This window comes from Phocoena phocoena, chromosome 3 (assembly GCF_963924675.1).
Source record: "Phocoena phocoena chromosome 3, mPhoPho1.1, whole genome shotgun sequence".
Classification (NCBI taxonomy): Eukaryota; Metazoa; Chordata; class Mammalia; order Artiodactyla; family Phocoenidae; genus Phocoena; species Phocoena phocoena.
Window position 1 is genome coordinate 155,135,507 of NC_089221.1, and position 144,179 is coordinate 155,279,685.

Here is a 144,179-nt window from a genome sequence, read left to right on the forward strand (position 1 = left end):
AATCTCTTGCATTCCTATACACTAACAACAAAAGATCAGAAAGAGAAATTAAGGAAACAATCCAATCACCATTGCAAAAAAAAGAATAAAATACCTAGAAATAAACCTACCTAAGGAGGTAAAAGACCTGTACTCAGAAAACTATCAGACACTGATGAAAGAAATCAAAGATGACACAAACAGATGGAGAGATAGACCATGTTCTTGGATTGGAAGAATCAATATTGAGGAAATGACTATACTACCCAAAGCAATCTACAGATTCAATACAATCCCTATCAAATTACCAATGGCATTTTCCACAGCATGAGAACAAAAATTTTTACAATTTGTATGGAAACACAAAAGACCACGAATAGCCAAAGCAATCTTGAGAAAGAAAAACGGAGCTGGAGGAATCAGGCTCCCTGACTTCAGACTATACTACAAAGCTACAGTATTCCAAGACATCATGGTACTGGCAGGAAAACAGAAATACAGATCAATGGAACAGGATAGGAAGCCCAGTGATAAACACATGCACCTATGGTCACCTAATCTATGACAAAGGAGGCAAGAATATACAGTGGAGAAAAGGCAGTCTCTTCGATAAGTGGTGCTGGGAAAACTGGACAGCTACATGTAAAAGAATGAAATTAGAACACTCCCCAACACCATACACAAAGATAAACTCAAAATGGATTAAAGACCTAAATGTAAGGCCAGACACTATAAAAGTCTTAGAGGAAAACATAGGAAGAACACTCTTTGACATAAATCACAGCAAGATCTTTTTTGACCCATCTCCTAGAGTAATGGAAATAAAAATAAACAAATGGGACATAATGAAACTTAAAAGCATTTGCACAGCAAAGGAAACTATAAACAAGATGAAAAGACAACCCTCAGAATGGGGGAAAATATTTGCAAACGAATCAATGGATAAAGGATTAATCTCCAAAATATATAAATATTTCATTCAGCTCAATATTAAAAAAACAAACAACCCAATGAAAAAATGGGCAGAAGACCTAAATAGACATTTCTTCAAAGAAGACATACAGATGGCCAAGAAGCACACGAAAAGCTGCTCAATATCACCTAATCATTAGAGAAATGCAAATCAAAACTACAGTAAGGTATCACCCCACACCCGTTAGAATGGGCATCATCAGAAAATCCACAAACAACAAATGCTGGAGAGGTTGTGGAGAAAAGGGAACCCTCTTGCACTGTTGGTGGGAATGTACATTGATACAGCCACTATGAAGCACATTATGGAGGTTCCTTAAAAACCTAAAAATAGAATTACCATATGACCCAGCAATCCCACTACTGATCATATAGCCAGAGAAAACCATAATTCAAAAAGACACATGCACCCCAGTGTTCATTGTAGCACTATTTACAATAGCCAGATCACAGAATAACCTAAAGGCCCATCGACAGACAAATGGATAAAGAAGATCTGGTACAGACATACAATGCAATATTACTCAGACATAAAATGGAATGAAATTGGGTCATCTGTAGAGATGTGGAAGGACCTAGAGACTGTCATACAGAGTGAAGTAAGTCAGAAAGAGAAAAACAAATATCGTATATTAATGCATATATGTGGAATCTAGAAAAATGGGGCAGATGAACTGGTTTGCAAGGCAGAAATAGAGACACAGATGTAGAGAACAAATGTATGGACACCAATGTGGGGAAGGGGTGGTGGTGTTGGTGCTGGTGGTGGGATGAACTAGGATATTGGGATTGACATATATACACTAATATGTATAAAATAAATAATAAGAACCTGCTTATAAAAATAAAATAAAATAAAAATTTAAAAAATTAACTCAATAATGATCAGTGATGAGACATCCCTGGCGGTCCAGTGGTTAAGGCTCCAGGCTTCCAATGCCGGGGGCACAGTTTCGATCCCTGGTCAGGGCAGTTCTGCATGCTGTGCAGCTCGGCCCAATAAAGGAAAAATTAAAATTGATCAGTGACCAATCAAAATTGATCAATATAAAGAACTCTAACACTCACAACAACAACAAAAAACAAACAATCCAATTAAAAATGTGCAAAGGACTTAAACAGAAATTTATCCAAAGAAGATAAAGAAATGGCCAATAAGAACATGAAAAGATGCTGTTTGCCACCAGTCATTAGGGATATGCAAATTAAAACTATAATAAAATACCATTTCATAGACATTAGGATGGCTACAATAGAAAAAAAAAACAAGAAATAACAAGTGTTGGTGAGGGTGTGGAAAAATTGGAACCCTCATACATTGCTATATTTATATAGCCGTCCAGGCCCTCTGGAAAACAGTCCAGGCCCTCTGGAAAAACAGTTAGGAAGTTCCTCAGTAAGTTAAACATAGAATAACCATTTGACCCAGCTATTCCACTCCTGGGTATATATCCCAATGAAGTGAAAACAGGTACTCAAATAAATACTTGTACATACATGTTTATAGCAGCACTATTCACAATAGCCAAAAGGTGGAAACAGCTCGCATCAATGGATAAGTGGGTAAACAAATTGCAGTATATTCTTACAATAGAATGTTATTCAGCCATAAAAAGAAATGAAACACTGACATATGCTACAGCATAAATAAACCTCCAAAATACTATGCTAAGTGAGAGAAGCTGGCCAATACAAAAAATGTCGTATAATGTATGATTCCATTTATATGAGATATCCAGAATAAGCAAATTCATAGAGACAGACATAACCAACTGCCAGTCGCCAGGGGCCGGGGAGGAGGCAGGATTAGGGAGGGGTTGCTTAGTGGGTATGAAGTTTCCTTTTGGGGTGATGAGATGTTCTGGAGCTCGATAAAGGTTATGGTTGCACAACATTGTGCTGCTGAATGGTTTGCTTTGAAATGGTTATTTTTATGTTATGTGAATCTCATCTCAACAATAATTTTTTAAAAACTTTATTAAATGAACAAAAGAACAATCATTTCCTGGGGGTTGGAAGGTGGAGGGATTAGCAGCCCACAGTCTGCACAGGGACTGCCCCGTGCAGGGCTCAGGGAGGCCATGCAAGGGCTGGAAAAGGACTGGCCAGTTGACGGTCCTATGAGGGGGGAGGAGCTGAAGGCCCATGTCCCCTTCCCACCCCACACAGTCAGCTGACCTCCAATGTCCCATCCTGGTTGGAGCCTGTGGTTGACTCTCTGGGGAAGTGGAGGGTAATGGGACTCACACAACCCAGGAGAAAGCAAAGGGAATTCCCAGGACGGGACAGCCATGAGAACCCCTTCACCGGAATGGAGCAGGACAGAAGTCTTGACAAAGGCATCTCCATAAACAAATCTACATCCCATAGAGGACCCTGGTGATGAAGCTTTCCACTGGAGAGTTTGGGAAGAATCAGCAATTAGCAGCAGGGAAAACTCCACAAATAAAACATGAGGAACTTGTGTTTAATATCAGAAAAAAAAATTACAAAAAATGTTTTTAATGTAACCTCATTAAATACTTTAATTGCCCTTCTCATCTCAGATGTAACATATATTTGCTTGCCCTGGCACCAAGAAGCAAAGGTGAGAGCCATTTAGGCACACAGTGATGGTGGTGTGGCTCTGGTGAAGAAGATCATGGAGGTTTAGATCCCAGCACACCCTGGCTCTGTAATTCCAGGTCAACTCTTCAACCATCTTCCCTGGCTGAGCCCCGGCCCTCATTAATTTATTTGATCCAGAAGGTCAGATAAAGCACTAGAAAAAGTCATCTGCCCCTAGTGAAGCCGCTTTTAGGATTGGGGTGCCATTAGATGGGTTTTGGCCAAGAATGCAAGGAATTCTGTCTTGCTTCAGCTGTCCATTTAGGACCCCCAAGGAAGCAATGGCAAAGAAAAGCAAAACGCCAGTGTATTTTGGGTCCTGAACTCATAGACCTGGTATGCTGGATTGGAGCCCAGAGCCTAGATTGCAGGCCTAAGGAGCTGCTTCCCTGGTCTTGTAGCTGCGAGAGAGAAGAGCCAAGGCACAGAGAAGGTCAACACTGGATGAACAACATGCACCAGGAAAAAGAGGAAGAGCAGTGGGCTGACTACTGAGGGCACCCACCATCAAACCATCCAAGGCAGGGAACTGGCTGGCAGGAGCCATCTTTTGGGGGAGGCAGTGGCTGGGGTGGGGGCAGGGAAGCAGAGGGGCCGAGATCTCTTTCCCCTGTAGGAAGACTTGGTCCATCTCTTTCTTTCTTCTGTGACCCACTCTTTCTCACAGCTAAGGGTGTGACCTACTGGGCCTGGGGGGGTGTCAGGACCTACTGATCCTGACCATTAGGGACATGGCTGTGGCTCCTGGTATCCTAAAGAAAGCTGCTTAGGGCTTCCCTGGTGGCGCAGTGGTTGAGAGTCCGCCTGCCGATGTAGGGGACGCGGGTTCGTGCCCCGGTCCGGGAAGATCCCACATGCCGCGGAGCGGCTGGGCCCGTGAGCCATGGCTGCTGAGCCTGCGCGTCCGGAGCCTGTGTTCCGCAGCGGGAGAGGCCACAACAGTGAGAGGCCCGCGTACCGCAAAAAAAAAAAAAAAAAAAAAAAAAAAAAAAAAAAAAAAAAAAAAGAAAGCTGCTTAGATGCAGCCCGAGAGCTGTGAAATGGGTCAGTAATTACGTCGACTCTGAGGACCCACTAACACCGAATTCTGCCATGTTCCAGTTCTGATTGGGAATCATGCTCAGCTGTGTTGTCCAAGCTCTATAGACAGGGTTGCTCTTTGACAACCAGACGACAAAGGGGTCTGGCTGAAGCCGACAATGCCACGACCTGCAGTGTGCCATTTGTAGGAGTGTAGTCCTTTCTGCAATCCCCACAACAGAATGTCAACCGAAGAAAGTCCTGACTCAAATCCCCACGGCAAATGGCGGTCTGACCTCAGCCCTTCTTGGTCTTTCCATGTGGCCCTCCTGGGCCAGAGACCCCCCTGTACCCACCACTGCTGGCCCACAGTGGGTCTGGGGCACTTCAGCTGTGGGTGGACCTGAGCAGTCAGGGGCCCCTGGGAACAACTGACACTTCTCCCCAACCCCAAGCTGGCATGAACCATACCTGCTCTTGCAAGTCCCATGTCCCCAAGTCTCAAAGGGACAAGAGGGTATATAAGAACTTTCCGGCACCAGCCAGCACCACCCTCCCAACACACACACACACATGCACGCACGCACACACACGCACACACGCACGCACGCACACACACACACACACATACAGTGAGGAAATTTTACTGACAATTCTCAGCTGCTCCAGCCACTTCTCCTTAGGGCATATATTCTCCATCCCAAGCGGAGGTGGTGCTCCTGGGAGGGGACATAGAGCAGGGGGCTCCACGTCCCTGTCTTGGGCTGAGAAAATGGCAGGAGATTCATGCTGATATGGGGAAGAGGAAGGTGGGGAAAGACAGAATCTCCTCAGTTTGAAACTGGGAGAAACCTCTCAGCTGTGTCCACATTTTCCTTAAACGCCTTGTGCTATCATCCTCACTTACCACAGAACCAGTCTCCGCTTTGGGAAGCCCTCAGGACTTGGTTCATGGCGCCTCACCATGGGCCCCTGACAGTGGTTCTGGTTGTCCCCCTCTTCCACTCCAGCCGGTCCTGACCCTTCTGCCTCCGCACCTGGGGCACCAGCCTCCTCATGCTGGTCCGTCTAGTGCCCTGGAGGAACCAGGACATTCCTCTGCTTACCACCTCCCAGGGCTCCCCATCCCTCTGCGCACGAAGTCTTGCTCATCCCTAAGGTCTTCAAGCCCTGTGGGGTCTGCCTCACCTGAGCCCTCAGGCCTCCTCTCATGCCCCTGCCCACCCCAGTTTCTTTTCTTTACCCAACAACACCAGGCTCTCCCACCCTTAAGCTGGTACAAGCACGGGCCCTAGTCTGGGAACATTCGTCTGCTCTCTGCTTCATTCTTTAAGGCACAGCCCAGATGTCCCTTCCTCTGGGAAGCCTGCCCTTGCTTGCACAGAGTTCACCTTCTCTCCTTCCACTCTTTTTTTTTGCAGTACGCAGGCCTCTCACTGTTGTGGCCTTTCCCATTGCGGAACACAGGCTCCGGACGCGCAGGCTCAGTGGCCATGGCTCATGGGCCTAGCCACTCCGCGGCATGTGGGATCTTCCTGGACCAGGGCACGAACCCGTGTCCCCTACATTGGCAGGCGGACTCTCAACCACTGCGCCACCAGGGAAGCCCTCCTTAAACTCTTAAGCCACCTCCTATGTCCTTCTGTCCAGCCACCTCTTTGCTGGGCCTCAGCTCTCTGCTTATACAGCTGCCTCTCCCAACCGGCCAGGCCTGCCTGGACGCAGCACAGGCCAGCTGTCAATGAGGGAGGGAGTGGGTGGCCAGGGATGCTGGTTAGGCTGTAAAGGCGCCCTGGGCACCTCCTGTAGGAGACACGCCTTCAGCAGGCCTCCTTGGGGCCCCAGGTCCAGGGGGGCAGTTCATCTTGTGGATTTAAAAAACTATTCACAGCCTAAAAGTTAAGAGTTATGTTTCATTCAGTGGAAATTTTTAGGACTTAAGCCCAGGAGGCAGCATCTCAAGTAACCCTGAGAAAACTGCTCTGAGAAGGCAAGGGGGGAAACCTGGTTATATAGAAGTTTTGCAACAAAGGGCAGGTGGTCTGACCATCAATAGTTTATTGTAAATTAAAGAAAACCAGATATCCCAAGTTGAGGAATTTAGCGCTTTTCTATATATGGGAAGATGCAAGAATCTGGGCTCACAGAAATCATTCCTTTGATATGTGCCTCAGCTATCTGGGGCCAGTATCCTGTATTTTCACATCCTGAGTTTCCTCAGGGCTCACTGTAGGGAGTGGCTGCAGTCTGATGGCTGCTAGATGGCAGGTATTCTTTCCTTCCTGATTTTCCTCAGGGCTCACCAGCTCACATTCCTGGTGGCTGCATTAGCTGATTACTATGACATCTTTTGTTTAATGATATGGCAGGAAATATTCCATTTCTCAATCTCTACTTGTGTTTGCAGCTGCTGCTTTCTTCGTGAACTTCATAGCCAAGCCTGTGGCCCCACCTTCGGCTGCCCTCTCCCCTGCCGTGGAGACCAGGGCTGGGGCTGCGGCCAACCCCTTTCTCAAAGACTTCAACCCTCTGAAGCTCATCCTGGCCAGCCTCCACTGGAAACCCAGTGGAGCATCTCGTGGAGGGCTCCAGGAAGTGTGTGGCTGAGCTGGACCCTGAGGCCATGGGAGCCCTGAAGGCTCTGCTGGTAATGTGGGCACCCTCCCCGTGCCAGCAGCCCCCTCCAGCCATCCTCCAGCAGACTGGAAGTACTTCACTCCTCAAAATCCTACAAGAGGCATCTGGGTCCTATGTCAAGGAAACCTCATTTCCCACCCCCAGGAGAAGCTAGCTGTTCCTGGGCAGGAATCAGGATGATGGTCATATCTGAATGGCAGGGGGGGCTGTGGAGGTCCAGAGGGGTAAGGTACTGGACGTACCTGTCACAGGGATGCTGCCCATGCCTGTCCCAGCACAAAGTATGTGTCATGACCCACCTGGGAACCCTCCCTAGAGTTGCAGCTGTACCTTCCTGCCTGAGGTGCTTCAGGTGTCTATGGCCTCTCCTCACTCTCCCAGTGGCAGTGGCTGGAGGGGGACCACACTCAAGCTTGGCTTCTCCTTTACAGCGTGCCCTGACATTCTCTGGCTGAGCTGAGGCTGGACTATCCCAGCCTGTGGACAAGATGCTGCCACCTACAGGCTGGGGACCTACTGCCCAGCCCTGAGCATTCGTACCCTTCCCCTATTCTCTCAATACACATGGATAAGAGCAGCTTTGGGGTTGATGTCTTCTCACCTTTATGCTAATTCCCGTTCCTCTCCCTGCTGTGAACAATAGTGAAGGAAGAGGGGCCTCAGCCTGGGGCTAAGGCTGTGCTGGTCCCTACACCTCAGGAGGTATACCATGCCCTCAGGTTATATGAGAGAGAGAGAGAGAAAGAGAGAGAGAGAGAGAGTGTGTGTGTGTGTGTGTGTGTGTGTGTGTGAGAGAGAGAGAGAGAGAGAGAGAATTATAATTGACATGTGGTAGGTGGCATAGAGCCAATAATGAAAGGTGACAAGGATCAGGCAAGCATCTGTATTAAACTGGATTTGAAAATTAACGAGGAACCTTTTTCCCTCTTAGGCTCATTATTTTTTAAATTAATTAATTTGTTTTTATTGGAGTATAATTGTGTACAATGTTGCATTAGTCTCTGCTGTACAGTTAAGTGAATCAGCATTACGTATACATATATCCCCTCCCTTTTGGGCCTCCATCCCACCCCACCCCACCCCGATCTCACCCCACCCCACCCCGATCCCACACATCTAGGTTGTCACAGAGCACCAAGCTGAGCTACCTGTGCTTTATAGCAGGTTCCCACTAGCTATCTACTTTACACATGGTAGTGTATTTATGTCAAACCTAATCTCCCAATTCATCTCACCCTCCTCTTCCCCACTGTGTCCACAAGTCCATTCTCTACATCTGCATCTCTATTCCTGCCCTGCAAACAGGTTCATCTGTTTTGTTTCTAGATTCCACATATATGCATTAATATACGATACATGTTTTTCTCTTTCTGACTTACTTCACTATGTATGACAGACTCTAGGTCCAACCACATCTCTAAAAATGACCCAGTTTTGTTCCTTTTTAAGGCTGAGTAATATTCCATTGTATATATGTACAACATCTTTATCCATTCGTCTGTTGATGGGCCTTTAGGTTATTCTGTGATCTGGCTATTGTAAATAGTGCTGCAGTGAACATTGAGGTGCATGTGACTTTTTGAATTATGGTTTTCTCTGGCTATATGCTCAGTAGTGGGATTGCTGTGTCATATGATAATTCTATTTTTAGATTTTTAAGGAACCTCCATAATGTGCTCCATAGTGGCTGTATCAATGTACATTCCCACCAACAGTGCAAGAGGGTTCCCTTTTCTCCACAACCTCTCCAGCATTTGTTGTTTGTGGATTTTCTGATGATGCCCATTCTAACGGGTGTGAGGTGATACCTCATTGTAGTTTTGATTTGCATTTCTCTAATGATTAGGTGATGTTGAGCAGCTTTTCATGTGCCTCTTGGCCATCTGTATGTCTTCTTTGAAGAAATGTCTATTTAGGTCTTCTGCCCATTTTTTGATTGGGCTGTTTGTTTTTTTAATATTGAGCTGAATGAAATGTTTATATATTTTGGAGATTAATCCTTTGTCCATTGATTCATTTGCAAATATTTTCTCCCATTCTAAGGGTTGCCTTTTCATCTGGTTTATAGCTTCCTTTGCTGTGCAAATGCTTTTAAGTTTCCTTAGGTCCCATTTGTTTATTTTTATTTCCATTACTCTAGGTTGTGGGTCAAAAAAGATCTTGCTGTGATTTATGTCAAAGAGTGTTCTTCCTATGTTTTCCTCTAAGAGTTTTATAGTGTCCAGTCTTACATTTAGGTCTTTAATCCATTTTGAGTTTATCTTTGTGTATGGTGTTGGGGAGTGTTCTAATTTCATTCTTTTACATGTAGCTGTCCAGTTTTCCCAGCACCACTTATCAAAGGGACTGCCTTTTCTCCACTGTATATTCTTGCCTCCTTTTTCATAGATTAGGTGACCATAGGTGCGTGTGTTTTATCTCTGGGCTTCCTATCCTGTTCCATTGATCTATATTTCTGTTTTCATGCCATACCATGCTGTCTTGATTACTGTAGCTTTGTAGTATAGTCTGAAGTCAGGGAGCCTGATTCCTCTAGCTCCGTTTTTCTATCTCAGGATTGCTTTGGCTATTCGTGGTCTTTTGTGTTTCCATACAAATTGTAAAAATTTTTGTTCTCATTCTGTGGAAAGTGCCATTGGTAGTTTGATAGGGATTGTATTGAATCTGTAGATTGCTTCGGGTAGTATAGTCATCTCCTCAATGTTGATTCTTCCAATCCAAGAACATGGTATAGCTCTCGATCTGTTTGTGTCATCTTTGATTTCTTTCATTACTGTCTTATAGTTTTCTGAGTACAGGTCTTTTGCCTCCTTAGGTAGATTTATTCCTAGGTATTTTATTCTTTTTGTTGCAATGGTAAATGGGAGTGTTTCCTTAATTTCTCTTTCTGATCTTTTGTTTTAGTTTATAGGAATGCAAGCGATTTCTGTGCATCAATTTTGTATCCTGCAACTTTACCAAATTCATTGATGAGTTCTAGTAGTTTTCTGGTAGCATCTTTAGGATTTTCTATGTATAGTGTCATGTCATCTGCAAACAGTGACAGTTTAACTTCTTCTTTTCCAATTTTTATTTCTTTTTCTCCTCTGATTGCCATAGCTAGGACTTCCAATATATGTTGAATAAAAGGGGCAAGAGTGGATATTCTTGTCTTGTTCCTGATCTTAGAGGAAATGCTTTCAGTTTTTCACCATTGTGAATGATGTTTACTGTGGGTTCATCGTATATGGTCTTTCTTATATTGAGCTAGGTTCCCTCATTGACCACTTTCTGGAGAGTTTTTAACATAGTTGGGTGTTGGACTTTGTCAAAAGTTTGTCTGCATCTATCGAGATGATCATAATGGTTTTTATTCTTTAATTTGTTAATATGGTTTATCATATGGATTGATTTGTGTGTATTTAAAAATCCTTGCATCCCTGGGATAAATCCCACTTGATCAAGGTGTATGATTCTTTTAATGTGCTGTTGGATTTTGTTTGCTAGTATTTTATTGAGGATTTTTCCATCTATGTTCATCAGTGATACTGGTCTGTAATTTTCTTTTTTTTGCAGTATCTTTGTCTGGTTTTTGTATCAGGGTAATTGTGGACTCATAGAATGAGCTTGGGAGTGTTCCTTCAGCTGCAATTTTTTTGGAAGAGTTTGAGAAGGATGGGTGTTAGCCTTTCTCTAAATGTTTGATAGAATTTGCCTGTGAAGCCATCTGGTCTTGGACTTCCATTTGTTGGAAGATTGTCAATGGCAGTTTCAATTTCATTACTTGTGATGTTTCCTCATATTTTGTATTTCTTCCTGGTTCAGTCTTGGAAGGTTATACCTTTCTAAGAATTTGTCCATTTCTTCCAGGTTGTCCATTTTATTGGCATGTAGTTGCTTGTAGTAGTCTCTTATGATCCTTTGTATTTCTGCAGTGTCCTTTATAATTTCTCCTTTTTCATTTCAAATTTTATTGATTTGAATCCTCTCGCCTTTTTTCTTGATGTGTCTGGCTAAAAGCTTATCAATTTTGTTTATCTTCTCAAAGAACCAGCTTTTAGTTTCATTGATTTTTTGCAATTGTTTTGTTAATTTCTATTTCATTTATTTCTGCTTTGATTTTTTTTTTTTCTTGCGGTACATGGGCCTCTCACTGTTGTGGCCTCTCCCATTGCAGAGCACAGGCTCCAGACACACAGGCTCAGTGGCCATGGCTCACAGATTTAGCCACTCTGTGGCATGTGGGATCTTCCCGGACCGGGGCACGAACTCGTGTCCCCTGTATCAACAGGCAGACTCTCAACCACTGCGCCACTAGGGAAGCCTTCTGCTTTGATTTTTATGTTTTCTTTCCTTCTACTAACTTTGGGTTTTGTTTGTTCTTCTTTCTCTAGTTGCTTTAAGTGTAAGCTTAGTTTGTTTATTTGAGATTTTTCTTGTTTCTTAAGGTAGGATTAAATTGCTATAAACTTCCCTCTTAGAACTGCTTTTGCTGCACCCCATATGTTTTGGGTTGTTGTGCTTTTGTTGTCATTTGTTTCTATGTATTTTTTTGATTTCCTCTTTGATTTCTTCAGTGATCTCTTGGTTATTTAGTAGCATATTGTTTAGCTTCCATGTGTTTATGTTTTTTTACAGTTTTTTTTCCTGTAATTGATTTCTATTCTCATAGTGTTTGTTTTTGTCAGAAAAGATGTTTGATATGATTTCAATTTTCTTAAATTTACTAAGGCTTGATTGTGACCCAGGATGTAATCTATCCTAGAGAACGTTTCATGTCCACTTGAGAAGAAAGTGTATTCTAATGCTTTTGGAATGGAATGTCCTATAAATATCAATTAAGTCCATCTGGTCTAATGTGTCTTTTAAGGCTTGTGTTTCCTTATTAATTTTCTCTCTGAATGATCTATCCATTGGCGTAAAGTGGAGTGTTAAAGTCTCCCACTATTATTGTGTTATTGTTGATTTCCCCTTTTATGGCTGTCAGCATTTGCCTTATGTATTGAGGCTCTCCTCTGTTGGGTGCATAAATATTTACAATTGTTATGTTTTTCTTGGACTGATCCCTTGATCATTATGTAGCGTCCTTTCTTGTCTCTTGTAATGGTTATTTTAAAGTCTGTTTTGTCTGATATGAGTATTGCTAGTCCAACTTTCTTTTGATTCCCATTTGCATGGAAAATCTTTTTCCATCCCCTCACTTTCAGTCTGTATGTGTTCCTAAGTCTGAAGTGGACAGAATATATGCAAGTCCTGTTTTTGTATCTATTCAGCTAGTCTGTGTCTTTTGGTTGGAGGGTTTAAGGTAACTATCAATATGTATGTTCCTATTACCATTTTCTTAATTGTTTTGGGCTTGTTTTTGTACGTCTTTTTCATCTCTTGTGTTTCCCACCTAGAGAAGTTCCTTTAGCATTTGTTTTAAAGCTGGTTTTGAATTCTCTTAGCTTTTGCTTGTCTGTAATGCTTTTGGTTTCTCCATCGAATCGGAATAAGATCCTTGCTGGGTAGAGTATCTTGGTTGTAGCTTTTTCCCTTTCATCCCTTTAAATATGTCCTGCCACTCCCTTCTGGCTTGCAGAGTTTCTGCTGAAAAGTCAGCTGATAACCTTATGGGGATTCCTTTGTATGCTATTTGTGCCTTTTCCCTTGCAGCTTTTAATATTTTTTCTTTGTATTTAATTTTTGTTAGTTTGATTAACATGTGTCTCAGCACGTTTCTCCTTGGATTTATCCTGTATGGGACTGTCTGTGCTTCCTGGACTTGATTGACTATTTCCTTTCCCATGTTAGGGAAATTTTCGACTATAATCTCTTCAAATATTTTCTCAGGCCCATTCCCTTTCTCTTCTTTTTCTGAGACCCCTATAATTCAAATGTTGGTGCGTTTCGCATTGTCCCAGAACTGAGACTGTCCTCATTTTTTTTTATTCTTTTTTCTTTATTTTGCTCCACAGTTTTATCCACCATTATATCTTCCAGCTCACTTATTGGTTATTCAGTCTCAGTTATTCTGCTATTGTTTCCTTCTAGTGTATTTTTCATTTCAGTTTTTGTGTTGTTCATCACTGTTTATTTGTTCTTTAGTTATTCTAGGTCCTTGTTAAACATTTCTTGTATCTTCTTGAGCAGTGCCTCCATGCTATTTTCGAGATCTTGGATCATCTTTACTATCATTACTCTGAATTCTTTTTCAGGTAGATTGCCTATTTCCTCTTCATTTATTTGACCTTGTGGGATTTTACCTTGCTCCTTCATCTGTAACATATTTCTCTGTTGTCTCATTTTGTCTAACCTATTGTGTTTATGTTCTCCTTTCTGCAGGCTGCTGAGTCATGGTTCCTCTTGCTTCTGTTGTCTGTCCCCTGGTGAGTGAGGTTAGTTCAGGGGTTTGTGTAGGCTTCCTGGTGTGAGTGACTTGTGCCCATGCTCTGATGGGTGGGGCTGAGTCTTTTCCCTCTGATGGGCAGGGCCACGTCAGGTGGTGTGATTTCAGGTGTCAGTGAGCTTAGTACGACTTTAGGCAGACTGTCTGCTGATGGGTGGGGCTCTGTTCCTGTCTTGCTTGTAGTTTGGCCTGAGGCGTCCAGCACTGGAGTTTGCAAGCCATTGGGTGGAGTTGGTTCTTGATGTCGAGATGAGGACCTCGAGGAGACCTCACATTGATTAATATTCCCTGGGACCTGAAGTTCTCTGTTAGTCCAGTGGCTTGGACCCGACACTCCCACCACAGATACTCAGGCAGAAAGAAAAAAAGAAAAAAGAAAAAAGAAACAGAAAAGAGCAGAACAATAACGAAGAATAAAAAATAAAATACAATTAGAAAAATAAAAATTATATTAGGAAAAATAGCAATAAAAATGGAACAAGAACAGAACAAAACAGCCACAACAGCAAGAAAATAAAGAAAATTTTAAAATAAAAAATAAATTAATTGAAAGATAAGAATAAAAAATAATAATAAAAACTAAACTAAACTAATAAAAGATTAAAAAATTTAAAACTCCCTGGTGCCTCCTGTATCAGTGTCCTTGCCCCCACAGTGAGCTACAGCCAGCCAACCCCTGCCTCCTCAGTAGGCCTCCAAGACCTCTAGGTGTGTTTCTGGACTTGCTGTGTCAGCCCCACCTCTGCATGTGTTTCTCTCACCAGCATCTATTCCTGAAGTTGGACTGGAGCACATGTGCCTGCGCAGGACAGCTGAGATGCAGGCCTCCACAGGCATGACTGCAGGGGCTGGTGCAGCCGGACTAGGACTTGGAGGGGGACAGCTTTCAGCCCACCAGGACCCACATGGCCAGAAACCCTGTCAGGGGCATCCCTCGGGCTGCCAGTTCCCACAAAGCCAGAGGAGGCTTTGGTGGGGGTGGGGCTCAGGCCCAGGACCCACTCTGCCAGAAGTGGCTTTGTCAGGGTGGCGTGTGGGCTCTTGGGACCTGCAAAGCTCACAGCAGCTTTGTGGGGGCTGGTACTCAGGTCCACCAGGACCCATGTGGCTGGAAGAGGCCCCAGCTGGTGCGGGGCTCAGGCCTGGGACCCACGCAGCTGGAGGGGACCCAGGGGGCGGGGCTCCAGCCGGAGGAGGCCTTGTGGGGGTGGGGATCAGACCTGGGACTCATGTGGCTGGAAGTGGCCTTAGCGGGATGGGGGGCGGTGGGGGGGTGTTCAGGTCCTGGACTCCATCACGCTCACCAGGGCCCGAGTAGGCAGGGGAGATGCTGGCTGCATCCTCTCATATCCCCCAGTCCCCCAAAAGTCCCTCTCCATCCCCGCTGATACTCCACCATGAGTGGCTCCCTCTGATCACGGGAACTTCTCTCCCCCAGCGCCACCTCAGGGGTGCTGGTCCTGTCCCGCCTCCACTTTTCTTCCCCTCCCCCTTCTCTTCCACGTCCTACCTGGTCACACACGGATTCCTCCCATCCTCTAGGATGTCCGAGGTCCCCCACCAGCACCTCGTAGGTGCTCTACTTGTGAGGAGATGCGAACTCCACATCCTCTTACTCCACCATCTCGACTGTGCCCCTGCATTCTGTAATAACTTTCAATGTAATAACTTTAAAACTTTAACTTTTATAATCTATAAAAATATTGCATCACTATTTCTGTACACCTGAAACTAATATTTATAATATTGTAAATCAACTATACTTCAATTAAAAAAATTTTTTAAAGTAACATATAAACTTAACTTTGTTTTCAGTGATGGTATAATCAGCAGAGAGGAACTATTTCAAGTAACACAAAAGCGCAGTAATTTGGAACTCTGCATCCTGTACCCCAAGGACAAGAAGAACTGTAAAAACAGTGAAGTTTTCTGGTTGGTGCCATTGCCATACTGAGGTCATTCTTTGCATATTCTAAGTCAAATGAGTAATTATGTTAGTGTCATTGAAACCTGAGATTTCTGGCAAAGTTGAAAGAAGATACTGATATGAGATGATTAGAGTAAAAACCTTATAGCTCAAGATTTGAACTGGAAGTATAATTTGAACTGGAAGTATAATTATCCTGATGTATTTTATCCTTAGGGGGAAAAAACCCCTCTTATCTCTGTCTCCTAAAAGGACCAAGAAACTGACTAATCCTATAACATGACTAATGAGAACTGTGGACTCTAGATAACATTTCCCACTAAAGGAACCAAGAATCTTTGGAGGAATGCCTAGCTCCAGGCCTGAAGCAGGAAATGTGAAAGATGAACCTGGAACATCTTTCCATACAGAATAGAAGGAGGCTACCAAACACTATTGGGATTGTGCCAAAAATACACAGGGACCAGTCTGAACAAAGCTCCCACTGGCCAAAGATGGGGTAACTTGAACATCAGTAGTGGTAGTAAAAACAATGGATGAAATTCACTAAATATGTTCAAATCCATATGATTTTGATACAGGGGAAAATAGTCTATGTGGTAACCATTAGAGACACAGGAAATTAACTCAATATTCTGAAAACTGATATTTTTTAAAAGAATGCTTATCACTTTGAAATATGTACTGAAATATTTACAGATTAAATGATATGATGTCTGGACTTTGCTTTTAAATAACCTAGGGTGTGCACAACATGTGGGATAGTTGAAACAAGATTAGCTATGTAATGGTAATCAAAGCTTGGTGATGGGTGAATCGAGTTCATTCAGTTGTTCTCTGGACTTCAGTATACATTGGAAACATTTCAAAATACAAAGTCAAAAAACTAAAAAGATTAAAAGTGAGAGAATATACACAACACATACAACTGATAAAAGGTAAGTATCCTGAGTATGTAAAGAATTACGTATCAACCAGAAAAGGACAAAACCCTCAATAGGCATAAAATCATAAGAGGAATCTGAAATATAATTGAAACCACAATAAAATATTATTATATCCACAAGACTGCCAAAACTTAAAAATCAGACAAAAACAAGCATAGGCTAAGTTGTGGAACAATGAAAAAACTCACAAAGTGCTCGTGGGAGAGTAAATGGGAACAAACACTTTGAACAGAGTTAAGCATACCTAGTAAGTCAAACATGTGCATGCTCTATCACCTAACAATTCCAACACTCAAGTTTATACTCCAGAGAAGCTCCTGTACTCCAGCACCTACCAGAATTCTCAGAGCAGAATGATTTGTAAGGGTTGGGGGAACGTGGAAGAAAACTAGAAACTCAAAGACACTTGCAAAGAATGAATAAATATATTTTGGAATATTCACACAATACAATATCATACTACAGGGAAAACAAATTAACTACAGATACTACAACTGCATGCATTAGCATGAATTAATCTCAAAAACATAGTGACCAAAGAATTCAAGTTGCAGAAAAAATCATACAAAATGATTTCATTTATGTATTATTTTTGAGATAATTCATATACCACAAAATTCAGCCCTTTAAAGTGAATTCAGAGGTTTTAGAATATTCAGTGTAGTGCAATCATCACCACTACCTAATCTCAGGACATTTATATCAGCCCCAAAAGAAACTATACCCATTAGAAGTCACTCTTCATTGGAGAAATGTTTATTCAAATCCTTTAACCATTTTTAGATTGGGTTGTCTTTTCACTGTTGAGTTGTAAGAGTTCTTTATATAATCTGGAAACTAGTTTCATACATGATTTGCAAATATTGGGTTCTTTTTTTTTCCTTTGAAGCACAAAAGTTTTTAATTTTTAAAAATTTATTTATTTTTGGCTGCGTTGGGTCTTCGTTGCTGCTCGCGGGCTTTCTCTAGTTGTGGCGAGCAGGGGCTGCTCTTCATTGCAGTGCACAGGCTTCTCATTATGGTGGCTTCTCTTGTTGTGGAGCTCAGGCTCTAGGCACGTGGGCTTCAGTAGTTGTGGCGGGCATGCTCAATAGTCGTGGCTTGTGGGCTCTAGAGCACAGGCTCAGTAGTTGTGGCGCACAGGCTTAGTTGCTCCGCAGCATGTGGGATCTTCCCAGACCAGGGCTCAAACCCGTGTTCCCTGCATTGGCAGACGGATTCTTAACCTCTGTGCCACCAGGGAAGCCCAAAAGTTTTTAATTTTGATAAAGTCCAGGTAATCTATTTTTATCTTTGGTTGCTTGTGCTTTAAAATGTGTCTTATCTAAGTTAATTATTGCCTAATCTAAGGTCATAAAGATGTTTACCTATGTCTTTTCCCAAGGGTTTTCGTAGTTTTAGCTTGATTTTACATTTAGATTTACATTTTGAGTTAACTGTATATGGTGTGTGGTAGAGGTTCAACTTCATTCTTTTACTTGTACATATTCAGTGGTCTAGCACCATTTGCTGGAGACACAATTCTTTTCCCTATTGAGGTGTCTTGGCACCTTTGTTCAAAATCAGTTGAACAATGTAAGAGTTTATTTCTAGGCTCTCAATTCAATTCCATTGATCTATAAGCTTTCCTTGTGCCAATACCACAGTGTTGATTACTGTAGCTTTGTAATAAGTTTTGAAATCAGGACGTTTGAGTCTTCCAAATTTGTTCTTTTTCAAGATTAGCTGTTGGGGTCCCTTAGGTTTCCATATGAATTTTTAAGATCAGTTTGTAAATTTCTGCAACAAACAAAAAGCCAATGGGATTTTGTGAGGGATTGCATTCACTCTGTAGATCAATTTCGGGAGTATTGCCATCCTAACAGTATCAAGTTTTTCAATCCATAAAAATGAAATGTCTTTCCATTTACTTAGGTCTTTTTTCCATGTTTTATAGTTTTCAGTGTACAAGTCTTGCATTTCGTTTGTTAAATTTAGTCCTAAGTATTTTATTGCTATTGTAAATGAAATTCTTTTCTTAATTTGGAATTGTTCATGGCTAGTGAGTAGAAATACAATTGATTTTTGTATACTTATCTTATTATCCTATAATCTTGCTGAACTTACCTGTTAACTGTAACAGCTTCTAAGATTTTCTATGTACAAGATTATGTCACCTCCAAATATAGTTTTACTTTTTCCTCTCCAATCAATTTCACTGTTATCTGATTCATCAGCATACATTTGTTCATGGTATTCCATAATAATCCTTTTTATTCTGTAGGGTTGGTAGTAATGCATCCTTTTCATTTCTGATTTTAGTAAATTGTTTTTTTTTCTGTACAGTATGGTTAAAGGCCCATCAATTTTGCTGATCTTTCCAAAGAACAACAGATGCCATATGGTTTTACAAACAATAAAAAATGCCTTTTATTTCATTTTCTTGCCTAATTTCCCTGGCTAGAACATCTAGTAGAATGAATAGAAGTGGTAAGAGTGGACATTTTTTTTTTTTCTTCCTGATCTTAGGGGGACCTACCATTAAGTAGGATGTTAGCTGTGGGTTCTTTGTAAATGCCTTTATCAGGTTGAGGAAGTTCTCTTCCATTCCTAGTTTGGCAAGTGCGTTTTTATTTTTAAATGAAGCATTGTAGAATTTTGTCAAATACCTTTTCCATGTCTAATGTGATAATCCTGTCATTTTGTCCTTTAAACTATTGATATAGTGTATTACATTAATTGGGGATATTAAGCCAAGCTTGCATTCCTGGGATAAGTCCCACTTGGTCATACTGCCTGATCTTTTAACATTTTGCTGGATTGTTTTGCTAGTTTTTTAAGAATTTTGCATCTATATTCATAAGTGACATTAGTGTGTGGTTTTCTTTCCTTGTGATAGCTTTGTTTGGTTTTGATATTAGGGTAATATTGGCCTCATAGAATGAGTTAAGAAGTGTTCCTTCTTCAGGTTTTTGGAAGTTTGTGAAGAATTGATATTCTTAGAATTCCACCAGTGAAGCCATCTGTGCCTGGGCTTTTCTTTCCATAGTTTTTTTTCATTACTAATTCAACCTCTTCACTTGTTTTAAGTTTACTCAAGTTTTTCTTGAGTTGGTTTTGGTAGTATGTGTCTTTCTAGGTATTTGTCTATGTTATTTAATTCATTAGCATAGTATTCCATAATAACCCTTCTGTAAAGTTAGTAGTAAGTAGTAATGTCCCCCTTTAATTCCTGATTTTAGTAATTTGAGTGTTCTTTGATCAATTTTGTTGATCTTTCCAAAGAACTAACTTCTGTCTTGCTCCTTTCTCAATTGTGTTCCTTTTCTCCATTTCATTATTTTCTTTCTTCTGCTTGCTTTGGGTTTACTTTGCTCTTTGTTTTCCAGTGTCTTAAATTGGAAGGTGAGGTTTTTTGTTTTGGTTTTAATAAATCTATGTATTTATAACTATAAATTTCCCTTTAAGGAGTTTTTGCTGCATCCCACCAGGTTTGGTATGTCTTTTCATTTATTTCAAAGTATTTTCTAATTTCTCTTTTGAGTTTTTAGACCCATTGGTTTTAGGTGTATTGTTTAATTTCCACATATTTCCAAAGTTCTCAACTTTACATCTAACTTCATTATGATTGGAGAATAGACTCTGTATGATTTTAGTTCTTTTAAATTTTGAAGCTTGTTTTATGATGTAGCGTATGGAATATTGAATAACGTCCCATGTGCACTTGAGAAGAATGTGTATTCTGGTGTTATGTGCTCTACACGTTAGGTCTAGTTGCCTTATAGTGTTGTTCAAGTCTCTTATTTTGTTGATCTGCCCAGTTGTTCTATCCACTGAGAGCAGGGTATTAATGTCCAACTGTCATTGTTGAATTGTCATCATTCCCTTCCAGTCAGTTTTTGTTTCATGTAGCTTGGGGTTGCTTATCATTGGTGTTGCTCATCATTATAGACTGTGCCCTTTTATTTCTAATATACTTTGTTTTCAAGCCTATTTTACCTATCAGTATAGCCACTCCAACTTTCTGATAGTTTATTTGCATCCTTTTACTTTCACTATTTGTATCTTTAAATCTAAAGTGTCTCCTGTACACAGCATATAGTTGGATCATGTTTATTTTTATCCAGTCTGATCCCTTATTTTTTGACTGGATTAATCCATTCACATTTAATGTTATTATTAGACTTATGCCTACCATTTAACTTGTTTGTGTCTCATGTCTTTTCTGTTCCTTTACTCCTTATATACTTTTTGCATTGACTATTTTCTAGTGTAACATTTTCTTTCATAATTTTTGCAGTTTCAAAATTGAGTTCACAGTTGAAAAAGTAGACTCAAATATCCAAATTGCTCCAAATATTCTTTTCCCATAACTGAATCAACTACTTAAAAAATCATTGAAACATTTTTTGGATACATATCAACAAAGTGTTTTTATATGAACCTATTTAACATTTTAGCAAAAGGTTATCAATTTCTCTCCAAGTTAAGAACTTTTCTGCTCAAGTTAAGTGCTAATTCTGTGTCAACTCTAGATTAAATCAAATTCAAAGGGAGGGGTATTTGCATAATTTCAAAAGCAACTCTAAGCTTATTCAATAACAACTAAGTGTTTTTCAAATTTTCCTGATAGCTTTTGCAGCAAATTTACAAAATGCTAATTACAATGAAAATTTATAATATCAGAAACTATGCAAAATCAGCATTTCTTGATCCATATCATGATGCTTCAACTTCAACATAAACTTTTGTACCTATCCGTGAAGGTGACAAGCTTTTCCTTTACTTGGAGTTTTAATTTTGGTTTACTCATATACAGTGTGATATCAGCAAGAAAGTGTGTATTACACTGACATGTTTTGCTCTTGATTACTGAATACTTGGCATTCCTTTTGTTGCAAGAAAATCTGAAACTGGAATGAATAGAAATGTAAATCATTGTTAAAAATTCTTAATTCAACCAATGAGCATTAGTAAGGAAGACAAGATTGTTAAATTGTCTTTTATCACAAACTGGTTATGGCTCCTGGATTTGAACCTATATACTGATCAATTTTAACAACAGCGACACTTTTCAAAGAGTCTGTTTCAGAAAACTTATTTGCAATAAGCATCACTAGGTGAAACGAAACAGTAAGAGAAATCCAGGCTCATTAAAAAATTCCAAGAGATCCAGATTTTTGACCTAACATAGCAGAAGCACTTTCTGTAGTGATAGTAACTTTTTTCTTTGTATCTAGCAAAATTCTTCTGCAGATGTCAAAGATGTAAAAACATGCCACAAGAGATTTTTTAGGCTGAGAATTCATATTTTTTTGTAAAATTGGAACTCCTTTAATACAAAGCATACAAACTATTAACTGGGCAGTGTCTTTTACATCACAGCTCATCTAAAGATAACATAGTTTCAGTTTTTCAATTCTGAATCAACTAATCTTTAGTACTATTAGAAAAGTCTTATATTCTATAGGTAATTACTGGCTTAACTGAAGATATTTCATTTTTGTAAAACACTGTCTTTTCCTCATCATTTTCTAACAAAATTTCCATAATAGAAATCATAAATCCAACAGAAAAATCTTTTTCCGTACACAAATACAAGCTCTTTTATAGCTGGCCAAGTATATAAGCTCTTGTCCTGTTATAAACTGTTTAAAAGCTTTCTGTTGGACTTTTAATTCTGATTTCAGGTGATTAATTTCATCTATTCTCTTTTGACTGTTGAAACATTAAATTCAATATGCATTTGAAGAAAATGTATCTTAATATTGTTCACTTTATTATTTTATTTTACATGAAGTTTTTCTTCTGCTCTGGTACAGCATATTGCAATAATCATTCATCATAGAATTCATGATATTATCTTCCAGTCTTTTCCAGTTGTGGTACTAGCTCAGTTCTGTATCAGCAGAACTGATTTTAAATTTAATAATTTGTTCATACTTATTTTTTGAACTAGAAAACATAATTCAATTATATTAAAATGAATATAGGTATCTCAATTTAATTACTAATTGTAACTTACATAGGCACAGTAACTCATGCTGTTTGAATAAAATATTCAAATGAACACATTACTTTGGTTAGTATATCATTGTTAGAATGGAACCAGTTCTTTGACATCAACTGGTGATGTGTTTATGACTAATACAAACAAGCGATACACTGGTTCCTTATCTTACACAATGCAACAGATAAAGGGAAATATGGTCCTATCAAAATAGTTTAACAAAAACCATTTTACAGTTCCATTCACACTAGCCATATTTCAAGTGCTCAAAAGCCATGTGGTTAGAGGGTACCATATTGAACACAGTCTAATTCATTGCATGAGGGGAAACTTAAGTGGGTTTAGAATTGCTGGATTCCTTCCATTTATGTACTTCTCTATTGAAGCATCTCCTAATGAATAATCTTACCTAGTGATCTCTGACAGGCAGTCTTTTTACACATAGGCATTTTCAACTATACAAAAAAGCCTAAAGGAAACAGGCTGAAATAATCAAATTAGCATCAAGTGCTATCTTTTATTATTTTCCAGAATTACTTAACTGTCTAGTAGGGGCACATTGGATCTCTCTTGCAGACTAAAATCTGAATGAATTATAATGGGAAATGAAGTAAAATGCAGTTTGAGAAACAAATTTGACTAAATGTTTTTGTGAGGTCAGTAAAGGAAAAACAAGGGCCTTGGTGATAAAGACATAAGAGATGTTGAGTCAGGATTTGCCTAATAGAAATAATGAATGAATGAACAAAACTCACTTACCTGTCTTTTCTCCCATGAACGAGGCAGGAATCAAGGTTTTTATTGATTCTATTTCCTGAATGTGTCAAGTTTCCCTTCCTTTCTACTCTTACTGCTCTGCAAGCTGTCCTCAGCTTATCATCTGTGAACTGGACAACATCAGAAACCAGCTAACTACTCATTGTCTTAATCCACCCTCCACAACACTGCTAGAATGACCTTTCTAAACACAAATTGGGTAATGCTACTCCCATTTAAAACCCTGTGTGGTTCTTTACCACCACCTACAGGATAAGTTCATACTTTAGTACATGGTTCAAAGTTCAAAGGTGCCCACTGTGTTCCAGACACTCCACTAGTGCACTTCCCACGGAAAGACCCTCATCATGTTCAAAATCCATTCCATTCATAGCTATACACATTTCACAAAGGCATTTAATACATCTCCTATTATTCATCCAGTAAACAAGTTCTTAGTCCTTCAAAACCAGTTCTACAGTCACCTGGAAGGTCTTATAGACCCATGTAGACAGAGATTTGCTCCCTCCATACCTGGTGTATCTTCAGCACATTATAACACTAGATTATAATGAACAACCTGAAGTCAGAGAACGTCTGATAAATCTCTATTTCCAATCTAAACATAGTGTCTGACAAGAAGAAATTCTAAATAAGTATTGATCAGTATGGTGACTAGGAAAAGTAGATTAAGGACAACTCTGATTCATCACAATGGACTAATTACATATAGTCCTCCCACTCATCAGGTCTGTTCAAAGTCACCACTAGCAAGCATCATGTTAATGGGGAGGGGAGATGGTAACTCCCTATATAAAGCTCAGAATGTGAGCATATACCCCTCACACCTACATCATTGCCCTGAGAAGCAGCCACCTGCATCAGTATGAATATTAAAAGGAAAGCAAGTCCTGCATTTTGCAGCTTTCTTCTCCTTGAATTTGATCACACCAGCATCCCTTTTCAATGTCTTTCATGGATCAGGCTTTCAAGAATTACACAAAGCTTGGGAAAAAATAGCACTAGCAGGACTGCCATGAAGGGGAGATACTGAAATCACCAGGGCTATAGGGTTGGCAGTCAAAAGCCATTAATAAGGGCTTCCCTGGTGGCACAGTGGTTGGGGGTCCGCCTGCCGATGCGGGGGATGCGGGTTCGTGCCCCGGTCCGGGGGGATCCCGCATGCCATGGAGCGGCTGGGCCTGTGGGCTGTGGCCACTGGGCCTGCGTGTCCAGAGCCTGTGTTCCGTGGCGGGGGAGGCCACAGCGGTGAGAGGCCCGCGTACCATAAAAAAAGAAAAAAAGAAAAGCCATTAATAAATTAATGAAGCAGTCATGCTGAGTTGGCTCTCTGGGACCCCACAGCTTAAATTCACTTTGCTAGTAAGCCTGAAAAGTATATGGCAGTAGGAGCTCTTGAGACCACCACCTACAGTCACACTGGTGTAGTGAACAAAGTTTCTTACAACGGGCCCAAAATAATTTAATAGTTTTTGAGTAGATTAGAGTGAACTGAAGTGTGCAGTTCAAAGAAAATGAGAAAATGGACATCTCCCTACTCATTTGATTTAAACTGTCAATGTTGCTAAAGTAACTGCAGAAACTGGTCTTCAAGTCACCTGGTAATCCAACAGTCTTCTCAACTCCTAGCTATAGCCTAGCTGGTTAGACTCATTTGAGGAACAATCTATTTAGAACATTTTTCATTATTTGGAGCAAATTATTAACTTACAGAAATAGCCTAAAATTCTTATAAAATTCTAGTAAAAACTATCTTCTAAGGATTCTTATAATATATAACCTGTATATTAAAATTGCCTTTGAAGTATTTATGAAAGCTTATTTTAAACTGAATTTACATTTGAATACATAAATAACACTCAAAGAAGGGAATTCTCAATATATATAACATTTTTACCTAAAACCTGAAAACTTTATTGCATATATATTTCAGTTCATGTTTCCTTAGATACTTGTTCCTCTACAGAACTAGAATTTATAAATATGGGCATATTTCATTAACTTCTACAACATTTTTTTGGCAATCATAAGGAAGAACAAGACTTCTGTTAGAGAGATAAAATTATATATTAAGGATTAGGTAGAAAATGCCTACTTTAAAAACTGGACATCTCAGCATACATTCATTTTATCTAATTGTGCTGTGATTTTAAAGGATTTTTTCCCCAGCATCTATATAAAAATTTACATTTATTTGTTAAAGAAGTAGTTTCTAAAAATAGACTCAATGCTCTGAAGAGTTGGGAAGTCAGACACTTTTAAAGTTTATATATACAACAAACTATACATGTAACAATTAAAACATTTAATGAATTAATATAACCCCACCAATACAATGTTTGCTACTGTATTAAAATCATTTATTCAAAATATGTCAACCTCCTTCCAAAGGATGAAAGACACATGAGCCCATTTCTTATACTATGAGGTATATGGTAACAACAACAAAAATCCTAAATACAAAAGGATCATCAGTTGCCTAAATATAAAATTGAACTTTGGCAAAGATATGAGTGTTATACAGAATACCACAGCCAATAAGGAGATCCTTAAGTTTACACCATCTCCCTATATCATGGCACTGTCCCCGTTCACTCTTCCCTTTCAAAGGGTGAGTTATAACCCTGTCCCAGATGACTCAATTTTAAATAGGTGGTCTGCTGATTAACACATATTTTCTCAAACCTCAATACTACAGCTATACAAATTACACTTTAAAAATATTTGAAACAGGTAATTGAATTTATTGGTTGACTATGAGTAGGAAAATACATCGGTAAAGAAAAGAGACCCTGTATATAAATATAATACTAGCTAGTTACAATTTGACCAAGAAGGTTCCACTGAAAAGAAGAGTAAAAGCCCTTGTTACCACCAGTCCATAGGTCATATTCAGTTTCCCATTACCCTTATCAAAGAGCTGCCTAGGCAAATGGGACATTCTTTGAGCTTAGTGCAGATAATGTGCTGGGTTTTGTTACATGAATGGTAAACAAAACTTAGTCCAGTGCATTACACAATTTAATGTATTGTAAATAAAGGCTAGATATTCTATTTTAAACATTACTTCAACATACTGGTTACTAAAATTTATGTAACCAAAACAAAGAGCAAAGTGAACATCTCAAAATACTGTTTACAAGTAGGGGAGAAACACTTGCTAAAGGTTTTCTTTGAATTATCTGCAGCATTTGTACCGGGTATTCTTATTGGTTCATTAAAAGAGCAAATTGCTATAACTGCTTTGCTTAGGTTGGCTTTTATACTTATATAGCATGACCCCAAAACCTTAAAAGTCACTATGGAAACTAATTCCATAAGTTTAAATAGTAAAAAATGGAATACTAAAATTGGAATTTATTATTGAAAACCGGAAATCTTTTAAGAGCTTTGAAATTTTAATTTCAACATTTAGAAGTGCATTCCACTCAATTTAATAATGTCCTTAGGTTTCAAAGTGCTAACTCAAAATAAGTTTTCCTGGCTGTCACCAAATCAAGTAAAAATAAAAGCACATTTCTTGGAGATGTTCCCTGCCTATCTTCTAGGACTATTAAAGTTGCAATCAACAATTTATTTCTACAACTTTAGTTTAAATTATGCCATAAATTAATTTTGATGAACATTGTTTAAATTCTTAAAGCATAAATAATTATCACTAATACAGTAAACTGTACTTCAAGAGATTTACAAGGAACTGAGTGCCTCCAAATTTCTGATCATTAAAAATAGAAAATATACCCCGAATTTTCTGTAGAACATTCATAAAATGGATTTATCCAGTAAGAATACTGAAATTACATTATGGCAACACCACATTAAATATATTTGTTACAGAATTTTTGAAGAAAACCTATACTGTGAAAACATACTAGTTTTTATTGCATTTTAGGGAGTATGGATTATTGGAAATTATTCAGGACACAGAAGATACTTAAAACACAAAATCTTGCTTATCAGTCTATTTTGGTGTGACCATTTATTCCCTATAGACTTAAAATATTTTTCTCTCTTTTAAAGGTTACAGTTGTAAATCTACACTCTTGGTTCAATTTATCACTATCTAATAAGGTGGAGAAGCTGTTCAAACTGACCCACAGAAGGTAGTCTGCCACAGAATGCAGTCTGCCTAGAAGAGGCAAGAACAAATATTTTCAAGACGTAACAGGCCATTATATCTTACTATGCTGCCCCCAAATTCAAATATTTTGTAGACAATAACAAACACAGATGAAAACGTTTTGTGTAAAGCTCAAACCTTTAGCATCTAACAAGTGCACTCTAGTTCCAGCATCTATGAAAAGAATATATCCTCCATAAACAGAGTAAGTGCTTCTCCCCTTCCCCTTCCATAAAGCTCTCTGGACCTGTTATTATATAATGCAGATCATAAGAAAAGCAGTTTCCTTCATCTCATCAGTCCAACCAGCTCCAGCTTGCCCTTGCTGGAAATTGTCATGATGCACATTACCAACACAGTGTTTAGGATAAATGAGTAAACACACCTTTTATTCACACTTTACAAACAAAACAAAAAACCCAAAAAGAAACCCCATAAAAGTTATGCATTGGTTCTATATCAGTAATACCAGCTTTCCAATGTACTGACTATAAACTGGATGTGTTCGGTGCCAGCACAACTTAAAACAAAAGGCAAAAAATAAAAAACCATCACAACAAAATGTTTTAAAAAAAAAAAAAACCTTCAAAGGAAAAACCAGGTCCCAGACAAAGATTCAAGATCAAAACCTTTTGGAGAAATTTTTCTTTTTTTCTAAAGAAAAAGAAAAAAAAAAAAAAGAATCATTTACTTAAACAGTATGAGATTTTATTTTCTCTTAAAAACAGAATAAGCACATTTAAGTGCTAAACATTTTTCATAAAATTTTAAGTCATTATCCAAAATGACTCACTCTCTGTATAAAAACTGTTACTAACATTCAACAATTTCTTTTCTTAATGCTCACATACATGGTGTCCTTTTGCTCCCCTGCCTGCAGTTGAAACAAAAGCAGTTAGACCAAGTTCCCTGTGAATTCATTTGATTTTTTTGAGAGAATGAATGAATGAGAACAGAACATATAGGAATTAACTTTGCAAAGTTAAAGCTGGCTTTAATCACTACTAACAGCACTATGGGCAAAATACAAGGTATAATATAACTTTTATCTTGGTTGACATGTTAAAATGACTTAGTCACTTTTAAAATGATCTGAAGTATTGTCTTAGGGACCTGTTTTGAAAATACATCTCATTTATTTTATACTGCTTCATAAACGGAAAATTACTTTTTTTTTAAAGGAATGATTTCTAAAAAACATGGAAACTAAGGAATACATAGAAAACAAAAAGAATTCACATGATAGTAGTACTCTGGGTGACGAACAGCACTGTGCAATGACACCAAGAAGCAGTGCTTGGGTCTGGTGAGTAAAGACCCAGGGATCCACCCTATGAACATGTTCCAAAATGTGATATTCAATGCTTCACAATGGAAAAAAAGCCACAGCCCATACAAAAGCATTTTCATAAAACTCTGACAAATGTTAAACAGTATTTAAAAATATAAAAGAGGATGCACAGATTTTCTCTGCATGCACAGGCAGTGCTTGGTGAGAACAAATTCAGGCAGGCACAGTGGAGATAGGACAGGAAGTGTCTCAAAAAGGAGTTAAGCTGTCCCGAAGCAGCTGTAATTTTGTAACCTAAAAAAGCTGAGGATTTAAAAATATCAGAATGTACATATATCAACCATTACATTCAGTCCATAATGCCTACAGATCATTCACTGCTCAGCTTATCTGTCCTGGTAGATAGTTTTTTGTAAAAACCCAGGAATTCATGGGTAAGTTGCCTCTGGTCCAAGAAAATGTCCTAAACTTTAAACAGATTTAGATTTAAAGAGCAATGTTCTCAATTTAAAAACAAAGTAGTACAAAAGGGCTAACAAAACCCTAACAGTGCAAATCATCAGCAGAGAAAGTCTGTTGCAACTTCTTTTACAAGCTGGCCTTTATAACACATGAAACAGGTAAAAAAAACTTAGCCTTAGATTACAATACAATCATTTCCAAATCTGATTTTTTTAGTACAAAATTTCATAAATCAGGTCTTCTGTGGATCATATACAATCATAAAGGCTAAATTTAAATTCTATATTTTACAAACAAGTCTGAAAAAGGAGGGAGTAAAGTATGGAAGAATGATCTCTGGATGTTATTACTGGCCTCAAAAAAGTAGTGCTACAGATTTCTGTGCAAAGAGAATATGCTGTTCAAACATTTTCCTATTTCAAGGCATGAAAATATTATATTGGATAGGAGAAACAGGAAAATTACTTGTAACAAATTAAAGATAGGTGCAAACACACCAGTCCCTGTCTAACAGTATATAAAGCATATCGGGCTCAGAATTTGTCTGTTTGCTAGCACCTGGCTTTCATACTATATCCTTATCAAATAATCAGATTGAAAACTCAAATCATCATTAAGGAAAAAAAATTCCTAGTGGCCATACCTCACTCCCCTATATTCAGATTTTTTACAAGTTTACGAGTGAAACTGAGGTCATCCTCTGAAGGTACTTGACTACCTCCTGCCAGGAAGGTGAATGCCGTTAACTTGGGGCAGGAAAGGCAGTAAGAGCTCCAGTTGTGCAAAAAGTGAGAAGTGGTCAGAGGGGATGAGTGGGTGTGGGCAGCCGCTGATATTGTTCTCAACTAGCCAATGGTGGTCCAGAGGTCCCAGGATGCCTAAAGTGTTCAGCTGAGGTTTAGAATAGAAGATGTAGTCAATTATACCCTGAAAAACAGAAGGCAAAAAGAAAAAAAAGACAAGGCCCCACATAAGATAACACTTGAATACTGAGAACTTTCAAGACATATCCTTAGAGTCAAACAAAGAAACTTATTAGCCTGTAGGAAAAAGCAATACTACATAAACCAAATGGCATCCCCAAATGTGAGAATGAAGAAAGTTTAGGGATGATAATCATTCTTCCTCCTATCTGGATCTTTTCAAAATCTTTAACAAGACCTAAAGAATCCTTCATGATAGGGCCTCTGCTTCTCTTTCCTAACTTAATTTGTGACACTTTTCCTTGCTCACTACTCCACTGCCATACTAGCCCTTTTTGGGGAGTAGGGAGGTGCGGTGTGAAGTGGGGTACATTCCTTGTAGGCGCCAAGCTCTTTCCTGCCCTAGGGCCTCCACACATGTCTGGAACACTTTCTTCTACTTGTCAACTGGCTAACTCCTTCTCAACCTTCAAGTGCCAAGTTTAATCACTTTCCCAAGGCCTTCCTGAATCCTGCCCTCACCCACTTAATAGCTCCTACCACCTCTGATTCTTTTCCCTTGCTAACGCACTCCCCAAGGTGTAACTATATACTCATTTATGTGGTTGAGACCTATCTCTCCCACCAGATCATGATTCCACGAGGGCCAGGCTCTCTGCTCTCAACAACCTCAACAGTACCCAGGCACAGCATCTGGCACACAGCTAGGTTACTCTTGGTTTGCTCCTTTCCTCCCTATAACTTCAGACTCTCCTTTACATGCTCCTGGCCAAGAACATTTAAGCATGTTCCAGAGTCTTCTTCCTAACTTTCTATCAGGAACAGGAACAAGAGGAAAAAAAAAATCCCTAATCTCTCCCACCTTTTAGTTATCACCCTCACCTCTTCTTCAATCAACCTGCTTGAAATAAGAATCTAAAAGTTGGTTTTTCCTACCTCATTGCTCAGTTATTCTCCAACTCATCATATTCTAGTTTCTCTGACTAGCTCTCAAGTGAAACAACTCTTATCAATATCTTTCTGAAGGTTAACACACACACCTCTTTCCCTAGAAAGGCTTTCTTTCCTTGCATTTAAGTTCCTATACTGTCCTGGTTTTCCACCTCTCTGGTTACCGTCATTTACATGTTAGTTTTCCCCAGTCTACTCCAGTCTCTCTTCAACTCTACACACTCATCTGTTCCCAGGGTTAAATCATTATCTATAGTATTGTGGATCCTCCAAAGCCAAATAAAAAAAAATTGTCAGTTTTCAACAGTTTCTCAAAGGAGTCTAAACAACCTCCCCTCTAAAATTAAGAACCAGTTAACACAAGTATTTACACTGTTCTAATAGACAATCTAACCTGAATGATTATTTTCTCAGCAGGTTAGAAATGGAAAATTAGGATTTTAGAGAGTGTAAATGCAAAAGGTGGCTAAAAAGGACAGTTGAACACAAGTCCTAAACAACCACAGATAATAAAAATGAGAATTACTAAGGAAAAGGCTCCATATTGTAATCCATTAATTGTGTAACAAGGCATATAAATAATATATATATTAGAAATTTTAAAATGGCTAATAAAAAAGACATTTTGGTTCTCAAGTAGTACAGTTTCAGTTAAACTGAAATAGAGATGGAACACCTCATCTCAATTGACAGCAAATTAAATATGATGGCCCTGCATATCCAGCTGTTAGTAATGAGCCTATAAAAGAAAAAAATTGCCCCAAAAAGGTGACAGTTAACTCAGGATTTACTATCATTATTTCATCTGATTTCTTACCTTGGAAATGATTCTAATAGGTATCTATAAAGTACGGATGGGACTCTAATCACATGGAATTCTACATTAAAAGTAATAAAAGAGGGCTTCCCTGGTGGTGCAGTGGTTGAGAGTCCGCCTGCTGATGCAGGGGACATGGGTTCGTGCCCCAGTCCGGTAAGATTCCACCTGCCACGGAGCGGCTAGGCCCGTGAGCCATGGCCACTGAGCCTGCGCATCCGGAGCCTGTGCTCCGCAATGGGAGAGGCCAGTAATAAAAGAATGCTGCTGTCAACTAGTTCGAGATGGCTTAATTCCATTCTGAGCATTAACATTTAAAGCCATCATAAAGTTATAAGACACTTTAAAGAAATGAAGGCTTTAAGTTTATTATCTCAAAACTCACCTTAAAATCAAACGTGTAATTTGTGTAAGGCATCAGGCCACTCTCATAGGCACTCTTTAACTTGAAACCATGAGTGATCCTTCCATTGGTTGTCCCATTTTTCCCATTACAGCTGAAGTTTGTAAGACTTTCATTATATCTCAGTTCCTTAAAGTCTTTATGATTTGTTTCTACTCCACCAGTGCTCAAATATTCCACAACACCTATAATGAAAATAAATGTACTTTTTGCACTGTCAATTATAATACACAGTGTATACAACACGTAACTAAAAACATAATTCGGTAGTAAAGTTTTAAATCACACATATTCCCACTTTCTAAAATGTTTCACTGTTTTTCACATTTGCCAAAACTTGTATAAACCCATTTTTACATGGTTTTAATCATAGTATACTGAATATTCTATACTGTATCACATGAACTTATGTTCATATGTCTTCTCAATTATTTTTTTTAATGATTGCATAATACAACTGGGCTGATGTATAGTATTTGTTAAGCTAGTTCCTTATTTTTTTTAAATTCATGTTATTTCTACCTTAAAAAAAAAAGAATACTATAATCAACATCTTAGTATGTAGGTTTCTGCTATGCTTCGTATAAAATACCAAGATTAGGATTCATTGTGCCTAAATATACATTGGGTTGGCCAAAAAGTTCTTTCAGTGTTTTCCGTAAGATGGCTCCAGTAGCACTTAAGTTCATTCAAAACAATTTTGTTAGATCGTGACAGCAGTCATATCAGCGTGCATTTAAAAAGAAACTTCTCAAAATTGGTGAATTTTTGTGTAGCCATTTTAATACTGAAGATGGAAGAAAAAAAGCAACGTTTTCAGCATATTATGCCTTATTACTTAAACAAAGTTAAAAATGCAACTGAAATGCAAAAAAATTTGTGCAGTGTATGGAGAAGGTGCCGTGACTGACTGAATGTGTCAAAAGTAGTTTGCAAAGTTTCGTGCTGCAGATTTCTCAATGTTTAATGCTCCACAGTCGGGTAGATCAGTTGAAGTTGATAGCGATCAAATAGAGACATTAATTAAGAACAATCAACGCTGTACCACGCGAGAGATAGCCAACATACTCAAAATATCCAAATCAAGCGTTGAAAATCATCTGCACCAGCTTGGTTATGTTAATTGCTTTGATTTTTGGGTTCCACATAAGTGAAAAAAACCTTCTTGACCAACTTCCGCGTGCGATTCTCTACCGAAATATAATGAAAATGTTCCGTTTTTAAAACAAATTGTGATGGCTGATGAAAAGTGGATACTGTACAACCATGTGGAATGGAAAAAAGATCGTGGGGCAAGTAAAATGAACTATCACCAACCACACCAAAGGCCGGTCTTCATTCAAAGAAGATGATATTGTATATATGGTGGGATTGGAAGGGGGTCCTCTATTATAAGCTCCTTCCGGATAACCAAAAGATTAAATTCCAACAAGTACTGCTCTCAATTAGACCAACTGAAAGCAGCACTCGACAAAAAGCGTCTGGAATTAGTCAACAGAAAACGCATAATCTTCCATCAGGATAATGCAAGACCGCATGTTTCTTTGATGACCAGGCAAAAACTGTTACAGCTTGGCTGGGAAGTTCTGATTCATCAGCCGTATTCAATAGGCATTGCACCTTCGGATTTCCATTGATTTCAGTCTTTACAAAATTCTCTTAATGGAAAAAATTTCAATTCCCTGGAAGACTGTAAAAGGCACCTGGAACAGTTCTTTGCTCAAAAAGATAAAAAGTTTTGGGAAGATGGAATTATGAAGTTGCCTGAAAAATGGCAGAACGTAGTAGAAAACGGTGAATATGCTGTTCAATAAAGTTCTTGGTGAAAATGAAAAATGTATACACACACACACACACACACACACACACACACACACACACACACACACGCAGCCAACTCTGAAAGAGTTACAGAGCAACTTCAGCATCCCTGGACAGTATTTTTCCAATATGCGAAGCATACGATGGGTTCTGCAAATATTTAACTTTCATTTAATTAGTTAACAAGACTGGACATTTTCCCATGTGTTTGCTATTAAAATACTGTATTTTGCAACATGGAAATAGGTCCTAAGATCTGCATTATTTGACAAGAGTCTCTCTTGGCCCCTCAGATACTTTGTAGCTAAAAAGAGGATGCAAAGCATGTAGAGAAATTGCCGGTAATCCCCAGATGGCTTTGAAAGAAGAATTATGGATCTTAGACACCTTTATTTCCCCTGAAAACGAATTTTTTTTTTTTTTTTTTTGCGATACACGGCCCTCTCACTGTTGTGGCCTCTCCCGTTGCGGAGAACAGGCTCCGGACGCGCAGGCTCAGCGGCCATGGCTCACGGGCCCAGCCGCTCCGTGGCATGTGGGTTCTTCCCGGACTGGGGCACGAACCTGTGTCCCCTGCATCAGCAGGAGGACTCTCAACTGCGCCACCAGGGAAGCCCTGAAAACGAATTTTAACATAGTTTCTAATTTATTATCTATTCTCTCATCTATTGTGATAGCAGTGATGTGCTACTGAATTTTACCACTCCGAGCGTGTGAATGTGTGTATGTGTGAATGTGCACATTCTTGCATGCATGTAAGTCCAAGGAAAAGTATTCTTGTGTATGTGAGAAAGTATAAACAAGGAGCTAAAAGACAAAAAGAAATACTTAGTTTGATATTACAAGGACTATGGTTTTTACTCACTGTACTAACTATGGAAAAGTATTTAAGAATAAGGCTTTCTGTATTCTTCTACTTTGTGATTAAAAATCAAGGTTCTTGATCCTTTTTTGTTAAAATCACTTGCCTGATCTGTGCAAATAAAAAAACCTCAATTTCCACCTGAGGTGTATTTTTCTAATCAAGCCCACCAAAACTGGAGATCCTTTAATATACGGTCAAATTTAAACTGGATTTTATTACCACATGCTAGAATCCCAAAGAGTCTGTCTTAATAATCTTTTCAGAGTGTGTATTACATATAACCTGGGGATAATGAAATACAATTATATGTTCTTTAATAAGTTACTTCAAGTTATCACCTACGTGTTTACTGAAGATGATTAACATCCTTCCTCCTGAGGTTTTTCATAATACCATTTCATTTTCAAAATGGTTCCCCTACTCCACAACACATTTTTTTTAACCTGATTCACAGCTGCCACTATAAATTGAATTTTCATTTTGACTAAATTTGGAATTGTAAGAAACAACACATTACAAAAACATTTTAAGTCAGTAAGCATTCTATATAAAATAGCATTGTTTTGTTTTGTTTTGTTTTTACCAGAGTCCGGCAAAGAATTAAGATCTGCACACAACACCAGTGGAATAGTTCCAAATTCTCCCAATGCACTGGACTGGAGGCTTCTCGAGGCTTTATCAATGATGTTCTTCACTTCTGAGAGGAACATCATTGTTTGAACCAACTTCACATCAGAGTATTCAGGGTCCCAGTGCATATGAGCATTAGCCACGAGAATAAGTTGTTTTTCTGTTCCAAGATGTGGCTTTCCAGCTATATTAGATAAAAAGAAAAGAAACAAACAAAACCTGTCCATAACCCCATATATGCTCACAGGGTCTGAAAGCAAGTAATATCTCAGAATCTTGGGAATAATAAAGAAGTCTAAAATTTAGTTAACAATCTCCCACCTGATGACTGAATCTACCCTACAACAAACCTGAGAAATAGACATCTAACCTCTCGGTTGAGTACTTCCAGCATAGGGTATGCACTACTTGCACAGAGACAGCCCATTCTATTTGGGACAGCTTGATTTTTAAATAGTTCCATCTCCTTAAAACTTCTGGTCTTCTAGATGTCCTAAATTGAGCACCATAAAATTAAATTGACACCCTTTTTGTTAAGATATGTTTAAGATAGTCATTAAGTTCCATCTTTCATCTTTCTATCCCTCAGATTAAATATCCCCATTTCCAACTGTTCCCCAAGTGACAGAAGTTTCAGTTCTTAGCATGAAGGTCACTCTAAATATACATTTAATTTGAAATAAGTGGTCCATTTCTCCAAAACTCAAGACCTTTAAAATAATGACTAAAAAGGTCAGGAAGAGAAGTCAGCATACAGAATATCCCTGTTGCCAAGAAATTATATAAGTGTATGGAGTTCTCTCTGAGCAGTCATTTTAACTAATATTTACACTTTAGCATTTTATGTGAAAAATTCTTGAGGAGAAAAGAAAGCTGTTTTTTTCCTTTGGCTTTATGCCTTTTAAGATTTGAAATAGTTTTCTGGGCAATGTTTCCTCATCTTGAGCTTTGCGGTAGAGATAAATGGATATAAGGTTTTAGAATCTAAGATTTAAATTCTGAGTTTCTTCAGGTGTTAGACAAGACTATTAATATGTAACAAATTTCCTGTTTTCTATTAAATTTTGGAGGTCAATTTCATAGGAAGTGGAAAAGTCACTCACATGACATTTCAATCAATTCCTTTCGAAGTTCTAGCAGTACAGCAACTCCAATGTTATCTTTTGTCATGACTCTGTTCAGCATAGCTTCAGACCCTTCTGAATTTGCCATTGCTAGCTGATTAAATTCAACAGTGTGTTTCTGAACCAAAGTAAATCTAAAACAAAAACAAACACACACACACAAATATAAAATTGAGAATACCAAGACATTAGCTTTGTGGAAAATGCAATTTTCCCCAACTTCCTTAACAGATATGATGGCATGTAAATTACATTATGGAAAATCCTCCACACTTAACACCAAGCTTCCCATGTCCATTTAAGTTGTTCTCAGTCTGTTACGGATACAAATAACACTTTGATAAACTTTTACAACTTAAGAAAATGTAGTCATCTTCTGTTTAGGTTTCACATTGGAAAATTCCATCTTATAATTTTAAAATAATTCTCTTCCTAAGTACACGCTTAAGAATCTCTCCACCATCCCAGAGGGAATGCAATTACAAGGTGTTTCAAGTAACAACTGGAGTTAAACCCTAGCAAACACCTGAAGAAACAGCAGCACTTTCAACATGCCCTCCAAAACACTATTTCTGATGAATCAAAACAAAACCCTCTAAGTCAACAGTACTGTTTTCTTGAGTAATAATGTAACGCCTCATTCTCTTATTTGCCAACTAATTTCCATTCCCTTGGCCCCCATCCTGCAAACAGAGAAAGTTTTCTTTTTAAGAAATAAGATGACTGGGAATTCCCTGGCAGTCCAGTAGTTAGGACTCTGCACTTCCACTGCAGGAGGCAAGGTTCGATGCCTGGTCTGGAAACTAAGATCCTGCATGCCATGTGGCTCAGCAAAAAAAAAAAAGAAAAGAAAGAAAGAAAGAAGATGACTTACTTTTCTGTCTTAAAGAATATTGCACAGCCATCAACATGTTTTCTTTCTTGTTCTGACATTGTCCTAGCTCTAGATTTAGGACTAAAGAATCCATTATAGCCACGTTCTTTCAGTTCTACCAGAAAAAAACTGTAATACTGTTCTGTTTCAACCTCCTGAAAAATTGTAAATAGCAGAGTTATTTCATAAGACAAAAATCAGTCCTATGCATTACCTTTATATGTACAGTTTAAGAACTTAAAAGAATTTCAAAGGACTGATCTGCAGAATGAAGAATTACATTTTTTCGATGTAATTTATCTGAAACCAATCAGAACACCTACCTGTCATTTTACAGGTACCAGTTGATAAGGTCAATTCTTTATTGTTTAGGAGTAAAGAATAGAAAGACATACACCCCTATGCATATAGTTTTCCTTATATTTTAGAATTGGCGTAGAACAAAAATCAGAGGTAACAGGAACTCCACAGATCAAATTTCACACCACAAGGAGAGTGACTTGCCCAAGGTCATGTAAGTTATTATGAGAGTTGGACTGAGAACCCAGTTACTGTGCACCAGGTTCAATGCCCTTTCCACTTTGACCTAACTATTCAATTACCACTGGTAGTAAAGCAAAATTATACCTTGATAGTGCTATAATTTTAGTAACATTGCCACCCAATTAAAAAATAGTGTACAGGAGCATCAGGGAGGAAAAAGTAAACATTTAGCTGTCACAGCAAACACTTAAAACCCAGCTTAACCCATCTGCTTAATTTGGCAGCACACTGCTACAAAGCACAGCAGGCAGTGAACGCTCCCATAATTCACTAAATACAGAAAAAGTCCATATTTTAATAACTGCTAAAGCTAGGACTTCATATGTGTCAGTGTAATGCATTGCCAAGCTGTTCCTTGCTTGATCAATGTTGGGGCGTTTCTGCAATTTAAACAAGTGCTCTTCTGATGACTTACCTGAAGACTTATGACATCAGCATTGCAACTCAAGATTTCTTGAATAATGGCCTTTTTCCTGTAGTCCCAATTTAGTGCCCATGATGGACAGTAGCCATATAACTGCCGGGTCGCATATTTATCACAAAGAACATTATAGCACATGACAGAAAACAAGGCTGTAGGAAAGATAACTTTACTTATTCACACACGTGGCAGAAAAAAAAAAACATAATTAATTTCAATAGTTTTCACTTAAATGCTAAGTTTGACTTTATTCATTCAATATATATTCACTGAAAAACTACTATATGTCAGACATGGCATATGTAATGTTAGAAAATAAATGAAGGACAGATATGTGAACAAATTATAATATAAATAAATAACGTGTTTCCTGCTACAGAGGTACACACAGAAGGTTCAAAAACTAACAGAATACGATCTTAAGTCCTTCAGCCTCTAAGACCAGGGCTCCTCATTTCTATGTTCCCTCCACCACTTCAACAATTGTTAATGTAGAATGTGGAAACCTGACAGGTAGTTTTCTTAACAGGCATCTCTACTTTTCTTCTACAGAGCAACTACTATTAATTCACATGAAAGAAAAGGGGTATTATAGACCAAATCCTGTTGCACACATCACAGAAGTGCTCAAACTATTTTCATACAATTTTAAAAGGAGATTAGAGGTCATTAGTTCAATTTCTCTTTCAAGTAGGTGTTTTGGCTATCTTAAACTTTTGTATTATCAAATACATCTGGAACACAGTACAGTTTGGAAACTTACAGTATAGAAAGATTTTCGTGTATTATAACTGAATTTGATCAATACTTTAGAGCAGAGTTCCTCAACAGCAGCACCTCTGATCTCTAGCCACAAGATGCCAAGAGCACGTCTACCAGTTGTTAACAATCAAAAAATATCTCCAGGCATTGCCAAATGTCTTCTGGGGCATAAAATCGCCTCTGGTTGAGAAGTACTGCTTTATACCAAACTTTCCGTAGCACAGTAAAGAGACCAGGTAATCAAGTCTTCGTTATTATCTCCCAAACCAAATCAACCTTAAGCATTCTACTGTAACACTGCCCAAAATCTAAAGCATACCAACAATACTATTAGGTTTACAAAGAAAAAGTAAAAATAAGATTTAAAAAATTAGGCTACCAACCAGTTGGCCGTGTTCTGTCTGGTTCTTGTAACATAATCCAAGATCTTGGAGGTGGTTGTTCTGTTGAAACTAGTTGAATATAAAACACAAAATTAAACAATATTCTTACATATCTTTCTAAAAAAAATGGTTTAATCAAATGACCACTTACTTCTTTTCGCAGTACCTGCCAAATTATCAAGCAAATAGTTCAGTAGCCTTCTTGTTCCATCTGGTTCCAGATAGAGGTTCAATATGTCCTGGGTAAGTGGATTTCCTGGAAATGTTTTTTAAATAGGTAAAATGAAACCAAGACAAATACTAAAATATTTCAAAACTGAAAAATATACCAAAATTATCAGATTATCTATAACAATGTATATTAACTATATATATTAACCATATATAACTGTATATAAAAAACTATATATTAACTCAACATACCAAACTAGAATATTATTTTTTTTAGCTTTTGATGTGAAGAATAAAAATGATTCATACCACATTCTACACAAGTATCCAAAAAATGATTATTAATGTACTGATGTCAATCTAGAAGATATCTAATAGTGCTCTGCATCTGACCCTGCCTCATCAACACTTTCATAATGATCAAAAGAGAGTAAAACTGGATTGGGGAAGAGTTGGAAGAGGACTAGGCAAAGGAAAGGTGAGAACCAATATAATGAATCACAGAATCAAAATTTAAGAACGCTACAAAGTTAATAAGAAAACATCCTAATGACAAATGCTGTCTAGCACTTAGATTTTTAAAAATTCTAATGAATAAAGTAACAGGATGGGACAGACCTGGTTTAAGATTAAGCCACTAATGAAGGGGAAAACCCCAGGGCAGTGATCCAACAGTAAATTCAATCACTGTTTCATAAGTGCCAAAAATGAAAGCTAATGCAATGATTTACATGTATTGTTAATAGTCTCAAATTCTCTCAGGACTTCTTATGTACAAGTAACAGCATAGTACACTGTTTCAAAAGCAAAGTTCCTATCCATGCTCCATTTTAAGAAAGACTAATAAATTCTATAGATGGAAGATAGGTAAAATGATGAGAGATCTTAGCCATTCCAAATTAAAAAAAAAAAAGGTATGGACTATAAGAATGATCACCACACAGAGAAAAAAGCATTTTTTTCCTTTTCTCTTGTGAAAGAGTAGACTCAAAAGGCAGAATGAGGACCAAGCTCAGAATAGAAGTGTTTGTTAAACATTAGAATTATTTAAGATGAAATGCCCTGACCTGTGAGGTAGTGAAGTATCCTTCATTAAAAGCTGGATTACACGCATGGGAAGAATCCTAAGTTAGGATTTTAAGAACTGTAAAGGTAAAAACATGCTCCTATAAGTGCAAGGTATATATTTGTAGGAAGACAAGTAACAATAGTATCATTCCCCATATATGTACAGTTCTTTACAGATACCAGAGTCCTGACATTTTCATTTAGTCACAATCCTATGAGATAGGTAGCTATAACCTCAAAGTTACCAGGACCCTGTTAAGGATATCTTGAGAAAATGAAGTCAACCAAAAAACTTCTCAGTACCAGGTAAGCATCCCATTCTAACTAGACCTACATTACTGTTATTTTTACTACTTTCTAGTGCAAAAAATATTTAAAGGCAACTGCTGAGTACTTATAACTATGTGATCCTCCCTTCTAAGATCTTTCTATAAAATTAAAAACCATCCCCAAACCCAAACATCTATTTTTGACTCTCTAATAAATGCATGAAGCCAAATGGTATATTTCCCCCAACATCTGCTTGTTCTTTGGAATTCCTTTAAATTTAATCTACTTTTCATTGCCTGGAAAAATAATACACATAGGGTAAACTTGACAAGTACAATACAATTCTGGAATTAAAACATGATACTGAGTCTCAGAACTAAGGAACAAAAGTGAATGAGAGAAGTCGTTTCTGGAAAGATGAAGTAAACATACTTTTCCCTATTTCTCCTGCCGAATACAACTAAATCCCATTAATTATGTGTAAAGAAATGTAAGATTCTGAAATGTGGTAAGAAGGCAGAATGTTCAGAGACCTCAGGACCTGAGGAACAACACAGTGGTGAATTCCTTGGGTTTACTATTTGTCTCATATATCCCAGACACAGAGCTAAGAAGCCAGCAACACAGAAACACCTATGGGTACAGAAAAAATATTCCAACAAACGCCAAAGGGCCAGGAAAGGGCAGCCTAACAAAACAAAACTTTTAGATAGTAACAGCTCTACTACAGCTAAACACCAAATAAACATACATGGCATCCTCTCTACTCATGCCAGCAAAGACCAAGCAGGGAGCTTAGACTTACACCCTTATGAGGAAGTAAGGAGGTACCCCAACACCCCTAGCAGGGTAGGGTCAGAGAAGGCCAAGAAGGTAGCTGGGACTTTTATCCCCTCCAGGCAGTAACAAGCACCTCCTCCTCCGCCCTGTGGTGTCTGCAGAGACCAAGAAGGGAAGCCTGGACTATCACCCCAAGCCGCAGTAATGAGGTGTTCCTCCACCTCCCTTCTGGGGATGACGTCAGAGGAGGCTGAGGAGAGTCAAGACTTTTACCATCTCCCAACAGTAATGAGGTCACCCCAATGCAGTGACTATGGAGACCACATAAGGAGCCAAAACTGCCACCTATACCCATCTGACCCTCAGGTGTCAACAAAGGCTAAGTGGAATCTTAACTCCTACCTCCCCTAGCAGTAAGGAGATGGTGTTCTCCATTTTCCCTGCCACAGCAGTGTTAGAGAAAGCCAGCAAAAAAGGTTTAAATAAGATCCAGAGTCTTATAACATAATGTGAATATGTCCAGCTTCAAGTGAAAATCACTAATCATACCAAGAACCAGGAAAATTTCAAACTGAATGAAAAAGACAATAGATTCCAACACTGAGATGATAGAAACATTAGAATGATCTGAGCAAAACAGAGAAGGCATGATAAAAATGCTTCAATGAAAAATTACAAACATGCCTGAAATAAAATGACAAAAAAACAAGAAGACTCAGTAAACAAAGTTTTGGTAAACAAATGAAATGTAAAAACCAAATGGAAATATTAAAACTGTAAAATAGGATAAATGAAATAAAAAACTCAGTTGGATGAGTTCAACAGCAGAATGGAGGGTCAAAGGAAAGAATCAGTGAACTGGAAGGTATAACACTACAATTATGCAATCTGAACAACAGAAAGGAAACAGATTGAAAAAAATAAATGAACAGAGAGCCTCAGGGACCAGTGGAACTACAACAAAAAATTTAACATTCATGTCCTCAGAGCAACAGAAGCAGAAGAGCACAGGGCTGAAGAAGTACTAAAGAAATGGTGAAAGGTCCCCCAATTTGGCAAGAAACCTAAACCTACAGATTCAAAAACTTCAAACAGGACAAACCCAAAGGAATCTATACCAAGCAACATCATAATTAGACTTCTGAAAACTAAAGACAAAGAAAAAAATCTTGAAGGCAGCCAGAGGAAAACAACCTTATCTGTAGGGGAAAAACAATATGAATAACCACAAATTTCTCATCATAAACCAGTAGAAAGTGGCATGGTATTTTTCAAGTGCTGAAAGAAAAGACCTGTCAACCCAGAATCCTATATCCAGCGAAAACATCCTTCGGGAATGAAGGAGAAACAAAGACATTTTCAGATGACAGAGAACTAAGACACTCTGTTGCCAGCAGACCCTCCCCTAAGAGAACCATTAATGAAAGTTCTCTAAATGGAAAGGAAATGATAATAGAAGGAACCCTGGAATATCAGGAAGGAAAAAAAAGATTATGGTTTAATAAAAGGGGGGGCAAATATAATAGGCTTTCCTTCTCAAGTTTTCTAAATCTTGTTTGGCAGTTAACTGGGGGAACAGGCAAATAAAAAGTCATAAAAAGAGCTATGGTTCCTATATGTCACTCAAACTGGTAAAGTAGTAACACCAGAAGACTATGATAAATTAAGTTTATATACTGAAATACCTAGAGCAACCACTGAAAAAGATAATTCAAACACATCACAAATTAAAATGGAAATGTAAAAAGATGCTCAAGTAACCCATAGGAAAGCAAGAAAAAGAAAACAAAAACAAAAGCAAGGAGAACAAACAGAAAACAAAAAATAAAGTGGCAGATGTAAGCTCCAATAAATCAATAATTATAGTAAATGTAAATGGTCTAAATAGACCAATTAAAAGACAGAAAATTGGCAGTGTGGATTTAAAAACATGACCCAATAATATACTATCAACAAGAAACTCACTTCAAATATAACAATATAAGCAGGCTGAAAGGAAAAGGATGGAAAAAAAAATCATGCAAACATTAGTCAGAGGAAAGCAGGAATGACTATATTAATATCAGATCAAGTAGATTTCAGAGAAAATCACCACACTGCGAGTGGCCTTATGTAACGATAAAGGGCCAATCCCCCAAGAAGAATTAGTAATTCTAAATGTGTATCTACCAAACAACAAAACTGCAAAATATTTTAAGCAAAAACAATTCCATCCAAAAACTGATGGAACTGAAAGGACAATAGAGAAGTCTACAATTACAGCTGAAGAGGTCAACACCCCTCTCTCAAAAATTGATAGAACCAGACAAAAGTCCACAAACCATCAATCTAATAGATATCAGACAAATATATTGGATCTAACTATTTATACATCATCTACACAGTAACAGCAGAATACAAAACTCTTGCCCAATGCCCAAGGGACAAATACTAGGATAGATCATATCCTGGGCCATAAAACCAAACATCCACAAATTTAAAAGAACTGAAATTATGTAGAATGTACTCTTCAACCACAGTGGAATGACACTAAAAATCAATAACTGAAAGACAATAGGAAAATGTGCAAACACTTGGAAAATTCTGAATGATCCATGGGTCAAAGAGGAAGTCTGAAGGGAAATTTCAAAATGCACTGAGCTAGTGAAAATAAAATTTGTTGCTGGACACAGCTAAAGCAGGGCCAAGAGGGAGAGTTACAGCACTAAATGCATACATCAGAAGAAAAAAGTCCCAATTCAATAATCTAAGCTTCTACCCTAAGAACCAAGAGAAAAAGAGTAAAATAAACCCAAAGAAAAAGCAGCATAGAAATACTAAAGAGCAGAAATCAGTGAAACTGAAAACAGAAAAATGGAGGAAAAAAATTTTAAAGCTGTTTCTTTGACAAGATCAATAAAACTGACGAACCTTTAACCAAGACTGATAAAGAAAAAGAGAGACAAAAATTACCAATATCAACAACGAAACGGAATAAGGGTATCACTACAGACCCTACAGAAATCAGAAGGATAAGGGAATACTATAAACAACTCTACATACATAAATTTAACAACACAGATGATATGGGCCAGTTCCCTGAAAAACACAAATCATCACAACTCACCCAGTAGATAATTTAATAGCACTACACCTAGTAAAGGAATTCATAATTTTAAAACTACCAGAAAAGAAATCAACCCAGACTGTTGCACTGAAAAATTCTACTAAACATTTAAAAAAGGATTAACTCTAATTCTACAGAATCTCTTCTGGAAAACAGAAGATGAGGGAACACTTTCAAATTCATTTCATAAAGCTAATATCACCTTGATACCAAAACCAGGCAAAGTGAGTATAAAACAAACAAAAAACAAAACTACAGACAAATATCTCTCATGAATACAGTCAAAAATCATTAAAATATTAGCATACACTTACCAGCAATAAACAAATTATATACCATGATCAAGCAGATTTTATTCTAGGAATGCAAGCCTGGTTCAATATTCAAAAATTAATTATCAGGCTAAAGAAGAAAAATTATATATCACATATCAACTGATGGAGAACAAACATTTGACAAAATTAAATACCCATTCATGATTTAAAACTCTCAGAAAAAGAAGGATAGAAGGAAAAATCCTCAAATTGATGGGGCATCTACAAAATACCCATGCTAACATTATACTGAATAATGAAGACAGAATACTTTCTAAGGTCGGGGAAAAGGGGGGATGTCTGCTCTCACAACTCTTATTCAACATAGAGCTGCAAGTTCTGGTCAGTGCCATAAGGCAAGAAAAAGGAAAGAAAAGCATACATATTGGAAAGAAATAAACTTCTCCCTATTTGCAGGTGACTTATTTTCTACATAGAAAAAACATTTTTTAATTACTAAAAAACCTACAAAAAATAGAAAAACCAACTCCTAGAACTAGAATTGGGTTCAACAAAGTAGAATGATACAAAATCAAGCCTTGGTAAATTTAAGAAAATTGAAATAGTATCAAGTATCTTTTCCGGCTACAATGCTATGAGACTAGATATCAATTACAGGAAAAAAATCTGTAAAAACTACAAACACATGAGGCTAAACAATACACTACTAAATAACCAAGAGATCACTGAAGAAATCAAAGAGGAAATCAAAAAATACCTAGAAACAAATGACAATGAAAACACGACAACCCAAAACCTATGGGATGCAGCAAAAGCAGTTCTAAGAGGGAAGTTTACAGCAATACAATCCTACCTCAAGAAACAACAAATGTCTCAAATAAACAAACTAACCCTACACCTAGAGCATTAGAGAGGAGAAGAACAAAAAAAAAAAAACCCCAAAGTTAGCAGAAGGAAAGAAATCATAAAGATCAGATCAGAAATAAATGAAAAAGAAATGAAAGAAATGATGGCAAAGATCAATAAAACTAAAAGCTGGTTCTCTGAGAAGATAAAACAAAATTGATAAACTTTTAGCCAGACTCATCAAGAAAAAAAGGGAGAAGACTCAAATCAATAGAACTAGAAATGAAAACGGAGAAGTACAACTGACACTGCAGAAATACAAAGGATCATGAGAGATTACTACAAGCAACTATATGCCAATAAAATGGACAACCTGGAAGAAATGGACAAATTCTTAGAAAAGCACAACCTTCTGACACTGAACTAGGAAACTGAAAATATAAACAGACCAATCACAAGCACTGAAATTGAAACTGTGATTAAAAATCTTCCAACAGGACTTCCCTGGTGGTGCAGTGGTTAAGAACCCGCCTGCCAGTGCAGGGGACACGGGTTCGAGCCCTGATCTGGGAAGATCCCATATGCTGCAGAGCAAGAAAGCCCGTGCGCCACAACTACTGAAGCCCATGCGCCCAGAGCCCGTGCTCCACAACAAAGAGAAGCCACTGCAATGAGAAGCCCGCGCACCACAACGAAGAGTAGCCCCTGCTCACTGCAACTAGAGAAAGCCTGTGCGCAGCAACGAAGACACAACGCGGCCCAAAAAAAAAAAAAAAATCTTCCAACAAACAAAAGCCCAGGACCAGATGGTTTCACAGGCAAATTCTATCAAACATTTAGAGAAGAGCTAGCACCTATACTTCTCAAACTCTTCCAAACAATCCCAAACTCATTTGCGGAGGGAGGAACAATCCCAAACTCATTCTATGAGGCCACTATCACCCTGATACCAAAACCAGACAAAGATGTCACAAAAAAAGAAAACTACAGGCCAATATTACGGATGAAAATAGATGCAAAAATCCTCAACAAACTACTAGCAAACATAATCCAACAGCACATTAAAAGGATCATACACCATGATCAGGTGGGGTTTATCCCAGGAATGCAAGGATTCTTCAATATACACAAATCAATCAATGTGATAAACCATATTAACAAATTGAACGAAAAAATCACACGATCATCTCAATAGATGCAGAAAAAGCTTTCAACAAAATTCAATACCCATTTATGATAAAAACCCTCCAGAAAGTAGGCACAGAGGGAACTTACTTCAACATAAGAAAGGCCATATATGACAAACCCACAGCCAACATCGTTCTCAACGGTGAAAAACTGAAACCATTTCCACTAAGATCAGGAACAAGACAAGGTTGCCCACTCTCACCCCTATTATTCAACATAGTTTTGGAAATTTTAGCCACAGCAATCAGAGAAGAAAAGGAAATAAAAGGAATCCAAATCAGAAAAGAAGAAGCAAAATTGTCACTGTTTGCAGATGACATGATACTATACATAGAGAATCCTAAAGATGCTACCAGACAACTACTAGAGCTAAGCAATGAATCTGAAAAAGTAGCAGGATACAAAATTAATGCACAGAAATCTCTTGCATTCTTAAACACTAATGATGAAAAATCTGAAAGAGAAATTAAGGAAACACTCCCATTTACCACTGCAACAAAAAGAATAAAATACCTAGGAATAAACCTACCTAAGGAGGCAAAAGACCTGTACGCAGAAAACTATAAGACACTGATGAAACAAATTAAAGACGATACAAGCAGATGGAGAGATATACCTTGTTCTTGGATTGGAAGAATCAACACTGTGAAAATGATTATACTACCCAAAGCAACCTGCAGATTCAATGCAATCCCTATCAAATGACCAATGGCATTTTTCATAGAACTAGAACAAAAAATTTCACAATTTGGGGCTTCCCTGGTGGCGCAGTGGTTGAGAGTCCGCCTGCCAAAGCAGGGGACACGGGTTTGTGCTCCAGTCCAGGAGGATCCCACGTGCCGCGAAGCGGCTGGGCCCGTGAGCCGTGGCCGCTGAGCCTGCGCGTCCAGAGCCTGTGCTCCACAATGGGAGAGGCCACAACAGTGAGAGGCCTGCGTACCGCCAAAAAAAAAAATTTTTTTTCACAATTTGTATGGAAACACAAAAAACCACAAATAGCCAAAGCAACCTTGAGAAAGAAAAATGGAGCTGGAGGAATCAGGCTCCCTGACTTCAGACTATACTACAAAGCTACAGTAATCAAGAGAGTATGGTACTGGCACAAAAATAGAAATACCAATCAATGGAACAGGATAGAAACCCACGCACATATGGTCACCTTATCTTTTTTTTTTTTTTTTGCGGTACGCGGGCCTCTCACTGTTGTGGCCTCTCCCGTGGTGGAGCACAGGCTCCGGACACGCAGGCTCGGCAGCCACAGCTCACGGGCCTAGCCGCTCCACGGCATGTGGGATCTTCCCAGACTGGGCACGAACCCGTGTCCCCTGCATCGGCAGGCGGACTCTCGACCACTGCGCCACCAGGGAAGCCCGGTCACCTTATCTTTGCTAAAGGAGGCAAGAATAAAAAATGGAGAAAAGGCAGCCTCTTCAATAAGTGGTGCTGGGAAAAATGGACAGCTACTTGTAAAAGAATGAAATTAGAACACTCCCTAACACCATACATAAAAATAAACTCAAAATGGATTAAAGACCTAAATGTAAGGCCAGACACTATAAAACTCTTCGAGGAAACATAGAACACTCAATGACATTAAATCACAGCAATATCCTTTTTGGCCCACCTCCTAGAGAAATGGAAATAAAAACAAAAATAAGCAAATGGAACCTAATGAAACTTAAAAGCTTTTGCACAGCAAAGGAAACCATAAACAAGACCAAAAGATAACCCTCAAAATGGGAGAAAATATTTGCAAATGAAGCAACTGACAAAGGATTAATCTCCAAAATTTACAAGCAGCTCATGCAGCTCAATATCAAAAAAAAACCAAACAACCCAATCCAAAAATGGGCAGAAGACCTAAACAGATATTTCTCCAAAGAAGATATACAGATTGCCAACAAACAGATGAAAGAATGCTCAACATCATTAATCATTAGAGAAATGCAAATCAAAACTACAGTGAGGTATCATCTCACACTTGTCAGAGTGACCATCATCAAAAAGTCTACAAACAATCAATGCTGGAGAGGGTGTGGAGAAAAGGGAACCCTCTTGCACTGTTGGTGGGAATGTAAATTGATACAGCCACTATGAAGAACAGTATGGAGGTTCCTTACAAAACTAAAAATAGAATTACCATATGACCCAACAATCCCACTACTGGGCATATACCCTGAGAAAAACATAATTCAAAGAGTCATGTACCACAATGTTCATTGCAGCTCTATTTACAATAGCCAGGACATGGAAGCAACCTAAGTGTCCATCAACAGATGAATGGATAAAAATGTGGCACATATATACAATGGAGTATTACTCAGCCATAAAAAGAAACAAAATTGAGTTATTTGTGGTGAGGTGGATGGACCCAGAGACCGTCACACAGAGTGAAGTAAGTCAGAAAGAGAAAAATAAATACCATATGCTGACACATATATATGGAATCTAAAATAAGAAAAAATGGTTCTGAAGAACCCAGGGGCAGGACAGGAATAAAGACACAGATGTAGAAAATGGACTTGAGTACACTAGGAGGTGGAAGGGTAAGCTGGGACAAAGGGATAGAGTGGCATGGACATATATATACTACCAAATGTAAAACAGATAGCTAGTGGGAAGCAGCCACATAGCACAGGGAGATCAGCTCGGTGCTTTTTGTCCACCTAGAGGGGTGGGATAGGGACGATGGGAGGGAGGCGCAAGAGGGAGGAGATATGGGGATATACATATATGTATAACTGATTCACTCTGTTATACAGCAGAAACTAACACACCATTGTAAAGCAATTATACTCCAATAAAGATGTTAAAAAAAATCAAATAGTGACAATACCAAACACTGATAAGGATGCAAAGAAACTGAATCACTCATTTATTACTGGTAAAAATGTAAAATAGTACAGCAGTCTGGAAAACAACCTGGCAGTTTCTTAAAAAAAACTGACCATGAAATTAACCTATGACCCAGCAACTGCACTCCTGGGCATTTATCTTAGAGAAATGAAGACTTACATTCACACAATAACCTGCACACAGAATGTTAACAGCAGCTTCATCTGTAACAGCAAAATACTGGAAACCACCCAGATGTCCTTAAATAGGTCAATGGTTAAACAACCTGTGATACATCCATACCAAGTAATACTACTCAACAATATAAAGGAGCAAACACCCAACAACCTGGGTGAATCTCCGAAGAATTAACCTTGGGTGTGGGGAGGGGAACCCAATCTCAAAAGGTTACACACAGCATGATTCTATTTATATATTATTTTTTAAATAATAAAATTATAGAAATAGATAACATATCAGTGGTTGTCAGAAGTTCAGGAGTGAACTGGGACAAGAGGAAAGCAAGTGTGCCTATCAAAGGGCAACATGAGGGATCCTTTGGTGATGGAACTGTTCTGTACCTTGACTGTATCAATGTCAATATCCTGGTTGTGATGCTGTACTACAGTTTTTGTTTTGTTTTGTTTTTTGTTTTCTGGCTGCAGTGGGTCTTCGTTACTGCGCGGGGGCCTTCTGTAGTTGCAGCGAGCGGGGACTACTCTGTTGTGGTGTGCGGGCTTCTCATTGCGGTTGCTTCTCTTGTTGCGGAGCACAGGCTCTAGATGCGTGGGCTCAGTAGTTGTGGCTCGCGGGCTCTAGAGTGCAGGCTCAGTAGTTGTGGCGCACGGGTTTAGTCGCTCCTCAGCATGTGGGATCTTCCCGGACCAGGGCTTGAACCTGTGTGTCCTGCATTGGCAGGCGGATTCTTAACCACTGTGCCACCAGGCAAGTCTATGTAGTATAGTTTTGAAAGATGTTATCACTGGGGGGAAATTGGTAAAAGGCACATGGATTGTTCCCTGAATTATTTCTTACAGGTTCACATAAATCTCTTATCTCAAAATAAAAAAAAGAATACACTATCTAAGGTTCTAGTCCTATCTTTCACAGTAGAACAATTTTGAAGAACATGGAAAAATGTAAAAAAAAAAAAAAAAAAAAGTGATGCATGCTAGCCCTATGCAATCAACTTTAAAGAAAATGATATGAACTGATTCATGAGGCAGAAGTACTTTGGCTCTGTATGAATGGATAAAATAGCAAATAGACATGATTTTTGAACTAAGTGATACATTTTCTCTTCCAAATAATTAACAGGTGCCATGAGAAATCATTAAAGAAGTTTTCAGAGAGCAAGGAAAATGTAACTGTTTTAAGAAGTTGCTAGCACAGCATTAAAGTGTAAGTTGCAAAGTCAGGAAAATAACATAGGATTTGTCTTAAAAAGTTCGAAATCAAGTGAAAAGACTGCTATTGCAGACAGACGTGTAACAACGTCCAACAGAATAGCTGAGATAAACGAACTATCTCGGTGAAACTATACTTCCAAGAAAGAAACATAAAGGCATAAATGTTGAACAGTAAAGGATCTTTCTGAAGTGGAAGACCAAGGACTAATCAAAAACAAATGTGCCATAAAGACTTCCCTACCTGGCCCCAGCGTTTACTTAAATCAGTGTGAAAATTTGTGAGCAATGACCCTAACTTCAAATAAAGTTTGTAAATCCTTAGAGAAATGAATACAGATTAGGGTTTGTAAAATATATACTGTAAGATTACAAAACCTTGAACCAGAAGGACACACAACAGTAGCTGCCTCTGGGACGAGAAAGAGACTAGAAGAGGAACAAAGAGGGCCTTAATGTTCTGTAATGTTCTATTTCTTTTGCATTAAAAAATGGACACAAAAGTGACAAAATATTAATTGTTAATTCTGGTAGTCTGTATATGAATTACACCTTGCAACATTTTATATAGTTGTTTTTCAAATTTCAAAATAGGAAAATAAGAATAAATTAGACTTATCATAGGGAGATACAACAGAAAAGGCATTTGCAGCTCACATTTCCCTGACTTCCATTTTAAGAGGCCTCAGCCAGTGTAGCCCATACAGACAAAAACTTTCCAAAGAATGATTTATAAAGCTGATGTTTGTTGAACATGGTTTTACATATATTTGTAAATGTATTATTTGCAATTTCCATTTGTTTTTGTGAACAATACCATTACTTTTATAATATGAAATGGATTTACAGAAATAAAACCTCACTTTATAACTGTATTTTTAAGAAATAAAAGTACACTTCTTGAAGACTTCATCATGTGATTTTTTTGGGGGGCCACACCACATAGCATGTGGGATCTTAGTTTCCCCACCAGGGATCAAACCCATGCCCCCTGCAGCAAAGGGCAGAGTCATAACCACTGGACTGCCAGGGAAGTCCCCCTGTGATCTTTTTTAAGGAATCAATTATAGAGTAAGCTGGATACATCTATAAGACTGGTGAAGAACCACAATGTGATAAAAAAAATTTATAGGTTTTGACATATTATTAAAATGGGACTTTTAACCTTGCTGGTTTAAAAAAATATTTCCCAATAGTTCTTACTAGGTTAATTATGTCCCCGAGTTCTAAAATATTAGTAAAGTCCTTATAAATCAATTTTATTTTTGAGTTTTAAAGAAATGCTTAAATACTGGTCTTTATTAGAGGATCCAAACAGATCAAAATTTTCTACTTGCTTTCTGCATTTTTTGAGAATCTCCATTTTTTGAGATTTGAACATAAAACAAACAAAAAAAGCTGTTTTACAGCATGATGAAATAAAGTCTGACGTCAGGAATGTATCACCAAAACATAGAGGTGACCAAAAGAAAGGCTAGAAAAGCAAGGCTGGGCTAGGAGCAAAAAATAATAAGAAGACTAGCAGACAATCTATAGGTGAAAAAGAAAGAAAACCATTGGACTGTATCTAACAAAATGATGAACTCTGGGGAAGTGAACCTGCAAATCCCTGGCAAAAGGATTCCCTTTAATGGCTTCTTTAGACTCAAAGACATACATACAAACCACAAGAAGCACAAATATGGGAAGTCATACCTTTCAGGCCTAAAGTCTGCAACTGAAACAGTTTTCCCAGCTCAAAAGGTAGAACTCGTAACAGGTTGTTATTTAAATGGAGTTCCCTGTTGATGTAAAAATTCCAGGAAGTCAGAAGATATATTAACCTTTAACTAACAGCTAAAATCAACAATATAATTTCTAGGAATATAAGATGTAAGTTCCTAAGAATACAAAATTTAGTATTATATGCCAATGTCTAGTATAGTGCTTCTTAAATCATATGTGGTTAAAAAAACAAACAAACAAAAAGACACAACAAAAAACCCCAAACTGCCACAGACCAATACATTTGTAAAACATAGGAAAAAAATCAATTACTATAAAAATGTGATGAGAAAAAAAAAGACCAACAAAATATAAGCCCCAAATTTTTTAAGGGTATTGGATTCAAAAGACACTTGCTGTGTATCTCACTGCAGGCTGGTGACACACTTTGAAAATGGCACAGTCAAGATACCACCCTGAGAGCAGAACTGGTCTAGCATACATGGAGGTCTAATACACATGTTTAAGAAAGTGGAAATGATAAAACAGCCTAACAGGTGAATTGTTAAAAGAAAATTTAAATGATCATATAGTACCAAATCAAAATAGTTTATGGTAGTTGTACAATATGTTTATGATTAATAATACTAAAGTTTTACTTTAGAAATAATGGCAGCTATATTAATAACTACTGATTATTTTAATTTGTTTTGTATAGAAAATATAACTATGAAAGGAATCTTCAGTAGGAAAAAAGACCCAATATTAAGATATTGGCAATGTCCTATGATAAGTTTTATTTGTCAATGTTTACATGTGAATGTGAACTACTGATACTTCTATAGCCCTTGGTTCTTGGAATTTAAATGAAGCTTGGTTACCACTGAGTAAACCAGAGGTTGGTGAGGCCATAAACTGAATAAGAAAAACTCACTCTGAACACTTGGTTCCTGTTTATTTCCAAATATATCACACAGGAAAGGAGGTCCTTTAAGTAAATTTGATTCAGGGGATTAAAAATAGTCATGGTATACACTCAATAATTAAGCATAAAAAAAGTCAAAGGGCTGGAATGGAAGCAATAGAGGTAAAGAAACTCTCACAAGGTCCTTATTCCTTTTTACTATGCAGCAAATGATAGAAGGCAGCAGAAAAGCCAGTGGAATTTTTTAAAAAAGCGGGGGGAGGTAATATGAAATGGGGCAAGATTTTCTATTGGGATTAACATAATAGCTGGAAATTGGCTTTATATTCAATCTGGGTAGATCTCATCTATCTTATAAAACAGAGGTTACAGCAATTACCATTTACTAATACAATATGTACCAAGCAGTGTTGCTAGTAGTTTCTTAGTCATTATCTCAAATATCTCTAATCTCATCCTTAGTTGGGTCATTATCATAGCAACTTCATGGATGAAGAAACACTCTGCAAGGTTGTATGAAGCTTGCCCCAAATCACACAACTTGTAAATGACTGAGTCAGGTTTCTAACCTGAACTCTGTGTGACTCCACATCCTATCAACCTCCTATAGCCCACACTATAGGTCCCCATATTCAATCACTAATTCTAGCTTCTTTCAAGTCCTGGTTTTGTTACTGTCATGCATACAAGCCCTGGGATGGCCAAAATGGGATCATTAATTGTCAATGGCTTCCTGGATCCCATATTAAGGATGGTACAGGGCCCCAGAATTTAGTGGGGGAAAAGCGTCTCAACTGTCTGTCACAGGTGAGTGAATATATGGGATAATACAAGTGCCTTCTATTTGTTTGCCCCACTTTGTCCAAAAATTTTGTTTCAAAAATAAAGTATATTACACAAAACAGCAATAAAGTAAATTTTAGGCAATGGATCTAAATGACTTATTTATTAGCTGACATTCAATTTTCCCAGAAAACTTTACCTGAAGAACATAGTCATGTTTAATTGTGTTCAAATACCATTAAATTGACAATGTCTTTTCCCAACAAAGTGGTGTTTCCTAACAATATAATAATATATTCTTTTAGGGGGTATATAGCTATGTACTAAGTTGAATCTGTATACCTGAGTGATACCATGTTTCCGAGTTCTGCCGGTAAACTCCGGATTTTATTAGAGGACAGGTCCAGATACACCAGATTGTGAAGCTTGGCAATGTCTGAAGGAATGCGGGACAGGGAATTGTCACTTAGATACAAAGCTGTCAAGTGAGTTAGTGACCACAAAGATGAGCTTAAGCTTCTTACTTTTCCTGTAAAAGAAGAAAAAAATGGGTTAAGAATTATATAGTGTTCTATACCAAATGTAAAATAGATAGCTAGTGGGAAGGAGCTGCAGAGCACAGGTAGATCAGCTTGGTGCTTTGCATCCACCTAGAGGGGTGGGATAGGGAGGATGGGAGGGAGATGCAAGAGGAAGGAGATATGGGGATATATGTATATGTATAGCTGATTCACTTTGCTAAACAGCAGAAACTAACACACCATTGTAAAGCAATTATACTACAATAAAGATGTTAAAAAAATTATATAGTGTTCTCTACAGTTTGGTCCCTGGATTAAGTAACATTTTAGATATTTTATTGAGTAATAATTTTTTAAAAATAAATTTATTTATTTTTGGCGGTGTTGGGTCTTCGTTGCTGCACATGGGCTTTCTCAAGTTGTGGCGAGTGGGGGCTACTCTTCATTGTGCTGTGCGGGCTTCTCATTGTGGTGGCTTCTCTTGTTGCGGAGCACGGGCTCTAGGAGCATAGGCTTCAGTAGTTGTGGAGAGGGGGCTTCAGTAGTTGTGGCTTGCGGGCTCTAGAGCACAGGCTCAGTAGTTGTGGCGCACAGGCTTAGTTGCTCCGTGGCATGTGGGATCTTCCTGGACCTGGGCTCAACCCGTATCCCCTGCATTTGCAGGTGGATTCTTAACCACTGTGCCACCAGGGAAGTCCCATATCGAGTAATAACTTATCACACAAAAAATTGTGAGAAAGGGGTCAATAGTAGAAACCTTACCGATTCTAGAACAATTCACTGCTATGATTAAGTTATAAACTCTCCACTTGGCAGACTAAAAAAAAAAAAAACCCATTTAAGGCAATATATCAATATTTAGATTCCATTGTTATTTTTAAGAATACAATAGTTAAGACTTTATCCTTTAAATCAGCCTCAGCTATGACAAGAAAAAGCATGAATAATTTATAGTAATGATAAGTCCAATATTTCAACATGAATGATTTGGACTTATGCAAAAAAAAAAAATCAAATCTAGTATCCCAGAGGCTATTCATAATCTATACTCCAGAAAACAAGAATTTTGCCTAAAAACAGAAGATATGTGAGATATTCTCAGCTTAGCAAACTTTTAAAACCAAGAGTACCAAAGTAATAATTTCAACAATCATGTAATTAGACAAATCTGTACTGTATAATTAAAAGGAAAAATACCTGCCCAGAAGCATTTCAGATATTAAGTCATAACTATACATAATCAAACAGTAACAGACATAGGATTCAAGAGGTAAGAGCTGTGACTAGAAACAATAATTTCTTTCAATGCAATATTAAATCTGTACTTTGGCAGTTCCTGGTAAGATGACAATTGTTTCTAAATTCACCTAAGAATTTTCCCCATAATATATATATATATTTTTTTGCGGTATGTGGGCCTCTCACTGTTGTGGCCTCTCCCATTGCGGAGCACAGGCTCCAGACGTGCAGGCTCAGCAGCCATGGCTCACAGGCCCAGCCATTCCACAGCATATGGGATCTTCCCAGACCAGGGCATGAACCCGTGTCCCCTGCATCGGCAGGCAGACTCTCAACCACTGCGCCACCAGGGAAGCCCTCCCCATAATATTTTTAATAGTGCAGGTTATAGTCTGAGAGAGAATGAAACAAACGGATGTAATGAAAATATAAGTCTTTGAAAACTGATTTTCTATTGGCTGAAAAAACAGTCTAGAGACTTCTAATCAAAATGGAATAACAGGGACCAAATTTACTATCCCACCTGAACAAGTATAAAACCAGACAATATACATGAATCAACAAATATCAGAGATCAATCAGGAGATTGATCCAATCGGCACAGGAGAGTGATCCCTGAAGGATGAAAAACAAACAAGACAGGCCAACAGGAGCACAGGGAGGGGATTCCAGGGAAAGAACACTGATCTCCCGCAAGTTCAGGACACAGAGCGAATGTCCAGGGAAGCCAGGATGACTAGAATTTACAAAGGCAGAGTACCAGAGAGGAGAGAGATGAACAGAAAGGTCTGGAGATTTGAGGTTCCCCTCAAGTTGTCAACTGAGTACTGATCACCATATGTATGTGAGAAATTGCCTGAGCCAGAGGAAAAAAACACCCAAAACGAGTAAAGGCAACAACCCCTAGGTTCACACATCACCCAGGTTCACACATCACTCAATAAGGTAAAATTCACAACATCTGGCACCCAATTAAAAATTACTAGGTATGCAAAGAAACAGGAAAATATCATCCATAATGAAAAGTCAGTCAATTAAGACCAGTCCAGAAAAGATAATGATGATAAAATTAGTAGACAGACATTAAAAGTTACTTTAATTACATTCCATACGGTCAGAAGCTAGAAGGCTAAACATAGTAACTAGTGATACAAGATAGCACACTCAAATTGAATTTCTAAAGTTGAACACCATGGTTAAGAGGAAATGGGGAATGACTGCTAATGTGTTGAGGGGACAGTGAAAATGTTCTCAAATTGACTATGGTAATGGGTGCACAACTCTGTAAATATATAAAAACTACTGAATTTGCACCTTAAGTGGGTGAATTATGTGAATTATACTGTTACCAATTACAGCTGTCACCAAAAGAGAGGCAAACAGACACACACATACAGAGACAGAAAAATTTCCACATTAATGCACTGAAGGAAAAATGTCCTATCGGCCTAGCAACCCAGAAAAAAACTTTCAAGAGTGATGGCAAACTGCAAAATGAAAAGAGCTATGGAGATGGATAGTAGTGATGGATGCACAACATTATGAATGTATCTGATAAAAAAAACCTTCCCACAAAGAATATTCTAGAACGAGAAGAGTTCATTGGCGAATACTACCAAACATTTAAGGAAGAATTAATATCAATTCTACACAAATTCATCCAGAAAACTGAAGAGGACACTTCCCAACTCATTCTATAAGGTCATCATCATCCTAACACCAAAACCAGACAAAACTAGTACAAGAAAGTTACAAAATGACATCCTCATGAACATAAATGTAAACTGACAAAACAGATCCAACAATATATTAAAAGGATAATGACCAAGTAAGATTTGTGCCAGAAAATGCTAGGTTTGTTGAACATTCAAAAAATATAATTTAAAAAATGTTTTCTCAGAAAAGAAAATCATCTAAATAAATGCAGGAAGAGCATTTGACAAAATCAGCATCCATTCCTGATGTTTAAAACTCTCATACCAGCTGATTTTTCAGCAGCAACTCTACAGGCCAGAGGGGAGTGGCACAATATATTTAAAGTAATGAAAGGGAAAAACCTACAACCAAGAATATGCTACCCAGCAAGGCTCTCATTCAGATTTGGAGAAATCAAAAGCTTTACAGACAAGCAAAAGCTAAGCTTTACAACAAACCAGCTTTACAACAAATGTTAAGGGAACTTCTCTAGGTGAAAAATAAAAGGCCACAACTAGAAAGAAAGTTATGAAAATGAAAAAGCTCACCAGTAAAGGCAAGCATACAGTAAAAGTAGGAAATCATACACACACACAATCCTAGTAGGGAGGCTAAAAAACAAAAAGTAGTAAAATCACTATGTCCACAATAAGAAGTTAAGAGATACACAAAAAAATAAGACATAAAATGTGATATCAAAAACACTAATTGTAAGGGGAGGAGAGTACAAATGCAGGGTTTTTAGAACGCATATACACTGCTATACAAACCTCATGGTAACCACAAACCAAGTATCTACAATAGATATACACACAAAAAAGAAAAAGGAATTCAAACGTAACACTAAAGACAGTCATCAAATCACAAGAGAACAAAAGAAGAAAAGGGAAAAAAGACCTAAAAAACCAAATCTAAAACAATTAACAAAATGGCAAATAGAATATACATATCAATAATTACCTTAAACGTAAATAGACTAAATGCTCCAACCAAAATACACAGAGTGGCTGAACGGATGCAAAAACAATACCCTATATACGCTACCTACAAAACACTCACTTCAGAACTAAAGACACACAAAGTGAGTGAATGGAAAAAAGGAATTCTACCCAAATGGAAACCAAAAGAAAGCCAGAGTAGCAATACTTATATCAGACAAAACAGACTTTAAAATAAACACTGTTACAGAAGACCAAGAAGGACACTACATAATGACCAAAGGATCAATCCAGTAAGAAGATATAACACTGTAAATATATATGCACCCAACATAGAAGCACTTAAATATATAAGGCAAATATTAACATATATAAAAGGAGAAATCAACAATAACACAATAATAGTAGGGGACTTAACACCCCACTTACATCAACGGACAAGTCATCAGAGAGAAAATCAATAAGGAAACAGAGACCTTAAATGACACATTAGACAAAATAGACTTAATTGATAAATATATAGAGCATTCCATCCAAAAGCAGCAGAATAAACATTCTTTTCAAGTGCACATGGAACATTCTCCAGGACAGATCACATGCTAGGCCACAAAACAAGCCTTGGTAAATTTAAGAAAACTGAAATCATATTAAGCATCTTTTCTGACCACAATGCTATGACACCAGAAATCAACTACAAGGAAAAAAAATGCAAAAAACACAAACAATATGCTATTAAACAGTCAATGCACCACTGAAGAAATCAAAGAGGAAATCAAAAATACCTAGAGACAAGTGAAAATGAAAATGAAACTGAAAACACAATGATCCAAAACCTATGGGACACAGCAAAGGCAGTTCTAAGAGAGAAATATATAGTGATACAAGCTAACCTCAGGAAACAAGAAAAATCTCAAATAAACAATCTAAACTTACACCTAAAGCAACCAGAGAAAGAACAAACAAAACCCAAAGTTAGCAGAAGGAAAGAAATCATGAAGATCAGAGCAGAAATAAATGAAATGGAGACTAAAAAAATAATAAAGATCAATAAAACTAAAAGTTGGTTCTTTGAAAAGATAAACAAAATTGATAAACCTTTAGCCAGACTCATCAAGATAAAAGGGGACAGGGCCCAAATCAATAAAATCAGAAATGAAAAAAGGAGAAGTTACAACCGATACCACAGAAATACAAAGGATCATAAGTGACTACTATGAACAACTATATACCAATAAAATGGACAATCTATAAGAAATGGACAAATTCTTAGAAAGGTATAATCTCCCAAGAATTAACCAGGAAGAAATAGAAAACATGAACAGACCAATTACCAGTATTGATTTTGAATCAATAACTTTAAAACTCCCAAAAAACAAAAGTCCAGGACCAGATGGCTTCACTGGTGAATTCTACTAAATTTTTAGAGAAGAGTTAACATCTAACCTTCTAAAATTATTCCAAAAAATTATAGAGGAAGGAACATTTCTAACCTCATTCTATGAGGCCAGCATCACCCTGATACCAAAATCAGACAAAGATATAACAAAAAATTACAGGCCAATATCACTGATGAACATAGATGCAAAAATCCTCAACAAAATAGCAAATTGAATCCAACAACACATTAAAAGGATCATACACCATGAGCAAGTGGGATTTATCCCAGGGATGCAAGGATTTTTCAATATCCACAAACCAATCAATGGGATACACCACATTAACAAATTGAAGAATAAAAACCATAGGATCATCTCAATAGATACAGAAAACACTTCTGAAAAAAACCAACACACATTTATGAAAAAAAAACTCTCCAGAGCTTGTGGATATAGAGGGAACTTACCTCAACACAATAAAGGTCATATATGACAAACCCACAGCTAGCATCATACTCAATGGTGAAAAGCTGAAAGCATTCCCTCTAAGATCAGGAACAAGACAAGGATGCCCACTCTTGCCACTTTTATTCAACATAGTTTGGAAGTCTTAGCTACAGCAATCAGATGAGAAATAAAAGGAATCAAATTAGAAAGGAAGAAGTAAAACTGTCACTGTTTGCAGATGACATGACACTATTCATAGAACATTCTAAGGATGCCACCAGAAAACTACTAGAGCTCATCAATGAATTTGGTAAAGTTGCAGGATACAAAATTAATATACAGAAATCTGTTGCATTTCTATACACTGACAACAAACTACCAGAAAGAAATGAAAGAAACATCATTTTGCATCACATCAAAAAGAATAAAATACCTAGGAATAAACTTACCTAAAGAGGCAAAAGACCTGTACTCCAAACAACAGACCCTAATGAAAGAAACTGAAGACAACAAACACAGATGGAAAGATATATCATGTTTTGGATTGGAAGAATCAATAATGTTAAAATGACCATACTATCCAAGGCAATCTACAGATTCAATGCAATCCCTATCAAATTAACAATGGCATTTTTCACAGAACTAGAACAACAAATTTTAAATTTGTATCAAAACAGAAAAGACCTCGAACAGCCAAAACAATCTTGAGAAAGAAAAACAGAGTGGGAGGAATTATACCCCCTGACTTCAGACTATACTACAAGCTACAGTACTCAAAACAGTATGGTACTGTGACAAAAACAGACACATAGATCAGTGGAACAAGACAGAAAGCCCAGAAATAAACCTACACACTTATGGTCAATTAATCTATGACAAAGGAGGTAAGCCTACACAACAGAGAAGACAATCTCTTCAAAAAGTGGTATTGGGAAAACTGGACAGCTATATGTAAATGAGTGAAATTAGTACATTCTCTAACACCATGTACAAAAATAAACTCAAAATGGATTTAAGACCTAAATTTAAGACCAGATACTAAAAAATTCCTATAGGAAAACATAGGCAGAACAATCTTTGACATAAATTGCAGCAATATTTTTTTGGGATCTGTCTCCTAAAGTAAAGGAAATAAAAGCAAAAATAAACAAACGCAACCTAATTAAACTTAAAAGCTTTTGCACAGCAAAGGAAACCATCAACAAAACAAAAAGACAACCTACTCAATGGGAGTAAATATTTGCAAATCATATGACCTATAAGGGATTAATATCCAACATATATAAAAAGCTCATACAACTCAATATCAAAAACAACCAACCCGATTAAAAAATGGGCAGAACTGATTAGTTTTCCAAAGAGGAAATGTAGATGGCCAACAGGCACATGAAAAGATGCTCAACATCTCTTATCATTGGGAAATGCAAATTAAAACCACAATGAGATACCCCTCACACCTGTCAGAATGGCTATCACCAAAAAGAACACTAATAACAAATGTTGGTAAGGATGTAGAGGAAAGGGAACCCTCCTACACTGTTGGTGGGAATGTAAACTGGTGCAGCCACTGTGGAAAACAGTATGAGGTTTCTCAAAAAACTAAAAATAGAATTACCAGATGACCCAGCAATTCCACTCTTTAAACACTAATTCCAAAAGATACATGCTTCTCAATATTAATAGCAGCATTATTTGCAATTGCTAAGACATGGAAGCAACCTAAGTGTCCATCAACAGATGAATGGATAAAGATGTGGTATATAGATACAATGAAATACTGCTTGGCCATAAAAAGGAATGAAATTTTGCCATTTGCAGCAACATGGATGGACTTGGAAGGCATTATGCTAAGTGAATAAGTCAGAAAGAGAAAGACAAATGTTGTATGATATCATTTATATATGGAATCTAAAAAATATATGTAGTGAATATAACAAAAAGGAGGTACACACTCACAGATATAGAGAACAGACTAGTAGTTACCAGTGGTGGGAGGGCGGGGGCGATATACGGGTGGGAGGTACAAACTACTGGGTGAAAGACAGGCCACAAGGATGTATTGTACAACACGGAGAATATAGCCAATATTCTATAATAACTGTAAATGGAGTGTAACCTCTAAAGATTGTATAAGAAATTTGAAAAAAAATTTTAATAAAAATAAAATAAAATGAATCCTCTTGTACACTAAAAAAAAAAATTTTAAACTCTCAGTAAGCTAAGAATAGAGAGCTTCCTCAATCTTGATAAAGGGCATCTACAAAAAGCTTAGTAACGGTTAAGGGATAAATCCTTTCCCTAAGGTCAGAAACAAAGCAAGAATATCTACTCTCACCACTACCATTCAACATTATACCAGAAGTTCTAGCCATTCCAAGAAGACAAGAAAAATTAAAAACTGAAAAGGGAAAAGTAAAGATCTGTATTTGCAAATACCAAATCATCTATTTAAAAATCCTATGGAATCTATAAAAATGCTACCAATATGTGAGTTTAGCAAAGTCACAGAACAAAAGATCGATATACAAAAATACTGTATTTCTGTATGCTAGCAATGAACAATCAGAAATTGAAATTTAAAAATCGTAACATTTACAATTACTGTTTTATATATCAAAATTATGAAACATTTAGGGGTAAATTTGACCAAAAAAATGTGCAGAACCCATGTATACTAAGAACTACAAAACAATGCTGAGAGAAATGAAAGAAGTCCTAAGTAAGGGAAGAGAGATACAGTGTTCACAGATCAGAAGATTCAATATTGTTAAGATGTTAGATCTCCCCAAAGTGGTTTACAGAGTCAACACAATCCCAATGAAAATACCAACAAGTTTGAAACTGGCATGCTGATTTTAAAATTCATATGAAAATTCAAAGAACTCAGAAAAGCCAAAGCAACTCTGAAAAAGAACAAAGCTAAAAGACCAACACTACCTGATTTCAGGACTAATTATATAAAGAACTCTCAAAACTCAATAAAAAGAAAACAACCTAAAACAGGTAAATGATGTGAACAGACACTTCACCAAAGACGACACAGAGATGGCAAATAATCACATGAAAAGATGCTCAACATGAGTAGTCATTAGGAAAATTCAAATTAAAACCACTGCACACCCAGAAGAATGGCTAAAATTAAAAAGACTTGCCTTGCCAAGTGTTGGTGAGGGTATGGATCAAAGACATGTAACAGGAATGTAAAATGAGACAACCTCTTTGCAAAACAGTCTGTCAGTATTTTTAAAAGTTAGACATACACCTATCATATGACCAGTTCCATTCTTAGGTATTTGCCCAAGAGAAACAAAGCTATGCCCACACAAAGACTTACACATAAAATGTTCACAGTAGCTTAATTTGTAATACCCAAATACTAGAAATCATCCAAATATGTTCATCAACAAGTGAATGATAAACAAATGTTGGCATATCCAAATAATGGAATAATACTCAATAATAAAAAGAATGAAGTACTGACCAACAAAAATGGATAAATCTCAAATTAAGTAGAGTAGACAAAAATAAAAGAGTACATACCTTATGACTTCATTTACGTAAAAATTCTACAAAATGTAATCTATGGTTATAGAAACCAGAACAGTGGTTGCCTGTGTATGGGAGAGGGGATGAAGAAATGAGGGTGGCAGGGAAGGATGGATTACAAATTTAGGGGAATGATGGGTATGTTCATTCTTGAATGTGGTGATGGTTTCAAAGATGTACACATAGATCAAAATATATCACATTACTCAATTATTACATGTCAACTATATCTCAATAAGTTGTGTAATAAAATCTATCTTGATCTAAGAAGGTGTTTTTCCTTACTGTATAATAAGAGTAGAATCTGTGACACAGACTATTTGTAAACTCAATTTGATTTACTTAATTTTCAGGTCATAAAACTGTAACACACAGCTAATATTCAATATGAATAAAGCACTTAAAATATAATAAACTATTTACTGAGAGCCTACCACGTGTTTCAGCCCCCTACACTCAAGGTACTACTTAATAAGAAAAGGTAAAAGGACTTGAGAAATGTATTTTTATACTCCAACTTAATTGGAAGGATATAAAATTCTCAAACAATAAGGTAGCCTAAAAGAAGACCAGAAAGTCTGTGAAGAAGGGAAGGGATAAATAAAAGTCAAGTATAAGGAATCATGTATAAATACATCAATCATACAGGGGTTGGAGACAGAAGGGAAGGGAAGACTCAGATCTCTACCATACGCCAAAAAGAAAAGTTCTGGCATAAATTTATAAACACCAAAACCCAGAAAAGAAATGGAAGAGGATATATCTAAGCATAACTCATAACCTAGAATCCAACAATGAAAGCACTGTCAGGTTTGAATTCATTAAAATTTAAAACCTCTACAGTTGACCTTTGAACAATGTGGAGGCTCCACACATAACCTGCAGTAAGTCCTCTGTATCTGCAGTTCTGCATCCTCGGATTCAACCAACCTTGGATCGTGTAGTACTGCAGTGTGCATTTACTGAAAAAAACCTGCATATAAGAGGGCCTATGCAGTTCAAACCGGTAATTTCAAGGGTCAGCTGTATATGGTGGAGATGTCAACATGTTTGGCAGCCAAAGAGATAACATCCATTAATTCAGCCAACTTTCAGTGACTAGTATGCTGGTGTGGGGACAGAATGGTAAATAAGACAAAGTTCCTACCTTCAGGATTTTTTATGTGAGCTCCATAATAAAATATAAAACAAAAAGTATGGGCTTCCCTGGTGGCACGGTGGTTAAGAATCCGCCTGCCAATGCAGGGGACGTGGGTTTGACCCCTGTTCTGGGAAGATCCCAAATGCCGTGGAGCAACTAAGCCTGTGCGTCACAACTACTGAGCCTGTGCTCTAGAGCCTGCGAGCCACAACTACTGAGCCCATGCACCTAGAGCCTGAGCTCTGCAACAAGAGAAGCCACCGCAAATGAGAAGCCTGCGCACCGCAATGAAGAGTAGCCCCTGCTCACTGCAGCTAAAGAAAGCAGCGCGAAGCAACAAAGACCCAACGCAGTCAAAAATAAATAAATGAAATAAATTTTTAAACAATAAAACAAAAAATAAAGCAATCAGCAATAGGAAAACGAACAACAGATAAGAACAAGTAAATCAATCAAAAAACAAAGGATCAGTAATTTTAAAAAGTTTATTTCAGTAATGAAAGAGACGCAAATTTAAATAAAACACTTCTACCTATGAAAATAGCAAAGAAGATTAATACCCAGTAATGACAAGGCTGAGGGGAAAACAGATGCACTCATGCATTATGGGAAAAATACAACCATATTTTAAACCATATTTTAATCCTGTAGTAACAGCTACTAAAATTTTAAATCTGAATATTCTTTGCCCGACCACAATTCCACAATTAGAGGTTTACCTTATGAAAATGCTATTCAAGTATGCCAAGATATATACTGTTAGTAGTAGGGAAAAATTTGAAATAATGATCATTAATAGGGCATACTTAAATTTTGGAGCACACATACAATGCAATTCTGCAGCCATTAAAGAGGATGCAGTAGAGCTATATACATTGATATGGAAAGATTTTTTTTTAAAAAAAGAAAGTAGGCAAAAAGCAAATTTCAAAGCATTATATTATAGTACTCCATTTTTGAAAAAAATTTGGTTTAAAAGATCAAAAGTTGGGCTTCCCTGGTGGCGCAGTGGTTGAGAGTTCGCCTGCTGATTCAGGGGACACGGGTTCGTGCCCCAGTCCAGGAAGATCCCACATGCCGCGGAGCAGCTGGGCCCGTAAGCCATGGCTGCTGAGCCTGCGCGTCCAAAGCCTGTGCTCCGCAATGGGAGAGGCCACAACAGTGAGAGGACCATGTACCACCAAAAAAAAAAAAAAAAAAGAAAAAAAGATCAAAGGTTATAGAAGCAAAAGAATGTAACACACTGTAGAGAAAGATAAATCTCTACTAGTAGAACTAGGTAATCCAAGAAATTAAGGTTCCTAATTTTCTGGTAGAGGGCAATGAACAAGGAAGACAACTTTTGAGGTTCTGATGACATCTATTTACCTCTCCATAAACTGAACATATTCATGAGCACTCAAAAATTTGCATTCAAGTTTAAGCAGTTTAGTGACTTGAGAAAAGCTGGGATTATCCTGGTCTAGGTTAAGAGCCCTGTTTTGATAAGTAATTTCATTCTAAAGTGCCCAGAATCCTTTATTGCTAAATATCAGGAGACAGAAAGAATCTAATTAGTGCTCCCTGAAATGAGAGGGGTGATTAGCAAACACTAAAGAGATCAGGTGTAATCACGGTTACCTACAGAGAGATCACTACCTCTACATTTGCAGATTCAGAAAAAAACCCGAAATCTTGACTAAATCTCTAAAACTCTGACATCGTAAAAGAAATAAGAATTACAGTTGATCTTCATTACTCCTGGATTCTGTATTTGCAATTTGCCCACTCCTTCAAATTTATGTGTAATTCCCAAATCAATTCTTACAACGATTTCACAGTCATTCACAAATATGCGCAGAGTAGTAAAAATTGGAGCTGCTCAAGTTTCCAGCTGAGGTCCAACAAGGCAACACTCTTTCTTCTTGTTGCAGCTCTCACAATGTAAACAAGTATCTTTTTCACTATTTAGTGCCAGAGTTTTTGCATTTTTGTGCTTTCTAAGTGATTCTGATGTATAAAATGGCCCTCAATTGTAGTGCTGAATGCAAGGCTGTGTGATGTACCTTAGATAAAGCGTCCTTCAGGCACAAGTTACAGGGCTGCTGGCCATGAGTTTAATTTTAATGAGTGACAATATACATTAAACAAGGTGTCTTTAAATAGAAACACACAAAACAGCTTAAGTATTGATCAGCTGACAAAAACGTTACCACCAGAGGTTCATAGGAACCTAACTCTTTATTTTCTCTGGGAGTAATGGTTCAGTATTTGCTAACTCAGGTAGTTATACAGAACATAACTACAGCGAATAATGAGAATCAACTATAATTGGAAAAGGTGGTAATTTGAATTTTTCTCCAGTCACAACTCCTGATGAAGTTCAAGACTAGGATTTCAGGCTCCTAGCAAGGGAAACTGCAACCTCACAAAAGGAAGACTCTGTTGTAAGATTTGGAAAGAAACTAGATTAAATTACACAAAGGGTGCTAAGGAAAACATCTGGCAGATTAAATACAGCAATAATGCTTAGTTTAAAAATAGCAGCGTTGACATGGGAGGAAATGAACTTAATGCACCAAGTGTTAAGTTCATATGAGTTAACAAATGGAAGTTTCGATCGATAAAGGAAAACACAATTACAAAGGTACATACACATCCGTTGAACTGTGGTGGGAAGGAATTCATGTCCTCATAGCAACAGAGATACAGCTTGTTCAAATTAAACAGATCTAATAAGTAAAAGAAGATTATACCTGAAGGTAATAAGCCTAGAACCTAAGAATGGAAAGACTAAGGCCAAATATTAGGAAGAAGACAAAAAGTGAGAGAAAGGGGAGAATGTTAGTTCAAAATAAAATGACCACCACAGTGTGATGTAGAAAAGAATGACACATTCAAAGTCAGGGGACTTACATTTTACAGTTCTGTGCTCTACCACTAAGTAGCTCTACCACTTAATAACTGCCCTTAAGAAAAGAAGATGTTTAGGGGCTTCCCTGGTGGCGCAGTGGTTGAGAGTCCACCTGCTGATGCAGGGGACACGGGTTCGTGCTCCGGTCCGGGAGGATCCCACATGCCGTGGAGCGGCTGGGCCCGTGAGCCATGGCTGCTGAGCCTGTGTGCCCAAAGCCTGTGCTCCGCGGTGGGAGAGGCCACAGCGGTGAGAGGCCCGCGTACCACAAAAAAAAAGAAAAAGAAAAGGAGATATCTTTTTGCAAAGCTGAGTCACTAACATCTAAACTAGTTAATCTCCTTACACTTTTCTTAAAAACATAACTTTTTTAGATGAACATGCTTATTAAATAATACAGCACCATTAAAAAAAAATTCTATCACCCAGCATAACTACCATTATATCACATTCATATTGTTAATATAAAAAATAAATAGGAATCAAAATGGACTGAACTATACATGCTTCTTTAATTTGATTTAATAAAAGGAAAAATGAAAAACTAATGGAACTATATAGACCTTCAAACTTTTGCTACAAAAGATTTTCTAAAATCCCTCTACGGTTAAGAGAAATTCTAAAAAACATTAGAGTCTTTATAGTTTTAACTGCATGCTTCACTTTTAAACTTGACTCCCTATAATAAAACAGAAAGAGATCATTGTTTTACATTTCTTCCCAACAAGTCATTACATTACTTCTGTCAAAATTACAAATGCATATACCATTTGACCTACAAATATATCAGGAGAAATACAAAATAACCTACAAGGTTATTCACTACAACACTGTTTGTCACAGACTGACCATCAGTACTGTACCACGGAAATAAATTACAGTACACATGTGATAGAACATTATGGAGCTAAAAACATATAGGAAAGCTATCTATATACTTATTTAGAAATCGCTCTAAAACATGTTACATTAAAAAAAAGAGCACAGTGCAGAAATATGTGTATAAAATACTACCTTTTGAATTAAAAATAAGGTATGGAATAAGAATCTATTTTGTATATGCACAGAAGGATTCCAAAGGGATGCAAAAGAAATTAATAAAGCTGTATGTGAATGGCCACATGCCTGTGCATGCTAGGAGGTATAACAGGGGGATGAGAGACTTCCACTGTATACTTTTTTACATTCTCAAATGTCCCCTCTTCCTAAGATGTGGTTAACTCTGCCTTCCTCTGACTAACATCATTAACTCAGGAGTCAGCTATTCTAAGGATGCTTTCCATGATTTCCCGTTTAAGACAATCTTAAAGATGATAAATGGTTCAAGCTTTCTCCCCTGTATTTATCATGGTTTGATAATTACCTTATTGTGGGAATTTCCTCCTATAGCCTGCTGGACTCCTGAAATCTTATATCCCATCAGAAGTTTCAGAATAAATGAATGAATGAGTGACATGTAAGTGATTCCAATGAGTTAACGATGGCCTCAGAGCCACCATTCAGTATCTGTTGCCTCTACTTGGGTTTCCCTCCTCCCCTGTTTACCCACCCCCACTATGAACTTCCATATAGCAGACACCAGGGTTGTCCAGGGGGTGGGCAGATGCACAAGCTGATAACATAACTAAAGCTACCTGACTCTGGAGCTACACTTCTCACATTACCAAAACAGAGCCAAATATAATATTTAATTTTTCAAAAAAATCAGAAGTATTTGATCCAGAATTTGAGAGACATGGTCTATCACTCTCCTATGGAAAAACAGTAAGTGTGAATACAGATTACTTTCATGATAACTCAAGCTTTCAAAATGTTGGAAAATGTCACAAAGTAGAAAAGACTAGTATGCAGCCTACAGCCAGGGCACCTGATTCAAAGATCATTTAATGACCAAGGAGTCCAGACCCAAGCCCCTATTTCCTGGAAGGTTCCTGGATGTGGCTCTAGTTAGTACATTCTCCTTGCCCTACACTGCTACTTCAAGAGCCTGGAACAAGTAGTTGTTCTGGAATACAGATGTATCTCAAAACTAGAAACCAGTGTTGCCCCCATACAATGAAAAAGCAATAAGACCACCACCAAATGAAGAATCTGAGAGTTGTTTGGTATCTGCAGATTCTTTAAGCAGAATTTTCAAATCTGTGCACATTTGGATTTCAGTTTCCTATAACAAGAGAGTAATTTGTTGTTGACCAATCATCCCACTGGGGGAAAGAAAAACTAGGTAAAAATAGAGGAAGCTCCCCCCCGCCCCAAAATGAGCTCAAAAGCAATGGAGGACTACAGAGGCAGCAAAGATGTGAGAGACAAAGAACCTGGAGGAAAGGGAAGCAAACAGAAGTAATGAGCGAGACACATCCCACCACATTACTTCTGGAAGAATATGTTGAATCACAAGCAGCAGAAGCAAGAAGATGAGGTGAAAGCTGGGGCTGAAAGACTGAGTTGTTGAGCACAACTTTAAGTCCTCTTACACATTTGGGAAGACAAAATGGGAACTGAAGAACCACCAAGATTCCAGTTAACCATCAAGATTCCAGTTGGCATCTACAAATGGAATAGGGGTGACCCTGCAGTAAGCCAACTCTTACAACCACTGAACACCAGGCTTAAATGAGATGAATGAATCCCTGATTAGATTAGGGTCACCCACCCATTCCTATCACAACTGCCTGACAAACAAAGAAGCAAATTCACTCCTAAGAAAGAGAATACCATCCAGACTATCAAATTATTCTACCAATTCATATATAATTGCTAGTATTTAATAAAAATTACCAGACCAAGGGAGTGAAAAACAGAAGAAAAAGAGAAACAACAAAACAGAACCCCTAGGAGATTCAGATACTGGAGTTACCAAACACAATTTTTTTTTTTAATTGATAGACTTACATTTTCAGCAAGATAGAGTAATATGGACTGCATTTACCCTCCCAACTAAAACAACGAATCAACCGGACAAATATATGAAAAATTGAGTTTCAGACACTGGACACCAGGCAGCACAGGACAGTGATCGTTGATACATGGGGAACAAACAAGGTGAGCACTTAAGACTGTTCCAGTTTACTGCTACAGTTTCCAGAGAGTAATGCAGGGAGACAGAAACCAGGTGGAGCCTGGCGATATTATGTAAGTTGAGGAGATAAAGCTGGGAGTCCAAAGATGCCAAGGTGGCTATAGTTCACAGGGCAGAGGGCCAGAAAGGAGAGACTAAACAGATAGAAAGCTCTGGAGATCTGAAGAGAATACTCCCACCCACCCACCCTAAACAGATAGAAAGCTCTGGAGATCTGAAGAGAATACTCCCACCCACCCAGCCACTTTATCACAACTGGGAGGAATTTAGTGCAATTCAGTAATGAGTGCAAAGTGTCCACAGTAAGTCTGAAAGTAGTCTGGGCCCCAGAGATTCTCCAAACTGACCAGCCAAGGCCCCACACTGAGAAAAAAAAGCTCCAAAAATGGAAATAAAATTAAATAGGATAGGTATAAAAAGAGATGAAGGGAAAAAAAGGTCCAGATAAAAATGAGAGAAGGGAACAGAACCAGAATGTTTCAGAAAACCATTTCCCACATTGTGAACACTCTGCAAACAAACAAACAAAACACAGAAGAGGGAGCTCGGAAGTTAGAAAAAGTATCCTGAATCACAACTAGAAGTTCAGAAAAACTAAATTTAAATAAAAATGAACAACAGATCAAATCCCATAAAAGTAGTTATATATTTTTAAAAGATAGTATAAGAAAAAAGAGTGTAAGGACTAGAATAACTCCCTATAGACAACAAAAACATAACACAAACACACCCCAAAAACTATCACCTACAATTTCAAAATGAGCTGAAAGGTATTAAGAAGTGATAAAGCAATAAAAGAACATAAATCAGATTTAGAAAAACTCAGTAAAGGAAAACTAAACTACAAAGAACTTAATAATGCATAACCACACAAGAGAACACTTTTAGAAAAGAGAAAAGTTTTTTTAAATCACAAAGGAAAAAATAAAAAAGGATTAAAAAACCAATCACTTTCTTATATACCAGAGATAAACAAATGGAATTTGACATTAAAAACACAATACCATTAGCACCTCCCAAAATGAAATATTTAGTTATAAATCTAACAAAATATGCACATGCTCTATATGAGGAAAACTGTAAAACTCTGATGAAAGCTATCAAAGAACTAAATAAATGTAAAGATATTCCATGTTCCTGAACAGGAAGACTCAACTTTGTCAAAATGTCAGCTCTTCTCAACTTATCTATAGATTCAATGCCATCTCAACTAAATGCCCAGCAAATTATTTTGGGGATACTGACAAACTAATTCTAAAGTTTATATAGAAAGGAAAAAGATACAGAATAGCCAACACAAAATTGAAGGAGAGAACAAAATTTGGATGCTGTCTGACTTCAAGACTTACCATAAAGTTACAGTAATCAAGGCTGTCGTATTGGCAAAAGAACACATGAATAGATCCATGAAACAGAGCCCAGAAATAGACCCACATAAATACAATCAACTGATCTTTTGACAAATGAGCAAAGGCAATGCCATGGAGAAAACTCATTTCAACAAATGGTGCTGGAACAACCAGACATCCACAAGCCAAAAAAAAGAAAAAACTAACCTTACACTCTTCATAAAAATTAACTCAAAATAGATCATACAACTAAACATAAAACACAAAACCATAAAACTCCTAGAAGATAACACAAGAGAAAATCTACATGATTTGAGTTTGCAATGACTTTACAAACACCACCAAAAGCACAATCTGTGAAAGAAATAATTAGTAAACTGGACTTTATTAAAATTAATAACTTCTGCTCTATGAAAGACACTGTTAAGAGAATGAGAAGACAAGTCACAGACTGGGAGAAAACACTTGCAAAGACATAGCTGATAAGGAACTGTTATCTAATTTATACAAAGAACTCTTAAAACAAGAAAACAAACAACCCAATTAAAAAATGGGCAAAAGACCTGAACAGACACTTGCCCAAAGAAGATATGTACACAGTAAATAAGCATATGAAAAGATGGTCTTAGTCATATGTCACCAGGGAAATAAAATAACGAGATACCACTACACATACCCATTAGAATGGGCAAAATCCAGAACAATAACAACATCAAATGCTGGAGAGGATGTACAGCAATAGGAATTCTCATTCATTGCTAGTGGAAATGCAAAACGATACAGCCATTTTGGAAGACAGTTTGGCAGGGTTTTTTTTACAAAATTAAACATATTCTCACCATATGATCCAGCAATCGTGCTCCTTGGCATTTACCCAGGAGTTGAAAACTTACATCCACACAAAAACCTGCATGTGGACATTTATAGCAGCTTTATTCATAATTGCTGAAACTTGGAAGTAACCAAGATATCCTTCAGTAGATGAATGGATAAACTGTGATACATCTAGACAATGGAATATTACTTAGCACTAAAAAGAAATGAACTATCAAGCCATGAAAAGACATGGAGGAACCTAAACTCACATTACTAAGTCAAAGAACCCAATCTAAAAAGTCTACATACTGTTTGATTCCAAGGATGTGGCATTCTGGAAAAGGCAAAACTATGGAAACAGTAAAAAGATCAGTGGTTGCCAGGGGTTCAGGGGGAGCAAAGTAGGAAAGAACAGGCAGAGCACAGAGGATTTTCAGGGCAGTGAAACTATTCTGTATGATATGACAATGGTGGATACGTGTCATTTATACATTTGTCTAAACCCCAAAATGTACAACACCAAGAGCGAATCCTAATGTAAACTATGAACTTTGGGTGATAATGACGTGTCAATGTAGGTTCATGGATTGTAACAGATGCACCACTCTGGTGGGGGATGTTGACAGTGGAGGGGTCATGCACTGTACTTTATGTCAAAGGTGCCTGTAAACCGAAAACTGCTCTAAAAAATAGTCTAGTAAAAAAAAAAATTAAAAATCAGCAGTTGCCAGGGGCTGAAAGTGGGGAGAGGGTCTGCCTACAATGGAGCAGGGGGAAGTTTTCTGGGGGGGAATGAAACCATTCTATATTGTAATTGTGATGGTGGTTACACGACTGCCTGTCTGTACTTGTAAAAGAATGGTACAACAGTAAGGGACTGAACTTACTGTACTTTTAAAAAATTTTTTAATTTATTTTTTATTTTTTTGCGGTATGCGGGCCTCTCACCGCTGTGGCCTCCCCCATCGCGGAGCACAGGCTCCGGATGTGCAGGCCCAGCGGCCACGCCTCACGGGATCCTCCCGGACCAGGGCACGAACCCACGTCCCCTGCATCGGCAGGCGGACTCTCAACCACTGCGCCACCAGGGAAGCCCTGTACTTTATTTTTAAAAGTGATTCTGAGACAAATATGGAAATACTCAAATTCAGAGAATAAATCTCTCAGAAAGAAAAATTAAAGCAAGGGATCAGAACAAATACTAAAATTATAATCCAAGGAAACTTTCCTGAAATTAAAAGAGAAAAAATTGAAACTACACACTGAAAGAGTATATTATACCTGAGAATATCAAGGCAGAACAACCTGTACCAAAATATATTCAAGTAAAATTACTTATTTTAAGGGGAAAAAATCCTTTGGGCAAATCACTAATAATGAAAAAAAAATCAGACTGTCATCAAGCCTACAGCAAAACTGGGGTAACATATTTAAGACACTTAAGGAAAGAATTCACATTTCCTTAATCCCAAGGAATTTCATTAAACCAAACTGACTCTCAAATATAAACTCTCAAATGAGTTTCTTGCAAGTTTCTTGATAACAACTTGCAAGAAACTCAGAATATTGTTCCCATGAGCCCTTTCTAAGGAAACATCTACAGAACAAGCTTCCAGAAAACCAAAATGATTAGGAAACAAATGAACTGGTAGGAGGTACTGAATATATAGTTACTTGCAAAACTAATTCTAAATGGGAGGGTTTATGCAAGTTAAATGGGAAAGCTGATAGTATGTAATGGCTACATACTATGACAATGTAGATTAAGTACAGCTATTTAATTGGGGGGGTGGATAAAACTCATATTACTGGCGGTATTTTTAGTTCTGTTATTGTAAGAGTATTGTGTAATATGGGATAAAGCAATTAAGTAATTATGGGATACTCAAACTCCAGCATCCCATGACCCTGAGAACTGGGACTCTCAGTATGAAAGAAGATATAGATGTAATTATAAAAAAAGGTTAATTAAAACTCCTGTTATTCTGAATTTGAGTCAAAAATAGTGTTTCTTAAGATATTTTAATTTTAAATATACAAATATATTTTATACTTTAAAGATATTTTATCATAAAAATACATATATATTTTTATCACATCTTTCATCATAAATGTATATAACCACATACATATATATCAAATTTCCTAGCACTGTCCAGTGAAAAGACCTACAACGACCAACCGAGTAGCAATAAGCACTCCTAGCAATAGATATTATGGTCTTGAAATAGCATTTCCAAGTAAAACAACCAATTCTTCCTTGGGAAAAAATGACATACTTCATGTTTGAGGCAGGAAATACAAGATGAGGCAAGAAAATCTTGCCATTTAATCTTTCCAGATAGCAAGGAAACTACCAAAGACAACTAAGGTTACGTCAAAGAACCCAGAAGTCATTTAAAGAATCTCTCCCATTTGCCAACAGCAGGACAATTTTAAGCAACAAAGTAAGAGTAATCATGACAACTCATGGTGTATGTTTGAAACCAAAATATACTCGTTAATAATGATACTTTAAAAATCTAATTGGTCACCCTCAAAGGACAATAGTTTATCCTGAAAACTAGTAAATAAAAGGAAAGAAATAAGCATTCTTTTCTGCCTTTCCTATACAAATTGTACCTTGAGTAATCAATTAGTAAATGAGGGAGTAAATCAACTATACTCCAATATAAAATAAAAATTAAATTTTAAAAAAAATGAAGGAAATTATCTCTTTACAGATGCAGCTCACATAATTAAAAAAAAGACAGAATATCGCTATTTTGCAACCCTCAAAGAATTAATGGCTCTAGGCACTGCACCGAACATCAGTAGGAAAGAAGGCCTTTTTACCTTATCTGCCCCCTGAAGTAAAAGGACAATACCACATACACAACACAACCTTCAGTCCTGTCAAGGGTCTTAAATTCTGAGTCTGATCAAGCCTCTGCATCCTGCTGCCCATATGGATGAGAAACATGTTGAAATGCATGTAGCAAAATATAGACTGTGGGGTAACAACAGGTCAAACTGCTCAGGTTCAACAGATAAGTTGTAAAGAAAAGGATGGAGGGGGAACATGTAAATTAAGACACATCAAATAAAAAAGGGGGGGACTAAACTAAAATGCTTAGGTGTACATAACTTGGTGTTAAAACTATAAGGAAACAAGTGATTACTATAAAAGTCAGGGTAACAGTTACTTTTGGGGAGCAGGGAAGGACTTATGATTGGCTGTGGTGTGGAAGGGGTTCTGGGATAAGTGAAAAACTTCTAATTCTTGACCTGTGTATTATAAGGCTTCTGGCCTTATAATAATTCACTAATATATCTGTGTGGTTTTCTTGAGGATTTTTTTTTTTTTTTTTGACTGCAGCACGCAGCTTGTTGGGGGGTGGGGGTGGGGGAAATCTTCGTTCCCCAACCAGGGACTGAACCCGGGTCCTCGGCAGTGAGAGCTCAGACTCCTAACCACTGGACAGCCAGGGAATTCCTGGTTTTCTTTATCTCTGTTTCATTTTACAATAAACAAGGTTTTCTTTAAAAAGTAAATGACTAATCGTCATTTGGCTTATCTGGTTACCTCCAAATGGCACAAGGATCTAACCACCCATCTCCCGAGAACCAGAAGAGTATATTTGATTACTGCAGGTCCAGGATTCAATGACCTCAAATCCCTGGAACTTTATATCACAGGATCTTAAGGAACTGATGCTAGAGCATATTCATGAAATAACTGTCTTAGCATGAAATGAACTCAGCCTTGAAAATTTCTACACACAGGAGTTTATGTATTAGCGATTGACTAAGACAATAAAGTGACCTTCCTGATAGTGGCTTTGTTAATTGTAAGGTCTTGTTCCACAGACCTATTCAATCAATAGTTTATCCTCCATGATACTTGGTAAAGATAAGACTTTGTTAAGAACATTACTTTAGAGGAATCTCTCCTCTTCCTTCCTATCTTGTACACAGATTTCTTCCCAAAGTTTAGAGTAAGCAGAGAACAGTGACTCAAAATTGCCAAGGAGTTCCCAACATGAGGTAGAGGGAGGAGAGAGCGAAGAATCCCCTTAACCTCAGACATACAATCTCACTGACCCAAGTGAGCACTTTCTAGATTACCTAAACTTTCTAGAAGCAAAGGACTTGTAATTCAAAAACTGCTAATACAGACTGAAAAAAAAGAAAAATATAGTTAAATACTAATGCGGGAGAAATTAAAAGGGGAAGTTGGTGACTGCCTGTGTTTCAAAGGCTCCCCTGACATAGAAAATCAAATTTGACAGGAGAGGCAAAAGAAGAGAGAAATTTCACTCTCCATGACACCATACCAGCTCTCCAAAAATCAAAGAGGGAGAAAAGGAGAGACCCATGTGGGCACCAACCTCTACTATGGCTGCAGAGGAGGGTGTTTAGGTTTACTCAATAGATTAATCAGAACTCTTAAGCTGACAAGGGAGAAATACTATCATCATTACTTCCTCTTTGCTTTCTGTATAGCACCCTTCTGCTTAGACTTGGCAGTTATATTTTGTCTATTAGTTATTTACACTGGCTTATTCCCTTCTTCTCACTCCCTAATATGCCATAAGCTTCAGAATGAAAGAGGATATGTTTTTTTCATCTATATATTTTCCATATGCCTAGTATAGCACCTGGCAAAATGTTTTACACATAGCATATACTCAGTATGTTTGCTGCATTAATTAAAAAAGAAAAATCAAGGGCAGTCAGGTGAAAGAAGAGAAAACTTGATCTGTATTATTTCAGAAGGCAAAACCAAGACAAACTAGAAGGAAAGTATGGGGAGGCCAACATGAACACAAACTTTCTTTAGCACTGGTTGCCTTGAGAAGTAATAATGTCCCTTTGCCACTTTTGAAGACTGAATTAAAGGCAGAAGGGAACTTTGAGAGCTGTTCCAATCACTTTTAAGATTTTGTTTCTGAATAAGGCTGTCCCCAGAGACTAAGACTGAAAAAGCAAATGAAGAAAATAAGGAGAAACAAATCTATCCCAGAACCTATAATAGAACCGGCATTTCCCACCTCATTGGAAACCTGTAATTTGATAATGTAAAAGCTCTATCCTACTTTATTAGAGAATTAAGTATCAGAACAAACCTTTGTACACTAGGCATTTCACATGTATTATTTTCATTCCATCCTTGATATTATTATCCCCATTTTATAAAAGGACACTGATAGTGAGAGAATAAGCAATGAATGGGTTTTGAACTTTGACACAAACCATGTTCTTTCTACTGAAACTTCCAGCTTCTAAGATAAATTAGCACTGGTAAAACATAACATTGCTTTCCTTGTGTATTAGCATTAGAAAACAATTTTCTACCGTATCTTAACTTCCATGCCATAAATTTTTGCTTGCATGTCTTACCACTTATTTCAAGCTCCACCCAATGTGATTTCTTTCCATTTGCTGCTTCCTCAGAGGACATAATTGTGTACATCCTCCGAGGGTCAGGGGGCTCATATTTTTCTTTGGGCATGCCTGTTGAATTAAGAAAAGAAACCAATCAATAGCCAGAAGAATCAAATAACTGAAAATAACATCTTTTTTAAAAGTAGACACCCATATTATATCTCTAAACACAATTTCCCACTAAAAGGAACTAGGAGCTGCTTGGAGAAATGGAGAATTTCACGTCTGAGAAATTTCATGTCTGAGGAAAAATACAAACAAGTCTGGACACTAAGAAAGATGCTGTGGCTGTGAAGGACACAGAAGCCAGCTTGAAGAGGCCCCACTGGCCACAGACATGACAACCTGAACATCAAAAGAAAGACTACATTTCAAACTGCATGAATCCAAAACTTTAACAGGAGAAAAAAAAAAAATGCAGTCACCCGAAAATTGGAAAATAAAGGGAAAGAATCAAGCATTTATCCTGCATTTCTGGCAGAAACTAGATGAGGAAATGTTCTTAACAGAATTCTAGCTAATAAATGTAAAAAGAGTTACATAATTAGAAAAAACACTATTTCACAATCTCTAATGAAAAAATGGATGACCATCAATGGTTAATAAAAGCATTAGGTGAAAAAAAATCCAATGAAAAAATTTTAAATAGATAGATCAGGCTGTAAGACCTCAACCCAAGGATCGATTTCAGTATTAGGACAACTAGACTTACATGCCAATACTATGTATGCCCTTGCCCCTTCATCCAAAAAATTAAAAGTAAAATTGAACCTGAATCAAATCAGCCTCTCTAGATCTAGTACCAGTTTACACTAAGTAAGGGAGACAGAGGAACATGTTAAAAATAACACGAGGCACAACAATGTGAATATACTTAACACTACTGAACTGTACACTTAAAATGATTATTAAGATAGTAAATTTTGTTATAATTTTACCATGATTAAAAATTTTTTTCTTAATTTTAAAATAATGCCACAAGAATACAGCCAGCCAGACACAGACCATGGAAAGTTCAACATGACAGAAGACCCAGTTTCTTCAACAAATGAATGATATGAAAAAGGGGGAGTAAGAGGAAGTTGATATTAAATGACTTAAGCGGCACAACGATCAAATGAAATGTATAGACCTTGTTTGGGTCTGATCTGACCAAATCAAGTGTAAAAAACATTTTTGAGAATTGGACAAATTTGAAGAAGAACTAAACCTAAGTTGATATTGGGACCATTGTCCATTTTGCTTGTGGTTATTTTTTAAATTCTTATTCTTATAGAAACATTCTGAAATATTCAGGTGAAATGAAATCTCACTTCCTTGCATATTCTCCCAAACTCCTTGCCCCAGTCTCACTTCACCTCATGTGTCTGGATGAGCCATAATCTGCTTTAACCAAGTCTCTACCTACTCTGGATACCTACACAGCTAAATAAAGCTGGAGAAAAACCTACCATCATGTAAATTTAAAGTAAGCCAGTCAGCAATCACTTACGTCAAACGTACTTACTGTTGAACGGGTTCAATGTTTTAGTTTTACAAGAAGAAAAGTTATGGAGATGGATGATGGCGAAGGCTGCACGACATTATGAATGTATTTAATACCATTGAATGCTACACTTAAAAATGGTTAAGATGGTAAATTTTACGTTATGTATATTTTCTACAATAAAAAAAAATGGAAAAAAGTTAAAGCAACTTTCATTATGCTATGCTGCTCCTCTAATGATGAGAAGTAGAGCTATCTTTCAAACATAGAAATGGTTTTGACCATGTAGTCAAAACACAGGAGATAAGTAATCCTAAAAAGCTTTTTGAAGAAAGTAAAAATATAAATGGTGAGACTAATCATCTGTACAAGAAACAGCACATGTTTTTGTTTTGTCAAAAACTGTTAATAAAACTGTTCTCCTACACGTTAATTTCTCCAAAACAGAAATACAGTGCCTGAAGTTTTTAGACTAATACAAAAAATACCTAACAGAGAAAGCTATACAGTCAAGAACTGTTCCTGTTCCATCTAGAGGACAATCTGGTGAAGCAAGTGCCCATTCTGAATCATATGAATATACCAGTAATAACAAAATGCTGTGTAAGGTTACCAGAGCTTGATGACAACATCCCTTAAGATTCCTTAAGATCACCCAAATGCCACTATTCTGACTAGATTTTACTTTCGACCGTGTGATCTTCACTGGCTTTTCCAAACAGAATTTAATAATGGTAAGCTGCTCTCTCCAGCTGAGGTTAGTATTTTGAGTTACTATTAATTATTAATCATTTGACTTCTTAGTGAAAGTTCAGAAGTCTGATTTACCTCTCTCATGTGAGCTTATTTAGTGTGAATCAATGTCTGGAGTTTGATCACGCTTCAGAGAATAAATACAAGTATTACTGAACTGAAATCTGAAATCCAAGCCCTAGACCGGGGGTCATTCAATCAAAGAGTCATGATTTCTGCCTAAGCGGCCAACCACTCCCTTTCTTGATTTTCATGACATATGATGTGTTGCCTTAAAATTTAAGAGACAGCTCATTACTTGAAAGCAGTGAGGAGATCTTCTTTATTTTCCAAATCCCTGACAGTGCAGATTAGGAAGTGGGGGGAAAAAAGAATATGATAGAATAAAAGAAACGGCAGCAAATTAGACAATCAAGCCCTTCTGAGGAGCCTATCTGCCCAGTGAGCAACCCCACCCATTTTTCTTGGAGTCCAACCGAACATAGTATTGGAAACTAGGTAGAGAAAAGGATATAAGAATACAAACAATTTAGGATTTTTCCCAAGGCTTGAAATCAACAAGCAGATCTTACTCTCTAAAAAATACAGTATGTCACTGCAGATTACTATCTAAAAAGAATAAAATGTTTCCAAAACAGGCTTGAAAACTGTCAAGTAGAATTAAAAGACTTTTAAAAAATAGGTAGGCCAGAGTCAGCAGGTATACAGCCCCTGACTATTCAATCTCTAATTCCTCCAGTCCAGTGCCAAACATCACTACTGATCCTGGCAGCATAAAATCTGTCCCTGATCTAGATCTCAGAGAAACGGTTTTTCAGTATCTTAGAATAATTATTTACCTTAAAGAAATACAGGACATTATTTACCAGTAGAGAAAGATATGCTTTCATTATTAAACATTTTATGAAACGGCTTAAAAAATACAAAGGGAAGGGGGGTAAGAGGGAAGACGCAGGGGGGCGCAGGGCGGGGAAGAGACCATAAGTGCAAGTCAGCCACCATTTGAGGCAGCTTTTAAACTAAGAAAATTGGTACTAAAGAGAAAGATTTAAGTCTTTATCCTTTCAGTGGGTACTGTAAATAGTCATCAAATAGCCCCAGGTGAAAACGTCTCCTATTTTACAAAAGAATAAATGAAGAATGAAAGAATTAATAAAAAAAAAACAAAAACAACATCATTTCATAATTCCTAATGAGGCTTTTTAAAACAAGGATTTATAAACTGGGTTAAAACCATTAGATGAATCATTGGCACTGGCATAATGCTAAGGTAACACCACCACCCAGATTGTTTTTTAATTATAGGGTAGAAAATGTTCAAGAGAGGAATAAACTGTTACCCCCTTCATCAATCTTCCCAACACTAATGGAGGTAGAACCAGATACTGTGGGTCTTCGGATCTGACAGAATATGAAATACACACCAACAATGTTTACATTGATTAAGAGCTAGAGGAACTAGCCAGACGACACCAAAGAAGCAACTGGAATGCAGGACTTTCTGCAGGGTAAATGGTCTGCTACCTTTAACAAGCTGGTGTCAGGACTATTCTAGACTTAAAGAGAATTAAGGAATATATAGAATGAGATGCAATGAATGGTCCCTATATAGGATCCACAAATCTGCAACAAAGGACATTCTGCGGACTGTTCGAGAAACATTTAATACCTAGTTCATATTTTGAAATATCAATGAATTATTATGAGATCATGTTATTTTGGCAATGTACAAAAATGCATTTCTTGTTAAAAGGCACTCTGAAGTTAAATAATTTATTTTAAATTGTATTGGCCAGGTTTTTTTCCAAGGGAAATGAGGCTGAGTTATAGCCAATCTTAACTGACAAGATAAAATGCTAAATTCCTCTTTTCCTTTCCTTGCTTGTTACATTTTCTCCTCCATTCTTGGTGCTTTACTTCTCTCACATATACAAAAGAGAAAAAAAGGAAAAGACGCAGAGGAAAGGAAGGGAGAGGAGAAGAAATAAACTCATGTGCAGAAAAATCCTTTTATTTGATGATCAGGAGCCTCACAAAGCTACAAGTTATGGAATATATGAAAAGGTAGTGCCACTAGCCTTGGTGCCAATTTACTTCTTCCTATCCAAATTTTCACCACGTCTTATCCAATTTTTCACTAAATCCCACTGATTTTTACCTCTTCAGGACTTCTAAATCTGTCTTCTCCATTTTCACAGCTACTTAAGTTAATTTACACCCTCATTTCTCAGCTACAACTTTTAAACAACCTTCTCTATACCTTCCTGATAGATGCCTGCTCATGTCACTCTCCTGCTTAAAAATCTAAGATGGCCTTTTCTGCCTACCTAGCTAAAGTCCTTTACAATCTGGATTTAGGCCAACTATTTTCTCACTCATCTTCAGCCACTGACACACAAGTTACCCTATAAAGTCTTAAATTAATCAAAGCAAATCTACTTCTAAGGCATAGTCTTTCAATAACACATGCTAATCCCTTCACCAAAGGGAACCTTCACCCTAAACTCCTACTCACCCGCTTCACGGCAACTCAGGTTAGATGTCAGAGTCCCTGTAAGCCCTTCCCAACAAAGGCAAAAATTCACTACTCTTTCCTCTGCACACCATACATTTACTACAGCATCTATCACCCCAGTTTGTATCTCCCAGTGTCTTGTGTAAGACCTAGCACGTTGTACTAATAAACTGGTCTAAACATTCCTTCATGACTCAAAATCAGGTTTTCAAAGAAAAATCCAAAAAAAACAATTCAATACATCCAAACCATGCTTCCTTAAGGGAGCTTTCTTTACAGAATCATTCATTCAACCAATATATACTAAGCACCTTCTGCCTCTATGTGCCAAGCACTCTGCCAGGTTCTGGGAATAAAGAATAAATAGGAAATACGTACATGATCTTGGATCTTAATCTACTGGGGAGCGCAAACAAAAATCTTACGACGATGTAATCATACTACAACCCTTTTTACAAACATCACTCTAATTTAGGACTTCTTCCCTACCCCTCACAAACACAGGAGTTTATCATTCCCAGCTTTGAGCTATTCTGAACCTTGAAGATATTTCTAATGTTATATTCTTTAATCCCACCTTAATTTTTTTTGACATGTCTCATTCACCTACTCTAATATAGGGTCTTTGCACTTACATTTTAAACATTTTTATCTTTTCAGAGCCTGGCAAATAGTGTTTGGTGAGTACTTATAAGAATTCAAGGGGATAAGCTGGGACAGTAAAAAAAGCAAACATTGTGTAAGAGATAAGTATGCTAACAGAAGCAGTGCCCATGTTACCAGGAGTAAGAAAAACTAACATAAGCCTCTAATCTTGAAGGCAAAATCTAGAGAAACCAGACAGAAAGGACCTAAGTGACCAAAGGCTGAGAATATTTGTTCTAGGATAGGCTAGGATATGAAGCAAAGTGACAAACTTAAAGGTAAAACTGTATAAACATAATCTTAGTGACATGCTATGGCAAAATAAGAGCAAACCTCAAACAGGTGGGGGTAATGGCAAAACTGTGTTGGAGTGCCTATCTGCCATACTCTAATCTAGGCACATAACAGCTAACATGTTTTGAGCACTCACCAACTGGCAGGCCCTTCACATGCATTATCTCATTTAACCCTCAGGACTCCTATGAGTAAATACTATTGTATTATTCTCCATACATAAAGAAAGAACGGTCCAGAAAATAAGTCATTTACCTGAGATCACAGAGATCCTAAAGGCACAACTGTGATTTTAACCCAAGTCTGATCCAAAAGTCTATGCTTTCAACCACTATGCAATAATTTACTGGTAATTACCTCGATTTAATTCTCATAGCGATCCATGAAGTAGACACTATCCTCATTTTATTTTAGATGAGGAAACTGAGACTCTGAGTTTAAATAACTTGCCCAAGGTTGCACACACTTAGTAAGTAGTAGAGCTAGGATTTGAACCTGGGACAATCAAGCTGCAAAGCTGTACTCCAATGCCTCACACAAGTCTAGAATTCTGTCACTGATGAAACCAAGATCTTGTGTTCATTCTCCAAATATTATGTTGCTTAAGACCATGAGCCCCTGAGTTTCCTTCTCAGATGTATCATCTTTCCAAACTACTCTTTACCTGTATTCTCTACTCCCAAACTCTGCCTAATACTCAACACAGCAGACCTCAAATTCTATCATCTCAGGACCCTTATACTCAAGTACCTCAAAGACCTTTCAATTGTGTGGGTTATATCTATCAATATTTACCATACTAGAAATTAGAAATAAGGAATTTTAAAATATGTATTACTCATTAAATATAATAAACCTATCACATGTTAACATTTTTATGAAAAGTAACTACTTTCAAAAACAAAGTAGGGCTTCCCTGGTGGCGCAGTGGTTGAGAGTCCACCTGCCGATGCAGGGGAGACGGGTTCCCCAGTCCGGGAAGATCCCACATGCCGCGGAGCGGCTGGGCCCATGAGCCATGGCTGCTGAGCCTGCGCATCCGGAGCCTGTGCTCCGCAACAGGAGAGGCCACAACAGTGAGAGGCCCATGTACCGCAAAAAAAAAAAAAGTAAAATTTTGTGAGAAGAGTGACACTGTCTTATATTCTTGCAAATCTTTAAGGTGTGACATGCTAGAAGACAGCTGGATTCACCTATCTGCTCTGAATTCAACTGATCAGATATTACATATCATTTTGTCATTCTCTGGAAAAATCCACTGTATACTCATAAGAGGAAGAGAATGAAAAAGGGAAATAATCTTAGTAATATTTCTAAGAACTTAAGGTTTCTGTAGCCACCTCCTCCTGCCTCCCAAAATCTCAATTCCTTAAATCCTTTTCTCAAGTAGAATAAGAATAAATTTAAGTCCATATTGGTTTAACTAAAATTTCCAATCAGTAAGACCTCTGCGAAAAAAAAATTTTTAATTATGATAAAATATTCCTCCAAAACAGAGTCAAACAGCAGATGTAGTAGTTAGTCTAAGCTCTAAAAGAAGACTGGCATACCCATCTGCATCCACAGGGCCCAGCCAATAACCAACAGCCCATAAAAGTTTACTAAACTGCTGTTAAAATGCAATTCTAATCATGTGCCCGTGCCTAATAACACAAGTGAATATAAAATACAGTCAGAGAGAAGCCTGAGTGTACTGCAACACCACAGGAAACTGCCAATTTTGAAGGTCAAAAATGGTCAAACACTAGCAATTTCATGATAAATTAACTCAAAATAGAACTATAAAGATACACCAAGTATAGGTCAACCACAAATTTCAATTTAAAACACAAACACTTCTTAGCTTAAAATTTTTAATTTCTATATTTTAAGTCAAATATAAAGTATGGAACAAAAGAACATATTAGGACAATTTAGATTTATGATCTAGCCAGCAAAGCTGAGGGCCTACTAACATTAAGTCAAACCATGATTTGTGTGATGAAACATCACCGAGATCAAAAAGGAAAGGAGAGGGAGCCATCAATATTAAATCTGTTCTCTTAGTATGAGACAAGCAACAGCCGTCTAGTTTACACCTTCAGCAATGATGGCTACCAACAGAAATCTTTTCATTTCTTTCTTATCTTTTGCCAGTTTCCATAATCTATTTGCTCCTCCCAATCTTACAATCACAGTATTCTAGCTACCCTTATCTAGTTGGAATTTTGGCCTTTTGAGGCATTCAACATTTATTCTAGCTGCTAATTCATGTATACAATCATTTTGGGAGATTCTAATATAGTCGCAATCAGTTTTGACCCACTAGTCTTCTTTTCCCCTAAAAACTAAGAAAGAAAATTATTCATGAAATGCTGACCTTATAAATCATCAAGAAGCCTTTAACAACTCTAGAATATTTCTCTCACAGGGCTTAAATGAACTCTCTGACCCCAGTTTCTTGGGCCCACCTCCTTCATCCAGCCTTCACATTTTTACTATGTCTCCTGAAAAAGTATGTCTCACACACACAATTTCCCCACCCCTATCCACCTAAACTCTCAATGAATCCCTATTATATACAGACGAAAGTCTCAACACTTTAAGAAAAAGCCTAAGACTATTCAGACTGTTTCTGGCCACTCCTCCGGTCCCTTTCATCTTTGCATCCTATGTTTCACAGCCCAAGTTGTATGTAACTTGACTTTGCACATGTTCTTTCTTCTCACTAAAAGGTCCTACTCAGTCTAACAAACCTCTATTCAACCTTCAAAGCTCAGCCCAAAGACCTCTGAGATGACCCCCTCAAGCTTCCCAAGCAGAATTAGTTGCTCCTTCTTTAGCATGCCCCAAATGCTTTGTGTATTCCTCATTACTATATAACTTGATGAGCACTTTATTGGTTCATCTGTTTTTCTCTCCATACCATTATAAACCCATTTAGAATAAAAAAGCATAAGCTCTATTAGAGGAGCAAGTCTATTATCGTGCCTGACACATGGGTGTTTCCAGTATTTTTGGAACTGAGTTTTAGCCCTATTTTACAATGCTGTGTTCAAGTATAATCAGTTCTGCTGTATCACTTATTCTGAAAATAATCTGTTCCAACGTAAGCGATATATTAGAAAATTTGAGCATAACACAAAATTCCCATTTGCTTATGTGTGATTTTTTCTGTGAAAAAACTAGATGAAGGTAGAAACCTGCCCCCAGCTGAACTGAGCTGCATAGAAATACACAAAATACACACACCTTAAAACACCTACCAGCTACATCAGCTCACTCTGTGTGTGTGCACAAGAGCTGAGCCACACCCACCCACCTCTGGTGTTATTGTAACATTCCATTCGATTTCAGGTAACTCTCCTTCCACCACTGTACAGTAACTCACAAGCAGCAACCTTTCTGATGCCCATTAACACAAGCAAACCAGGTCTTTTTCAAGGTAAAGTGACACATTTATTGTAGTATTTATGTATACCATAACCATTTAACATGTGTAAAACTATGCTATCATTTTTACCAGGTTCCTTTTTTTTTTTTTTTTTTTTTGCGGTACGCGGGTCTCTCACTGTTGTGGCCTCTCCCGTTTCGGAGCACAGGCTCTGGACGCGCAGGCTCAGCGGCCACGGCTCACGGGCCTAGCCGCTCCGCAGCATGTGGGATCTCCCCAGACCAGGGCACGAACCCACGTTCCCTGCATCGGCAGGCGGACTGTCAACCACTGCGCCACCAGGGAAGCCCACCAGTTCCTTTTTATTAAAATAAGTCACTGACAAAGTTTTGAGTGTTGTGCCTTAGTTCCACTTTTCCCAAAAGGCCTGTAGTTTTTACTGCACAATTTTCCATATCATGGTGATTTTTAGGAACTTACATGTTGCTTTACAGCAGAACTGACTACATAAATTAACAGCTGTATGAGGAGTTCTTAGGTTTTAAGAAATTTTCAGTATTTCAATTCCAATAATATATAGGAGAGAACACTCTGCCCTCTCCCCAATTTCACAAAATGTTTACAGTCCATATCCTCACAGACCATTAGGATAGCCATAACCGTTAAGCTTGGTGGCTCTCATTTCTGGTGAGCAGACAGTTGATTTTTCCAGCTTAAGCTCTACAGTCTGCCTAAGCCTAACTCAGAAGACAAGTTCTGAATGTCTGAACTTTCACATGTACCGTTATATGGGTTTCATTTTTTTTATTGCTCTTTTTTCCAAAACATTTTGATTTTAAATTACCCTGTATTATAGAGCAATTGAACCGAGCCCTCAAGCCCACTATAAAATGGATCAGACACAAAAGACCCTATATCCAAGTTTAAAATAGATTCAGAGTCACTAACTCCATAGTATCTCAAATGTGACTTTTTTATATGTATGGCTCCACTTAATTCTCCACACTGATGCCCAAATGATCTCTAAATCACCTTGTTCCCCTATGAAAAATATTTTGGCTCACTCCTTTGCTACAGAATAAAGATATAAACCTCACTTTTAGCTTAGTACATATGGTTCTTCAAAATCTAGGATGGACACACCTTTGCAGGCTCATCTCCAGTCACTCTCCCTGTTTCAGTAACACATCGATATTGGCCTTACCCCAACACTTGGCACCTCAGTGCACCCACAGTTCCTTTTGTCTGAAATGACCCCATCTCTCCAGTTTGACAAACACCTATTCCGTGCTATTTTCTGTAAACTGCTCCCACACATTCTACAGATTTCATCGTTCTCTCCTGTTCTCCCCACAGCACTCTGTACACCTACTAAGACTACAGCAAGAAGACAGCAATTGAGTGTTATTCACTTTTTAATTCCCAGGGTCTAACATTATGTCCAGCATATACTATTCCTTGCACATAACTTATCAAGAAAATAAAAATGGATGAGGGAGAGGTAAAGCCCAGAGAAGGGTAAGATTAAGGCAGTCTAAATGAGTCCCCATCTTACATGCAAATAAACACTTTAAAAGCAGTTTCCCAACCAGTATACCTTCCATATGGGAAAGTTACAAGTGTGCTGAAGACGGCCCTCACCTCTCATGGCCCAAAGGCTACAGCTCTGAGCAGCCTTGACCATTTATTCCAGGATGCCTTACATATATTATCCCTTTCTGTTGCACTATGATATGAAAAAGATTTATGCTTTAAATATAAAAAAGGCTAATATGAACGTGGTGGAATGCCTACACATTAACCAAAATAAATGCATTATTTATGAACCATAAGTACAGAAGCAAATGCCTCTATTTGTAGCCAGGACCAAATTCTGTAACCAACTCATATCTGTTCAAGAGTCTAAAAAGTTTTACTTTGCCACCAAGGTTTAAGAAACCTGAAAATACCTACAAATCAAACAGGCATTCAAAAGAGTTTCCTCATCTACATTACCAATGATCAAGACACTTCTGAAACTATGCAAAATATTCTGAGTCTCACAGGAAACTTTGTCTTTTGTCACATCCTCGTTTTTTGACCATTTCATTAAGTATCTTATTCACCTACTGAGAACTGACCAGACTCAACTACCTCAAATAACTTCCAGCCATTAAAACGCACTCCGCCCTCCCCAAAAAACTAATCTCCATCAAGTACCTCACTCTCATGTGCTCTCCCATTTACACAAAACCTGGTCCTTTCCCTCGTAACTGTAATATCTTGGGCAAGTCACTTTAACCTTTCTAGGCCTGTTTCCTCAACAGCAGCTATTCAAATATTTCGTTTAAAGCAAGTTGACTGGACTAGATCACTGGTCTAAAAATATTAAGCAATTTTTATTCTAAAAGTCATCACATCCTAAAGACTGCGATAATTGCTCTGATAGCAATTATAAAACAAGTCTTCAAAACCTTTTGATCCATGGACACAGCTCCTAAAGCCTACAAAACTGTTTTGGGATGATAAATTCGAGTGTGCTGTGAAAAACACAAAGTGCTACTATATGCCATTTTATTTTTCACTTGTTCATATTCACTGTCTTCGTCTCCAAAATTAAAACCCCCAGACACAAAGAGGCAAGATTCCACACTGCCACTAATGGGGCAATCCACCTGGAAAACAGGTAAGTATGGGAACTCATGTTAAAGAAGATTATTTAAACGTCAGCTTAACACAATAACAAATCCAAAAAGGACGAGCAAGATGACCATTCACAATGTTGTCATTTGCAGTAACAGTTCAAGAAGAGGTTACAGGTGTTCATTAGCAGGCTCTTTGGAGAAGCTGTAGGAGATAAAGTCAAAAAAAAAAATTTCCAAAGAAAATAATGATTGGTGTTTAGAAAAAAAGAAAAGAGATACGATTCAGGTTATTACACAAAACTTCAAGTAATTAGAACAATCTCTGAGTCCTCAGCAATATCATAAATCTCTTCATCTGGTGCTAAGGGTTTCTTTAACCATGTCATTCCCATCCCCCCACCCCCCACCCCCAAAATTTGTGTTAAACTGAATTTTAAATACATTTGGGGGAGGGGGTAAACAGTTGGTTTCCCGCTTTGCGGTAACTGCGAAGTTCCACACTCCACTCCGCGGAATCCCACACCGCCACTTCTCCAAAGTTGCCACCCATCCCAGCCAAGAGTCCCGGACACCAACTCCCCTCCTCCGGGTGACCAGAGCCAGAGTCGACAGCCAGCGCATCCCCCAACCCTGGCGCCCCCTGCGCGGCCCCGCCCCCGCCGTCAAACAACACCCCCCAGCCCCAGACTCGGCGCGGGGGCGCGGTCCGGGGACCAACTGGATGGCGACAGCCGCGCGTCTAGGGACCCCCAACAGCCACCATCTCCTCCAGTCTTCGGGCCCGCTGCACGCAAAACTCAAGGTGCTCTTGCTCGAGTCCCCCGCGCTACGGTCCCGGGGACACGACCGAGAGGGGCCCGTGGGCAGCAGTGTGGGGAGCAGCGCTCAGCCGGGCCTCGGGCTGGTCTCGCTCACCTCTTGGGGTGCGCCGCCTTCCTCCGCCGCTGCCGCCGCCTCCTCCCTGTGAGTGCAGCGGGGTCTGACCTGTGGAACCACCATACCAGTCCCGCCCGCTGCTGCAGCGCCGCCGTCGCCGCTCCTCTGCCGCCTCAGCCGCCGCTCTTTGTTCTCCCTCCGAGATCCACCGCGTCAGCCGCCCTCTTCAGCCGCCTCGATGGGCCACCACTACGGCCTCCCGGCCTCTCGGCCTCCGGCCTCACCCTCCTCGCTGCACCCACCGCTGCCTTCCCCTTCGCGCAGCCGACGCCGCCGCCACCGACGCCGCCGCCTCCTCCTCCTCTGCGCCCCCCTCGTTTTCATTGAAAGCAAACAAGCATCATGGCGGCGGCCGCCGTCCCACCCCTTCCCCCTCCCCCCACCCACCCCAAGCCTGCGAGCGCCGCGACAGACGCTGCCGCTCCAACATCCCGGCCGCCCATTGGCCACCGCCGCCGGGCGCGACCATTCAGCATCCGGGGAGGTCGCTCTCCGCTCGTCCCTCTCTTCCCCCACCCCCGCGATGGGGAGCAGTGAGCCGGCCGGGCGCGCTCCCGGGTCAGACCTCCCTCTCCTCTTCCCGCTCTCCTCGCTCGTTTCCTGCCTTGTCGCTTCTACTTTCTCATCTTCTTAACGCTACTACGCTTTTCAGCTAGCTCTTTTTTTTTCCTTTCTTTCTCTTTTTTTTTGTCTCACGCTGTTCATTTTTGTTCCTCTCTTCCCTCTATTTCCTTGATCTTCCTCCCTTTCGTGTCGCTTATCAATTACAGGGAAACAGGGACAAGCTCTCAGACTTTTGACCCTTAGCCAGTATCCTGAGCTGCCTAAAGACAAGACATGCAGTCGTGAACAGTGGCTTGATTCATCCTGCCTCAGATATGAAGAAAAAACTAATTAATGGCACGTTTCGGTCCATTAATGGTCATTCAGTCCAGTAAATTCAGGGACAATTCTGGTGGGATCCTAGCCCGGAGTAATTGTCCGCAGCTGTGTTCAAAGAGCAAGATGTTCTATTCAGGTGGAGATTGAAAATGAGCAGAGAAAGGATTGATGATGCTTGCATGAGTGCACATTTGTTGACTGGTGGTCAAGGCCCTGTGCTGGGACCAAGGCAAAGAGATGAATCAGGCCCCGGCCTGCCCTCAGTAAGCTTACAGCCTAGGGACAAGAGAAACACTCAACAGACTGTTAAAACTCATTAGAGGTGCATGAGGACAGGCATGGCCTGAGGAAAACGGAATAGCTGTCCACTCACCTACATGGCAAACTAGGATGGGCTCCTGGCTCTTTCCTGGAAAATCAACTCTGAAGAAATGAGAGTGAAATGGGTTCCAGGAACTAACAATAGCAACAAAATGAGACACCCCTCTTGCTATACTGGGCTAGAGGATATGGGAAATGGTTGGCTGATTTTGGGGCAGAGGAGAGCTAGAAGGGCAAGGAAAAGATTGAGACCGTAGGACTCCTGGGCACAGAAGCTTTTCAAACGGTTGCTAATCAGGGAAGGGAGGGGTTGCAGAGACAAGGGAGGAGCAGCCAGGAAATAATAGTGCAGCCTTGGGGCAGGGTCCTGGTACTACCTCAAGGGATACACATAACTATCTTTGAGCTCTTTACAGAACTAAAACCCCCAACAAATAGAAGATGTCAGCATTATTCATTCCAGAGAAGACCACTTGAGGCCAGATTAAAGGAACCAGAGAAGCTCATCAAGAGATTACCAGAGACCAGATTAAAGGAGTGAATGCCCTGCACACACCCTAATCTTATCAGCAACCCTGCCCTTGAACCATTGCTATAAAACTCCTCACCAAATCCTTCCACGTTGGGACACACAGTTTTTCAGGGGCACAACCCTGCTGTGTCCCCCCTTTGCCTGGCAAAGCAATAAAACTATTCTTTTCCTCTTCACCCAAAACTCCAAGATTCAATTCAGCACCAGTGCACGAAGGCTGAGTTTTCAGCATCAACGGTCCAGCGCTCTAGTGTCAGAGGACACTAGACAACAACAGGGTAACATGAAAGCCCAGGAGGGGTAGCGGGTTGCTAAGAACAAGTGCAGACTGACTGGCTGCCTGTGGGCATCCCTCCACAGCCTCCAACCCCAGGCTTCTGAATACTGGGGTTGTGCAGTCCCTGTGCTCTACAAAGTCTCACCAGACTGAGGGAGGAGCCAGTGGCACTCTCTGCCCCCCCTGTGAATGCTGTGCCCTGGCAACCTGTGCTCCAGCCTGGAGAGAGGGGTGAATTTTTGTAATTCATCTGCCCAGAAGGAGCTACTTTTTGTGATTGATACCATGTGTATGGGGGCAGGGAAGTCCAGTTGCATAACAAAAAAACTTGCATAGAACCACGAGTTTATTACATCTCATTATTCTAGTGCTCCAGGTCTCACTTGGGGTCTCTCATGCCTCTACTGAGATGGTGGCTGGGGTTGGATTCTGGCACCTCCATGTCCCCAGCAAGCCCTCCCTTTGTAGTGTTTTACCCTCCCACTTTTCTTTGTGGCTTCTCTCTAGCAGGTTATCCTGAACATCTTTCATGGCAACCCAGGGCTCCAAGAGAGAGGAAGTGGAAGACCCTTTGAAGAATGTCACTTTCTCTGTATTCTATTGGTCAAAATAGTCACAAGCCCAGTCCAGATTTAAGAGAAGAGGACATAAGCAGTGCAGGAGCTTCATGCACATAAAGGGAAGGAGAGACTTATTTGGGGCCATCTCAGTAGACTAGCTACCACAGAGAAGGAACCAATGGTGGCCCTGCCTGTGCACATCCTCTTCTTTCTGAATATCTGAAGAGAACCCCACCAAATGCCTTTCCAGATCCAGATCAAAGTGCCCCTCATATTAGGCAAGACTTCCCTGTGTAAGTTATAAAACCCAAACTCAGATAGGCTTGATGAAGAAAGAGGTCATTTATGTATTCAGGTATCACATAACTGAAAAGTTCAGACATCTTAAAATATCAACAAGAATCAATCCAGGGGCTTCCCTAGTGGCACAGTGGTTGGGAGTCTGCCTGCCGATGCAGGGGACACGGGTTCGTGCCCCAGTCTGGGAAGATCCCACATACCATGGAGCAGCTGGGCCCGTGAGCCATGGCCGCTGGGCCTGGGCGTCCAGAGGCTGTGCTCCGCAGCGGGAGAGGCCACAGCAGTGAGAGGCCCGCGTACCGCAAAAAAAAAAGAATCAATCCAATCTCACTCTTCCACCCTCCACTCAGCTTTCCTCCCCACTGGCTTCACAAGGGCTGTGCAACCAGGCAGGAAAGATGGCCACTAGCATCTACAGGCTTAGATTCTAACAGCTCCAGCTGCAAATGCATACCTCATTTTATTGTACTTCACTTTATTGTGCTTCACAGATAGTGCATTTTTTACAAATGGAAAGTTTGTGGGAACCCTGCATTAAGCAAGTCTATTGGCATCAGTTTCCATCAGCATTTGCTCACTTCATGTCTCTATGTCATGCTTTATAATTCTCACAATATTTCAAACTTTTTCATTGTTACTATATTTGTTACGGTGATCTGTGATCAATGATCTTTGATGTTACTCTTGTAATTGTTTTGAAGCACCACGAACTGGGCCCACGTAAGACAACAAATTTAATAAGTGTTGTCTGTGTTTTGACTGCTCCACTGACCAGCCTTTCCTCTGTCTTTATACCTCTCTTCAGTCCTCCCTAATTCCTGAAACACAACAATATTGAAATTAGGCCAGTTAATAACCCTACAATGGCCTCTAAGTGTTCAAATGAAAGGAAGTGTCACACATCTCTCACTTTAAATCAAAAGCTAGAGATGATTAAGCTTAGTGAGGAAGGCATGTCAAAAGCTGAGATAGGCTGAAGGCTAGACCTCTTATGCCAAACAGTTAGCCAAGCTGTGAATGCAAAGGAAAAGTTCTTAAAGGAAATTAAATGTGCTACTTCAGTGAACTGATGAACGACCAGAAAGTGAAACGGCCCTATTGCTGATATGAAGAACATTTTAATGGTCTGGATAGAAGATCAAACCAGCCACAACATTCCCTTAAGCCAAAGCCTAATCCAGAGCAAGGTCCTAACTCTCTTCAATTCTATGAAGACTGAAAGAGGTAAGGAAGCTGCAGAAGAAAAGTTTGAGGCTAGCAGAGGATGGTTTACAAGGTTTAAGGAAAGAAGCCGTCTCCATAACATAAAAGTACAAGGTGAAGCAACAAGTGCTGATGTAGGAGCTGCAGCAAGTTGTCCAGAAGATTTAGCTAAAAAAATGAATGAAGGTGGCTACACTAAACAGATTTTCAATGTAGACAAAACAGCATTATATTGGAAGAAGATGTCATTTAGGACATTCATAGTTAGAGAGGAGAAGTCAAAGCCTGGCTTCAAAGCTTCAAAAGACAGGCAGACTGTCTCATTAGGGGTTAATGTAGCTGGTGACTTGAAGTCAATGCTCATTTACCATTCCAAAAATCCTAGGGCCCTTAAGAATTATGCTCAATCTACTCTGCCTGTGCTATATAAATGGAACAACAAAGCCTGGATGACAGCACACCTGTTTGAATCACAGTTTACCGAAAAAAACTACTGTTGAGACCTACTGCTCAGAAAAAAAAGATTCCTTTCAAATACTGCTGCTCATTGACAATGAGCACCTGGTCACCCAAGAGCTCTGATGGAGATGTACAACATTAGTGTTTTCATGCCTGCTAACACAACATCTATTCTGAAGCCCATGGATCAAGAAGTAATTTTGACTTTCTAGTCTTCTTATTTAAGAAACAGATTTTATAAAGCTATAACTGCCATAGATAGTGATTCGTCTGATCAAGGCAAAGTCAATCAAAAACCTTCTGGAAACGTTTCACCATTCTAGATGCCATTCATAACTCATGAGAAGATGTCAACATATCAGTATTAATGGGAGTTTGAACAAAGTTGATTCCAACACTCATGGAAGACTTTAAGGGGGCTCAAGACTTTAGTGGAGGAAGTAACTGCAGATGTTATGGAAATAGCAAGAGAACTTGAATTAGAAGAAGAGCCTGAAGATGTGACTGAATTGCTGCAATCTCATTATAAAACTTAATGGATGAGGAGTTGTTTCTTATGGATGAGCAAAGAAACTGGTTTCTTTAGATGGAATCTACATCTGTTGAAGATTCTTGAAATGACAACAAAGGATTTAGAATATTACATAAACTTAGTTGATAAGGCAGCAAGAGTATTTGAGAGGATTGACTCCAATTTTGAGAGAAGCTCTTCTTTGGGCAAAACACTATCAAATGGCATTGCATGCTACAGAGAAATGGTTCATGAAAGGAACTCAATCAATATGGCAAACTTCATTATTGTCTTATTTTAAGAAATTGCCACAGCCATCCTAGCCTTCAGCGATCACCACCCTGATCAGTCAGCAGCCATAAACATCAAGACAAGACCCTCCACCAACAAGAAGATTATGACTTGGGCTTTCCTTGGTGGCACAGTGGTTGAGAATCCACCTGCCAGTGCAGGGGACATGGGTTCCAGCCCTGGTCCGGGAAGATCCCACATGCCTCAGAGCAACTAAGCCCGTGCGCCACAACTACTGAGTCTGCACTCTAGAGCCCGCAAGCCACAACTACTGAAGCCCGTGCGCCTAGAGCCCATGCTCTGCAACAAGAGAAGCCACTGCAATGAGAAGCCACAAAAAAGACCCAATGCAGCCAAAAATAAATTAATTATTTTTTTAGAAAAAGAAGATTATGACTTGCTGAAGGCTCAGATGGTTAGCAATTTTTAGCAGTAAGGCATTTCTTTTTTTTTTTTTTTTTGTGGTACGCGGGCCTCTCACTGTTGTGGCCCCTCCCGTTGCGGAGCAACAGGCTCCGGACGCGCAGGCTCAGTGGCCATGGCTCACGGGCCCAGCCGCTCCACGGCATGTGGGATCCTCCGGGACCGGGGCACGAACCCGTGTCCCCTGCATCGGCAGGCGGACTCCCAACCACTGCGCCACCAGGGAAGCCCAGTAAGGCATTTCTTTTAAAAAAAATTTTTTTTAAGTCTTTATTGAATTTGTTACAATATTGCTTCTGTTTTATGTTTTGGTTTTTTGGCCGCGAGGCATGTGGGATCTTAGCTCCCCGACCAGGGATTGAACCCACACCCTCTTCATTGGAAGGTGAAGTCTTAACTGCTGGACCACAGGGAAGTCCCAGCAGTAAGGTATTTCTTAATTAAGGTATGTACATTTTTTTAGACATAATGCTATTGCACACTAAATACACTACCGTGTAAACATAACTTTTATATGCACTGGGAAACCAAAAAATTTGTGTGACTCACTTTAACGTGATATTTGCTTTAGTGCAGTGGTTTGGAACTGAACACACAATATCTCTGAGGTTTGCCCATATATAGTTTTTTTCCCTAAGATTAAACCACCTTATTCATTGTGATAAAAATAATTTGTGGTCATGGTTTAAAAAAAAAAGACTAAATTACAGAAAGGCGTGAATAAGAAAGTGGAGGTCTCATCCCTGGCCTGACTCCAGCCACACTCCTCAAAGATTTGAATTGTTTACAAGGCTTTGGCCTTAAATAACAAAATAAAATAAACAAACTAAAACATTCTCAAACATGCTTACCGAATAAGGATATTTACTGACTCCCATCACTGAAAGTCCAAATGTAGGGCAGCCTTTAGGGTTGTTTGATTTAAGGCCTACAGGCAGATTAATCATTGATACTGCCCTGGACAAAAAATATTTTGTTACTTTGCTGCTTATTATGGGATATAGGGTGTTGGAAACCTGACTTGAAGTAACTTAAGCAGAAATAGGAGTGTATTGGCTCAGGAAAATACTAGCTTCTCTAATAAAGATACAAAATTTCTTGCTCATGTAACCATTCAGCAAGTGATTTTTCTTCCTACTAGTGACTCAGGGACCTTTCCTCTTACGGCTCTGTCATCCCCTAGGACAGGGGTTCTTATTCTGGGGTCCATGTACCCCCAAGAGATCTGTGGATAGAAATCAGGGAGGGGTGCAGCAAACCCAGATGGGTCAAGTTTAGCTTTTCCTGCCATTTTGAGTCTAAATAACAAACCACAGTAGGATGTGACTATAACCAATGGCAAACCTCAGCCTGATATTTTCATATCCTCTCACAGTTGTACAATAGAGATCATTTCCCCCAATTTCATTTTTTCTTTTTTTAATTGAGGTAAAATTTACATAACTTAAAATTAACCATTTTAAAGTGCACAATTCAGTAATATTTACTACATTCACAATGTTGTGCAACCATACCTCTCTCTATTTCTAAAACAGTTTCATCATCCTAAAAGAAAATGTTAGGTATATCTAGAAATATCATTTTCACTCATTTACAACTTTGAAAATGTGGTAGATATTAGACCCACCAGTAGAACATGCATTTAACATGCTATTTAAATGCATAAATACTATTATGTCATAACACTTAAAATATTTTGGTAACTGTATTTCAATATAACTGGTTTCCTTTGTAATCCTCTGTATTGGGTTGGCTAAAAGTTCATCTGTTTTTTTCCTTAAGGTGCCTCTGGTAGCTCTTAGTTGTCTTTAACTTCATTCGAAACAATTTTGTTAGGTTGTATGTGACAGTTGTCGTATCAGAATGCATTTTAAAAAAGCTTCTCAAAATTGGTGAATTTTTGTGTAGCCATTTTAATATTGAAGATGGAAGAAAAAAAGCAACATTTTTGTCATATTATGCCTTATTATTTCAAGAAAGGTATAAATGTAACTGAAATGCAAAAAAAGATTTGTGCATTTTATGGAGAAGGTGCTGTGACTGATCGAACATGTCAAAAGTGGTTTGCGAAGTTTCATGCTGCAGATTTCTCACTGGACGATGCTCCACAGTTGGGTAGATCAGTTGAAGTTGATAACGATCCAATTGAGACATTAATTGAGAACAATCAACATTTTACCACCTGGGAGATAGCCGACATACTCAAAATATCCAAATCAAGCACTGAAAATCATTGGCACCAGCTTGGTTATGTTCATCGCTTTGATGTTTGGGTTCAACATAAGTTAAGTGAAAAAATCCTTCTTGACTGTATTTCTGTATATGATTCTCTACTTAAACATAATGAAAACTTTCCATTTTTGAAACAAATTGTGACGGCTGATGAAAAGTGGAACTGTACAATAATATAGAATGGAAGAGATCATGGGTCAAGCGAAATGAACAACCACCAACCACACCAAAGGCCAGTCTTCATTCAAAGAAGGTGATGTTTTATATGTGCTGGGATTAGAAAGGAGTCCTCTATTATGAGCTCCTTCCAGAAAACCAAACGATTAAATTCCAACATGTACTGCTTCCAATTAGACCAACTGAAAACAGCACTTGACAAAAAGCGTCTGGAATTAGTCAACAGAAAACGCGTAATCTTCCATCAGGATAACACAAGGCCGCATGTTTCTCTGATGACTGGGCAGAAACTGTTACAGCTTGGCTGGGAAGTTCTGATTCATCTGCCGTGTTCACCAGACATTGCACCTTTGGCTTTCCATTTATTTCAGTCTTTACAAAATTCTCTTAATGGAAAAACTTTCAATCCCCTGGAAGACTGTAAAAGGCACCTGGAACAGTACTTTGCTTAAAAAGATAAAAAGTTTTGGGAAGATGGAATTATGAAGTTGCCTGAAAACTGGCAGAAGGTAGTGGAACAAAATGGTGAATATATTGTTCAATAAAATTCTTGGTGAAAATGAAAAATGCGTCTTTTATTTTTACTTAAAAACCAAAGGAAATTTTTGGCCAACCCAGTATTTTATTTAATGCTTTTTTTAATTAATTTTTTTTATTGGGGTATAGTTGATTTACAATGTTGTGTTAGTTTCTGCTGTACAGAAAAGTGATTCAGTTATGCATATACATATATCCACTCTCTTCTAGACTCCATTCCCATATAGGTCATTACAGAGCACTGAATAGTGCTATACAGTAGGTTCTTATTAGTTATCTTTTATATATAATAGTGTGTATGTGTCAATCCCAAACTCCCAATTTATCCCTCCCCCCCTTATTTTATCATTTTAAAAAACATTATTATGAACAGGGCATCTGCCAAGAGGCTCATATCATAAAAACTGTCAAGAACTTCTGCCCTTGGTTTGGAGACCTCTGTATCCACTGGTAAAGAGAGGAGAGATGCAGAGAAAGCACAAATGCTTCTTACCTAGCTCAACCTCAAGTCACTCACAGCACTTCTCCTCACACTCAATTGGCAAGAACTAGTCACATATCTCCACCAAATGTGAAGAAGACTTGGGAAAGGTTTTCACAAGCTTGGAAATAACTTAGTTCCATCTGAGCAGCTGTTTCTCAGCAACAATGGAAGGAAAAAATGAATTTTTTTGAGCAGATAAATATCTCTGCCACCATCCACCCCTGTGACTACCAAATATCCCCATTTATGCTTCTTCCAACAAATGGCACCTATTCTTCCCCATGGAAGACCCCATCCATTGCTGCAACCTTCCCCTTAGTCCTTCTTCTTTCCTGCTGCCTAGAATGTGGAGCTGCTGTCTTGGACCACGAGAATGAGGCCCATGATATCAGAATAAGGAAGGGAGCTGAAATAAGCCTGGTTTCTGCACATTTCATGAAGCAGACACCACACCAGTTCTAGGTTGAATTCCTCCAAAATCATGGTAATATTTGGCAGGAGATAAGATTGATGCCCTGCCATTCAGAAACCAAAAGCTTACTGGCAGAAAGTAGATTGAGAGTGTTGCTTTACAAACTAAGTTGATTAACTTAAAAATGGCCTCAGACTCATTAAGCCATGAAATTGGGTAATGAGCAGACCACAAAGGCAGATGATGCAAGTCTTAAAATTTAAAAACTATGTCCAGGCAGACCTTTGGCTATGGGTACTGTCACATGGAACTAATAGGATGAGAGTAGACTGGAAGCTTCCTAGGTATTTTAGGGAAATGTCAAAGAGACCACCTACAGTTCTATAATTTTTTAACCCCCAAAGAAGTGCCCAATCTCCCACACATGCACCAGCAGGAAGCAGATGCTTTAATTCCCAAGTCTTATGTGACCATGAAAGAAAATATAACTGCCAGAAGGCAGGGACAAAGCTTTAGAAGCCAGTGGACAAAAAACTGCTAGGTGGGCTGATCAATAACACTACTTCCAGAGAAGGGAGACTGTGGTGTTCCTAGAAAACCAAGTGGGCAAGAACCAGTGACTGCTGTATGTCTACCATCCTCCCACTTTCTGAATTAGATTGTGTTTGTTTGTTTGCTACAATTGTCCTATTCCTACCGACAGTTATATGTTCTGTGTGTTGGAGGCAGTCGTCTTTTAGTTCCCAGGTTACTGGACCACAAGAAGCCACATTGGGACCTGCTGACTACTCTGAGCTACACTGGCCTCTATGTTGCCCTCTTGGGGAGAGTGCTCTGTGTATGGGAAGAAGGGTGCACATGGATATATAGGAGGCCAAAGAGAGAAGTTGTACCAGGACTGCAGGATAACTCTTTTTCCAGCACAAAGATGAAATTTCCCACCCTCCCTTTACTTGCCAGCGTTCTTAGAGTTGAGTAGGAATAAATATCTAGAAAACCCTCTGCTTTACTCTCAACAGAAAACAAACCCTCCGAGTAGGGAGGGGCAGACACCTGGCTAAGCAGAAGGAGGGAGAGAATCTGAGGTCTAATTTCCTCTCAAAGTGCTTTCTCCCATCCTTCTTGATTTTATCCTCCCCTACACTTAAAAAAAAGTATAAATTTCAGGTGCAGCTGTAGCCAATTTCTGCGACCTTTGAAGATTTTGAAGTTTTTTTTTTTTTTCCTTCACAGGAGTCCCCTTCCCTTAAAAAAACCTTTTCATTTTGAAATAATTATAGATTCACATGAAGTTGCAAAGAAATGTGCAGGGGGTCCCATGCACCCTTCACCCAACCACCCCTGATATTTACATCCTGCAAAACTACAGAACAATATCAAACCAGAAAACTGACATTAGGTACAAACCATTGAGTTTATTCAGATTTCACCAGTTAATACATGCACTTGTGCGCATATGTGTGCATGCGTGCGTGTGCATGTGTAGCTGTATGCAACTTTGTCACATGTGTAGCTTCAGGGAACCAACACTGTAATCAAGATACTTAACTGTACCATCACTTCAAGTCTCCGTTGTGCTCCCCTTTACAGTCACATCCTCCCCTCCACAGCCAGCCCTGGCCTGGTTAGCCACTAATCTCTATAATTATGTTCTTTTACAAATGTTATATAAATAGAATTATGCAGTATGTATCCTCTTGAGATTAGTGCAGTATAATTTCCATTATGTTCATCTGAGATGTTGCATGTTATCAATAGTTCCATCCTTTTTATTGCTGAATAGCATTCCATGGTATGGATGTGCCATAGTTTCTTTAAACATTCATCAGTTGAAAGACATTAGGGTCATTTCTATTTTGGTGCTATTATGAATAAAGCTGCTAGAACATTCATGTGGAAGTTTCTGCATAAAAACAAGTTTTCATTTCTCTATGCTAAAAGCCCAAGAGACTAATTGCTGTTCATATGGTAATTTCATTTTTAGTTTAATAGAAACTGCCAAACTATTTTCCAGAGTGCCTGTATGTTTTAATCATATTACCTTGAGTGGGATATGGTGAGGCCAGACACAGGTCAAGAGAGAAAAAATGGTTAATCAAAGTTCAATAGGAGAGAACAGAGCACTTCACACAGGGCCACACAAGGAAGCACCAGGGTCAGTTAGGAGGCAGAGGGATGGGGGAATTGTGGGCAAGCATATTTATTGTGGTTTCTGCAGGAAGAAATGGCTCAGGCAAGGTAAGCAGGTTTAGCACTGGATAATTTGAGTAATTTCAGTCAGCCCTGGGGCATAGGGTCTGTCCTTGGTTGTATGGTACCTGGCCTTGGGGTGATTAGGGCAGGTGTATAGTGTCTAATAGTATGAATGAAAGCCCAGTAAACTCAATAGTTGGGAGTATGGGCTTAATTGGCTGCTCAAGAAGGAGAACTGACCAACCTCTAGCCAGGGCCTCAAAACTGGGTCAAGACAGCATTTTTAAAAATTATATCACACTGTATTATTTTACATTCCCACCAGTAATGTATGATGCACCCAGTTTCTCCACATCCTCACCATCATTTGTGTTATTACTATTTTTATTTCTGTCATTCTGAATGGTATGTAGTGATGTCTCATTATAGTTTTTTGGGGGTTTTTTGGGGTTTTTTTTGCGGTACGTGGGCCTCTCACTGTTGTGGCCTCTCCTGTTGCGGAGCACAGGCTCCGGACGCGCAGGCTCAGCAGCCAAGGCTCACGGGCCCAGCCGCTCCGTGGCATGTGGGATCTTCCTGGACCGGGGCACGAACCCGCATCCCCTGCATCGGCAGGCGGACTCTCAACCACTGCGCCACCAGGGAAGCCCTCATTATAGTTTTATTTGGCACTTTTCTAGTGATGTTGAACATCTTTTCATGTGCTTATTTTCCAACTGTATATCTCATATATATTTATCTTTGATAAAATGTCTACACATTTCTTTTGCCTATTTTAAAAATTGGATTGTCTTTTTAATGTTGGGTTTGAGGAGTTCTTTGTATATTCTAGATACAAGTCCTTTGTTAAATATGTGATTTGCAGATATTTTCTTCCAGTCTGTAATGTGTCTTTTCATATTCATTAATAGGGTCAATTTCTCAACAAAAGTTTTAAATTTTATGAGGTCCAATTAATCAAATTTTCCTTTTGTGGATCATGCTTTCAGGTAAGAACTCTTTGCCTAATCTAGGTCTTGAATATTTTCTCCTATTTTTTTCCTAGAAGGTTTACATTTTTCGTGGTCCATGGTCCATTTTGAGTTAAAATTTGTATAAAATTGGAGGATTAGTTCAAGGTTTTTTGTTTTTGCTGTGGGTACCTACTTGCTCCAGCACCATTTACTGAAAGGCTTATCTCTCTCTCTTTGAAATGCTTTGTTCCTTTGTTTAAAAATAAATGAACATATTTGTGTAGGTCTATTTCTTCATTTTCTATCTGTTCAATTAATCTATATGACTATCCCTCTGCCAGTATCATATGGTTTTCATTACTGTAGCTAATAGTAAAAGCTTAACATCTCAAAGAATCATTACTCCTACTTTTCTTTTTAAAATTTGTTTTGGCTATTGTAGGGCCTTTCCTTTTCCATCTAAAATTTTGAATAAGGCTTTCTGTATCTATAAAAATAAAGTTTGTTAAGATCTTGATAGAGATTGTGGTAAATCTGTAGATCAATTTGGGGAGAATTAACATCTTTGCTGTGTTGAATCTTTCAAGTGTTGAACAAGGTATATATCTTCAATTATTTATGTCTTCACTGATTTCTTTCATCAGCATTTTATAAATTTTACCATACTGATCTTGTGCATGTTTTGTTAGATTTATACCTAAGTATTTCATTTCTTTGGAGCAATTCTAAATGGTATTTTTAATTTTGGCTTCCACTTGTGTGTCATCAGTATATAGAAATACTTTTGCATGGTAACTTTGTATCCTGCCATCTTACTGAACTCACTTATTCTAGATGATTTTTATACATTCCTTGGAATTTTGCAACATAGACAATCATGTTGTCTGCAAGTAGAGACAGTTTTATTTATTTCTTTCCAATCTGTATGACTTTTTTTTTTTGCCTTTTCTTGCCTTGTCACAGTGTTTAGAAATTCCAGTATTATGTTGATTAAGAGAGGTGAAAGCAGACATCATTGCCTTGTTTTCTCAGTCTTAGAGGAAAGGTCATGCCATTAAGTATGATGTTAGCTATTGGTTTTGTAGATGCTCTTTGTGAGGTTAAGTTCCCTTTTATTCCAGAGAATTTTTATCATGAATGGTTAGGTAGTTGAATTTAGTCAAATGTTTTTCCTGCATAAATTGGAATAATCATATGACCTTCATCCTTGATTTTTGAATATTTAACCAACCTTTATAACTGGAAAAAAATCCCACTGAGTTGTGGTGTATTGTCTTTTTATATGTTCTTGTATTTAATTTGCTAAATTTTTCTTGAGGACTTTTGCATCTAAATTCGTGAGGGATATTGGTCTGTAGTTTTCATTTTTGTGCTATCTTTTCTGATTTTGGGATCAGACTAATACAGGCTCATAAAATTAGTTGGGAAGTGTCCTTCCTCTCCTATTTTCTGAAATAGATTAAAATCAGTTATTAATTATTTGAATATTTGGTAAAATACTCCAATGAGAGAATGTCTGGGCTTGGAGATACTATTTTTTCCATCCTTTTTCTTTGAACCTACCTCTGTCATCATGTTTGAAGTGAATTTCTTATAAACAACATATAGTTGCGTTATTATTTTTTAATCTACTCTTCCAAATATCTGTCTTTTTTCCCAAAGCTCTATCTTTTAATTGGTGTATTTAGACTATTTACATTTAAAGCAACTGTTGATATATTAAAAGTTATAACACCCAGTGGTGCTATAACTTTTGCTTCATCCATAAAATATAATAAAGGAAACTCATGAGGTGAAGGATAATCTATTGTGCTTACTTCTGTTTACTAATTTTATTGTTCTTTATTGTTCTTCTTTCCTTTCTGAGGGCTCTCTTCTGTCATCATTTCCTTTCTTTCTGGAGAGCTCTTTTTAGCCATTCTTTAAGGATAGGTCTGCTGGCAGTAAATTCTGTTAGATGTTCTTTATCTGAGAATGTCTTTATTTCCTCCTATTTTCTGAAGGACAGTATCACCAAATTTATGCTTCAGAGCTGACAGTTTTTCATTCATCACTTGAAAAATTTTGTGCCACTTCCTTCTGGCCCCCATGGTTTCAGAGGAGAAATCCACTGTCATTTGAATTGCTCTTCCTTTGTAGGTAGTACATTATTTCACTTTAGCTGTTTTCAAGATTTTTTCCTCTGTTTTTAGTTTTCAGAAGTATAATTATGATGTGTCTTGGTGTAGATTTCTTTGGGTTTCTCATATTTTGGATTCTCTCTGATTCTTGAATCTGGAGGTTTATGTCTTTCACAAAGTTTGGGAAATTTTCAGCTATTGTTTCTTTGAATGCCTTTTTGGTCCCACATCTTCCTCCTCTCCTCTGGAAACTTGATTATATGGATCCTTTAATATAGACCCACAGGTCCCTGAGTCTCTGTTCATTATTTTTTCAGTCTAGTCACTGTTGTTCAGATTGTCTTCAAGTTCACTAATTCTATCTTCTGTCATCTCCACTCTACTGTTGTGTCTATTCAGTGAGTTTTTAAATTTTGGATGTTGCATTTTTCAGTTCTACAATTTTTATTTGATTCTTTTTTAATAACTTTTTGCTGAAACTTTCTATTTTTTCATGTGTTTCCAGACAATTTGTGATGGATTGTTGAAGCATTTTTTTATGCCAGCTGCTTTCAAATCCTTGTCAGATAATTCCAACATCTGATTCATCTCAGTATTGGCCTCACTTGATTATCTTTTCTCATTTGGATAGTGGTTTTCCTGCCTCTTGGTATGACAAGTGATTTTCTATAGCACCCTTCCATTTGGTTTGTTATGTGAGGGAACTCTCAGTCCCATTCAATCTTCCATGCTATCAGGCAGTCACCAGGTTTGTCTGTGGGTTCTGTCTACTTTTGTAGACTTTAGTTCCAATGGCAGTTTAGTTTTCTGAGCCCTGCCATGCATTCTGGTCAGCTTTGTTCTTCTGGTACTGCTGGGCTCCTGCTCAGCACTGGCTGGTGCCGTCTGTGGGGGCAGGAGGTGCTTACTGGGTTTACCTGCTATTTCTGGGTGTCTACAGCAGAAGGTACTGGGCCTGGGTCACCTTAGGCCACCAGGTGAAGGGCAGGGAGGCATAGCTTTTTTCCTGGTGGTGCCATTGCAGGGCCAACTAGTCCCTGGTTGTAGAGTGTTATCCAGGACACACCAAAACTTTGCTGCTGCTGCAAGCAGATATCACCATCACCTGTGCACTGGTTGTGGTGTGAGAGCTGGTGTAACCAAGGGGCTTTGCTGATCTGCAGCTGCTGGTGGATCACATGGTCCATGTTGTGGTACAGGGTTTTAATCTAGTTTGAGGTTTTAATCAAGTTTCTCAGCTTTCCTCACTCCTGGCTTATTGTTTTGATTATCTGGAGTCTAAGTCAATTATGATTCAAATATCTGCTTTCTAGCTTCCAAATTTTTATTGATGTTTTCCCCTCTCAATTCTCCCCCTTTTTTTTTGTGGGTTTATTTACCTCTTTTCATCCCTTTATTGTGGTTTTCATGGCAGTGAAATCAAATACATACAGACAGTACTCTATCCAAACAGAATTCTTACAGTTATAATCTTCTATAAATCTAAGGTCATATTCTTTCCCAATATTGCTCATTTCTGTTTCTAGCTTCTTCCCCCTTAAAGGTGCATTTGTCAGAGTTTTGTCTATTTTACTGGCATTCAAAAAATAGTTATTTATTGGGGCTATTTTTGTTTCTTATTTCATTGATTTCTTTTTAAATTTTTATTAATTTCCTCCTCTTACTCTTGGTATTTATTTCATTATTTATTTTCTTTCTAGAGTGAATGCTTACCTCATTTGTTTTAAATTTTCTGGATTTTATAAAATTTCATAAGATTGTTGTGGGTTTTTTTCCTGTGTTTTCCTTTGGTTGTACTCTATATCTTTTAATATATAATATTATTATTAATATTACTTATAAATTAATATTTCACTCTATGTTACTCCTTTTAAAAAATAGTTATTTGTTAAATTTTAAAATTCTGGTGGCGGGGCTTCCCTGGTGACGCAGTGGTTGAGAGTCCGCTTGCCGATGCAGGGGAAGCGGGTTCGTGCCCCGGTCCGGGAAGATCCCACATGCCGCGGAGCAGCTGGGCCCGTGGGCCATGGCCACTGAGCCTGCGCGTCCGGAGCCGGTGCTCCGCGAAGGGAGAGGCCGCAGCGGTGAGAGGCCCGCGTACCGCAAAACAAAAACAAACAAAACATAAAATTCTGGTGGCTTTGGAATTCTAGTAGGTATGAGAGAATAAGGGTGGGGCAGGAAGAAGCTCTCTTTTTGTAATTATATTCTCAATTATTGCTTCTTGGTAAGAAAGTACTCTGCACAATTGCTATATTTTAAAATTTACTGAGGTGCTCCTTATGGCTGAGTAAAACAATTTTGGTAAGTGTTCCGTGAGTATTTGTAGGCAGTGATTGTTTCTGTGAGAGGGACTCATGCTTGTATATAGAAAATAAGAAAAAGAATTTTCACTGCCACTCTTGAAAAATAACTAATATTCACTGAGTGCTTATTTTGCGCCATGCACTATTCCAGGGTTTCTCAACTTTGGTGATACTGACATTTTGCGCTGGATAATTCTTTGTGCATGGGAGCTGTCTTGTGCAATGTAGGTTGTTTAGCAGCATCCCTGGCCTCTACCTACCAGATTCCAGTAACAGCTGCAACCTCCTTCCCCAAGTTGTGACAACCAAAAATGTCTCCAGACGTTGCCAAATTTTCCCTGGGTACAAAATTGCCCTTGATTGAGACACATTGTTTACATTTACGAATTCATTTAATCCTAATCACAAACCTACTGCTACCCGCATTTTACAGATAAGTAGCTATAAGCCTAGCTTCTGTAAACAGAAACCCAGAGAGGTTCAAAGTAACTTTCCAAAGTCACAGGGCTATTAAGCATTATTTGTAATTGCAGAAACCGAAACAAAGCAAAACCAAATCAACCTGAATGTCATTCAATAAATTGTGAAACGTGCATACAAAGGCATTTTGAAAAACTTAATTACTTGATTTATTTACAATGAGTAAATCTCAAAAACCACACCAAGAGAAAAAAGCAAGTTGTGGACATCTTTTAGGTGAGGATAAAAATGCAATATGAGGATTCTAATTAGTTTTTCCTCAAGTGCCAGGTGGCTCCTGTTCTTCCGTTCACATGTACAGGGAAGAAACAACCAGTATATTGTGCACAGGGCTTGCTGGCTGGCAGCTGCCACCACAGAGCTGACTTTGTCCTGGGAGAGGGCAGGTGCCCCGGCCTTGGCCAGCCTGGTACTATTGGGCCCCACAGACAGCTAAGCTCCCGAACTCCCCCTGGGTTGGGTGGGCTTGAGGGTCCCAGGAGGTTCTGCTGCAGCCCAATTCACGCACTCCCGAATCCTCTGTGGAAATCTTTAACTGTCAACACTCTCTTTCCTTTTTTTCCCTTTTCTTTTATTGAGGTATAATTAGCAAATAACATTATATTAGTTTCAGGTGTACAACATAATGATATTTGTAGATAGTGCAAAAGGATCATCACAATAAGGCTAGTCACCTCTGCTCTCTGAGTCTCAGTTTCCCCATCAGTGAAACAGGATGAGGATATCACATGTAAGGAGTTTTGGGGAAAATTAGAAGAGATACTGTGTGTAACGAGCCTATCCCATGTCCAAGAAGGGGACTCACTGGTAACCTCCCTTTAGGAGCGCGTGTAACTCACCCTAAGACCGCCAGGTGGGGCCATTGACATCAGTGAAGAAGAGCAGCCAGCACCAAAGTTGCGTGGGCATCTGCATCTCCTGAATTGCTTTTGTTTTTTTCTTTTAAAATACTAACTCCCCAAGGGAGACAGAATCAGAATCTTTTTTGGGGCTAGGGCATCTGTATTTTAACAAGTGATTTTAGTCCACACTACGAAAATCTGAAACCCACTGATTGAGCACATGGGGTGGTTTCCCTCCCAGAAACTAGCACCCAGAAAATATAGGTATACTTTATTGAGGGATTAAGATGTACTTTAAAAACTTGAAAAAATAGGGAGGGTGGGAGGGAGACGCAAGAGGGAGGAGAGATGGGGATATTATGTACATGTATAGCTGATTCACTTTGTTATAAAGCAGAAACTAACACACCATTGTAAAGCAATTATACTCCAATAAAGATGTAAAAAAACTTGAAAAATAATTTGCAAGCCTTTCAAAATTTACATAGTGGAAATAGTCAACCTATATTTCCATAATTCTATGTGTATTTTTATTTTGAGTAAACTGATAAAAGTTTGCAGTTTTAAATTTTTTTCTTACCCCGATTCAAAATGTATTGTCATTTACAGAGGAATGGATAAAGAAGATGTGGTACATGTATACAATGGAATATTACTCAGCCATAAAAAGGGAAGAAATAGGGCTTCCCTGGTGGCGCAGTGGTTGAGAGTCCGCCTGCAGATGCAGGGGACTCGGGTTCGTGCCCTGGTCCAGGAGGACCCCACGTGCCATGGAGCGGCTGGGCCTGTGAGCCATGGCCGCTGAGCCTGCGCATCCGGAGCCTGTGCTCCACAGTGGGAGAGGCCGCAGCGGTGAGAGGCCCGCGTACGAAAAAAAAAAAAAAAGGAAAGAAATAATGGCATTTGTAGCGATGTGGTTGGACCTAGAGATTGTCATATGGAGTGAAGTAAGTCAGAAAGAGAAAGATAAATATTGTATAATATCGCTTATATGTGGAATCTAGAAAAATGGTACAGATGAACTTATTTGCAAAGCAGAAATACAGTCACAGATGTAGAAAACAAACTTACGGTTACTGGGGGGGAAGGTGGGGAGGGATGAATAGGGAGATTGGGATTGACATATATACACTACTATATACAAAATGGATAACTAATGATAACCTACTGTATAGCACAGGGAACTCTACTCAGTGCTCTGTGGTGAACTAAATGGGAAGGGAATCTAAAAAAGAGTGGATGTACGGGCTTCCCTGGTGGCGCAGTGGTTGAGAGTCCGCCTGCCGATGCAGGGGACACAGGTTCGTGCCCCGGTCCGGGAAGATCCCACATGCCATGGAGCAGCTAGGCCCGTGAGCCATGGCCGCTGAACCTGTGCGTCCGGAGCCTGTGCTCCGCAACGGGAGAGGCCACAACAGTGAGAGGCCCGCGTACCGCAAAAAAAAATAAAATAAATAAATAAATAAAATAAAAAGAGTGGATATATGTATATGTATAACTGATTCACTTTGCTACACAGCAGAAACTAACACAACACTGTAAAGAAACTATACTCCAATAAAAATTAATAAAAAAAGAAAAAAACAGAATGTATTGTCATTTAATATAACCTCTTTTTTAAAAAATCTGCTAGGGTTAAAAAATAAAATAAAAATCTTTGCTTTAAATATGTCCTGTAAAATTATTATAAATCAAGTGAAAGGTGACAATGCCAGAAACATACCATTAACTTGCACTACTAGGTTAGGGTGGACTGAGGGATGTTTCCTGTGCAGTATGTACTTTTCTTTCTTTTTTTAAATGTATGATCGATCCTGTTGGTATTTTCATTATCACATTTCTCAGAGCTAAGAGGGTATGTATATTCTGGCTACTTGGGAGGGAAATAAATTAAATTTCCACACTGAAAAAACCCAAAAAACAGAAAAAACAAAAAAGGCTCTCTCTTGCTTTGGCTCAGGACCTTCAGGCCCACTGTCAGAGGGTTGATGGGATGACCCCATTAGAGTCCATTTCCTGGCTTTGATCTTGATAGTCCCTCCAGGACTCCGCCTTGTGCACATCCTCCAGCCTTGTACAGCATGAGTGGTAAGGAGCGTCTTGGACAGCAGCCTGCCCTTGGTCATAACCCTGTTGACAACTGTGGCCAAGGCGCCTGGATAAGTAATACTTCTCATGGAACATTTGATTTCTCCTAGGAACACTACTTAGCAACATGAACCAAAGGAAGACTGGTCAGGAGGTGCTGAAACAATCCAGGTTAAAGACCATGGGACCTGAATGCAGGTGTGGTAGGAGAAGGGGAGAGGGGACAGATTCAGGAAGTATTCAGAATGTGGAGGGGGAGATGAGGGAGAGGGAAGACCAAAAGCCACCCTCTTCCAACTGGGCTCCAAGGACCAATAGCATTGGGGGTTTGTCAGAAATGCAGAATTTGGGACCTCCCGGAGCTGCTGAATCAGAACCTGTATTTAGGTGATTTATGTGTACCTTAAAGTCTGAAAGCCCTGGTCTAGAGTGCTGACTAGTTTTCTGGCTTTTGTGACACCACCCTGATAGAGGATGCAAGAGGAGAAGCAGGAGCCAGCAGTGAGCAGGGGGTTGGGGGTGGGGGAAGATTATGTAAGTTTCATTTGGCCCTATGGGATTCAGGGGTGCCTGAGGACACCTGGGTGTAGTGTCTGGGAGGATCCTGGGGGTAGGTCCGGATCTGGCAAGAGGTGCAAGGTGTGGGAACTGGGAGCATACCTGTGATGGCTAAGTCCTGAGTGCAGATGAAATCCGTCTGGAAGGGTGGGTAGCACTGAAGGATTTCCCTAGATCCATTTGCTTCTTATTCCCACCACCACCACCCTGGTCCAAGAACGTCATCTTCACCAGACGACTGCCATGGCCTCAGGTATGTCCCAGGATCCAGTCTTAACCTCTCCCATTCTCCCCACTCCCAGCAGCCAGAGTAAGTTTCCCAAACACAAATGGTTCCTAAACATTTCCCAGGAGTCTACCTGTGGCTTCCTATTGATCTAAGAACAAAGCCCAAATGTGCTACCAGGTCCTCAGCACACGCAACCTGTCCCACTCTGCCTGGACCTCTCCCCCCAACAAGCAGCACCAGCCTCCTGCCTTCCTGCTGCATCTCAGGCCCACTCAGGAATGCCAGCAGATTTCTGTAGCAGGCTCCTTCCCCACCTCAGAGAGGCCTCAGCTCTCATCTCCATGCTCAGCACACTGATCATTCCCTTCATCACCATGTCAAAGTTGCCATGGTATATTTGCTCCTTCCCCTGCTTGTCTGTCTCCCCCACAACTGTCAGCTCCAAGAAGTGAAGATGGTGGGTGCTCTTTTCTCCATGAGTGCCCAGCATACACTAGTTTTTCTGCCAGTGTTGAGTGATTCACTGACATGTTCCAGGATTCAGAGAAATTCTAGGTTCCTGTGGTAAGAGTTGTCAGGAAATGATCCCTGGAAGGCCTTCCTGATATAAAGCTGGAAGTAGGGGACAGAAGCTCAGGGTTTTAGTAAGCTGTAGTTTGTAAGTACAGACTATTTCAGGCAGGGTCAATTGTGAGATGAGATGGAACTGTGCTTATGGAGAGAGAAGAGACTGACCTATAAAGGCAGAATCAAAGGAATGACTGGAGGGGTTCAGGGATGTGAACACAGAGGGCCTCAAACACCGGGTGACCATGTCGGGCCCAGGAAGCCCCAGAGGCCTCTGAGTGGGATCCAGGTGATACTCCTGGGCCACTCTGATGCCCTACCTCCTGACCTGACCCTGCCCTTTGGGTCAGTCCACAGCACAGCTCTGACCCTGCTGGCCCAAGCTCACCTTGGCTTCTGTGCCCCTGACTCCTGTCGGCCTTCCCGACTCTCAGACCTCCCGTTCTCCAGGTCAGTAATTACAACTGCCGCAGAGGTTTGCCCTTTCCCAGCATGAGCCTATCCAGCTCCTCCTTCTACAGCCCAGTGTCAGCAGTTAGCAACCCTGGGCTGCTTCCAGCCTGCTCCCACCTGCCTGGCTCTTTGGCTGCTTTATTGACTCCTTGAGTTCCAGTTTTCTTGTCTGTAAACTGGGGTGAGAATGTCTTCTCCCTGACAATGAGAAATGCTTCTCTTACCTCCCATACTTCAGATCTTCTGGGCCAGTGAGGAGGGGGCCTGCTGGGGCTGAGCCAGGACCAGAAAACAGTTCCCATTAGCCCTGAAATTTGACCAGCGACATTTCTTTCTTCTTGCACAACAGCTGCATGGGGTGGCCCCCTTTGTCACCCTCTCCCCTTAGCTCTGTCGATTCTTATCTTGAGTGCAGGGCAGGGCCTTGGCTCAGGGCCCCAGGTTCTCCTCCCTCCTGTTAGTCCTTGCAGCCCACCTCCATCTCTGCCAAAAGCAGAGTGTGCCAGCTGCCCAGGGCTTCCAAGCTGAGGTCGGTGCATGAAGAACAAGACAAGACCCATGATAACCTGGAACTATGCAGGGATGGAAATTCTGGGAAACAGTTTTAGTTTGGCTAACTTGACACGATACAAATCTATCACACTTCAAAATAGAGAAGCCACTGCCTTGGTTTCCCTCCAGTCACTTGGGCCCTTGGCCTCCATGCCAATTCACAGGTCTCCTGATCCGGACACAGTCACACAGACTGAAGATCCGCAGTTATCAGGGCCCGTCATCAATTCTTGTTGCACAGCGGCATTCTACCTGTATCTATACTCCATATGCTTTCAAGAAAACAATGCTCTGAGGAAGGCAACTGAGGCCATTTTCCCAGGCAGGCTTACTTCTCTGAAGAATAGGTCCAGACCTCCTGTGACCTTTTCTTATGAAAGTGTTCCCTCTTTTTCTCTGGAAGAGTTAAGTGAGATGATTGCAATTTCTTCCTTAAATGTGTGGGACAATTCACCAGTGAAGCCAACTAGGCCTGCAATGTTTTGTAGGAAGGTCTTAAGTTATAGATTAAATCACTTTAATATTTAAACTCTTCATATTTTCTATTTATTCTTCTTTCCATTTTGCTAAGTTGTACTTAGCACAACTTATTTTCAGTTGTGCTTTTTTCAGGAATCTATTGTATCTAGATTTTCAAATTTATTGTCGTAAAGTTTTACATAACATCTTATGATATTTTTAATGTCTAAAGAATATGAGATCCTGCCATTTGTGACAATGTGGATGAACCTGGAGGACATTATGCTAAGTGAAATAAGCCAGACACAGAAAGACAAATATTGCATGACATCACTGACATGTGGAATCTAAAAATGTTGAATATATAGAAGCAGAGAGAACAGTAGTTACCAGAAGCAGGGCGGTGGTGGGGGAAATGAGATGTTGGTCAAAGAGTACAAAGTTACAGTTCAGTAAGATGAATAAATCAAGTATGCACATTATAGTTATTCATACTGTATTGAATACTGAAAAATTGCTAAGAGAGTAAATTTCAGGTGCTTTCACCACACACACACACACACACACACACACGGGTAACCATGTGAGGAGAAGAATGTGTTAATTAGCTTAACTGTAGTAGTCATTTCACTATGATTTGTATATCAAAACATCATATTGTATACCTTAAATATATATGATTTTTATTTATAAAAAAGAATATGTTGTAACATTCCCTTTTTCATTACTGGTTATTTGTGTCTTTTCTTTTTTTTCTTAATCAATCTCTCTAGGTGTTTATAAATGTCATAATCTTCTAATAGCTAATATTTTCGGTTTCTAAATTCTCACTATGTGTATGCTTCTTTTATATTCATTCATTTTTTTCTCCTATCAGCATTATTTCCTCCTCCTATTTTCTTTGAGTTTAATTTGCTATTCTTTGCATTTTTGAAAGCCTGCTTATTTTCATTTTAGTGGGATATTTATATGGAGCAGAGGTCTAATGTGTGTGTCAAGCTAGCATTTTTAACTAAAAACCTAGGTTTATTTATAATATATAAAACTGGAAAATAGTTAATTACTCAGCCTTAGGCCTAACTCAAGGTCACAAATATTTTCTCTTGTGTTTTCTTGTAGAAGTTTTATACTTTTGCATTCTACATTTAGTCTCAGATCCATTTTTTGTTAATTTATGTGTAAGATGTGAGGTATATGTTGAGGGCTTTTTTCTTCCCAATATGAACATCCCATTTTTCCAGAAACATTTTTTGAAAAAAACTATCCTTTTTTCACTGAATTGCCTTCACATATTTGTCAAAAATTAGTTCTCCATACATGTGTGAGTCTAATTTCTCAACCCTATTATGTTCCATTGGTCTATTTCTCTATATGCAAATACTGCACAATTTTGATTATATAGCTTTGTAACTAGTATTAAAATCAGGTAGTGATAGTATTCTAATTTTGTTCTTCTTTACCAAAGTTATTTTGACTATTTTGTGTGATTTTAATATTTTCCTAAATTTTACAATTTTTTAAATTGTCAATTTCTACAAAAAAGCCCTGCTGGATTTTTAAAAAAATATTTATTTATTTATTTCGTTGAGCCAGGTCTTAGTTGCGGCAAGAGGGCTCCTTAGTTGTGGCATGTGGGCTCCTTAATTGTGGCAAACGAACTCTTAGTTGCGTTGTGCATGTGAGATCTAGTTCCCTGACCAGGGATCGAACCCGGGCCCCCTACATTGGGAGCATGGAGTCTTATCCACTGCACCACCAGGGAACCCCCAGCTTGCTGGATTTTAATTGGGATTGCATTGAATCTAAAGGTTAATTTTAGGAGAATTAATATGTTAATCTGCAATAGTTCATTGCTAATATATAGGAATAAAATTGACTTTTGTACTTGGATCTTGTATCCCACAACATTGCTAAATTCATTTATTAGTTCCAGTAGCTTTTTTATAGATTCTACCAGATTTTACATAGATAGACAATCATGTGGTCTCTGAATAAAGACTTTTACTTCTTCTCTTCCAATTTGGATTGGTTTTATTTCTTTTTCTTGCCTTAATGAACTGGCTAGAACCTCCATAGTAAGAAATTGAAGATTTTAAAGTAGCATTTTTAATGGCAACAAAAAAGTGAAATACAAATAAATCAAACAAAAGATGCATGACACCTGTACACTGAAAACAACAATACATTGCTGACAAAAAATTTAAAAGATCTAACTAAATGGAAGGATATACCTTGTTCATGGGTAGGAAAATGAGTTGATCTATTCAGTCAGTCATTACACCAGAAGAAATATATGGGTATCAAATAAGCATGTGAACAGTTGCTCAACCTCATCAGTCATTAGGAAAATGCAAATTAAAGTTATGATGTGATGCCAACACTCACCTAACTGAATGGTGTATTATAAGGACTTGACATCTTTGAGCCTCATGGGGACCAAAAGGCCTGTGAATTCACTGCTCTTGTCAGACATGCCCCCATCCAGAGGGAAAAGTTCCCCACCCAGCTAGCTCCTCTATCAGCTAGACCAGCTACACCCCACCGAGTCCACAGCCTAAGCGGTTTCATCTCTCTGCTAGCCCATGAAGTTATTCAAACAAGCCAATCACAGTCTCCCACAGGAACAAAGGGTCAGTCCACCCTCTTGTCACTACAAATCCTGTGTCCCACAGCCCCTGCTGGTTCACTCTGCTCCTGAGTGCAGGCCCCATGTGGCCCTGCATGGTATATGACGTCCTCTTCCCCTGAGCTATGAGTATATGTGACTAATAAACTGTTGTCTATCTCGTCTGTCCAGTGTTAGGTGTCATGTGTTCGGCCAGCTCATGCTATTTGAGGTGGGGTTCCCTCCCTTGCCAACAGGGTGAATAGGAGGCAATCTGAACAAATGGCTAGAATTAAAAAGACTGACCATACCAAGTGTTGGCTGAGATATGGAGACACTAGAACTCTCAAAACTGTTGGTAGGAACGTCAAATGGTGTAATAATTTTGGAAATAAGTTTGACAGTTTCTTAAAAAGTAAGATATGGGTGGCATTACAGAAAATGGTAGAGTAGGAAATTCTGGGGGCCCATTCCTCCCCCAAAACACTGAAAAAACTTGGCAAAAATTTCTAAAAGCAATCTTATCAGAACTCTAGAAAATAGTCAAATATTTACAGCAACCAAGCAAAAGCCTAACCAAAAGAAAGGCCACTGAAACATGATGGGAGAGCTTTGTGGCAGTTTAACATACCCTTTCCCAATTCCCTCCTTGGAGTGGCAGTAGCTGAAAACAGCAGTCCACATTCCCAGTGTGGTATCCAGGAACAGAGTGAACCCTGTTCCCAAGGATGTATGTTTGCCTGTTTTGACGTATCTATGAGGTTCCCTGAAGGACCAATGCAAGGGACTTGCCTTTGTTTTGCCAACTTCAAACTCTCTCTGGGTGGAGAAGTGGCTGCATTGAAGATATTCATCAAAAACATTGAAAGGCAAGTGAACAAAGTTGCTACCACCTGAGGAAGAAAATAACAATGGGGCAAACAATAGACATGCCAGAAACCTGGGAAGAAAAGCTGGAGGATGAGATACTCTGAAGAATAAGGGCTTTGAAAAGCTCCCACATATAATGAGGGACCTAAAAAACCTTGTGCATACCCAAGGAAAGATTTGTGCTTAGATAATTCCTGAGAAGACCCTAAGCTTTTACCTCTTGATGACCTTAGGCTCCACAAAAGCATGAAGTGAAGGCCAAGGTGAAGTTGTAAATGACCTTGCTAAGCATTGACAAGGTGCCTCAACACAGAGACAATCTGCAAAGACCTGAACAGAATTTTGTTCTTTTTTCTTCTCTCTGTCTCTTTCTCTCTCTCTCTCAGCTCAAGGCATCTGAAAAAATTTCTACTGAACCACTAGCTGATGCCTAACTTAAAGAAACAGAGACTTGAGAGGTCACACATAACAAAGAATACAGTTTTTACAAAAGTAGTTTTAAAAAGTCACTAAACAAACAAGCAGCTGAAACTCACAGCAAGCAACAACAAAAAATCCTGATGAAGAGGTAGAATCTGATTTCCAGATTACCACAGCATAGTATTTTAAATGCCCACTTTTTTAAACAACAACAACAAAAAATGAGTCATTCAAAAAACCAAAAACTATGGCCTATTAACAAGAAAAAAAATTAACAGAAAGTGTCCCTGAGGAAGCATACATATTGGAATTACTAGAAAAATACTAATTTAACTGTCATAACTATACTCAAAGGAAAATAAAAAAAGAAAACTATGGACAAAGAGTGAATGGAAACCAGGAGAAGGATGTCTCAACAAAGAGAATATTGATAAAGAAATAGAAAATATAAAAAGGAACCAAATAGAAATTTTAGAGATTGCTTTAGACTCAATGTTTTCGTCCCCCCAAAATTCATGTTGAAACCTAATCCCCAACGTGAGGTGGAACTTTTGAGGAAAAGGAGTGCCCTCATGAATGGGATTACTGACTTTATAAAAGAGACCTTGGAGAGCTTGCTTGCCCCTTCCACCATGTGAGGGTATAGTGAAAAAATGGTAGTCTGTGAAACAAAAAGTGGGCTCTCATCAGACACCAAATCTGCTGACACCTTGCTCTCAGACTTCCACCCTCCAGAACTGTGAGAAGTAAATTTTGTTTGTTTGTTTGTTTCTGGCTGTGCTGCGTGGCTTGTGGGATCTTAGTTCCCCCACCAGGGATCGAACCCATACCCCCTGCAATGGAAGTACGGAGTCCTACCCACTGGACTGCCAGGGAATTCCTCCTAAATTTTTTTGTTTAAAAGCCATCCAGGGGCTTCCCTGGTGGCGCAGTGGTTGAGAATCTGCCTGCTAATGCAGGGGACATGGGTTCGAGCCCTGGTCTGGGAGGATCCCACATGCTGCAGAGCAACTAGGCCTATGAGCCACAACTACTGAGCCTGCGCATCTGGAGCCTGTGCTCCGCAACAAGAGAGGCTGTGATAGTGAGAGGTCCGCGCACCATGATGAAGAGTGGCCCCCACTTGTCACAACTAGAGAAAGCCCTCGCACAGAAACGAAGACCCAACACAGCAAAAATAAATTAATTAGTTTAAAACAAAAGTACTAATGCCACCATGGATGTGAGGATTAAATTAGTCAATGCTTAAAAAAAAAAAAGAAGCCATCCAGTCTATGATATTCTGTTATGGCAGCCCAAATGGACTTAGAGATGAAAAGCACAAAACCTAAAATGAAAAATTTACTAGTGGGGACCAAAGCAAATTTGAGCTAACAGAAGAATAATAAGAGAACTTAAAAATAGTTCAAATAAACTAAATGTCTTACAATTAGAAAGAAAACAGAATGAAGAAAAATTAACAGATCCTAAGAGAGCTATGGGACACCATAAAGCATACCAACATATGCATCATAGAAGTCTCAGAAGAAGAGAGAGTAAGGAGCAAAAAGAATATTTGAGGAAATAATGGCTAGAAACTTACCAAATTTAATAAAAACATGTAAATCTACACACCTGTGAAACTCAACAAATTCCAGGTGGGATAAACTCAGAGATCCACACTGACACACATAATGAAAATGTTGAAAAACAAAGACAAAGAGAGACTCTTGAAAGCAGCAAGACAGAAGTGACTAGTCACATATAATGGAACCTCAATAAGATTAATAGGTTATTTCCCATTAGAAACCATGGAGACCAGAAGGTTGACATATTTTAAATGCTGAAAGAAAAAAAAAACTGTCAACCAAGAATTTTTTACCTAGAAAAATATAGTTTAAAAATGAAAGAAAAATTAAAACATTCCTAGATAAAGGAAAGCTGAGGGAGTTCATTGGTAGTAGAACTGCCCTACAAGAAATGCTAAATGGAATTCTTCTAACTGAAATGAAAAGACATAAGCAGTAAGTCAAAGTCATATGAAGAAATAAAAAACACTGGTAAAGGTAACTACATAGGTAAATATAAAAGGTAGTATATTTGTACTTTTTGTTTGCATCTCCTCTTTTTTTCCCTATATGATTCAAAATACAAATACATAAAACAATGGTTATAAATCAATGTAAGTGAGCACACATGTATAAAGATGCAATTTGTGACAATAAATAAATAATAAAAGGGGAGGGATGGACATATACAGGAGCAGAGTTTCTGTATTCTGTTGAAGAGAAGTTGGTATTAATTAAAACTAGGTTGTTATAACTTTAACATGTTAATTGTAATCCCCAAAGCAGCCACTAAGAAAATTAACTACAGAGTGTATGGAAAAGGAAATAAAAAGGGAATCAATAGTAGACTACAAAACATCAATAAAACACAAGAGAAGGCAGTATTGGAGGAATTGAGGAACAAAAAAGGTATGACATAAGGAAATAAACAGAAAAATGGCAACATTAAGTTCTTCCTTATCGTTATTACTTTAAATGTAAATGAATTAAACTCTCAAATTAAAAGGTAGAGGTAGGAGAATGGATTTTTTTAAGTGATCTATCTATATGCTGTCTACAAAAGACTCACTTTAGATCCAAAGACACACACAAAAATTGAAAGTGAAAGGATAGAAAGAGATATTCCATGCAAATAATAACCAAAGGAAAACTGAAGTGACTCTACTAATATCAGAAAAGATAGACTTTAAGTAAAAAAATTTTACAGGAGACAGAGAATGGCATTATATACTGCTAAAAGTTTAAATCTATCCAAAAAGATATAACAATTATAAACACCTATGCACCTAACAATAAAGCTCTCAGGCATACTGTATAAATAAAAATACAATACAATAATAGTTGGAGATTTCAATACACCATTTTCAATAATGATAAGAATGTAAGCAAAACAAAAAGACAACCCTCAGAATGGGAGAAAATATTTGCAAGGGATTAATCACCAAAATATACAAACAACTCATGCAGATCAATATCAAAAAAAAATAACTCAATCAAAAAATGCAGAAGCTCTAAATAAACATTTCACCAAAGAAGACATATATGGCCGAAAAGCACATAAAAAGATGCTCAACATCTCTAATTATTAGAGAATTATTAGAGAAATGCAAATCAAAACTACAATGAGATATCACCTCACACTGGTCAGATGGGCCATCATAAACAATCCTACAAACAATAAATGCTGGAGAGGGTGTGGAGAAAAGGGAACCTTCCTACACTGTTGGTGGGAATGTAAATTGGTACAGCCGCTATGGAGAACAGTATGGAGGTTCCTTAAAAAACTAAAAATAGGACTACCAGATGACCCAGCAATGTCACCCTTAAGCATATACCCAGAGAAAACCATAATTCAAAGAGATACATGTACCCCAATGTTCACCATGTCACTATTTACAATAATCAGGACATGGAAGCAACCTAAATGTCCATCAACAGAAAAATGGGTAAAGAAGATGGGTACAATGGAATATTACTCAGCCACAAAAAAGAACAAAATAATGCCATTTGCAGCAACATGGATGGACCTAGAAATGATCATACTTAGTGAAGTAAGACACAGAAAGACAAATATCATATGATATCACTTATATTTGGAATCTAAAAAGAGGGTAAAAATGAACTTAGTTACAAAACAGAAGTAGTCACAGATGCAGAAAACAAACTTATGGTTACCAGAGGATAAGGGTGGGGGGATAAATTGGGAGATTGGGATTGACATATATACATTACTATATATAAAATAGGTAACTAATAAGAACCTATAGTATAGCACAGGGAACTCTACTCAATACTCTGTAATGGCCTATATGGGAAAAGGATCTAAAAAAAAAGTGGATATATGTATATGTATAACTGATTCACTTTGCTCTACACCTGAAACTAACACAGCATTGTGGATCAACTATACCCCAATAAAAATTGTAAAAATAAAGATATAACAGTTATAAACACATATGCATCTAACAATAAAGCCCCCAAACATACCAAACAAAAATTGACAGAATTGAAGGGAAAATAGATAGTTCTACAATAATAGTTGGAGACCTCAATACACCTCTTTCAATAATGATAGAAACATGAGACAGAAGGTCAATAAATAAATAGCATACAGTTAACCCTTGAACAACCTCAATTTGAACTGCATGGGTCCACTTATATGTGGATTTTTTTTCACTAAATGCATACTACAGTAGTACATGATCTGCAGTTGGTTGAATCCATGATGTGGAACTGCAGATACAGAGGGCTGGCTGTAAAATTATATGTGGATTTTCAACTGTTTGGAAGGTTGGTGCCCCAACCCCTGTATTGTTCAAGGGTCAGCTATACTTAAACAATAGTATTAACCAACTAGACCAAGGAGAAAATATACATAACAGTCCATATAATGACAGCAGAATACAGTATTCTCAAGTGCACATGGAACATTCTCTAGGACAGATCATATATTAAGCCACAGAATAAGTCTCAAATAATTTCAAATGATTAAGTTCATACAAAGTACTTTATTTGACCACATGGAATGAAACTAGAAATCTATAACAGAAGGAAAATTCACAAATATGTAGAAATTAAACAACATGCTCTTAAGCAATAAGTTAAAGAAGACATTACCAAGGAGATTAGAAAATACTTTGAGATAAATAAAAATGAAAACACAAAATACCAAAACTTATGAGATGCAGTAAAAGCACTGCTCAGAGGGAAATTTATAGCTGAAAAGAAACCTACATTAGAAAAAGAAGGTCTCAAATCAATAACCTAACATTCAAACTTAGGAAGTGAGAAAAGAAACAAAGTAAAACTAAAGCTAGTGGAAGGAAGGAAATAATAAAGATTAGGGTGAAGTGAAATGAAAGAGAAAATACAAAAACAACATAGAAAATCAACAAAACCAAAAGTTGGTTCTTTGAAAAGGTTAACAAAATTGACAAACCTGTAGCTAAATTAGCTAAGAAAACAAAGACACTGATTATTAAAATCAGAAAAAAAAGTGAGAACATTACTACCAACATTACAGAAATTTAAGAGATTGTAGAAGAATACTACATACCATGAATACTACGTATACCAACAAATTAGATGAAATGGACAAATTCCTAGAAACACAAACAACTGACTAAAGAAGAAATTAAAAATCTGAATAGACCTATAACAAGTAAAGAGATTGAATTAATACTTAAAAACCACCCAGCAAAGAAAAGTTCAGGACCAGGTGTCTTCACTGGTAAATTCCACTGATCATTTAGAGAAGAATTAACACCACTTCTCAAACTGTTCCAAAAAAATAGAAGAGAAGGGAACACTTTGAACTCATTATATAAGGGCAGCATTACACTGATACCAAAGCCAGATAAAGATATAACAAGAAAAGTACACACTGATATTTCTTATGAAAACAGATGCAAAAATCCTCAACAAAGTACTAGTAAACCAAATTCAGCAGCTATTAAGAGGGTTTTACACCATGATCAAGCAGGATTTGTCCCAGGAATGGTTCTGTATGGAAATCAATACAATACACCATATTAATAGGATGAAGGATAAAATGACCATCTCTATTGATGCAGAAAAGGTGTTTGATAAAATGTAACACCTTTTCATGATAAAAAATGCTGACCATACAGTAGTACAAAAGACTAGGAAGAGAAAGGAACTTTCTCAAATTGATAAAAGCCATATATGGAGACCCAACAGCTAACAACATATTCAACAGAGAACTGATCCCAAAGATCTGGAACAAGACCAAGGTACTTGTTTTTGCTGCCTTAGTCAACATTATACTAGAAGTTCTAGCAAGAGAAATGAGGCAAGAAAAAGAAAAAAAGATATGCAGTTGGAAAAGAAGTAAAACTCTCTCTATTCACAGATAACACTATCTTAAGTGTAGAAAATCCTGAAGAATCAAGAAAAAAAAAACATGCTAGGACTAAAGAAAAAAAAAAGTAAAGTTGCAGGATACAAAACACCCCAGAACAAAAACATACAAAGACTAGTTGCATGTCTGTATACTAGCCTGAATAATCTGAGAAGGAAGTTAAGAAAAATAATTTTATTTACAATAGCATCAAAAAGAATAAAATACTTATGAATAAATTTAATCAAGGAGGTTTAAGACTTGCACACTGAAAACTACTAAACATTGCTGAAATAAATTTAAAAAGACATAAATAAATGGAAAGACAACTTGTGCTCATGGGTTAGAAGACTTAATATTGTTAAGATTGTAATACTACCAAAAGCAATCCAGAGATTCGATGCAATCCCTATCAAAATCCTAATGGCATTCTTTACAGAAATAGAAAAAAAAATCCTAAAATTCATATGGAACCACAAAAGACCATGAATAGCCAAAGCAATCTTGAGCAAGAAGAACAAAGCTGGAGGCACCACAATTCCCCATTTCAAAATATGTGATAAAGCTACAATAATCAAAACAGTATGATGCTGGCATTAAAAACAGACATATAGACCACGAAAAGAATAGATAGCCCAGAAATAAGTCTAAACATCTACAGTCAATTGATCTTTGACTACGGTACCAAGAATACAACATGGGAAAATGATAATTTCTTAAATAAGTAGTGTTGGGAAAACTGGATATCCACATGCAGAATAATGAAGTTGGATAGTTATATCACTCCATACACAAAAAGTCAAGCCCAAATGGATTAAAAACTTAAACGTAAGACCTGAAACCATAAAACTACTAGAAGAAAACATAGAGGAAAAGCTTCTTGACATTGGTCTAGGCAATGATTTTTTGGAAAATGACACCAAAAACACAGGCAACCAAACCAAAAAGAAAGTGTGATTTCATCAAACCAGAAAGCTTCTGCCCAGCAAAGGAAACAATCAACAGAATGAAAAAGCAATCCATGGAATGGGAGAAAATATTTGCAAACCATATTTCTAATAAGGGGTTAATATGCAAAATAAAAAAGGAACATGAACGACTCAATAACAAAAAACCAAATAACTCAATTGAAAGATGGACAAAGGATGTGAATAGACACTTCTCAAAGTAAGACATAAAAATGGCCAACAGGTATATGAAAAGATGTTCAGCTTCACTAGTCATTAGAGAAAAGCAAATCAAAACCACAGTGAGGTATCACCTTATATCTGTTGAATGGCTATTATCAGAGAGATGAAAGATAACGAGTGTTGGTGAGAATGTGGAGAAAAGGGAATCCCTGTGCACTTTTGGTGGGAACATAAGTTGGTATGGCCTTAATAGAAAACATTACGAAGTTCCTCAAAAAATTAAAAATAGAACTACCTTATGATCCAGCAATCTTTCAATTTTGGGTATATATACAAAAGAAATGAAATCAGAATTTCAAAGAGATATCTGCACTGCCATGTCCATTTCAGTATTATTCACAGAAGCCAAGTTATGGAAACAACCTAAATGTCTATCAACAAGTGAATGGATAAAGAAAATGTGATATATATATATATATATATATATATATATATACACACATACAGATACCTATATATATATATATATATATATATATGTCTCACATGGAATATTATTTAAGCCATAAAAAAGAAGGAAATCTTGTGATTTGTGACAACATGGAAACATGAATGAACCTGGAGGATATTACTCTAAGTGCAATTATCCAGATACAAAGAGAAATACTGCATGATCTCACTTACATGTAGAATCTAAAATAGTTAACTCATAGAAGCAGAGAATAAAATGGTAGTTGTCAGGAGATGGGGGATGAGGAAATGGGGAGATTGTTGGTCAAGGAGTACAAAATATTAGTTATGCAAGATGAATAAGTACTAAAGTTCTAAAGTATAACAATGTGACCATATTAACAACACTTGATTGTATACTTGAAATTTGCTAAGAGGTTAGATCTTAAGTGTTCTCACCACACACAGACACAGACACACACACACATACACACAATGCTAACTATCTGAAAAGATGGATATGTTAGCTTGAATGTGGTGATTATTTCCCAGTGTATATCAAATTGTACCTAAATTAATCATCTTAAGTATAGAAAATTCTTAATTTTCAATTAAACCTCAATTTAGAAATTAATTTTTAAAAAAGAGAGTGAAAAGACAACCCACAGAAGAAAATATTACAATTCATATATCTGATAAAGGTCTAATATCCAGAATATATAAAGCACTCTTGTAACTCAACAAAAAGGACAAACAATCCAATTTTAAAAATGAACAAAGGGGCTTCCCTGGTGGCGCAGTGGTTGAGAGTCCACCTGCCGATGCAGGGGACACGGGTTCATGCCCCGGTCTGGGAAGATCCCACATGCTGCGGAGTGGCTGGGCCTGTGAGCCATGGCGGCTGAGCCTGCGTGCCTGGAGCCTGTACTCCGCAATGGGAAAGGCCACAGTGGTGAGAGGCCCGTGTACCGCAAAAAAAAAAAAAAATTAAAAATGAACAAAGGACTTGAATAGACATTTCTCCAAAGAAGAAGAAGGTATACAAATGGCCAAGAAACACATGAAAAAATGCTCAACATCCCTAATCATTAGGAAAATGCAAATCAAAACCACAATGAGATGCCACTTCGCATCCACTAGGATGGCAATAATAATAATAACCACAGAAAATAACAAGTGCTGGCGAGTATGTGGAGAAATTGGAAAATGATGTGGTCACTGTGGAAAACAGTTTGGTGGTTCCGCAAAAAGTTAAATGTCATACAGTAATATGGCCCAGCAATTCCACTCCTATGTATATACCCAAAAAAGTTGAAAACAGGTACTCAAGTAAATACTTGTACACTAATGTTTATAGCAGCATTATTCAATATGGTCCAAATGGGTAAATAACCTAATGTCTGCCAACAGATGAATGGATAAACAAAAGGCAGTTTATGAATACAATGGAATATTATTCATCTAAAAAAAGAATGAATTGCTGACACTTGCTACAACTTGGATGAACCTGAAAAACATTATGCTAACTGCAAAAAGCCAGATACAAAGGATAACATATTGTAATCCATTTTAATGAAAAATCCACAATAGGCAAATCCATAGAGATAGAAAGCAGATTAGTGGTTGTCAGGTGAAAGTGATTAATGGTTTCTAGTGGCTGGGGCCAGGGAAGAATGGGAAGTGACTGTTAATGGGTGTGGGGTTTTCATTTGAGATGATGAAAAAGTTCTGGAACTAGATAGTAGTGATGGGTGAACATTATAAATGTACTTATTGCTACTGAAATGTATGCTTTAAAATGGCTTAAATGGTAAATTTTTGTATATTTTACCACAATTTTTTTTTAACCACAATTTTTAAGAAAGTAAAATACCAATCTATCTTATGATACATCCCTTCCATGATCAGTAGTCAGGGCTCAAGTCCTTGTTCCTCCACTTCCTTGTGGAAGACCCTGTACATGACCCATCTCTTAAGTCTCCTCTCTGAGACGCTCAGAGATGACAAGTGTGATCAGCAGAAAGCTCTGTAAGCCTTAAATCCATACTTAAATGGGACATGAGGGCCCAGAACCCTGACAGTAGGGTTTGAAATCAGATTATGGGGTAAGAATCGAGGAAGCTGGAAGTGCAGTCACCTGTGCAAGCCTGTAAGGGTCTGGCCTCAGTTTCCTGTTCTAGAAGTCCCAGAGGACACTGTAGAGAGAGACAACCTGGTGAGGGCTGGTTCTTCATGTCTGTTTATCTTCAGTGTCTGCTCCCCAGAGCCTGACCCCAAAGACACAGATCTGGGTTAGCATCTCAGCTTTACACATGAAACCAGTAAACTTAGTGAAATTACCAATCTCTTGGAGCCTCAGTTTCCTCATCTTATTCCCATCTGACATGGGGATAATAATATCTACTGTGGACTCATGTCTCCTCTGTATCCTCATGTTTCCCATTTGACATGAGGATAATAATATCTACTGTAGACTATGGTGAAGAAATGGTGAAGAGAGATTTTATGCCATGCCTCATTCTAAGGTTTTGAGATAGCAGGATAACTTGTGCCAAGGACCTAAACCAGTAAGTCTACTTTATTCTGTTCCCTCTCCCCTCTATGGGCCCTCACTCCTCCCCTCCTTCTCCACCCAAGATTTCAGGAGAGGGTCTGACAATCTCACCCTAGTGGGGAAGGCCTGTCAGAGTTCCAAGGCTGGCGGAGAAGGGCTCTTGGGGGAAATGGGGCAAGGACAGGGCTTCCCAGTACCCCTGAAAGCCCAGCTTTGCCCTATTGAAAGTCGCTGTGCTGGATTCTCAACAAGAGAATAATCACAAGCTACTCCAGGCTCACAGTCCATTTCCAAGGAAGTTATATTTGTGGCCAAGACAGCATGGTACCAGCTTGGAAAAACCTCCAGCTCCTGCTTCCCAGCAGGGCTGCCCCTTCCCCAGACGTGGCAGCACTCTCACTCTCCTGGCTCTCTGCTGGCATGGACCCCAGGCACACGTGCCTTTGTGTGGCTGTAATCACAGTGCGTTGCTCAGGCCTCCAAGTTGCGACACAGCTCTTAGCACTTTGCTTTCCAACGCCATCAAGCCAAAGTATGTAAGTCAAACAGCCACGCCTTGCTGTGAGAGGTTCTCCCTCTTTTGGATTATTTCATCAGAGTAAATTCCCAGAAGTGAGATTCTTGGGCTAGAGGATATGAACAAACATTTTTACGGCTCTTGCTGCTTATTGCCAAATTATCTTCCCATATGCTTGTACACTCTCACTATCAGTAAATGAATATACTTGGTTTCACTACAGTATTACTGACTTTGATTCTTATTTAACTTTTCAATTTTTTTGCAAACAGCTTTATTCTTCCATTTTTAGAAATAAAAATTGCTTCTTATAATATTCTTACACTATGGACAAATAAAGAGGCCACTGGTAATTAGACATCTTACAGAAAATAACTAAAATCTTAAAATCCCCTGTATACCTCATAAGGACATTTTCCTACATAAATACCATTATGACACTAAGTAATCAAGAAGCCTTTGGTGTCATTTAATGCCCAATCCACGATCATATTTCCCTGTTGCCTCAGAAATAAAGTCTCTTTTCTTTTGGGAAGAAAAGATCTCACACAAAGACCATACAGGATATTTGGATGTTATAATTCTTAATTTCTTTTAATCTATAGTGCTCCTCACCCTTTTGCTTTTCTTGCCTTTGATTTACTGCATGAGCCAGATGAGTCATCCTCTAGAGTGTCCCCTCCTTCCCAATTTGTCTGGGCTGCCTTGCAGTGTCATTTAACTGGAATCTTTATCTCCCCCTCAAGGCTCAGATATGGTCCTGACTGGCAAGGGGGCCCAAGAGCTGGGAAGAGGCAGGGCAGGATGTGACCCAGGTTTCTTGCTTTCTGCAAGGCTCCTCCTTGAGGTGCAGGCTGGGTCATGTATCACAACTGGCCCTGGCATTGGCTGCCCTCCACAGTGGCGATCGAGGAAACCTTCGGTGTGTAAACATGCCCCCCTAAGGCTGCCCTTAAAAATTTCTTCTAGGGCTTCCCTGGTGGCGCAGTGGTTGAGAGTCCACCTGCCGATGCAGGGGACACGGGTTCGTGCCCTGGTCTGGGAAGATCCCACATGCTGCACAGCGGCTGGGCCCGTGAGCCATGGCCACTGAACCTGTGCGTCTAGAGCCTGTGCTCCACAACGGGAGAGGCCACAACAGTGAGAGGCCCGCATACCGCTAAAAAAAAAAAAAAAAAAATTTCTTCTAGAAAGACACAGCATGACCAACAGTGTCTGACTCGACAAATGTTTATTGGCCACTGTCCCTTATGAAATGTAGAGGCTAGTATGTTGGTAGCTATGCCCGGAGGCAGTCCAGTAGAGGTGGCCAGATAAGGTTCCCACTGGAGGTGGAGATGTGGGCTCGCTGGCACAGAGATAAAAGCTGAAGCAAGGCAGTGGAGGAACCAGCCATGGAGCAGGTAGCGAAGAAGGAGCCAAAGGGGTTTGGAGATGCCCTACAATAATGGAGGAGAAACCATCTAACCCAAGGAAGGGAACTGCAGAATCTTACCCAGACCCCAAATATCCATCAGTAGGAGAAACACTCCACCAGCCAGTCGGTCATCCTGGGGAGTACAACAGCCATTAGATGAATGGCAGAGAAGCATGCACTAACATATACTCCACTCAACAAGATGGTTGATGTTGAAAAAATCAAGCTGCAGAAAAATAGGGACAGATTATGCTATTTATAACATACACACAGAGATGCTTGCATATGCTACAGGTGGATGCACGTGTCTGTAAATGCATAGGGAAGATCTGCAAGGAGAGTCAGCAAATCCAAACAGTGTTACCTGGGGCCTGAGATTCGGCAAGGGGCAAGTGGTCAAGGAGTCTTGGCTTTACTGAAATAATTTGCATAAGAAAAATGTATTCATGTATTACCTGAGTATTTAAAATTAATTTAACAATATAAACGGCAAGCTGCTCAGAGATTTCGTGGTAGCTGCTGTTACCTCAGCATAGAGGCTGCCAGGACTGGGGATGCTCCAGGGGTAGAGGAAACCAGGATGGACAGCTCCCTGGATCCCAGACCCTGGTTACCACCCCAAGCACTGGGAAATGCAAGCAAGGACACATGCCAGGCTCCCAACAGCTGTCCAGGCCTGCAGCAGGCCCTCCTGCACAGTGGCTGGGGCTCTTGTCCTAGGCCTTCTCTCCCTGGCTTTCCTTCCAAGGATAAGGACACTGGGGACTGAGGGGTCTAAATTCTGGCTGAGTGTGTGCTGGGAAGGGCTCCCCAGTCCACCTGTGCCATGGAGAAGTCTCGAGGTGACTCTAACCCTGGGCTGGGGACACTGATGCATTGGCTGCCACAGGCCCGGTCTAAGGTCACTCTTCCAGGTCCAGAGCACATGGAGGTTGTGGCCAGGGTGTAAGGAGGTGCTACCAACCCCAAGCCAACACCACCACCTTAGTCAGAACAGACCCAGATCTGGCCTCAGGGACACCCGTTGGAGGCAGAGCCTGGGGAGAGATTTCCTCCCTCACAAGAAGGTATCTTCCCTCCCGATTCATGCTCTGGACCCTGGACCGCAGCTTGAAGTGGGTGCTCCTGCGGCTCTGGAAGGCTGGGGCAGGACTAACTGACCAAATGAAGCTGCAAAGTAAAAAAGAAGAGGGAGCCCAGGTGCTCAGCATCTTCTCAGGCCCTCTGACAACTTTGACACTGAAATTTGGTTTCCGTTCACTCCTGTGGCTTGAGTCTTGTGGGGGGACATCTGTTCCTCACATCTAAAGTGGCCCATTGCTAAACTGCTCTGCAGAGAGGAGGTGCCAACTGGCCCCCACCAGCAACTACATGATATATATAAAATACTTCGATATGAGGCGGGAAGTAGGGCATGATAACGGAGTAAGGCAGATTGCTGTCGCTTGCATCCCCTGGTCCGCCCCTTTCCAGGAATGGAACTGTACAGACACTGCCAGTGGGTGCCCTGTCCACAGCCAAGGCCTATCCTAAGGTCACATGGCACCCCCAGGTCTCGGTCTATGAGGTCATTTGATTATTCCAGACATGTCTCTGCCTCTGGGTAGGGCAGGCCTGAGATGTTGTGGAAGTGACCGCCCCCCCAGAATGAGAGTGGGGGTGTCAGTGTCCCAGCCTCCTTGCCGCTCAGTGGGACCTCTCAAAGAGTGTGCCTCCAAGTGTCTGGAAGGTCCCCAGGGGACTGAGCCCCAGCAGTAGCCTGCTCATTAACACACTGTTTATGGATGTTTCTCCCTTCCTCACTCCCTCAGAGTGCTTCCCACAAACTTGTACCCAAATAACCTACTGCAGCACTCAGTTAACTATTAACACTAGTACACAAATCCTTGTCTCAGAGTCTGTTTCTGGGGAAACCAAATAAGACAGCAGACTTTGGTAAATGGTTCCCCGTCTCAGTGCCTCAATATCCCCATCTGTAAAGTGGACATGATGAAGTACAGGTGCCCCAGTGTCAATTCCTCCTGCTTCAAGTCATGGTACTCCACTTTCATTTGGGGAATCACCATGCCCCATGGGTCTTAGTGGCACCTTTGATCATGGGCCCAGCCTGCCGTGGCCTCGAGGAGCAAAGGCCAGGCAGGCATGGCCAATCGGAGCAGCCCTCCTGGGCTGTGAATCTTGTGGGTTTTCTTTCTTTCTTTTTTTTGAATCCTGTGGGTTTAAGGAGAGAACAGACAGCTCAGTGCCCTGCTGAAGCTACCTACTCCAGCTGGCCTGGCTCCTGCTCCTGCCCAGCCCTGGTTCCAGCCATCCCACCCACTCTGTACGCTGCCCCTTAGCCTTCCCACCAAGCAAGCCTGGCTCCTATGTATGGAAACACCAGCCCTGGTCCTCTGCATTTCTGGGGGCCTCCAGGAGCATCTTACATGTTTGAGCCTGTGACTGCTGAGTGACACTCTCTCCCAAGCCCTCACTAGCAGTTCCCACAGGTACTATGGCCCCCATGTCTTCAGTGACTGATGTGTTTGCAGCCTCCTGTTTCGATTCCTGTCTTGCCTCACTGGGTACCTGTAACCTGAAAAACATGCACTTTAGTTCTCACAAAATGTCTCTTGAAGACTCAGCCTCTGCCTCTCCCCACAGGAACCCCAAAGACCTGTACCTCCTGCATCCTCCACTCCCTCCATCTGCACCCTTCTCTCACGCCAAGCCTCTGCAACCCCAGAAACTAAGAAAAGTGCAAATAAGACAGCTACCCATGCAAATAAGTGCACAAGACCCCTGGGCAGCAATTCAGCTGACAGCTGCGCTCTGTATCCTAGTTTGGGCTCATCCTAGGTGACACACGAGACATGCGACTGACCCCATACAGTCCCTGGCACATGGAAACGTAATCACCACCAACAACTCCAGCTTCATCAACTCTACCTTCTCCCTCCAGCACCGCCCCCACCTTCATTTGCCAATTAGTATAACACAAGCAGTGGGAAAAAAGAGATTGCCTGTCGATAAGGAAGAGATACAGTAATGTGTGGCACAACTATTTCATGGAAGGTTAAGCAGCTTAGAAAAATGAATTAAATTCAAGACAATTTACTTGGAGGGACTTCTATGGTAAACTTTTCCATGAGAAAAGCAGGATACAGAGAAGGAAATGCAATATCCCACTTTTGTAAAGTGAACAAAACAAAAGAAACAACAAAAAACCCTGGGTGAGTAGGACCTTCAAGATGGTGGAGGAGTAAGATGTGGAGATAACCTTCCTCCCCACAAATACATCAAAAATACATCTACATGTAGAACAACTCCTACAGAAAGACCTCAAACTTCCCAAAAGGGTCTTGATGCCTTCAGCCAGCTGTCAGGCCTGAGCATCTGAGGTGGGAGAGCCGAATTCAGGACATTGGACCACCAGAGACCTCCCACCCCCACGTAATAGAAATCAGCGAGAGCTCTCCCAGAGATCTCCGCCCCAATGCTAAGACCCAGCTCCACTCAACAACCAGCAAACTCCAGTGCTGTACACCCCATGCCAAACAACTAGCAAGACAGGAACACAACCCCACCCATTAGCAGACAGGATACCTAAAATCATAATAAGCTCACAGACACCCCAAACACACCACCAGATGCAGTCCTGCCCACCAGAAACACAAGATCCAGCCTCATCCACAAGAATACAGGCACCTGTCCCCTCCATCAGGAAGCTTACACAGCCACTGAACAAAACTTACCCACTGGAGGCAGACACCAAAAACAACAGGAACTACAAACCTGCAGAAAAAAGGGGAAAAGACTCAAATCAACAGAATTAGAAATAGAAAGGAGAAGTAACAAATGACACTGCAGAATTACAAAGGATCATGAGAGATTACTACAAGCTACTATATTCCAATAAAATGGACAACTGGAATAAATGGACAAATTCTTAGAAAAGCACAACCTTTCAACACTGAACCAGGAAGAAATAGAAAATATAAACAGACCAATCACAAGCACTGAAGTTGAAACTGTGATTAAAAATCTTCCAACAGGGCTTCCCTGGTGGCACAGTGGTTGAGAGTCCGCCTGTTGATGCAGGGGACACAGGTTCGTCCCCCAGTCTGGGAAGATCCCACATGCTGCGGAGCGGCTGGGCCCGTGAGCCATGGCCTCTGAGCCTGCGCATCCAGAGCCTGTGATCCGCAACGGGAGAGGCCACACAGTGAGAGGCCCACGTACCACAAAAAAATAAAACCAAACCAAACAAAAAAATCTTCCAACAGGGGCTTTCCTGGTGGCGCAGTGGTTGAGATTCTGGCTGCCAATGCAGGGGACACAGGTTTGAGCCCTGGTCTGGGAGGATCCCACATGCCGCAGAGCAGCTGGGCCTGTGAGCCACAACTACTGAGCCTGCGCATCTGGAGACTGTGCTCCTCAACGAGAGGCTGTGACAGTGAGAGGCCTGCACACCACCATGAAGAGTGGCCCCCTCTCGCCGCAACTGGAAAAAGCTCTCACACAGAAACGAAGACCCAACACAGCCAAAAATAACTAACTAAATAAATAAATTTATAAAAAAAACAATCTTCCAACAAACAAAAGCCCAGGGCCAGATGGCTTCACAGGCAAATTCTATCAAACATTCAGAAAAGAGCTAACACCTATCCTTCTCAAACTCTTCCAAAATATAGCAGAGGGAGGAACACTCTCAAATTCATTCTATGAGGCCACTATCACCTTGATACCCAAACCAGACAAAGATGTCACGAAAAAGAAAACTACAGCTCAATATCACGGATGAACATAGATGCAAAAATCCTCAACAAAATACTACCAAACAGAACCCAGCAGCACATTAAAAGGATCATACACCATGATCAATTGGGGTTTATCACAGGAATGCAAGGATTCTTCAGTACACGCGTATCAATCAGTGTGATTCACAATATTAACAAATTGAAGCAGAAAAGCCATATGATCATCTCAATAGATACAGAGAAAGCTTTCGACAAAATTCAACACCCATTTATGATAAAAACCCTGCAGAAGTAGGCATAGAGGGAACTTACCTCAACATAATAAAGACCTTATACGACAAACTCACAGCCAACATCATTCTCAATGGTGAAAAACTGAAACCATATCCACTAAGATCAGGAACAAGACAAGGCTGCCCACTCTCACCACTATTATCCAACATAGTTTTGGAAGTTTTAGCCACAGCAATCAGAGAAGAAAAAGGAATCCAAATTGGAAAAGAAGAAGTAAAACTGTCACTGTTTGCAGATGACATGATATTATTAATAGAGAATCCTAAAGATGCTACCAGACAACTACTAGAGCTAATCAATGAATTTGGTAAAGTAACAGGATACAAAATTAATGCACAGAAATCTCTGGCATTCCTATACACTAATGATGAAGAATCTGAAAGTGAAATTAAGAAAACACTCCCATTTACCATTGCAACAAAAAGAATAAAATACTAGGAATAAACCTACCTAAGGAGACGAAAGACCTGTATGCAGAAAATTATAAGACACTGTTGAAAGAAATTAAAGATGATACAAATAGATGGAGAGATATACCATGTTCTTGGATTGGAAGAATCAACATTGTGAAAATGACTCTACTACCCAAAGCAATCTACAGATTCAATGCAATCCCTATCAAATGGCTACTGGCATTTTTCACAGAACTAGAACAAAAAATTTCACAATTTGTATGAAAACACAAAAGACCTCGAATAGCCAAAGCAATCTTGAGAACGAAAAACAGAGCTGGAGGAATCAGGCTCCCGGACTTCAGACTATACTACAAAGCTATCAAGACAGTATGGTACTGGCACGAAAACAGAAAGATAGATCAATGGAACAGGATAGAAAGCCCAGAGATAAACCCACGCACATATGGTCACCTTATCTTTGATAAAGGAGGCAGGAATGTACAGTGGAGAAATTACAGCCTCTTCAATAAGTGGTGTTAGGAAAACCAGACAGCTACATGTAAAAGAATGAAATTAGAACACTCCCTAACACCATGCACAAAAATAAACTCAAAATGGATTAACGACCTAAATGTAAGGCCAGACACCATCAAACTCTTAGAGGGAAACACAGGCAGAGCACTCTATAACATAAATCACAGTAAGATCCTTTTTGACCCACCTCCTAGAGAAATGGAAATAAAAACAAAAATAAACAAATGGGACCTAATGCAACTTCAAAGCTCTTGCACAGCAAAGGAGAGAATAAACAAAATGAAAAGACAACCCTCAGAATGGGAGAAAATATTTGCAAATGAAGCAACTGACAAAGTTTCATCTCCAAAATATACAAGCAGCTCATGCAGCTCAATATCAAACAAACAAACAACCCAATCCAAAAATGGGCAGAAGACCTAAATAGACATTTCTCCAAAGAAGATATACAGATTGCCAACAAACACATGAAAGATGCTCAACATCACTAATCATTAGAGAAATGCAAGTCAAAACTACAATGCGATATCATCTCACACCAGTCAGAATGGCCATCATCAAAAAATCTACAAACAATAAATGCTGGAGAGGGTGAAAAGGCAACCCTCTTGCACCGTTGGTGGGAATGTAAATTGATAAAGCCACTATGGGGAACAGTATGGAGGATCCTTAATAAACTAAATATAGAACCACCATATGACCCAGCAATCCCACTACTGGGCATATACCCTGAGAAAACCAAAATTCAAAAAGAGTCATGTACCAAAATGTTCATTGCAGCTCTATTTACAATAGCCTGGAGATGGAAACAACTTAAGTGCCCACTACAGGATGAATGGATAAAGAAGATGTGGCACATATATACAATGGAATATTACTCAGCCATAAAAAGAAATGAAATTGAGCTATTTGTAAAGAGGTGGATAGACCTAGAGTCTGTCATACAGAGTGAAGTAAGTCAGAAAGAAAAAGACAAATACCGTCTAACACATATATATGGAATTTAAGAAAAAAAATATCATGAAGAACCTAGGGGTAAGACAGGAATAAAGACACAGACCTACTGGAGAACGGACTTGAGGATATGGGGAGGGGGAAGGGTGAGCTGTGACAGGGCGAGAGAGAGGCATGGACATATATACACTACCAAACGTAATGTAGATAGCTAGTGGGAAGCAGCCGCATGGCACAGGGATATCGGCTCAGTGCTTTGTGACCGCCTGGAGGGGTGGGATAGGGAGGGTGGGCGGGAGGGAGACACAAGAGGGAAGAGATATGGGAACATATGTATATGTATAACTGATTCACTTTGTTGTAAAGCAGAAACTAACACACCATTGTAAAGCAATTATACCCCAATAAAGATGTTAAAAAAAAAAAAAGTCATGTACCTCAATGTTCATTGCAGCAGTATTTACAGTAGCCAGGACATGGAAACAACCTAAGTGTCCATCAACAGATGAATGGATAAAGAAGATGTAGCACATATATACAATGGAATATTACTCAGCTATAAAAAGAAAAGAAATTGAGTTATTTGTACTGAGGTGGATGGACCTAGAGACTGTCATACAGAGTGAAGTAAGTCAGAAAGAGAAAAACAAATACCATATGCTAACACATATATATGGAATCAAAAAAAAAGGTTCTGACAAACCTAGGGGAAGGACAGGATTAAAGGCACAGATGTAGAATATGGACTTGAGGACACAGGGAGGAGAAAGGGTAAGCTGGGACAAAGTGAGAGAGTGGCATGGACATATATACACTACCAAAAGTTAAATAGATAGTGGGAAGCAGCCGCATAGCACAGGGAGATCAGCTCCGTGCTTTGTGACCATCTAGAGGGGTGGGATAGGGAGGCTGGGAGGGAGGCGCAAGAAGGAGGAGATATGGGGATATATGTATATGTATAGCTGATTCACTTTGTTATACAGCAGAAACTAACACAACATTGTAAAGCAATTATACTCCAATAAAGATGTAAACATAATTAATTTAATTAATTAATTAAAAAACAAAAAACTTGGGTGTGTGTCTGATTATAGAACGTGGAGAGAAAGGTAAGAAAGGTTAGATATCATATGGTTAGAAATGGATGCCTGTTTGGGGAGGGAGGTGGGAGAGGGAAGAAAGGGCATGAGGAACATAGCCTCTGTGGAACACTAACAGCTCAGCAAATCCTTGTAGTTGTGCAGGGAGGTCCTGTCACACACAGAGGGACTCCCCGTGGCCCAGGTGGGACAGGGTGAGGAGCTGCTTCAGATCCTCACCTGGGCTGCAAGGGTGAGGGAGGTGGCATCAAGACAGATCCAGGACATGAGAATGCCCATCCTCTCTGTTTGTACATACCTGTGTGTAGTAAGTTGTATAGAAGTTGAATTTAAAATGTTCTCTTTAATGCACAAATAAACACATTGTTCAAAAGTGTTTAAAGTAGTTCCCTGCCACCTTGGGGGTCTAAACCAGACTGCCCAGTCTAGAGTCAGAGATCCTCCCAGTGGCCCCAGCTATCTGCCCAGTGTCTCTTCCCTACACCAGGGTTCAGTCAGGCTGTGCCCACTAGACAAACACAGCACTGATCACGTCCCAGATAAGCCCAAGGAGGGAGCCCAGGTCGCCCTGGTAATGGGTCTCTAACAAGACACACACCTCTGTTCCAAGAAGCAATGAGGATTATTCATTTGCCTCCTTTCCCCAGAGATTTTCAAGGCTGTGACACAGGGGGCTCATATCAGGACAAGGAGGATCCCTCTGTCTCAGCCTCTTAGGTTTCAAGAGTCTCTCACCCCTGGCCCATCAGATCCCTTTGGTCATCATCACTGTCACCATCTCCATCATTGTTATTGCTCTCATCATCACATCACCAATGTCACTGTCATTGTCATATCACCATCATCACCGTCATCATCAGGGCAGGAGTGATATGCTGATGATGCTGCCAGGTGCACTCTGCTTACATGATCTCTTTTGATTTGTACAGTGACCCTGTGAGTTATGTATTGTTGTCCTGTATTACAGATTAGGAAACAGGCTCACACCAGGAATGGGGCCTTTTCCAAAGTCACATGGCTGCTTGGCAGATGGTCTGACCCCACAGGTCCCTAAACCTGGGCAGTCCTTCATCGTGTGGAGTCCCTCTCCTCTGCTGGGCTCTGATGGCCACGTGCTACTGCTTCTCACTGAAGACTGGCCCTGATGGTGTCCAAGGATTAAGGATTAGGAAGCTGCTGGGGTCACAAAGTTAGGAAGTAGGTAAGGTATTCAAACCTATTTCTGACTGATTGTCTCCAAAACCACTTTGGCAGAATAACTGGGATTTTTTTCCTCTGTATTTCCTGCTCCCTGCCTATCTCTTGTTCAGGCAGTGCTGCAGCTGTCTATCTTCATGGCCTTCTGAGGCGGGTGTTTCCTGGAGAAATGACCAAATGAAGTCACAGGGCTCAGTCAGGTACTTACTGCGGGACTTCTCAAAACAATGGCTAGGATCATCCATGGTTCTTAGAGCAAGGCCTTCAGTTACAAAAGACAGAAGATGTTCAATTCCAAAGCAGAGTGTGAGCCCTTAATGGGCAGGATGCTGAGGAGGCCAGGTCTCCCAGGCAGGTATGGAGCCTCCTGGGGATGTAGGCAAGTATAGTTGAGACCAGCTGATATGAGCCTCTGAGAAGGGACCCTGATTTCAACTTCCCCCACCTCCCTGGGGGCTACCCAGAGCACAGGCTGGGCCAGAACTGAGAGAGAGGACACCTGGTCTTGCTTCCCAGATGAGTCCAAGGACCTGGGAGTCCACCAAGAAGGTCAAGTCTAGCACTGCAGACCAGAGAGCAGCAAGCGCTCTGGGCCTGAGTGCAGCCTCTAGGGAGACATGTGGGCAACTACTCAGAGTTCTTGGGCTCCAGGAGGGATTAGGGCATAGGTAGGCCTGCGTGAGCAGCACCAAATGAAGCGGGATGTGGCTGGGTCAGTGTGGGAGTGTGGGCAGCCCAAAAGCTGCAGAAGGCACCAAGGCTGAGGAACCAAAGTGGCTACTGCAGTAGGCATCTTGAAATCAGTTCCTCTCCATCACCTCTGCACCCTAGAAGTTAGATGCCACTCTGGCTGAAGGGTGGGAGAAGAACTATGAATGCACTGGTTTTAAAACATGAGGTGGTTGAGAAATTACAGAATTGGAAAAATTTTACCTGAGAGTGGCTTGACAGGGGTTCTGCATCACAAGTCTCAGGTCAAATATCAACACAAGCTATGGAATGTAGAGTCATGGCTTTGGTACATCAGACTGGGATACTGTGGTGTTTATGCCCTGCTTCTCTACTTAATCATGTTTGATGCCCCACAAGCGGCAGGGCATAGGCCTCCTTTGTTCCCCACACTGCCCAGCCAAGTCCCACACATGGGGTCAAATAAGGACATGTTTAATATCTAGGTAATTGGAGGAGGGAGTTCAGCTTCCAGCTTTGGGGAAGTCTGGCCGCAAGCAAAATTAGAGTAGAGAATAGTTTTGTCACCCCCAAAAAACACCCCCACACCACCCCCCTTGTAGAAAACCCAGCCTCTGTACTTAACTACTGGCCACCACTTATCTGTTCTCTCTTCCTATGGTTTTGTCTTTTCCAGAATGTCATATAAATGAATCATTACAGTTTGTATCCTTTTTCTTTTTTTTGACATCTTTATTGGAGTATAATTGCTTTACAATGTTGTGCTGGTTTTTGCTTTATAAAAAAGTGAATCAGTTATACATCTACATATGTCCCCATATCTCTTCCCTCTTGCACCTCCCTCCCTCCCACCGTCCCTATCACACCCCTCTAGGTGGTCACAAAGCACCGAGCTGATCTCCCTGTGCTATGCGGCTGCTTCCCACTAGCTATCTATTTTACGTTTGGTAGTTTATATATGTCCATGCCACTCTCTCACTTTATCCCATCTTACCCTTCCCCCTCCCTGTATACTTCCCCCCCTAGGTTCTTCTGACCAATATTTTTTTCTTTTTTTAGATTCCACGTATATGTGCTAGCATACGGTATTTGTTTTTCTCTTTCTGATTTACTTCACTCTGTATGACAGTCTCTAGGTTCATCCACCTTACTACAAATAACTCAGTTTCATTCCTTTTTATGGCTGCGTAATATTCCATTGTATATATCTGCCACATCTTCTTTATCCATTCATCTGTTGATGGGCACTTAGGTTGCTTCCATGTCCTGGCTATTGTAAAGAGAGCTGCAATGAACATTTTGGTACATGACTCTTTTTGAATTATGGTTTTCTCAGGGTATATGCCCAGTAGTGAGATTGCTGGATCATGTGGTAGTTCTATTTTTAGTTTTTTAAGGAACCTCCATACTGTTCTCCACAGGTTTTTTATCATAAATGGGTGTTGAATTTTGTTGAAAGCTTTCCCTGCATCTATTGAGATGATCATATGGTTTTTCTCCTTCAGTTTGTTAATATGGTGTATCACATTGATTGATTTGCATATACTGAAGAATTCTTGCATTCCTGGGATAAACCCCACTTGATCATAGTGCATGATCCTTTTAATGTGCTGTTGGATTCTGTTTGATAGTACTTTGTTGAGGATTTTTGCATCTATGTTCATCAGTGATATTGGCCTGTAGTTTTCTTTCTTTGTGACATCTTTGTCTGGTTTTGGTATAGTTTGTAACCTTTTGAGTGTAACTTCATTCAATATAATACCCTTGAGATTCATGTCTTCATAAATTTAAAAGGATTTAAGTTATACAAACCATGTTCTCTGACCACAATGGAATTAAATTAGAATTCAACAATAGAAAGATATCTGGGAAATCTCCAACTATTTGGAAACTCAATAGAACAATTTTAAATAACCCATATGTGAAAGAATAAATCAAAAGGAAAATTAGAAAGGATTTTGAAAACTGAATAAAAATGAAAGCACAACATATCAAAACTTGTAGGATGCAGGTAGAGCAGTACTTAAGAGGAAACTAGAAAAGGGAGAGCAAATTAAACAAAAATAAAAAGAAAGGTTATAATCAAGATCAAAGGGAAATCAATAAAGTGAAAAAATAACAATAGATCAGAGGAATAAAGTTAATAAATTTCTAGCCAAACTGATTAGAATGGAAGAGAGGACTCAAATACCAATAACAGAAATGAGAGAGCTTACATCATTAGTGATTTCTACAGGTATTTGAAGAGTAATAAATGAATATTATGAAAAAAATTTATGTCTATAAATTTGAAAACCTAGATGAAATACACAAATTCCTTGAAAGCCACAAACTACCAAAGCTAACTCAAGAAAAAATAGATAATCCAAATAGCACTATATTCATTAAAGAAATTAAATTTGTAGTTCCCACAAAGAAAACTGCAGGCCCACATGGTTTCACTGGGGAATTATGGCAAACATTTAAGAAAGAAGTCATAGCAATTCTATACAAGTGCTTCCATAAAATTGAAATGAAGAGATTATTTCCCAACTACTTCATTAGGCCAGTATTATCCTGATATCAAAACCAGGCAAAGACATTGCAAGAAAAGAAAACTCCAGACTAAAATTCCTTATCAATATAGATGCAAGATTCTTAAACAAAAGTTTAGCAAATCCAATTTAACAATAAAATATTAACACATCATGACCAATGGGGGGTTTAGCCTTCTTGGGGTTTAGCCCAAGAAGGTAAGTTTTTTTTTGGTTTTTTTTTACATCTTTATTGGAGTATAATTGCTTTACAATAGTGTGTTAGTTTCTGCTTTATAATAAAGCAGAAACTTTATATATACATAAACATATGGTCCCATATCTCTTCCCTCTTGCATCTCCCTCCCTCCCACCCTCCCTATCACACCCCTCTAGGTGGTCACAAAGCACCGAGCTGATCTCCCTGTGC

At 38.9% G+C, this 144,179-nt stretch overlaps 1 protein-coding gene across 3 annotated transcripts; it reads right to left on the bottom strand.

Annotated features, from left to right (window-relative positions):
* Positions 1-28,033: 28,033 nt before the first annotated feature.
* On the bottom strand, positions 28,034-92,088 carry CNOT6 (CCR4-NOT transcription complex subunit 6). 3 transcript variants are annotated; one of them, XM_065874059.1, is made up of 12 exons: positions 92,042-92,088; positions 79,392-79,505; positions 55,312-55,498; positions 53,253-53,338; positions 39,764-39,868; positions 39,613-39,681; positions 38,462-38,619; positions 37,504-37,658; positions 36,609-36,763; positions 35,459-35,689; positions 32,172-32,374; positions 28,034-30,022 (listed from the first exon to the last, which is right to left on the bottom strand). In XM_065874059.1, exons 2-12 carry the CDS (start codon positions 79,501-79,503, stop codon positions 29,810-29,812), a joined length of 1,674 nt encoding a protein of 557 aa, XP_065730131.1. In that variant the 5' UTR covers positions 79,504-79,505; positions 92,042-92,088; the 3' UTR covers positions 28,034-29,809. The 3 variants fall into 3 exon arrangements, with proteins under 3 accessions (XP_065730131.1, XP_065730132.1, XP_065730130.1); XM_065874060.1 differs by lacking the exon at positions 92,042-92,088 and having other exon boundaries at positions 29,810-30,022; positions 39,779-39,868; positions 79,392-79,503; XM_065874058.1 differs by lacking the exon at positions 92,042-92,088 and having other exon boundaries at positions 29,810-30,022; positions 37,504-37,680; positions 38,460-38,619; positions 39,779-39,868; positions 79,392-79,503.
* Between the last annotated feature and the right edge of the window lie 52,091 nt (positions 92,089-144,179).

Bases quoted from the DNA above. Each gene is read 5' to 3' on its own strand.
- CNOT6 (XM_065874058.1), bottom strand. From the start codon at position 79,503: ATGCCCAAAGAAAAATATGAGCCCCCTGACCCTCGGAGGATGTACACA. The intron at 37,681-38,459 runs AAGTCATCAGAA...TTATGAAATAAC, and splicing joins GATGTCATAAGTCTTCAGGT to TCTGCTATTTACAATTTTTC. The intron at 35,690-36,608 runs GTGAGTGACTTT...TATCTAATATAG, and splicing joins GGAATTGATTGAAATGTCAT to CTGGAAAGCCACATCTTGGA.